Source organism: Ranitomeya variabilis, chromosome 3, assembly GCF_051348905.1.
Source record: "Ranitomeya variabilis isolate aRanVar5 chromosome 3, aRanVar5.hap1, whole genome shotgun sequence".
Lineage (NCBI taxonomy): Eukaryota > Metazoa > Chordata > Amphibia > Anura > Dendrobatidae > Ranitomeya > Ranitomeya variabilis.
Genome location: NC_135234.1, coordinates 532,919,972 through 533,064,150, shown reverse-complemented (window position 1 = coordinate 533,064,150; position 144,179 = coordinate 532,919,972). Strand labels below are relative to the sequence as shown.

Genomic DNA, 144,179 nt, shown 5'->3' with positions numbered 1-144,179 from the left:
TGGTATCAATATAATCACTGCACCCCTAGATGAATTAATTGAGATGATTAGTTTGTAAAATGGGGTCACTTATAAGGGTGTCTGCTGTGCTAGCACCTCAAGGGATCTGCCAATGTGACATGACACCCTCAAACAAGTACAGCAAAATCTGCACTATAATATGGCATTTTTTCCATTCCATTTTCTCCTGTTACCCATGAGAAAAAACAAAATTTAGAGCTAAGAAAGATTTATCTGTAAAAAATTTGATTTTTTAGGCCCTTGTGGGTTCAAGGTGCTCAATAGACATCTAGATAAGTTCCCAAATGGTGTCCCTTGTGAGGGATTTCACTGTTTAGGCACATCAGGGGCTCTCCAAATGCTACATGGCATCCGCTAATTATTCCAGCAAATTTTACGTTCAAAAAGTCAAATGGCGCTCCTTTCCTTCCAAGCCCTGCAGTGTGCCCAAACAGTAGATTCCCCCACATATGATGTATTGGCATGCTCAGGAGAAATTGCACAACAAATTGTATGGTCCATTTTCTCCTGTTACCCTTGCAAAAGTAATAAAGAAATTGGTCTAAAGGAATTTTTTTGTGAAAGAAAAGTAAATGTCTATTTTTCCTTTCCACATTGCAAAATAATCCTGTGAAGCACCTGAAAGGTTAATAAACTTCTTGAATGTCCATTTTGAGTACCTAGAGGGTTGTAGTTTTTAAAATGGTGTCACTTTTGGGTATTTACTTTCATATAGGCCCCTCAAAATCACTTCAAATGTGAGGTGGTCCCTAAAAAAAAAGTTTACCATTTTTGTTGTAAAAATTAGAAATCGCTGGTCAACTTTTAACCCTTATAACTTCCTAATTATTTTTTTATGTTTCAAAAATTGTGCTGATGTAAAGTAGACGTGGGAAATGTTATTTATTCATTTTTTTGTGCAATATGACTCTCCGATTTAAAAGAATAAAAATGAAAAATTGAAAATTACAAATTTTTTAAATTTTCACGATGTACAATAACAAATTGTATTGTGGTACCGTGTTAGCCAGAAAAATCGATGGTATTCACATTAAATTTTCACCAAATTTCAATTTTTTCACAAATAAATGTAAGTCATGTCACTTACGTACTATCATGAAGAACAATATGTCATGAGAAAACCATCAATGGGATCCATTGATGCGTTCTAGAGTTATGACTTCATAAAGTGACAGTGGACAGAATTATAAAAATTGGCCTGGTCAGGAAGGTGAAAACAAGCTTTGGGGCAAAGGGGTTAAAGTGGAGTAAAAGTGTCGCACCATTGTTCTCAGCAGCAATCTGGGAGTCTGAGATGCTTCCAGGGGCCCTCCCCATCCTGTTCTCCTTCCATTCAGCTCTTTTCCCATCCATTTCAACATTTTCACTTCCCACCAGACCTCAATGTAGGGTCTGCTGGAAAATTGCTTGGATTTCCCATTGACTCCCATTATACTCATTATTCAATAACAAGGCATTCAAGCATTAGGAATTGCTCAATTCGAGCAACGAACATCAGAGCATTTAGTGCTCACTCATCTCTAGTAATGACACATAAAATAAGTGAAAAGTAAATCTACCTCATTCATTAAGTTTACATCTTGCATCTAGTTTTTATTAACAGTAAAAAGGGGTAAGACTGCTTTTTAACCCCTCTGTGACCTTAGACGTACTATCCCGTCGAGGTGACCTGGGCCTATCTGACCCTCGACGGGATAGTACGTCATAGCCGATCGGCCGCGCTCACGGGGGGAGCGCGGCCGATCGCGGCCGGGTGTCAGCTGCATATCGCAGCTGACATCCGGCACTATGTGCCAGGAGCGGTCACGGACCGCCCCCGGCACATTAACCCCCGGCACACCGCGATCAAACATGATCGCGATGTGCCGGCGGTGCAGGGAAGCATCGCGCAGGGAGGGGGCTCCCTGCGGGCTTCCCTGAGCCCCCCGCAGCAACGCGATGTGATCGCGTTGCTGCGAGGGTCTTACCTCCCTCCCTGCCTGCTCCAGACCCGGATCCAAGATGGCCGCGGATCCGGGTCCTGCAGGGAGGGAGGTGGCTTCACAGAAGCCTGCTCAGAGCAGGCACTGTGAAGCAGCCTGCACTTCTCGCAGATCGGTGATCTGTCAGAGTGCTATGCAAACTGACAGATCACCGATCTGTATTGTCCCCCCCTGGGGCAAAGTAAAAAAGTAAAAAAAAAAATTTCCAAATGTGTAAAAAAAAAAAAAATATATTCCAAAATAATGAAAAAAAAAAAAATATTATTCCCATAAATACATTTCTTTATCTAAATAAAATAAAAAAAACAATAAAAGTACACATATTTAGTATCGCCGTGTCCGTAACGACCCGACCTATAAAACTGGCCCACTAGTTAACCCCTTCAGTAAACACCGTAAGAAAAAAAAAAAAAAAACGAGGCAAAAAACAACGCTTTATTATCATACCGCCGAACAAAAAGTGGAATAACACGCGATCAAAAAGACTGATATAAATAACCATGGTACCGCTGAAAACGTCATCTTGTCCCGCAAAAAACGAGCCGCCATACAGCATCATCAGCAAAAAAATAAAAAAGTTATAGTCCTGAGAATAAAGCAATACCAAAATAATTATTTTTTCTATAAAATAGTTTTTATCGTATAAAAGCGCCAAAACATAAAAAAAATGATATAAATGAGATATCGCTGTAATCGTACTGACCCGACGAATAAAACTGCTTTATCAATTTTACCAAACGCGGAACGGTATAAACGCCTCCCCAAAAAGAAATTCATGAATAGCTGGTTTTTGATCACTCTGCCTCACAAAAATCGGAATAAAAAGCGATCAAAAAATGTCACGTGTCCGAAAATGTTACCAATAAAAACGTCAACGCATCCCGCAAAAAACAAGATCTCACATGACTCTGTGGACTCAAATATGGAAAAATTACAGCTCTCAAAATGTGGTAACGCAAAAAATATTTTTTGCAATGAAAAGCGTCTTTCAGTGTGTGACGGCTGCCAATCATAAAAATCCGCTAAAAAACCCGCTATAAAAGTAAATCAAACCCCCCTTCATCACCCCCTTAGTTAGGGAAAAATAAAAAAATTAAAAAATGTATTTATTTCCATTTTCCCATTAGGGTTAGGGTTAGGGCTAGAGTTAGGAATAGAGTTAGGGCTAGGGTTATTGCTAGGGTTAGGGCTAGGGTTGGGGCTAGGGTTGGGGCTACAGTTAGGGTTGGGGCTAAAGATAGGGTTAGGGTTTGGATTACATTTACGGTTGGGAATAGGGTTGGGTGTGTCTGGGTTAGAGGAGTGGTTAGGGTTACTGTTGGGATTAGGGTAAGGGGTGTTTTTGGATTAGGGTTTCCGTTATAATTGGGGGGTTTCCACTGTTCGGGCACATCAGGGGCTTTCCAAACGGGATATGGCATCCGATCTGAATTCCAGCCAATTCTGCTTTGAAAAAGGAAAACAGTGCTCCTTCCCTTCCGAGCTCTCCCGTGTGCCCAAACAGGGGTTTACCCCAACATATGGGGTATCAGCGTACTCAGGACAAATTGGACATCATCTTTTGGGGTCCAATTTCTCCTGCTACCCTTGTGAAAATACAAAACTGGGGGCCAAAAAATAAGTTTTGTGGGAAAAAAAAGATTTTTTATTTTCACGGCCCTGCGTTGTAAACTGTAGTGAAACACTTGGGGGTTCAAAGTTCTCACAACACATCTAGATAAGTTCCTTGGGGGGTCTAGTTTCCGATATGGGGTCACTTGTGGGGGGTTTGTACTGTTTGCGTACATCAGGGGCTCTGCAAATGCAACGTGACGCCTGCAGACCAATCCATTTAAGTCTGCATTCCAAATGGCGCTCCTTCCCTTCCGAGCTCTGTCATGCGCCCAAACAGTGGTTCCCCCCCACATATGGGGTATCAGCATACTCAGGACAAATTGGACAACAACTTTTTGGGTCCAATTTATCCTGATACCCTTGTGAAAATACAAAACTGGGGGCTAAAAAAATCATTTTTGTGAAAAAAAAAAAGAATTTTTATTTTCACGGCTCTGCGTTATAAACTGTAGTGAAACACTTGGGGGTTCAAAGTTCTCACAACACATCTAGATAAGTTCCTTGGGGGGTCTAGTTTCCAATATGGGGTCACTTGTGGGGGGTTTGTACTGTTTGGGTACATCAGGGGCTCTGCAAATGCAACGTGACGCCTGCAGACCAATCCATTTAAGTCTGCATTCCAAATGGCGCTCCTTCCCTTCCGAGCTCTGTCATGCGCCCAAACAGTGGTTCCCCCCCACATATCGGGTATCAGCATACTCAGGACAAATTGGACAACAAATTTTGGGGTCCAATTTATCCTGTTACCCTTGTGAAAATACAAAACTGGGGGCTAAAAAATCATTTTTGTGAAAAAAAAAAAAGAATTTATTTTCACGGCTCTGCGTTATAAACTGTAGTGAAACACTTGGGGGTTCAAAGTTCTCACAACACATCTAGATAAGTTCCTTGGGGGGTCTAGTTTCCAATATGGGGTCACTTGTGGGGGGTTTGTACTGTTTGGGTACATCAGGGGCTCTGCAAATGCAACGTGACGCCTGCAGACCAATCCATTTAAGTCTGCATTCCAAATGGTGCTCCTTCCCTTCCGAGCTCTGTCATGCGCCCAAACAGTGGTTCCCCCCCCACATATGGGGTATCAGCATACTCAGGACAAATTGGACAACAACTTTTGAGGTCCAATTTATCCTGATACCCTTGTGAAAATACAAAACTGGGGGCTAAAAAATAATTTTTGTGAAAAAAAAAAGAATTTTTATTTTCACGGCTCTGCGTTATAAACTGTAGTGAAACACTTGGGGGTTCAAAGCTCTCAAAACACATCTAGATAAGTTCCTTAGGGGGTCTACTTTCCAAAATGGTGTCACTTGTGGGGGTTTTTAATGTTTAGGCACATCAGGGGCTCTGCAAACGCAACATGGCATCCCATCTTAATTCCAGTCAATTTTGTATTGAAAAGTAAAATAGCGCTCCTTCCCTTCCGAGCTCTGCTATGCGCCCAAACAGTGGTTTACCCCCACATATGGGGTATCGTCGTACTCAGGACAAATTGCACAACAACTTTTGTGCTCTAATTTCTTCTCTTACCCTTGGGGAAATAAAAAAATGGGGGTGAAAAGATCATTTTTGTGAAAAAATATGATTTTTTATTTTTACGGCTCTGCATTATAAACTTCTGTGAAGCACTTGTTGGGTCAAAGTGCTCACCACACATCTAGATAAGTTCCTTTGGGGGTCTACTTTCCAAAATGGTGTCACTTGTGGGGGGTTTCAATGTTTAGGCACATCAGGAGCTCTCCAAACGCAACATGACGTCCCATCTCAATTCCAGTCAATTTTGCATTGAAAAGTCAAATGGCGCTCCTTCCCTTCCGAGCTCTGCCCTGCGCCCAAACAATGGTTTACACCCACATATGGGGTATCAGCGTACTCAGGACAAATTGCACAACAATTTTTGGGGTCCAATTTCTTCTCTTACCCTTGGGAAAATAAAAAATTGGGGGCGAAAAGATCATTTTTGTGAAAAAATATGATTTTTTATTTTTACCGCTCTGCATTATAAACTTCTGTGAAGCACTTGTTGGGTCAAAGTGCTCACCACACATCTAGATAAGTTCCTTAGGGGGTCTACTTTCCAAAATGGTGTCACTTGTGGGGGGTTTCAATGTTTAGGCACATCAGGGGCTCTCCAAATGCAACATGGCGTCCCATCTCAATTCCAGTCAATTTTGCATTGAAAAGTCAAATGGCGCTCCTTCCCTTCCGAGCTCTGCCCTGCGCCCAAACAATGGTTTACACCCACATATGGGGTATCAGCGTACTCAGGACAAATTGCACAACAATTTTTGGGGTCCAATTTCTTCTCTTACCCTTGGGAAAATAAAAAATTGGGGGCGAAAATATCATTTTTGTGAAAAAATATGATTTTTTATTTTTACCGCTCTGCATTATAAACTTCTGTGAAGCACTTGTTGGGTCAAAGTGCTCACCACACATCTAGATAAGTTCCTTAGGGGGTCTACTTTCCAAAATGGTGTCACTTGTGGGGGGTTTCAATGTTTAGGCACATCAGGGGCTCTCCAAATGCAACATGGCGTCCCATCTCAATTCCAGTCAATTTTGCATTGAAAAGTCAAATGGCGCTCCTTTCCTTCCGAGCTCTGCCATGCGCCCAAACAGTGGATTACCCCCACATATGGGGTATCAGCGTACTCAGGACAAATTTTACAACAAATTTTGGGGTCTATTTTCTCCTGTTACCCTTGGTAAAATAAAACAAATTGGATCTGAAATAAATTTTGTGTGAAAAAAAGTTAAATGTTCATTTTTATTTAAACATTCCAAAAATTCCTGTGAAACACCTGAAGGGTTAATAAACTTCTTGAAAGTGGTTTTGAGTACCTTGAGGGGTGCAGTTTTTAGAATGGTGTCACACTTGGGTATTTTCTATCATATAGACCCCTCAAAATGACTTCAAATGAGATGTGGTCCCTAAAAAAAAATGGTGTTGTAAAAATGAGAAATTGCTGGTCAACTTTTAACCCTTATAACTCCGTCACAAAAAAAAATTTTGGTTCCAAAATTGTGCTGATGTAAAGTAGACATGTGGGAAATGTTACTTATTAAGTATTTTGCGTGACATATGTCTGTGATTTAAGGGCATAAAAATTAAATTTGGAAAATTGCGAAATTTTCAAAATTTTCGCCAAATATTCATTTTTTTCACAAATAAACGCAACTTATATCGAAGAAATTTTACCACTATCATGAAGTACAATATGTCACGAGAAAACAATGTCAGAATCGCCAAGATCCGTTGAAGCGTTCCAGAGTTATAACCTCATAAAGGGACAGTGGTCAGAATTGTAAAAATTGGCCCGGTCATTAACGTGCAAACCACCCTTGGGGGTGAAGGGGTTAAAGCATTTTCATCAAGGTCATGTTAATTTCTGGTTAGATAGCGCCTGCATTTAATACTACAAATATGGACAATCCTGTAAAAATTAGAACACCAAATGAATATGTTTATCAGAAAATATATTCAATAGAGAGATCATCCTCATCATCATTCTTAGCTCACTGTAAACTGTGGTTCATTGTCCTGACATTGATACAAAAAGCTTCCTCATCAAATATCCTTTGACAGAGACTATGATATAATCACAGACTCAAAAAGCTTTTAGCAATAATTTTACAGGGCTGCTTGATCTTCTTGATGCTGTTATTTCTAGACATCAGCAATTATCCTTGCTGACTTCAAGTGTAAAATATAGAAGATGTCTTTTAATATATTGATCGTATTTACAAAAATCTGAAGACATCTAGAGCGTACTGTAACATCATGTCAGAAAAGTGTAAGTTACTGTTCACATTCTTTTATGCTCAGTATATGATTTCCAATAAATGTTGTCCATTGCTAATATGTAGAGAAAGTCAATCAATTTGTTGCAAATTGAATTTAAGACAAATTGCATGAAATTCATAGATTCTAGTGAAATTGAAACAATTTTGAATTCCATTTGTGCGAATTGCCAAATAACTGCTTGACGGCATTTCAGACATTTCCCGGAGATTTAATTATACAGCAAGTGAATTCACAGGGCATCAAGCTTGGCTGCAGGGCCTTCGTCATAATTACCTATAGCTGCCACATCAAATGATCCAGCACAGCCAATCAGGTTGGACTATAACAGCTACTATGGAAAATGAGGCAGGGAAAGTAGTGGCCATTTTCAGTTTTACCAGCCTATGCAGAGAAAGTCAGAGCGTACAGCTCATTATTTGAGATGGGAATCAGTCAGACTGGTATATAGCCAGTGTATAACTCAGACGAGTGCTATCTGATGAGAACAGAAACCACTGATACATATCGATGATCAAATCAGGTCAAATACCTTTTCAAGGGACTAAATCTATATGCTAAAGGACACTCCTCAAATAGATAAATCCTACACAGACACACGGAGTAATTGTCCAAAATGGGTTAATTCCAAAACATGACAAATTTTATTAAAGAACAAACTATTACACAAATGAATAAAAACAGCTTATCAAGATAAGGTACATAGAGAGCTTCTGTGCAAAGGACACAAGATCTTTCCACTAAAATGTAACAAGCTGGGCAAACAGATGGAGGTCCAAAGCCTCTATCTCCGTAGGGTACAATGCAATAATGAAAAAGTTCATAGTCAATATAAAGTGCAAATTGCATATTAAGTGTCCAAAAGGAAGGAGGGGGCTTAAGGAAGCAGGGCGCGTCCGAGGGTGAGTATATACATAATAGGAATATACTCACCCTCGGACGTGCCCTGCTTCTTTCCGGCAGCCTTCCTTCCTAAGAATGAGCGCGTGAAGGGCCTTAGATGACGTCACGGCTTGTGATTGGCCGCGACCGCCCATGTGACCGCTCACGCGACCAATCACAAGCCGCGACGTCACCGCAGGTCATTCACGCACTCATTCTTAGGAAGGAAGGCTGCCAGTTAGTACCAGGGCATGTCCGAGGGTCACTATATCAATATTTTTTATTTTGATTCTTTATTTTACACATTAATATGGATCCCGGGGCCTGAAGGAGAGTTTCCTCTCCTTCAGACCCTGGGAACAATAGTATCCCATTGCACTGCATTGGGTTTCGTGTTCCGGCCGACCCCGACCCCAACTTTTTTATAGGATCGACCGATTTCACGCGACCCGACTTTTGAGAAAGTCGGGTTTCGTGAAACCCGACCCGATCCTATAAAAATAAAAGTCGCTCAACCCTACACTCCGCTAACGCTGCTATTAACCCTGTGTGACCAACTTTTTACTATTGATGCTACCTATGCAGCATCAATAGTAAAAAGATCTAATGTTAAAAAATAAAAATAATAAAAAAATCCTGCTATTCTTACCTTCCGTCGTCCGCCGATGCGCGCGCGGCTGCCGCCAGCTTCCGTTCCCAGAGATGCATTGCGAAATTACCCAGAAGACATAGCGTTCTCACATCTCTGGGAATGGAAGCTGGCGGCAGAAGCGCGCACTAGGGACAGCTTCGCTGGACAATGGCGGGTGAGTATATAACTATTTTTTATTTTAATTATTTTTTTAACAGGGATATGGTGCCCACACTGCTATATACTACGTGGGCTGTGTTATATACTGCGTGGCTGCTAAATACTACTTGGCCAGTGTTATATACTGTACTACATGCGCTGTGTTATATACTATGTGGCCTGTGTTATATACTGCGTGGGCTGTACTATAAATTATGTGGGCTGTGTTATGTACTGCGTGGGCTGTACTATAAATTAAGTGGCCTGTGCTATATACAATGTGGCTGCTATATACATACCTACTGTACATACGCTAGAATACCCGATGTGTTAGAATCGGGCCACCATCTAGTTAGATAAATAAAAGGCCACAAGCCATAATGCATAGACAATCAGACCAACAATTAAGTGCAAGTGCTCCAAATAAACAGTGCTCAAGATAAAAAACTGGTATGATCTCACTAAAATTATCCTTCCTTTATCCTGGTTAAATAACTTCCCATAGGGTTAAAGGATCCATTTCTCCCAGATAGTTAGTCAGTAGAAGGGAAATGAACAAAATTATGCAAGCAAGGGGGTAAATTCTATAACTGCCACTCATTGTCGTGCCCCTGCATGGCTGCCGCCTTAACAAGAGTGGTCCCCTAGTGTAGACCTAGGGTTATATTATCACCCCAACGCATTTCTCCCTCCATATGGTGGGTTCATCTGGGGGTATTTTTCAAAGCCAAGATGTCTCTAGAAGACCCTTACAGTGGCAAGTGTGTCCTCAGTAACCTGGCACGTCCTGCTGGCACCCTTGTTAGGCAAAGTATAAGGAGATCTTACCATTTCCCAGAACATGCAAACCATATATAGTTCCCTAATTGCCCCGGCGTCTGAAGTCATCTCCGCTGTTAATCAAAGATGCTCACCTTCACTTGACACTGCGTGGTGTACGACTGAAGAACATAGAAAATGGGAATCATAGTAGGTGGATAATAACACATACAAATGTTTAGGAGAGAAAGAGATAGGAGAGGTGCAGGAGCTACTGATTCTGTGTGATTATGAATAGATTGTTCTATTATATATTGCAGTAAAGCACATTTTACAGCTACCTGGGATTTTATTCACTCAATATTTTCAATTTTATAACATTCATGAAGTACTGCAAACCAGGATGGCAGTTTAAGTTTTCCCCTTACCCTCGGTTCCATTTTCATACTGAAAAAAGCATAAGCCATAAGCAACATTTTTGCACTTCGATTTGCATTCCCAATATTTTAGACATTCATCTAAATTCATCTGTCTACTTAGAAAAGTTTGTTGTTAACTTTTGGGAAGTGTACCTCCAAAACATTTCTTCTAATGTCCATTTTAGGAGAAAAGGAATGTACTTCTATGTAAGTGTTTGTATACAGTATACATATACAACTGACTGGTGCAGAATTTTACTTTAATGCCACGTTCAAACTTTGAGCATTTTGTGAGTTTTTTACCTTTGTAATCCAAAACTAGGAATGTGTGAATAATGCAGAAGTGGTGAGGTGTTTCTATTATACTTTTCCTCTGCTTGTTCCACTCTGGGTTTTGGCTTACAAATACTGATGTGAAATACTGACCAATTACTGATCGTGTGAACATTGCCTTAAAGGGAACCTATCACCTGAATTTGGCAGACCCTTTTTTCGGTCCGATGGGCGGTGTTTTCGGGTGTTTTATTCACCCCTTCCTTTCCCGCTAGTTGCACGCTGGCCGCAATATCGCATGCACACTAATGCTTTTCAGCTTTGCCCGCAGTTGGGCAAAGCATACTGCGCATGCGCAAGGCAAGATTGCCTTGTGCAGGCATGTTCTATGAAGGAAACCTAATCAACTTGAAGACGATATTGCGGCCAGTGTGCAGCCAGCGGGAAAGGATGGGGTATATAAAACACCCGAAAACACCGCCCATCAGACCAAAAAAGGGCCCGCCAAATTCAGGTGACAGGTTCCCTTTAAGGTGCATGCCTAACTACAAAAGCAGCATTCATGGTTTTGAGTTTTAGTGAGGTGGGGGCAGGTGGAAAAAATGGTATTTAAAATAAAAAACAAATAAACAATATTACACATTTTACTTAATCTCTTAATCTCCTAACCCACACTACTGCAGTGGCTAATTAAGATATTTCACAGAAAACAACTTAGTTATTTTTTTTTTTAAGTTGATGCATTGAATGAGATGAACAGTCAACCTTTGTACTCAAATTGCATAAGCTGAAAGAGATGGAGGATATGCCAGCCAGTGTTGTAGAGGGACTGGCAGTGGTAATAGCACTTTAAGGCCAGAATCACACCAGTGCATGGCATCCAATGCGAGAGCATCAGATGTGATATGCTAATGACCCTTAGCTCCAGCTCTGCTGTGAGCAGGAGCCAAGTTTCATGCTACTGTGCTGCAAATGTCTCGAATGAGAGGATCGCAGCACAGGTGCATAGAAGATTGAGATCCATCTCCTCCATGGGGCCACTGTGCAAAGATGGGAATAAGAGCAATAAAATATGTAGTGAATTCACTTCACCCTTATGGTCTATATATGGATCAGAGGATTCCGTCTCTGCCAGACGTGGAGATAATGTGCAGGAATAAAGGTAAAAAAATCAAGCTCAAACAAGATCCACTAAAAAGATTAATCTTTAATTGCATTGCAATAAAATAAAAGGAATTTTTGTGAAGAGCCAAAAAATTAGTGAGAGAAGTAAGTGTCAATCATGATAATAACCGGACGCGTTTCGAACACAACGGCTCTTCACAACAATACCTTTTATTTTGTTGTACTGCAATTAAAGATTTACCTTTTTATCGGATCTTGTTGGAGCTGGATTTTTCTACCTTTATTCCTGAACATGGGCATAAGGGCACAACATGTCATAAAACAATTGTTAGATTTCTAAGATTCCAAATGTTCTTTAGGTATCAGCTGATACCTCAATATTGCAAATATAAGTTTTTTAGAGGCATCTTCTGGGTGGTACTTCCACCTGTAGGACTGTCTGCAGGATTCAGTCCCTGCACAGAGATGGACACAAAGGACAAATATTGTTATAAAAAGTTGTAGGCATTCTATGAATACATTTCTATAATCATCAGCTCCTTCCTCAACATCCCCCAGTAGGAGTAGGCACACAATTGGGCCTTTGTACAGATCATGGCAAGAGGAGAAACCATTTTGTAGCTTAGCAAATAAAACTTTTTTCATATTTCATAAATACACATTTCTTTAACAATTCACATTTTTGGACTGATATTTCCACAGAATCCTACACAGAATTGGGTCCCTGCCAAGGACTGGGAATATAAAAGACTCTGCATTGTTTCTTCGGTACTTTCTTAATCAGGACATATCCAGAGGTTGGTACACGAAGCAGCAGTATACTTGGGAGGATGAGCAGGTATCGTAGTCGGGAAATAGCCAGAGCTTGGAACACAGAGCAGCAGTAGAATCTTGTAATGAAAGCCTTTTTTATATATAGCCTATTCTCCACTTCTCTGTACATAATTTGCCAACAAACTCAACTGTACCCAAAAGCCTCATGCAGCCTTTATCTACCCCCCATTTCCTCAAGATGGTGATACCATCTTTTCAAATAAGCACTAGTGATAAGATGAGTGAGTATACTCATTGCTCGAGATTTCCTAAGCATGCTCGAAGGGGTCTCCGAGTATTTATAAGTGCTCGAAGATTAAGCTTTTGCTGATGCAGCTGCATGATTTACAGTTGCTAGCGAGCATAAGTACATGTGGGAGTTGCCTGGTTGCTTGGAAATCCCCACATGTAATCAAGCTGGCTAACAGATGTAAATCAATCAGCTGTGGCAATGAAAACTAAATCTCTGAGCACTAAAAAATACTCGGAGGATACCTGAACGTGCTCGGGAAATCTCGAGTAATGAGTATACTCGCTCATCACAAATAAGCACCTATAATTTGTATCACCCCCACCTCGTTGTAGATTGTAAGCTCTGAAGAGCAGGGTCGTCATTATTTTTGATTTGTTTGATTATTGTTAATTTTGAAACTTGTGACTGTTTTATATGAACTGCTGACTTGTAAAGCTCTGCAGAATATGTTTGTGCTGCATAAATAAAGGTTATTATTATTAGTAGATTGAAGATGATGAAGTTCAAGCTCTTAGCTTTGCCATGTGTAGTTGGAAACAATCTTTTATGTGAACACAACTGCACAAATGAGGGCTAGCTGCTATGCTGACAGAGGATGGAGTAGGGTGAGCACAAAAAGCTGCTGGACTGGGAGAGGTGCAGGCGGAGATGTTACAGTGGACTGAGAAAGATGGGGTGTGCTTGGTATCTAAGATCAATCAAAAACAGCAGGCATGAACACTTACAGCTGACGGGATCTCACTCACCCTGACTGAAGTGGGTAAACAAGTGGAGGTTCTGCAGCCGGAGACCAGTGTGACAACACTTGTCACGGTAAGGGAGGAGGAAAAAACAGAAGATGCGGTTGATGGGGTGGAAAGTGGTTAGTGTGGCCCATTGTCTGTATTTTAGCACAGTGAGATTCCCAGATTGATGCATGTTGATCGCAGATATGCTAGTTATGCATGTATTAGTCAAGTTATTGCATTTTTTTTACTCTACTCTGTCATTTTTAACAACGTTTACGATCGCCGAATATGCAATATTCACCTAAAATTTGTCGAATATTCACTGAATATAGCTGAACGCCATTCATGTCAATGGGGAGCAAAAACGAATGCATGCACAACACCTTATAACGGCCCCAAATGCTGCCAAGACACAAAAACACATCAAAAGAGGGACAGACACCAGTATAGCGGCCTCAATTCACCCACAGTGCTGCAGTGCCATGCTACAATCAGCCAGGCATGAGGTATCAGGGTCTGGGACAGCATTTACAGCTTTCAATTGATGAGGAGGTAAGGGATCAGTGTAGGCCTACTTTGCTGGGAGCCTTGATACCACACGCAACACCTCTACCTGCTGTCATGCTGAGCCACACTCAGGTGGCACAAATATCAGTTATGTAGACCACCACTGTCAGAAAAATTTAAGGATAGTATCACAGGTAGTTGAGTCAAAGGAAGTGGAGGCCTGACGGTCTTGGAGGCCTACTGCTACAGGGAATACGCATGAAGGAGACCCAACCAAAAGTGCTCACATTTCCAAAAATTATTGGCAGACAATACCAAAGTGGCATCAATGTCACCACAGTATAGATAGTATAATAGGGACAGATAGGTCTTCCACTACAGTAAATCCAGCAGATGGACTGTAAAGTAGGAGTGTTCACATTTAAACAAATGAGAGCCTTACACCACAGAAGTGGCATCAATTTCACCACAGTAGAAATAGTATAATTGGGAAAGACAGGTCTTCCCCTATGCCCATTCCAGTAGATTGACACCCAACTAGGAGTGTTCACATTTCCAAAAATTACTGGCAGACACCACTAAAGTGGCATCAATTTCACCACAGTATAAATAGTATAATAGGGACTGACAGGTCTTCCACTGCACCCAATCCACCAGATGGACACCAAACCAGGAGTGTTCACATTTCCAAAAATTACTGGCAGACGCCACAAAAATGGCATCAATTTAATCATAGTACAGATAGTATAAAAGGGACCGACAGGTCTCCACTACACTCAATCCAGTAGATGGACACCCAACCAGGAGTGTTCACATTTCCAAAAATTACTGGCAGACACCACAAAAGTATCATCAATTTAACCACAGTATAGATAGTATAAAAGGGACCGACAGGCCTTCCACTACACCCAATCCAGCAGATGGACAACCAACCAGGAGCTTTCACATTTCTAAAAATTACTGGCAGACACCACAAAAGTGGCATCAATTTCACCACAGTAGAAATAGTATAATAGGGACCGACAGGTCTTCCACTACACCCAATTCAGCAGATGGACAACCCACCAGGAGTGTTCACATTAGAGATGAGCGGTGTTCGAGTCGAATTGTTCGCCAATTTCAAATTCGAGCTGTTTTGGGCGGTGTTCGAGTCGTTCGACGAACCCGAACAATTTGCTTAAAATTCGGCTGTTCGAGTTTCTGTTCGATAACTGTTCGTTCACCAAAAGCCTAGCTTGATTTGCACATTAAAACTGTTTATCATTGTTAATGGACTGTTTCAGTGTATAGTGGATGGGGTGGGGGTGGGGGATAGATCTGTGCTGAAATAATGCCGATCTCCATTTTTTTTTCTTTCCTGCATTTACAGAGGGGCGGTGCAATCTCTCAGCCTATCAGCAGTTCACACACACAGCAATGTGCATGTGATGCACACAAGCAAGGGCATGTGTCATTGGCTGTGTATGTCACATGTCCTTGCCCTATAAGAACCAGCCATTTGCCCCGTCGCCACCATTTCCTCACTGCTGCAGCTTAGTTTTAGACGGCACTGCTGCTGCTGTGGGTGCTAAACAGACTAAGAGTGTTTTTTGGAGTGAATTGTCAGAGAGATAGGTTTAGGGAGTCGGGAGGAGTTGGGACTAGTTGTAATATCAGCCCTTTTCAGGGTAGGTTACAGCAGTTGATAGCACTGTTTGCCAGGCTGGTCTGAGCTAGTGCTGTGCAAGTGTTAATCACAGCATTTGGTGTAATCTAGCTCAGCCAATCCTTTTGGGCTAGTAGCATTGTCTGATAGTCATTTGAGTAGCCCGCCTGTGAAGCTAGCTACACTGACTGTGTATCTCAATTTTTACTGCATCTAACCCAGTAAATCATTTTGGGGTTTTGGGCTTAGTAGCAGTGTCTGCACATCAGCAGAGTAGCCTGCCTGTGAAGCTAGCTACACTGTCTGTGTATCTCAATTTTTACTGCATCTAACCCAGTAAATCGTTTTGGAGTTTTGGGCTTAGTAGCAGTGTCTGCACGTCAGCAGAGTAGCACGCCTGTGAAACTAACTACACCGCCTGTGTATCTCAATTTTTACTGTGTCTAATACAGTTAATAGTTTTGGGCCTAGGAGCAGTGTCTGCACGTCAGCAGAGTAGCCCGCCTGTGAAATTAACTATACCGCCTGTGTATCTCTATTTTTACTGCATCTAATCCAGTTAATAGTTTTGGGCCTAGGAGCAGTGTCTGCACGTCAGCAGAGTAGCCCGCCTGTGAAACAAACTGTACCGCCTGTGTATCTCAATTTTTACTGCATCTAATCCAGTTAATAGTTTTGGGCCTAGGAGCAGTGTCTGCACGTCAGCAGAGTAGCCAGCCTGTGAAACAAACTATACCGCCTGTGTATCTCAATTTTCACTGCATCTAATCCAGTTAATAGTTTTGGGCCTAGGAGCAGTGTCTGCACTGTCCGACGAGCCCTGGTGCAATACGTTATGACGTATAGCCTGGTCCAACGAGCTCAAGAGGTGGGGCAAATCACGCTGCAGGAGTGGTCTCAGATCAGGGACCTATGCACACTTCTGCTCAGTTTTAAAAAGGAATGAAGAAGTTTAGTGCTGATGATGCCATTATCAGCATGACCATTCCGGTGATTTACAGGCTGGAGCACACCTTACACAGTGTTCGGAGTCAGGTGGTGGAACAAGAGGAGGAGGAGGAACAGGAGGAGTCGTATGCAGAAGGGATCATATCTCCAAGGTCAAGAAGGTTGGCAGCACCAAGGCGGCTGGCATTGGAGGCCGGGGGAGAGGGATTACCGAGGGCGCATGGTAGCAGCTAAACTGTTGAGGAAGGTGCAGGAGGCGAGGAAGAAGTGGAGGATGAACTGGTGCTGGACATGGAAGATTCATCAGATGAGGGAGACCTTGATCAAATTTCTGTTGTGCGAGGTTAGGGGAGAGGGCAGACAACAAGGACTTGGTCCTACTGGATGCGCAAGACACATGAGTACCTTCGTGCTGCACTACCTGCAACATGACCCTCGGATTGTCAGAATCCGAAGTAATGCCGACTACTGGGTTGCCACACTTTTAGATCCCCGGTACAAAAGCAAATTTGGTGAAATAATTCCTGCCATAGAAAGGGATTCACACATGCAGGAGTATCAGCAGAGACTGTTACAGAATCTAACATCTGCTTTTCCACAAAACACCAGTGGTGCACGTAGTCAATCTCTGAGTTCTAACTTGCCAACCATGGGATTATCGAGTCATCACTCTAACTGTAACAGTAACATCGTACCTGGTGGTAACAGCAATTTTTTCCAATCGTTTCAAGATTTTTTTAGACCATCCTTTGCAAGGCCACAGGAGACAAGAAGTCTGATGCACAGACAACGCCTACAGAGGATGGTACAAGAGTATCTCCAAGTTAACATCGATGCCATGCCTGTGGAACTGGACCCTTGCTCATTTAGGGCTCCCAATCTTGAAAAATGGCCTGAGCTCGCCACTCACGCCTTGGACATCTTGTCGTGCCCCGCAGCCAGCGTTCTCTCTGAACGTGTGTTCAGCGATGCTGGTGGTGTGCTGACAGATAAGCGCACGCAGCTGTCCAGTGACAATGTAGACAGACTAACGTTCATCAAGATGAACAAATCCTGGATCCGCAAGGACTTTTCTACCCCTATGTCATCTTGGGGAGACTAAAAGCTTGATGATTTTTGAAAATCACCTCACCAACCGTTTTAAAAAACTCTGGCGAAATTGATGCCAGTGGTGTCTGTGGCTGAATTTTTTGAAAAAATGGAGACTCTTATTTAGTCCCCTTGTTGAGTTTTACATGACGTTGCCATCGTCAATTCCAGGTGGGTGGGGTCGTCTGCAGAGTTGTTTACTCATACTATGGCCTGGGATTCAGAGGCCTGCTCCAAAGCTTCAGTGTCTGCTAGTCAGCAGAGCAGCCCAGCCACCCACCCACCGCCTGTTTACCTAACTACTATTTTGTAACAAATAGATCAATGGCTGCACTCAACTGTACTAAAGCAAGAAAATGTGCGATACATGAAATTTGAATAGCTTAATGGCTTGTGAAATCTATGAAAAAGCACATGAGATGCTTAGCACAAGATTTGGCCAAAAAATGTGAGCCCATCCACCAAACGTCAAGGTAATCTCAAATCGGATGGGTACCTGACCTGACTTTCCTGACGATTCTTTCAAGTATCGGAAGGTATCGCTCAACACTAATGATGACGTAAGGCAAAGCTTTTGACTAAAGTCCCCACAGCCACTCCTCATAAGTACTTAACTTTCCTTCTCTAAAACCAATTTCATCATTATGGAAAGTTAACTTTCCTCTTTACTCTCCAAATTACATATCACCACCTGTGAACTTGACCCAATACTGTCCCACCTCATTCCAAACCTTACCACAGTATTCATTCCAAGCCTAACCCATCTCTACAACCTGTCACTAACAACGGGAGTCTTCCCCTAATGATTCAAACATACCTCGATCACACCCATCCTAAAAAGCCTTCCTTTGATCCATCCTCTGCGTCTAGCTGTTGCCCTATCTCACTTCTACCTATGCCTCCAAACTACTGGAGAATCGCGTGCAATTTAAACTGGCTTTCGAACACACAATTCCACTGAAACTGCCCTAATTATGGTCACCAATGACCTACTAATCACAAAATCCAAACGACTCTAGTTTGTACCCCTCCTCCTGTACTTGGCACTTGCCTTTGACATAGTGGATCATTCCCTCTTACTACAGACTTTCTGATCTCTTGGCATTACAAACTCGTCCTTTTGTTGGATCTCTTCATACCTAATAGACATCCCTCCATTTTAAAAGGATCTCGGGCATTGCCCTAAGGTGTCCCAAGCTAATAGCTGGGTGACACCTTCCATTTAAGGCTCCTCATCCAATATGGAGGTGCCTGAAAAATGTTGTCAGTTTGCCTTGCATGCTTTTTAGTTGTCAGGTTACACAGGTTACACATCTGCTTGTCTACCCTGCACCCATCTGTTCGTACCTGTCTGTGCTCTTTTGTCCATCAGCTGGTCTAGCCTGCACCTGCACTGCTCCTCTGTCTAACACCTAGTCCAGCCCACACCTCCCAGTGCCCATCTGTTTAATATCTGGTCTAGTTGGCACATGCCAGGACTCCTCTGTCTAACATTCAATCCAGCCCGCACCTACTAGTGTCCATCTGTTCAACACCCGATCCAGTCTGCACCTGCCAGTGCACATCTGTTTTTCACTCGGTCCAGTCTGCACCTGCTAGTTCTCCTCTGTCTAAAACCCAGTCCAGCCTGCCCCTTTCTGTGTGCATCTGTTCAACACCCGGGCCAGCCCGCACCTGCCATGCCCATCTGTGTAACACCCAGTCCAGCCTGCACCTGCCAGTGCCCAACTGTCTAACAGCCAGTTTATCCTCTATCAGCTAGTGCTCATCTGTCTAACACCCAATCCAGCCAACATCTGCCAATGCTCATCTGTCTAACTGCCAGTCCAGTCTTAAACTGCCAGTGTTTTTCTGTTCCTTAGCCATTCCCATCTGCACCCATGGTTGCAGTGTCCCTATAGTACCTGCCTGCATTCTTCATCCCCCTTTGGGCCATAGCAGCCCCACTGTAGGGGATCAGCTGCTACCTTACTGTAGATCAGCTCTGGAGTAGCACCTGGGGCCACCTCCTTGACCCTCCCTGGGTCACGATGCTGCCTGCTTTTGCGTTTCTGAGGTCATATTTGGTAGGCCACCTGGTTATGCCCCTCCATGCTTTCCAAGGACTACGGAACAATGGTTTCACCACCTTGCCTGTTACAGTCTCCATCTGCTGGGTTTTCCAAAGTGGAAGAGGTGTCGTTCCTCACTATACTAGTTCTACTGTATTGGAATTGATGGCACTTTGATATTGTCTGCCACTAATTTTTGTAATTGTGTAGACTTCTGGCTGGCTCTTCTCTATATGTGTTGCCTGTAGCAGTAGGCCTCGGAGACCGGCAGGCCTCCAATTCCTTAGAGTCTACTACCCGTGCTACTATCATTACATTTTTCTGACAATAGTCATCTATGAAACTGATATTTGTGCCACCTGACTGTGGCTAAGCATAAAAGCAGGTTGTACTGTTGCTTGGGGTATCAGGGCTCCTAGCACAGCAGGCCTACACCGATGTCTCATTCACCTTGTCTTAATTTAAAATTCAATTCAGAGCCACAAGCCCAGACCCTGATACCTCAAGCATGGCTGAATGCTGCTGTGCCATTCTAAAATCTGTGCTGTATATGAGTTTGCTTTTGCCTCCCATTGTCTCTAATGACGTTTGGCTATGTTCAGCGAATATTCGACTAATAAATCAATGAAATTTGCAAAATCAGTGATTGTAATCCGAACTGAACATTGAAATATTCGCTCATCCCTAGAGAGGAAGACCCTAACAGTAGGAAGAGGGGGATGGGCCACCTCCTGACAACAACCTGTGCCTGTCCCTAAGCTTCCCTGAAGCCCTAAGCGGGTTCTTCCCCTAGCCGCCATCATGTGCCTAGTCACTGACTGTCACCTCAATGTACCCTGGCTAGTACACTAGCAAGCAAGGATGCTAGTCTCACTACTGCAGATGGTAATACACAGGGGAAGAGACAAACACCAAGAGACTCCACGCCAAGCTGGTCTGCTTAGAACAAAAACTTTACAACCGACGATCAGCTGATGGGTAATGTCACTATTTAAAGAGAGGTGGGAGTGGTTACAAATGCATGCGCCGCGTATGCCAGCAGCTGGGGGCTGTACTATTTAAACCCTGGGGACACAACATATGCTATTTCCCTTCATGAAGAAGCATCCACGCAAAACGTGCATCAAGGGGTCTCAGTGACTTATACTCTATACCAGTTACTATGGGTGAGTTTTAAACTAACCTCTGGGACACGTGGGGTTCTTGGGGGCTTGCTGTATTAGGCAGAGTCTATGGCATTTACTGACAGCTCCTCTACTTATACCTATTATGGTTTTAATGGCCCCATATGTACCCATCTGATTGGGGTTTGCTATTCTCACCTTTGGCTACTCTATCAGTGACACTTGTTGTTCCTCCTGCTGTGCCAGCAGGTTTCCTACACTTAAGGTACCTTCACACTAAGCGACGCTGCAGCGATATCGACAATGATGCCGATCGCTGCAGCGTCGCTGTGTGGTCGCTGGAGAGCTGTCACACAGACAGCTCTCCAGCGACCAACGATGTCGAAGTCCCCGGGTAACCAGGGTAAACATCAGGTTGCTAAGCGCAGGGCCGCGCTTAGTAACCCGATGTTTACCCTGGTTACCAATGTAAATGTAAAAAAACAAACAGTACATACTTACATTCGCGTCCCCCGGCGTCCGCTTCCCTGCACTGTGTAAGCGCCGGCAGTAGCAGGGCACAGCGGTGACGTCACTGCTGTGCTTTGCTTTCCGGCCGGCACTGACACATTCAGTGCAGGAAGCTCTGAGCAGCAGCGCGGACGTCGAGGGACGTGACAGACATCAGAGGGTGAGTATGTACTGGTTTTTTTTTTACTTTTACAATGGTAACCAGGGTAAATATCGGGTTACTAAGCGCGGCCCTGCGCTTAGTAACCCGATATTTACCCTGGTTACCATTGTAAAACATCGCTGGCATCGTTGCTTTTGCTGTCAAACACAACGATACACGCCGATCTGACGACCAAATAAAGTTCTGAACTTTCAGCAGCGACCAGCGATATCACAGCAGGATCCAGATCGCTGCTGCGTGTCAAACACAACGATATCGCTATCCAGGACGCTGCAACGTCACGGATCGCTGTCGTTATCGCGGCAAAGTCGTTTAGTGTGAAGGTACCTTTAGTCCCCTCTTTTGTTTGATGCCTTATCATTTGGCTAGCATTTTTTGTATGTGTATTTGGTTTAATAAACTATTTTGGTTTTTATTCTACCTCTTTGGTGTTTTCTGTACTCCATGGTGCTCTGTGTTGTCATATCGTAGGAGTATTACACTAGCTTATGTATCTTTCTGCATATATGCATATATTTAGGGAGCGAGGCTCTTGCCTTTCTCGGCCTTGGCATTTTCTTGTGCTTATTTTGATCTTAGTCTTAATTATCTGTACTATGTAGGGAGACTTGGCTTCAAATGGAACTTGAAAGGAAGAGTTAACCAATCTTGTTTAGTTTCCTCACCCACTAGCTATACATAGTTATCGTTCTTTCCATGTGTTAAACACAGGGTCCTATAATCAAAAGAGGTTCATAGATTGTAAGCTTTTTCTCCTACTGACATTCTGTGTGAGAGGATAGGAGGGGCGTGCATGCCCCCTCAGTGGAGTGGTCTTAGGGAACTTTAATTATTTCTGTGACATTATCTATATTGAAGCACTGCTGCTTCAAGAACACATGTTGAGTATTCGGTGCATTTTTTTTTACCTCAGTATTTGTAAGCCAGAAGTGGGTAAAAAAATTCAGAAGTGGTGCACGTGTTTGTAATATACTTCTCCACTGCTTGTTCCACTCCTAGTTTTGGCTTACAAATACTGATACACCCAACTAATTATCCTTTATATGTATGGCCATAAAGCAATCATAGCATAGAAACTCAAAAAGAAAAGCTATACACAAGGCCAAGGTAAATGTTGAAAAATATGTAAATTTTATTAAAGAGAGTATACAATCAAAGATAAAAAACAAACAAACTGAGAACACCACTGGTAGAGACGAAAGGTGGGTACACCAAGAAAAAGACTAAGCATTCATACGCACTCTTAATATCAAAAATTGATATAGCCCCCATTTATGTTGACGATTATATATATATATATATATATATATATATATATATATATATACACATACATATACAGGAAAGATATATATCTTGGTACACACATATACATATATACAATATATAGTCCCAAACAATTAGGGCACCCAAGAGCTATCTGTATATATGTCAATATATGTAATTATTCTTATGTTATCAATATAGATACAGCAATTAATTATCACTCAGATATTTAATTAACAGACGGTGCCATCAGAAAATTCTTAACAATTGAGGAATACTCCATCCATATTGAAAAAATGTGCACGTAGATAACTAACAGTACCGCAGTCAAACTCTGAGTAGCTTTAAAGGCATAGTTACAACAATAGTAATTAGTTTAAATATGTAATGATTTCAGTGTTACAAATGTGATTCAGCCATGCACATAACAAGCAAACTAGAAAGTGAGAGAGGGAATAGTAGTATGTAATTACCACAAGAGTTGAAGAGCTAGAAAAAAGATGCATGCTAGATCTTTTATTTGCAAAATATTCCAGAAATCAGGCATAAAAGAAAAGAAGACATGCTATGCAAAAAAAAAATCTTAAATACATAGTTGAAAGGGCACAAAAACAAAATAAAATAAATTGTGTCCCAAATTAAATTGTCTCCTTTTAACTATTTATGATTTTTTGTATAGGATGTCCTCTTTTCCTTTATGCCTGATTTCTGGAAAATCTTGTCAATATAGGTTCTGTCTACTTAAAAAAAACAAAACATTCCATATGACTATGAATAGGGAAATTCCCAGGGGTCCTTCTATCTGCTTGATTGATATGATCATATTACACTAAGGCACTTTATTTATTAATAACTTATTTGCTATACATATTATGACTGTCGCCCTGTAACCTAATCTGATGACCTAGCTCTGATGCAATTTATCAATAATTACTATTTATTTATGACAGATATCACCACTGTTTCAATTATTTCAATGAAACAGTTTCTGATCTTTATATAACTTGATTGCTATTCTATTTGCTGCTAAAAGTATCATATAGGACTTTAACCCTGTAATTAGAGTCTAATATTTTATAGCTGCCATCAGTTTATTGGTTGTTGTTTTTTGCACATTCACACTGATTCACTTTAATTTGCTTTATTTTTCCTTTTTTTCTATGTAACGATGTCACAGTCTGTAAACTTTATTTACTTTTTTTATTTATTTTTACAAATTACACGTTACTGATTCATTTAAATTATTTAAAAATAATATATTTTTTGCTTTGTGTCACAAATTCACTTTATTCTTTACAGATTTACGCTTATTAACTACACATATATTTCAACATATTAATTAATTACGTCTTCTACTATTCTGTAGGTGTCAAGTATAATATCATTTACTCATTATCTCTGTTGATTCAATGGCAAAATAATGTGGCTCCATATTAAATGTCACTTCAGGACTTAGAATTACAGAGGAACACAACCTTTTTACCATCTGATATGTTTACAGCAGTGAGATTAGTTCCTGGACGGTGAGCTGTTCCTTGGACAGGTTGAACAGCATTGCCTTGTAACCAGCAAGTGACATTACATGAACCCCGGCTACCCGATCACATGACGGTACATCATGACAACTGCGTCTCGTGACGCATGATGACGCATCGCAACAACAGCGTTGCCATGGCACCCGTAAGCACGGTACTTCTCCTCCGGTCACCTGATAATATATGTTGCATGAGGCAATAATATGCTAACCGGAAGTCATATCATTTTATATCCCTCATAGGTAATCATGTGAAAGATTACTATGACAACGGCATAATCATTTCTTGTGAATTAGCGGCCGCAGCAATATGCATTAATCAGGCACATATGGGACATTTTTTAATTTATGATGTGTTTGCTTGTCGACAATACCCTATCTGGCCAGTACAAAACCACCCCGGACAAAGAATTTCAGAGTGAAACGCACATCAGTGTTGATGGGTCCCCGGTAACAACTTTTGAGGTAATTACATACTACTTTTTCCATCTTTCACTTTATGGTTTACTTGTTATGTGCCTTGCTGAATCACATTCATAACACTGGAAGCATTACATATTTAGACACTTTACTATTGTGGCAACTATGCCTCTAAAGCTACTCAGGGATTGACTGCGATTCTGCCAGTTATCTAGTATCTGTGTATTTTTTCAATATAGGTGGAATATTTATCAATTGTTAAGAATTTTCTGATGACACTGTCTGTTAATTTAATATCTGAGGGATAATTAATTGCTGTATCTGTATTGTTAACATAAGAATAGTTATATATATATTACCCTATATACACTCACCGGCCACTTTATTAGGTACACCATGCTAGTAACGGGTTGGACCCCCTTTTGCCTTCAGAACTGCCTCAATTCTTCGTGGCATAAATTCAACAAGGTGCTGGAAGCATTCCTCAGAGATTTTGGTCCATATTGACATGATGGCATCACACAGTTGCCGCAGATTTGTCGGCTGCACATCCCAAAGATGCTCCATACAAGGCAGGATGGATCCATGCTTTCATGTTGTTTACGCCAAATTCTGACCCTACCATCCGAATGTCGCAGCAGAAATCGAGACTCATCAGACCAAGCAACGTTTTTCCAATCTTCTACTGTCCAATTTCGATGAGCTTGTACAAATTGTAGCCTCAGTTTCCTGTTCTTAGCTGAAAGGAGTGGTACCCGGTGTGGTCTTCTGCTGCTGTAGCCCATCTGCCTCAAAGTTCGACGCACTGTGCATTCAGAGATGCTCTTAGGCCTACCTTGGTTGTAACGGGTGGCGATTTGAGTCACTGTTGCCTTTCTATCAGCTCGAACCAGTCTGCCCATTCTCCTCTGACCTCTGGCATCAACAAGGCATTTCCGCCCACAGAACTGCCGCTCACTGGATTTTTTTTCTTTTTCGGACCATTCTCTGTAAACCCTAGAGATGGTTGTGCATGAAAATCCCAGTAGATCAGCAGTTTCTGAAATACTCAGACCAGCCCTTTTGGCACCAACAACCATGCCACGTTCAAAGGCACTCAAATCACCTTTCTTCCCCATACTGATGCTCGGTTTGAACTGCAGGAGATTGTCTTGACCATGTCTACATGCCTAAATGCACTGAGTTGCCGCCATGTGATTGGCTGATTAGAAATTAAGTGTTAACAAGAAGTTGGACAGGTGTACCTAATAAAGTGGCCAGTGAGTGTATTGCTCTTGGGTGCAAAAATTATTTATTATCATACATATACGGTAAATGGGGGCTATATTAATTTTTTATATTAAGAGTATGTTTTAATGTTTATACTTTATCCAGGCGTACTCAAATTTTGTCTGTATCAGCGGTGTTCTCTTTTTTTTATCTTGGATTTTATAATGTCTTTAATAAAATTTACTTATTTTTAAATGTTTACCTTGGCCTTGTTTACCTTGTAGTTTCTTGCAAATACTGACGTAAAAAAATTATCAAACGCTCATCGTGTGCACTTCTATGCATAACATAGATTCAATTGATAGGACTGAGTAATAAGAGGGATGCTAGTAACCGTGCCAGACTCATTACAATTGATCAGTGACATGGTGTAGATGGCATCTGTCTTCCTGTATTTGAACTACAATTACACATTTATTTCTTTATTTTTAAAGCATTAAAAAAACAGCATTAAAGATAAAGACAGTAAAACATAAAAAATACACATATGTGGTATTGCCACATACATAAAAGTCCAATGTTTTAAATAGAAAAGTAAAAAATGCAATTGGTAAACACTGTATAAAAGAAATAAAAAATGCCCAAATTGCTTTTTTTTGTCGCTGCAATTCTTCTAATAATGCTGTAAGAAGTGATAAAAATGTCATACAATATCTATTCCAAAATGGCATCAATAAAAGCTTTGTCTCACTCAAAAAGAAGCCATCATACAACCCTATCAACCAAAAAATGAAAAAGTTGTGGTTCTCGAAAAATAGCGAATTAATCAAATATATATATTGCAAATTTCAGATTTTTTTCATATTTTCATATTACTAAAATAATTTAAACTGGGCAAGTTTGGTATTCCTGTAATGATGCTGATTAGTAGAATCATATTACCAGGTAATTTTTAATGTACGCTGTAAAAACTGTTCCTAAAAGCAATGTCAGACTTGTGGGGATTTTTTTCGCATTTTCACTGCACTCTGCATTTTTTTTCTCATTTTCCATTTCACTATGTCTTAAAATGAATGATGTACCATATTTTTTGGACACTTTTTCCCCCTCATTTGGGCCTTATAATGCGGATATACTTTACTGGCCATGGTGGAGCAGGGTCCCAGGGTCGCTGCTAGAGGAGGCAAAAGTGGAGCTTTGCTGTAGGTCACAGGCTGGGATGAGGGAGTACTTGGATGTGCACTGCTGAAGGTGTTCAGTCATGCAGGGACTCTGACAACATTTTGTGAAAGCCCAGAGCCCCCGCACTTGCATAGATTACTGTGCGGTGGACTCCAGGATCTTGGTGCCGAAATCTCCATCTGCGCATGTGTGAGAGAGCCAGGGGAGCCAGGGCCGTAGTCGTGGCTGAGAGTATGTGCTTTAAAGCGCCATGGTCTCCTGTCACATGAATATAATGTCCCCTCTGCAGCATACCTAATGCTTCACCATCTGCACTGTCAGGGTCCCATTGGGCTAGCTGAAGTTCTGCTGCTGGCATGGTTGCATGTAAAGAGACAGAGTCCATTTCAAACTTATAAAGTAAAACTTTACTTTCCTTTGTTCGCAGCACATCCTATTCAGATACAACATCAGCATAGGATTTCATACAGTCCACATTTTCTACTTTCCCTGTACTTCTTTCTACGGTCCTCAGTACGTACCCAGGTCATACTGCCTTTTGCGGTAACACAGCATCCTCCCTGTCCAGACTCTCTGTACTTGGGAATTTTCTTGTCCGTTTCACACCGGATCTGAGGGCATCAGCCCATGCGATGATCTGCCACATGTTGAGCGACCTGCGTCCCCGTACTGTATAGGACCTCTGCTTTTGCTTCTGCTCCACACTGCTGTCACATGCTGTACTTCTTGCCTTCCTGGGCCTTGGATGGCTGGGCTACTCGCTTATAATGCTACAGAGCTACTGGGTAGCTCGGGCACTAAGGCCCACCCAAGCTGTTTGGGCTCCCCAGCCCCTCTGACTCTAACCAGGAATCTGTTCCTGCCTTATCCCAGTAAACTCCTCCTATAATCCACTATTTATTATGTACCATCTTGTGGCCCAACTAAGGTATTACACTGTCCCTATCTAATTATGGAAAAACATTTTACACAGTAGTATAACACATTCATATAACATAAAACATTTTGAAGACACCATATACATAACTAAACAAACTTATCCTTACACAGTGCATCAAAGGGGCATACTTAAAGGGGTAGGGGTGTATACCAGCCTTTGTGACCCCCTTACATTCCCTCTTCCTTTAATAATGGTCATCCCTGACCATTCATATATAAAACTTTATTATAAACAACGTATACACTGTCATGATTCTCAATGGCGAGAGAACATAGCCCAGCATATATGAGAACTAGCTCTTGGAAGATGGAAACTATACTGACCATGAACTAAACCTGCCGCACAACTAGAAGTGGCCGGGTAGCATGCCTACGTTTTTTATTCCTAGATGCCCAGCGCCAGCCGGAGGACTACCTAATCCTAGCAGAGGAAAATACAGTCCTGGCTCACCTCTAGAGAAATTTCCCCAAAAAGGCAGACAGAGGCCCCCACATATATTGGCGGTGATTTTAGATGAAATGACAAACGTAGCATGAAAATAGGTTTAGCAAAATCGAGGTCCGCTTACTAGATAGCAGGAAGACAGAAAGGGCACTTTCATGGTCAGCAGAAAACCCTATCAAAACACCATCCAGAAATTACTTTAAGACTCTAGCATTAACTCATAGCACCAGAGTGGCAATTTCCGATCACAAGAGCTTTCCAGACACAGTAACGAAACAGCAGCTGTGAACTGGAACAAAATGCAAAAACACACAAGGACAAAAGTCCAACTTAGCTGGGAGTTGTCTGGTAGCAGGAACATGCACAGAAAGGCTTCTGATTACATTGTTGACCGGCATGAAACTGACAGAGGAGCAAGGTTATATAGCGACTCCCACATCCTGATAGGAGCAGGTGAACAGAGGGGATGATGCACACAAGTTCAATTCCACAAGTGGCCACCGGGGGAGCCCAGAATCCAATTTCACAACAGTACCCCCCCCCTCAAGGAGGGGGCACCGAACCCTCACCAGAACCACCAGGGCGATCAGGATGAGCCCTATGAAAGGCACGGACAAGATCGGAGGCATGAACATCAGAGGCAGTGACCCAAGAATTATCCTCCTGACCGTATCCCTTCCATTTGACCAGATACTGGAGTTTCCGTCTGGAAACACGAGAGTCCAAGATCTTTTCCACAACGTACTCCAACTCACCCTCAACCAACACCGGAGCAGGAGGCTCAACGGAAGGCACAACCGGTACCTCATACCTGCGCAACAATGACCGATGAAAAACATTATGAATCGAAAAGGATGCAGGGAGGTCCAAACGGAAGGACACAGGGTTAAGAATCTCCAATATCTTGTACGGGCCGATGAACCGAGGCTTAAACTTAGGAGAAGAAACCCTCATAGGGACAAAACGAGAAGACAACCACACCAAGTCCCCAACACAAAGCCGAGGACCAACACGACGACGGCGGTTGGCAAAAAGCTGAGTCTTCTCCTGGGACAACTTCAAATTGTCCACCACCTGCCCCCAAATCTGATGCAACCTCTCCACCACAGCATCCACTCCAGGACAATCCGAAGATTCCACTTGACCGGAGGAAAATCGAGGATGAAACCCCGAATTACAGAAAAACGGGGACACCAAGGTGGCAGAGCTGGCCCGATTATTGAGGGCGAACTCCGCCAAAGGCAAAAAAGCAACCCAATCATCCTGATCCGCAGACACAAAACACCTCAAATATGTCTCCAAGGTCTGATTAGTCCGCTCGGTCTGGCCATTAGTCTGAGGATGGAAAGCAGACGAAAAAGACAAATCTATGCCCATCCTAGCACAGAATGCCCGCCAAAATCTAGACACGAATTGGGTCCCTCTGTCAGAAACGATATTCTCCGGAATACCATGCAAACAAACAACATTTTGAAAAAACAGAGGAACCAACTCGGAAGAAGAAGGCAACTTAGGCAAGGGAACCAGATGGACCATCTTAGAGAAACGGTCACACACCACCCAGATGACAGACATCTTCTGAGAAACAGGCAGATCCGAAATAAAATCCATCGAGATGTGCGTCCAAGGCCTCTTCGGGATAGGCAAGGGTAACAACAATCCACTAGCCCGAGAACAACAAGGCTTGGCCCGAGCACAAACGTCACAAGACTGCACAAAGCCTCGCACATCTCGTGACAGGGAAGGCCACCAGAAGGACCTTGCCACCAAATCCCTGGTACCAAAGATTCCAGGATGACCTGCCAACGCAGAAGAATGAACCTCAGAGATGACTCTACTGGTCCAATCATCAGGAACAAACAGTCTACCAGGTGGGCAACGATCAGGTCTATCCGCCTGAAACTCCTGCAAGGCCCGCCGCAGGTCTGGAGAAACGGCAGACAATATCACTCCATCTCTAAGGATACCTGTGGGCTCAGAATTACCAGGGGAGTCAGGCTCAAAACTCCTAGAAAGGGCATCCGCCTTAACATTCTTAGAACCCGGTAGGTACGACACCACAAAATTAAACCGAGAGAAAAACAACGACCAGCGCGCCTGTCTAGGATTCAGGCGCCTGGCAGACTCAAGGTAAATTAAATTTTTGTGGTCAGTCAATACCACCACCTGATGTCTGGCCCCCTCAAGCCAGTGACGCCACTCCTCAAAAGCCCACTTTATGGCCAAAAGCTCCCGATTCCCAATATCATAATTCCGCTCGGCGGGCGAAAATTTACGGGGAAAAAAAGCACAAGGTCTCATCACGGAGCAGTCGGAACTTCTCTGCGACAACACCGCCCCAGCTCCGATTTCAGAAGCGTCGACCTCAACCTGAAAAGGAAGAGCAACATCAGGCTGACGCAACACTGGGGCGGAAGAAAAGCGGCGCTTGAGCTCCCGAAAGGCCTCCACAGCATCAGGGGACCAATCAGCAACATCAGCACCCTTCTTAGTCAAATCAGTCAATGGTTTAACAACATCAGAGAAACCAGCAATAAATCGACGATAAAAGTTAGCAAAGCCCAAAAATTTCTGAAGACTCTTAAGAGAAGAGGGTTGCGTCCAATCACCAATAGCCTGAACCTTGACAGGATCCATCTCGATGGAAGAGGGGGAAAAAATGTATCCCAAGAAGGAAATCTTTTGAACCCCAAAAACACACTTAGAACCCTTCACACACAAGGAATTAGACCGCAAAACCTGAAAAACCCTCCTGACCTGCTGGACATGAGAGTCCCAGTCATCCGAAAAAATCAGAATATCATCCAGATACACAATCATAAATTTATCCAAATAATCGCGGAAAATGTCATGCATAAAGGACTGGAAGACTGAAGGGGCATTTGAAAGACCAAAAGGCATCACCAAATACTCAAAATGGCCCTCGGGCGTATTAAATGCGGTTTTCCACTCATCCCCCTGCTTGATTCGCACCAAATTATACGCCCCACGGAGATCAATCTTAGAGAACCACTTGGCCCCCTTTATACGAGCAAACAAATCAGTAAGCAGTGGTAACGGATATTGATATTTAACCGTGATTTTATTCAAAAGTCGATAATCAATACACGGCCTCAAAGAGCCATCTTTCTTAGACACAAAGAAAAAACCGGCTCCTAAGGGAGATGACGAAGGACGAATATGTCCCTTTTCCAAGGACTCCTTTATATATTCTCGCATAGCAGCGTGTTCAGGCACAGACAGATTAAATAAACGACCCTTAGGGTATTTACTACCCGGGATCAAGTCTATGGCACAATCGCACTCCCGGTGCGGAGGTAGTGAACCAAGCTTGGGTTCTTCAAAAACGTCACGAAAGTCAGACAAGAATTCAGGAATCTCAGAGGGAATAGATGATGAAATGGAAACCAAAGGTACGTCCCCATGAGTTCCTTTACATCCCCAGCTTAACACAGACATAGCTTTCCAGTCGAGGACTGGGTTATGAGATTGCAGCCATGGCAATCCCAGCACCAAAACATCATGTAGATTATACAGCACCAGAAAGCGAATAACCTCCTGGTGATCCGGATTAACACGCATAGTCACTTGTGTCCAGTATTGTGGTTTATTACTAGCCAATGGGGTGGAGTCAATCCCTTTCAGAGGTATCGGAGCCTCCAATGGCTCCAAATCATACCCACAGCGTTTGGCAAAGGACCAATCCATAAGACTCAAAGCAGCGCCAGAGTCGACATAGGCGTCCGCTGTAATAGATGACAAAGAACAAATCAGGGTCACAGATAGAATAAACTTAGACTGTAAAGTGCTAATTGAAACAGACTTGTCAGGCTTCTTAGTACGCTTAAAGCATGCTGATATAACATGAGTTGAATCACCACAATAGAAGCACAACCCATTTTTTCGTCTAAAATTCTGCCGCTCGCTTCTGGACAGAATTCTATCACATTGCATATTTTCTGGCGTTTTCTCAGTAGACACCGCCAAATGGTGCACAGGTTTGCGCTCCCGCAGACGCCTATCGATCTGAATAGCCATCGTCATGGACTCATTCAGACCCGCAGGCACAGGGAACCCCACCATAACATCCTTAATGGCATCAGAGAGACCTTCTCTGAAAATCGCCGCCAGGGCGCACTCATTCCACTGAGTAAGCACAGACCATTTGCGGAATTTTTGGCAGTATATTTCAGCTTCATCTTGCCCCTGAGACAAGGACATCAAGGCCTTTTCCGCCTGAAGCTCTAAATGAGGTTCCTCATAAAGCAACCCCAAGGCCAGAAAAAACGCATCCACATTGAGTAACGCAGGATCCCCTGGTGCCAATGCAAAAGCCCAGTCTTGAGGGTCGCCCCGGAGCAAGGAAATTACAATCCTGACCTGCTGTGCAGGGTCTCCGGCAGAGCGAGACTTCAGGGACAAAAACAATTTGCAATTATTTTTAAAATTTTGAAAGTGAGATCTATTCCCCGAGAAGAATTCAGGCAAAGGAATTCTAGGCTCAGACATAGGTGCATGAACAACAAAATCTTGCAAATTTTGTACCTTTGTGGCGAGATTATTCAAACCTGTAGCTACACTCTGAAGATCCATTTCAAACAGGTGAACACAGAGCCATTCAAGGATTAGAAGGAGAGAAAGAGAGGAAGGCTGCAGTATAGGCAGACTAGAAAGTGATTCAATTAAGAGCACACTCAGAACTAGAGGAAAAAAAAAAAAATTGTAGCAGACTTCTTTTTTCTCTCCTTTCTCAGCCAGTAATTTAACCCTTTTTTAGTCCGGTCAAACTGTCATGATTCTCAATGGCGAGAGAACATAGCCCAGCATATATGAGAACTAGCTCTTGGAAGATGGAAACTATACTGACCATGAACTAAACCTGCCGCACAACTAGAAGTGGCCGGGTAGCATGCCTACGTTTTTTATTCCTAGATGCCCAGCGCCAGCCGGAGGACTACCTAATCCTAGCAGAGGAAAATACAGTCCTGGCTCACCTCTAGATAAATTTCCCCAAAAAGGCAGACAGAGGCCCCCACATATATTGGCGGTGATTTTAGATGAAATGACAAACGTAGCATGAAAATAGGTTTAGCAAAATCGAGGTCCGCTTACTAGATAGCAGGAAGACAGAAAGGGCACTTTCATGGTCAGCAGAAAACCCTATCAAAACACCATCCAGAAATTACTTTAAGACTCTAGCATTAACTCATAGCACCAGAGTGGCAATTTCCGATCACAAGAGCTTTCCAGACACAGTAACGAAACAGCAGCTGTGAACTGGAACAAAATGCAAAAACACACAAGGACAAAAGTCCAACTTAGCTGGGAGTTGTCTGGTAGCAGGAACATGCACAGAAAGGCTTCTGATTACATTGTTGACCGGCATGAAACTGACAGAGGAGCAAGGTTATATAGCGACTCCCACATCCTGATAGGAGCAGGTGAACAGAGGGGATGATGCACACAAGTTCAATTCCACAAGTGGCCACCGGGGGAGCCCAGAATCCAATTTCACAACAATACTCCATGCAGGGAGACAATAGAGGAACATATATACTGCTCAAAGCAAGCAGTCTTTTAAGAGGTCCCCTTTTCTTTTTTAAAAGAGGCACCTGGCACACAGTCCTTCAGGTAGCACCTACTGTTTTTTTTTTCTACTCCAGTCTTGTCCACCGGACTCTACCTTATGTACAATAATGTGACCCATCCTTTGAGTCCACAGTCTTTTGGTGAGGCTTCTCCCTTCCTTTGAGCAGAGCACCTTTTCTGCCAGCATGTGCGTTGCCTGTACCATAAACAATCTGTTCCCACAGTCATACACTTAGTCCATGACATGGTTCAAGGGTTCATGCATCTGTAGGGGCACAGTCCTGCCATCCAGCAGGAAAGGTTCAACAGGCGCAACTAAGCAAAAACAACTCAACAGTCTCTTCTGGCCATATTGGCTACATTACTCCTGACTCTTGGAGTATTACATTACATACATTTATTTCACTCCAACACTATATGGTGCAACGAGCACTAACAATCTGTTTAACAAAGAAGTTCCCTATATTTCAATGGGACTCGTCCCTGTCGCTTTATCAGACTGGTTCCATGCCAGTATTCGGGCTGAAGAGGACTCTGCAGCTGCAGAGGCCATAGGCTGCCAGCATGCAGTAGAGGCATCACGGGACTGGGAGGTAGATAAAGCAGGGCACCGACCGAACTTGATCTGAGATCGTGTACAATTCCAGGTCCTCCTCTGAACACAAAGTCACTGCCACCACAAAGTAGCGCTTGGGACAGTCTTCTTTAGAGAAGGAGACCAAGTCCCCTTCATCTAGTGGTCTCCCAAACTTTATAGAGACGGCGTTGACATATATTTTGCCATTAGTGCCTGCCTCACATATGAAACCAAAACCTCATTCAACATTGACTTACACAAGCTGGCGTGGGTGCGACAACCGGCCATAGTGCCCCCACCTGGTTGGCGCAGCTCTGCCCAGATCTCCTTCTCCATCTTTTTTTTATCATGCCCGCAATCCAGGCAGGCTGTCCAGGGGAGGGAAATGGCCCCTCCACAGCTTGATGGAAACATGATGCGCCCTATGCTACACCGGCGCTTTTGATTGATCGGGCCCCCTGAGCACGGTGATTGTGTGACAAGTCAAGGAGTCCCAGGTCGCAATGCTGTAGCTCACTCCCCGGACTATGAGACTGGAGAACAGACTGGCCTTCGGTGGTGAGATGCCAAGACAAAGACCAACTCGCCGAGAACAAGGGTCGAGGCGTACTCACCACCTCTAGTCTCAGCAGCCCATGCATGCCCATCCCGTTCCCATTGGATTCCCCGCAGTTGCAGCTGTGCAGTCCATCTCCCAAGACTGAAGTCCCAGCTCAGCCTTTACTTCCGTTTAGGTTCCTCCAAGGCGGTCATTGTTTCTGGTCTGCCGGCCTCCAGCTCCCAATGACTCTGTACCGGTTTGCAGCAAAGAGGTTCCCGCTCTGCAAGGCGTCAAAGCTCTGGCACCACAAGAAGAGGCTCTGGTTCCCTCTGATGTTCCGGCTCTGGCAGCTGCCGGCTCTGCTCAGGTTGAAGCACTGGATACTGATGAGTCCAGGAATCATCCACATCTCCTCCTATCCATAAGGATTTGGTTCTTTCCTTTTCCTGCCACCACTTCCACTCCACGTGGCCTATGCCCCTGCAGTGGGGAGCGCAGGAGTGCTCCATCGTTGCTGGTACCATGTTTCATAATGGCACAACGCAGCTGCACCTAGGGTTTTCTTCTGGGCCCCACCTGTTCCAGGGTGGGGTTGATTTCGACCACTCCAACCATTTCCTATCATTCTGTGGCAGAGGGTGGGATATTGTTCTCCTGCACACCCTCCATGGGTAGGGCGAGAGGCATTGCTGGACAGATTTTCATGCCATCTCTGTATTATCACGCCCACAAAGGGGGTTATCGTAGTTGTCGTCCTCTTTTTTTGGCGCCATTGTCTGTCATCTGCAAGGCCTCCATTTTGGTCACCAAAGTGTCAGTCACATTCACATTTTCTTCATCCTTTCTTGTCACATCAACAATATCTTCCACTGCATTCCCACGTTTCATGGTTGCGGGATCCTGAAGATAATACCAAGTTTGAGAGAGAGCCAGGGCCATAGTTGTGGCTGAGAGTATGTGCCTTATCGCGCCTTGGTCTTCCGTCACATGAATATAATGTCCCCTCTGCGGCATACCTTCTGCTTCACCTTCTGCACCGTCAGGGTCCCATCGGGCTGGCTGAAGTTCTGCTGCTGGTGTGGTTGCATATAAGGAGACAGAGTCCATTTCAAACTTATAACGTAAAACTTTACTTTCCTTTGTTCGCAGCACATCCTTTTCAGATACAGCATCAGCATAGGGTTTCATACAGTCCACATTTTCTACTTTCCCTGTACTTCTTTCTATGGTCCTTAATACATGCCTGGGTGGTACCGCCTCTTGCGGTAACACAGTGCTCTCCCAGTCCAGACTTCCCTCATCTGTTTTGCACCAGATCTGAGGGCATCAGCTTATGCGATGATCTGCCACATGATGAGCGACCTGTGTCCCCGCACTGTAAAGGACCTCTACTCTTGCTTATTCTCCATGCTGCTGTCACATTCTGTACTTCACGCCTTCCTGGGCCCTGAATGGCTGGGCAACTCAGTTATAACATTATGGAGCTACTGGGTAGCTCGGGCACTAAGGCCCACCCAAGCTGTTCAGGCTCCCCAGCCCCTCTGACTCTAACCAAGAAACTGTTCCTGCCTTAAGCCAGTAAACTCCTCCTATAATCCACTATTTATTATGTACCATCTTGTGGCCCAACTAAGGTACTACACTGTCCCTATCTAATTATGGAAAAACACTATACAGAATAGTACAACACGTTAATATAACATCAAACATTTAGAAGACACCATATACATAACTAAATGAACTTATCCCTACACAGCGCAGCAACTGGGATGTACTTAAAGGGGTAGGGATGTATACCAGTCTTTGTGACCCCCTTACTCATGCGGCGTCCCCGGCAGCCATTTTCCCAGAGTCCACTGCTTAGTAAACTATGTAAGTGTAGGGGCTCTTGGCTTTCACAAAATGTCGGCAGAGCCCCCGCACCATCTAACACCAGCAGCAGCACACATCTGAACACCCCCTCATCCTAGCCTGCAGCCTGCAGCAACACTCCACTCCTGCCTCTACCAGCAGCCCCCACCCCCCGGTAAGCAAGAAGACACATAGATTATAAGAAGCACCAACATTTTATTAAAAAAAATATATATATTTTTCTCCTCAAAATTTAGGGTGTGTTTCTAAATTCTACTAGGCCCAAAAGGATTTCCTGGGCTAGATGCCGATAAAAAATAGTACTTAGGTAAACAGGCGGTGTAGCTTGCTTCATGGGTGGGGTACACTGCTGAGTAGCACCAAATTCTACTAGGCCCAAAAGGATTTCCTGGGCTAGATGCCATTAAAAATAGTACATAGGTAAACAGGTGGTGTAGCTTGCTTCATGGGTGGGGTACGCTGCTGAGTAGCACCAAATTCTACTAGCACAGCCTTGCCAGTAGTTTCATGCCCACTATGCTGAACAGGATGTGCCCACACTTGGAATCATTCCTCATTGGCTGAATTTGTGCAGTTTGAATCCTGGGAACTTCCGATTCCGGTATCCGATATGCGGCAAGTATCGGATCTCGGTATCGGAATTCCGATACCGCAAGTATCGTCCGATACCCGATACTTGCGATATCGGAATGCTCAACACTAATAATAAATAATTATTCTCTCTTTGATTACTTTATATATGTTTATTGCATATTTATGTATTGAAAAAGGAAATGGAAGGAGGCATTCTCCTATACATCTAGAGAGTTCAGTTAGCAAGATCCACCTCTTATTGAGGTTATTAGAATTATTATTTTTCTTATGAATTTTTAAGTGGTTTTAATGGAATGTCAAATTACTTTCTTATTTACATGTTAAATAAACTTGTCATAGTATTTGTGAGTACATGGTATTTTTTAATGTGCCCATTTTGTTGGGATATATTATTTGCCAGGTGGTACAAAGAAATTTGTTAGTGCTCATCCACCTAATTCAGTTATGGTTCAAATAATTCTGGTACAGAATTGGCCAAATTATCCACTTATCTTTTAATTCTGGTAAAAAAAGTTTTTAAAGACTTTGTAATTGCTAAAGTTGCACAAAATCCCATAAAACTAATATATGTTTGTAAAAGTTGCATGATGTCCTATCTGGGTTTAAATATATCTATGTCATCCGACTCAACAACTAATGCACCATACAGGTTGGAATAATACAATTTCAAACAATGGGATCAGTTTGGTCTTTTATTTGAATGCTAAATGGAAATGATGAATCAGGGCCACATATTTGTGCAGAAGGACGTACTCATACCGACCTTACATGATCAGTCATGATAAGTCTCTTGATTGGCTAATCACTCACTGCAATAGTGGCATGGCTCAGGTATTGATTGGTTGATGGGCTTCCCTTTATTTTGAAGATGAGACCAGGAAGCACCGACACTGAGATCATGTGAGCACTGAAACAAGATCCTTGAGTGATTGGTGAGGGTGCACATAATTTTTTAAATTACATTTAATTCATTGAAGCCATTTTGAGTTTTATTCTGGAAAACCTCCTAATACTTCATCATTATTAAACAGCAGCAAATTAACACTAGACATTTTTAGACAGAACATTTCTAATGGTCATCAATATTTATGTATTAGAAACTGGATAGCATTGAAAAATTTAAGATAAGGCAAATGAAATGATAAGGAATAGTATAGAAAGACAAATAGTCTACATTATTTAGGTTTTTAAAGATATAACATATGCCAAATCCTTTGTTAAGTTTGCATAACGTATTCCAAAGTGATAAAGTACAGCATCCAGTGTATCGTATAACAATAGTTAATTGTCTACTGTTGCATTCGAAGTGGCCAGGATAGACAAAAACATCTGTTCAACATCTGCTTGGTGTTTACATGTCACCAAGTCCTTTTGCCATGATTCAATTATTATACCTGACCGGCTTTATATGTCTTCTGCTTTTCAATGAAGCTTAATTTATCTAATGTACAATTTCAAACAAACTCTACTCTGAGGGAGATCAAATGGTTACAAAATGACCCCTTATTCCTTGAGGTATTTAGAGTTATAATTTACACAAAAGGTTGCTGTACTATGAGCACATTTTAACCCCCTCTTGTTTATTGCTTAACATATCATATGCCATATGTGCTTACCTTGTTGCTTCAAAAGAAAAGGCCCATTCTTAGGTTGTTAGTGGATTACTGGTAAATTGCATAAAATACATGGTATAAACATCAACATTTGTTTAAAATAAAGAGATCATTTTCAGTCTACCTGATTAATGTTTAATGTTGTTCTCTTATTTTTCTAATTTAAGGTTACGCTTTTGGAAGCCATCTAAGTGCTTACAATATACATTAAATTACTATAGGCCTGATTCATGATTTGCATGTTTTTAGTCACTTTTCTTTTTTTTTTGTCTTGTGGTTCTCATTAATGTTTTTTATTTCAAAGTCTTCAAAACAGCGCATAAGGCTCATGAATTTTGTGCAAAAACAAAAAATACTCTTTATTTTGTCTTTGATCTGTGTTGCAACATTTTTAATGCAATTTTTAAGGCTTGGCTGCATCCTGAAAAATAAGTTTAGTGTTAGGACTCACAAGCGTGAGGACCCGTGACGCGGGTTGCGAGCTTGCATATCTTGGCCAAAATATCGACCAATACCTCACATATTTATATGCATTATCTGCACTTTATTTTTCAGTGCGAATCCAAACCCAGCATTTTTGGCCTTGTAAACTGGGGTGTCTGGTCACATGGGATGCATTTAGATAGTGCTGGGCAGCCCACCTGATCCAATAGTATGGGCGTCACTAATAGGCTGTGGATCTGATACTGTGCATTACCTGTGTGTGAACAAGCCACTTTTGTGCAATCATATACTAAGCAATCACTTACTCCATGAATAGGTAGTCTGTGAGTGGTTGTCTCATCAGTATTTTGCCCCTGTTTTTCCCCCATCTTTACTACATGGGTTTGCTGCTTTCTGAGAGTGCATTCATTCAGAGACCTGGCCAGGTAAGCACAGCTGCCCCTTTTCTGCTGTATTAATGTGTAAATAAAGTCACTCTAAGGGAACTGAAGTACATTTGCATCAAAATTTTGCAACTTTCAGAATGTCGCAAATAGAATTGGGCAGCTTTTTTGAAATTCAAATTCAACAGCTTTGCAGAATCCCCCAAAATTTAATTACAATGCTGAAATGCCTGCAATTGACTGGAAAATACAACAATATTAATGTCCAATTAATCGCAACCTATCTGGCTAGGAATAGGCAGATTGTAATCAGTAGTAACCAATAGCGTTATTTTTGTGATGTGTGCAGGTTTAATATTGGATGACTATCATCAGGAAGTATGAAAAAAACTATTTTTTTTTAACAACAAGCAAATTTTGTAAGATAGACACTTGTGATTTTATTTCTGGATTATGTACATTTTTCTTTTGGCTTTAAAAAAATATATGGCTTGCCTATTTTACAATGCAAGTAGCCCACTTTCTGTGATTTATAAGCCTCGGCATCAGAATTTTGGTTTAGCAGCAAAATTAGCTCTGTGTGGTATACTACCTCACTCCTTGATTGCCGCATGTGAACAGTAAATAAAGGCTGTTATTAAGGGGATGCTTCTGCAGTATATCACAGATCAATCAATTCAAAGTCACACTGAGTGACTATGCAGGTACAGCACTGCCCTATATCACTTTAATCTTTTGATTATTGTTCAAATAAAAAGACTGCATACACATTTTTGTCTCATTATGCACTGAAGTAATACCCCACAATCAGATTAGCCTTTTCTCTGTCACTAGCTGGAATGAGCTGTATGCCTGACATATTATCCCTTCTCTGTAAAAGCCTAATATTGCATTGCTGAGCTCATCCCCATCTTTTATACTGACTACTATACAGTGGGGGAAATAAGTATTTGATCCCTTGCTGATTTTGTAAGTTTGCCCACTGACAAAGCCATGAACAGTCTATAATTTTAAGGGTAGGTTAATTTTAACATTGAGAGATAAAATATCAAAATAAAATCTAGAAAATCACTTTGTATAAATGATATAAATTTATTTGCATTTTGCAGTGAGAAACAAGTATTTGATCCCTTTGGCAAACAAGACTTAATACTTGGTGGCAAAACCCTGATGGCAAGCACAGCAGTCAGACGCTTTTTGCAGTTGATGATGAGTTTTGCGCACATGTTTGGAGGATGAGACATGCTGCTTATGATCCAAAGAACACCATCCCCACTGTCAAGCATGAAGGTGGAAACATTATGTTTTGGGGGTGTTTCTCTGCTGAGGGCACAGGGCTACTTTACCACATTAATGCAAGAAAGGATGGAGCCATGTACCGTAAAATCCTGATTGACAACTTCCTTCCCTCCACCAGGACATTAAAAATGGGTCGTGGCTGGGTCTTCCAGCAAGACAATGACCCAAAACATTCAGCCAAGGCAACAGTGGCTGAAAAGTAGCACATTAAGGTCATGGAGTGGCCTAGCTAGTCCCATAGAAAACTTAAAGAGGGAGTTGAAGCTCCAAGTTGCCAAGCAACAGCCTCAAAATTTTAATGATTTAGAGATGATCTGTAAAGCAGAGCAGACCAAAATTCCTCCTGACAAATGCGTAAACCTGATCAACTACAAAAAAGTCTGACTGCTGTGCTTGCCAACAAGGGTTTTACCACCAAGTATTAAGTCTTGTTTACCAGAGGGATCAAATAATTATTTCTCACTTAAAAATGCAAAAAAATGTATATGATTTTCTGGATTTTATTTTTGATATTATATCTCTCAATGTTAAAATTAGCCTACCCTTAAAAGCATAGACTGTTCATGTCTTTGTCAGTGAGCAAACTTACAAAATCAGCAAGGGATCAAATAATTATTTCCAACATTTTAATTCATTTTGATTTGTTGTCAGGTCACGTGATGAAATGTAATGCCCAAATAGAAAATGGAAGCATTATTATTATACATATTTATAGCGCCATTTATTCCATGGCGCTTTACATGTGAAAAGGGACAAATATAGACAAATACATTAAACATGAGAAAAACATGAGAAAAACAAGGCACTAACAGGTACAGAGGGAGGGAGCACCCTGCCCGCGAGGGCTCACAGTCTGTAGGGGATGGGTGAGGATACATTAGGAGAGGGTAGAGCTGGTTGTGCGGTGGTTCAGTAGGTTGAGGATCACTGCAGGATGTAGGCTTGTCGGAAGAGGTGAGTCTTCAGGTTCTTTTTAAAGGTTTCTATGGTAGGCGAGAGTCTGATGTGTTGGGTAGAGAGTTCCAGAGTATGGGGGAAGCACAGGAGAAGTCTTGGATGTGGTTGTGGGAAGAAGAGATGAGAGGGCAGTAGAGAAGGAAATTTTGATATGATCAGAGGTTGCGTGTAGGTAAGTACTGGGAGACCATGTCACAGATGTATGGAGGAGACAGGTTTTGTATGGCTTTGTATGTCATAGTCTCTGGATGATAGGAAGCCAGTGAAGGGCTTGGCAGAGGTGAGAGGCTGGGGAATAGCGGGGAGACAGGTAAATTAGTTGGGCAGCAAAGTGTAGGATGGATTGGAGAGGTGCCAGAGTGCTAAAGGGGAGACCAGACAGTAGGGTGTTGCAGTAGTCAAGGCGGGAGATGATAAGGGCATGCACTAGTGTTTTTGCGGTGTCGTGGTCAAGGAATGCATGGATCTGAGAAATATTTTTGAGTTTGAGATGGCAGGAGGAGGCAAGGACTTGGATATGTGGCGTGAAAGAGAGGGCAGAGTTCAGGATCACCCCGAGGCACCGGGCGTGTGGGACTAGGGAAAGTGTGCAGCCATTGACATTGATGGATAGGTCTGGTGGAGGGGTAAAGTGAGATGGGGAAAGATGATGAATTTATAAGGACTATGTCCTCCCCAGGATTGTATAAGTAATATGCAACTTCACTAAAATATAACAAATCTTAATCTCCTATTAAAATTAGTAATTTTTAAAATCAGTTAAAGTAATATTTATTCGGATTCCCATGACAGCACTACGAGAGAGGGGATCCGCCCTTCAGGAACAGGAAACCTACAGATACAAAAGGGCGGTACCTCTCCCTATGCATCAGTTGGTTTCCTGTTCCTGGAGGGACAGGATCCTACAGATGAAAATCCTCGTAATGGATCCCAGGCCGGCCGGCCAAATCTGGTAGCGGGGGGGTCTCCTACCTCGGCCGGTGCGGATCTCCCTGGAGACGCCACGGTGGTCCTGGCTGGACTGCACATCGGTGGCGTGTTGCAGCAGGGAGCAGGGTCCGGAGGATTCCTGATCTCCATTCTGTGCCGGCGTTGGTGAGTATAACCGTCCCCCTTGGTCCATGCAGCAGTGCGGCGGTGCAGTGGTGTGGTGGGGTAGCGGTGGCAGGAGAGGAACGCCGACCGGAGCGCTGTTGTACATCTCCGGCGTCCTGCACCGCTCTCAGGAGCGTTTCCGGAGTGCTGTGACGCCGGGGGCGGAGTCAGCAGGCGCTTCCGGGTTCTTGGATGGCTGCGCATGCGCAGTTTATCCAAGATGGCGGCGCCCATCGATCCTGGACACCGGTTTCCTCATTATCCACCGCTGACCTCCCAGCTGCGGTCTGGTCAGCAGAAACCAATGGGATGACGTCAGGCAGCCTGCTGACCGGAACTCAGGGGGATTTAAGCAGGTGTTGGATTTAGGTCCCTGCTTTTGGCCACATTTCCATCATGGAGAGTGATGGTGAGCAGCCTCAGCTACTGGATGTGCGACAGAAGCCCTTGGAGAAGGAGCACGTCAGGAGTGACCAGTCCAGCCGCAAAAGCTCGTCCAAGCAGGGATCGAGAGCTTCGACTGGGAAAGAACCCCCTCGTGTTCCGGTACCTTTGTTTGGCGTATGCTGGTAAGTGATCTACGTGAATGTTCACTCAGTGACGCGGGCCCCCCTTATACTTTGTCATTCTAGGGAAAGAAAAATGCAAAGACGAAACATAAGGAGTGCGCCCTATGTGGAATCCCTTTACCAGATTCTTGTACAACAAAAAAATGTGCCCCCTGTTTACAGCAGACGGTGAGGTCTACAAGTGTGGTAGGGGTTAAGGGACATCAGGTTGGATAGAAGGTATCACCTTATTGTCCTCCCCTAGGTAGCGGAAGAATCTGCAAGTATGGCTAACTTAAAAGAGATGATCCGTATGGAAGTAAGGGAATCCCTGCGGTCTCTATCCCAGACGGGAAGTTCGAAACATAAAACTCCCTTAATCTCTGAGTCTTCGGAGGAAGAAAGAGAGGAAGGTTCCTATGGCTCTATTCCCTCTTCCTCGTCATCGGAAGAGGACTCTGGCCGATTTTGTCTACCTCTGGACCGAGTTGATAAAGTAGTTAAATCAGTCAGAAGTACGATGGGCCTGGAAGAGCCTAAAATGCAACCTTCCAGACAGGAAATAATGTTCAGCGGATTAGACCATAAGAGACGTAGATCTTTTCCGGTGACTGATAAAGTTCAGGATTTAATTATCCGAGAGTGGAAGAAACCGGAGAAGAAAGGCTTGTTACCACCAGCATTAAAACGCAGGTATCCCTTTGAGGATGCAGCCGTTGATACCTGGGACAAGGCCCCTAAACTAGATGCTGCGGTGGCGAAGGCGTCCAAAAAAGCCTCATTACCCTTTGAGGATATGGGGACCCTTAAAGATCCACTTGATAGGAAGGCAGACACCTTCCTTAAAGGTACCTGGGAGATGGCGGCCGGATCTCTGAGACCAGCAGTGGCCGCAACATGTACAGGCAGATCTTTAATGGTCTGGCTGGATCAGTTGGAGTCACAACTTAAGGAAGGTGCATCCAGGAATACAATCCTGAATGCACTCCCAGTAATTCAAGATGCTGCGGCCTTCCTGTCGGACGCTTCATTGGATTCTGTCAGAATGGCGGCCAGAGCAGCAGGTCTTTCCAATGCGGCTTGTAGAGCCTTATGGTTAAAGTGTTGGTCTGGTGACATCCAGTCAAGATCCAAGCTCTGCGCCATCCCATGCAAGGGGGAATATCTCTTCGGACCAACTCTGGATGAGTTGCTTGAAAAAGCAGGAGATGATAAGAAGAAGTTCCCTAATCTGGCATCAGCATCTTACCGTCGCCCTTTCAACAGGAGAAGATTTGGTCGCGGAAGGAAACGCACGTCCTCACCCTCTAGAGATAATTTCAGATGGGAGGATAGACGCAGGAGAGGTACGGGCTACATGTTCCGCCGTTCCTCAAAAGAACGTAAAAAGTCAGACCAATGACTAGCAATCCCTGTGGGAGGGAGATTGGCAGCCTTCTCTTCCGCATGGTCTGACATCACTAATAGTGACTGGGTCCAAGGCATTATATCAGACGGTCTGAGACTGGAGTTTAACCATTGGCCTCGTGATAAATTTTAATTAACCCCCTTACGTTCCTCCACTGTGGAACAGACAGCTTTGGAAGCGGAAGTCGTGAATCTATGTCTTAAAAAAGTGCTGATTGAGATTCCAGATTCAGAAAAAGGAAGAGGGTTCTACTCTCCTTTATTTCTGATTCAAAAACCAGATAAGTCGTTTAGAACTATCATTAATCTTAAATCCTTTAATGAGTTTCTGGTTAATAAAACCTTCAAAATGGAGTCTATCAGTTCTACAATAAAGATGTTGTTCAAACACTGCTTTATGGTAGTTGTAGATCTTAAGGACGCATACTATCATATACCTATCCATGAGAACTTCCAGAGGTTCCTGAGGGTGGCGGTGTCTATAGAGGGAATTGTTCGTCATTTTCAATATAGAGCCTTTCCCTTCGGCATTTCAGCAGCACCTAGGGTATTTACTAAAGTAGTCGCTGAGGTTATGGCACATTTGCGGGAATTCAATATCCTCATAATGCCTTATCTGGATGATTTTCTTATTGTGGGGAATTCAGCAGATCATTGCCTTTCACAAGCAAAGACAGCCATAGCCAAACTAGAACGTCTGGGCTGGATCATAAATTATGACAAATCCCGTTTACAGCCCCTAAAAATTCAGAGATTCCTTGGACTGTTATTAAATTCAGAAACCCAACAATGCTGTCTGCCGCCTGATAAATTGCTCCACATTCAACAACAGGTGTTAAAGGCGATTAATAAACCATCCATGACCCTTAGACAGGCTATGTCACTGTTAGGATCCCTAACATCGTGCATTCCTGCCGTCCGTTGGGCCCAATTCCATACCAGACCTTTACAGTTTGAGGTTCTAGATAATGATAGAACCTTACAGGGGTCCTTGCAGGGTCAGGTAATGTTAAGTCCGGTAGTGCTTACATCTCTCAGATGGTGGCTAGTAGAAGACAATCTGTCGGCAGGAGTTCCCTGGGTGACGCATGTGACTCGTGTAATAACAACAGACGCCAGCCCTACGGGATGGGGGGCACACATGGGTGACATCGTAGTTCAAGGGCTATGGGACCCTCAAACATCAGCCTCTTCTAATCAGAGAGAGTTAATGGCTATTAATTTGGCAGTTAAGGAACTCCTCGTGTATCTACAGGGTCACCATGTCAAGATCCTCTCCGACAACCAGGTGGCAGTAGCCTACGTAAATCACCAGGGTGGAACACATTCCGAATCTCTGATGGAAGTAGCAGACCGCCTTCTCCAGACAGCAGAGACCCATTTACTATCTTTAACTGCACTGCATTTAAGGGGGAAAGAAAACATAAAAGCAGACTTTCTAAGCCGCAACACCCTGAAACAAGGGGAATGGTCCCTGAACAGAGACATCTTCAGTCAGATTGTCCACATGTTGGGTCATCCAGAGGTGGACCTGTTTGCCACCAGGGACAACAGAAAAACAAAAAAGTTATGTTCCCTGAATCCCAGGGAGATTCCGTTGGCAGTGGATGCCTTCTTGATCAAATGGGACTTCCATTTGGCTTATGCGTTCCCCCCGCTGGGCCTATTACCTCTGGTGGTCAGGAAGATAAGGGAGGACCGAGCAAGGGTCATACTGGTCGCCCCTTTCTGGCCCAAGAGGGCTTGGTTCGCTTGGCTCAGGACCATGTCGGTGGAAGACCCTTGGGTACTCCCGGACATTCCAAATTTACTCCATCAAGGTCCGATCATCCATCCGCAGGTGAAGGGGCTCCATTTGACGGCATGGAGTTTGAGAGGTCATTATTAAAGAACAGAGGTTTTTCCCCAAATTTAATTGATACCCTTATGAAGAGTAGAAGAAATATAACAACAAAAATCTACTCTAGAACTTGGAGGAAGTTCTTGGCCTCTTCAGATTTTAGAATCGAAGAAGGGTTACCAATTAACCAAATTTCAGAATTCCTGCAGAAAGGGTTAGAGCTAAACCTATCTACAAGTACGCTAAAAGTACAAGTCTCAGCCCTGGGGGCCCTGTTTTCTTGTAACATTGCTAATAATTATTGGGTATCAAGGTTTATAAAAGCTTCTAGTAGAGCTAGACCTATACACAAGAACAGGTCGGTACCTTGGGATCTCAACCTAGTCCTGTCAGCCTTGACTAGAGAACCGTTTGAGCCCTTACATTCGGCTTCAGTTAAATTATTGTCCCTCAAGACAGCATTTTTGGTAGCAATAACATCTGCTCGTAGGGTAGGGGACATACAAGCGCTCTCTAGACTCCCCCCGTATACAGAGTTTCTACAGGACAGAGTAGTCCTTAAACCGGACCCCGCCTATTTGCCAAAAGTCACCTCACATTTTCACAGATCACAGGAGGTAGTGTTACCATCATTCCTCCCTAACCCCTCTAATACTAAGGAAGAACTACTCCATACGTTAGATGTTAGGAGATGCCTGTTAGAATATATCACAGTCACTAACGCTTGGAAGAGAGAGGATGCATTATTTTTATCCTTCCAAGGTCCTAGGAAAGGGCTTAGAGTTTCGAAGTACACACTAGCGAAGTGGATTAGGGAGGCTATCTCTCTGGCTTATACTGCAGGTGGAGGTCCGGCTCCGCAGAATCTGAGGGCGCATTCCACCAGGGCCATGGCTACATCCTGGGCGGAAAGATCTGGAGTATCAATCGACCAGATATGTAAGGCAGCTACGTGGTCGTCCCCTTCCACCTTTTTCAAGCACTATCGGTTGGACTTGGGGTGCTCCTCTGATCTCACCTAAGGGTTAAGGGTGCTACAAGCTATAGTCCCTCCCTAAGGTAGTTTTACATCTCTGTAATTCTCTTGTAGTGCTGTCATGGGAGTCCGAATAAAGCATTAAGCTACTTACGGGTAGCGGCATTTTTCGGAGGTCCATGACAGCACCCTTATTTCCCTCCCTTTTTCACGTGGGGGTTGCACTTCCTATAATGTATATAATGAGATATATATAGATCTCACGTGTGGTATTTGCATTGGATTAGTTTTGTATATAAACTGTATATAATATTTGTGTGCTACTAACCGCGGTAGTCCTCTCAGGCTCTAATATACAACTGATGCATAGGGAGAGGTACCGCCCTTTTGTATCTGTAGGTTTCCTGTTCCTGAAGGGCGGATCCCCTCTCTCGTAGTGCTGTCATGGGCCTCCAAAAAATGCCGCTACCCGTAAGTAGCTTAATGCTTTTTTCTCTAAAATGGGAAGTAACTAAAAGTGACACACCACTCCAGAAAGCGTTAAAGGTACAAGAATAGGTTTGATAATCCAATGTGACAAACTACATTTAGGGTTGCACATTTAAAAGAAAATCCTTCAGTGGGTCTTAGGTGTCGAGTTCCCGCCACTGCACAGGGGGAATCTCAAACCATCTCCGCTGAGGTCTCCCATTCTCTTCCAAACACAGTGGAGCCTGCTCAGCAGAAACGTCAGTCCCAGCTTCTGGCTCAAACTGATACTGTGCGTCTGGTTACTGCTATCTGTTGAGGCTCAGCCATCGTAACCAGTACTGATCAGTGGCAAGTGGGCATCCCTGGGACTAAGTCCTGCTTTTCTTCTTCTGAGCATGCCCAAGGGACGACCTCTCATTGGAGGTCGGGGGTCACATGCTCATGTCCTGTAGCAGCTCCTATTTGACAACTAGGAAGGTCCTGGAGAGCTTCCAGTATAAAAGGTTTCCATGGCCGCACAGCCATGCACTAGTGTAAACTTATTATCTTGTGTGTGTGGATGTATGCCTGTCAATGGATGAAAGCTCTGAATCATTCCCATCCCTAGTGTTGTTGACTGCTGGCGAATGGTGTAAGTTACCTAGCACCTGACAGTGATATCCCGAACAGCAAGCACAAGATACAGCTTCTGAGAGCAGTGACTGCCAGTGCGGCACCATGCGATAATAGAGTGCTTTCCTGACCCAAGTCTGGGTGATTAGTGGCGTCTGCCAGAGCGGCACTGCACACACTCTTGTGCAGTAAATTATTAGTTCTATTAATCTCTAACACCCCAGTAGCAGTGTCGAGCGCAAGAGGTCAAGAGGAACTCTTTCCCTGAGTCTTGGGACAGAGTTCTGTGACTGCTTGTGCTCTTTGTGCGGTACCGCGGCCCTGTGACGCAACAGGATTTGCTTCCTTCATAGCAGATGAAGCTAACCTGTGTGTGTATCCAAATTATACAGTCATATAGTCCGTCATTACTCAGCAGCAGGTTCCATCTCTGCACGGTGGACGCCGGGCTGCTAGCCCTAACAGTGGGTATAATGTGTTATGTGCAAAGTAAACAAATACAGTATAGTACATACTTGATAAAGTTTAAAGTGCAGAAAAGATCAAATAAAAAGTCATATGGAGACAATTAAAGTAGTGGTCTAATAGGATGAAATGGTATTGGGACTGCATACCCTTGTGTGTAAAAAAAAGTAGTAGGTAAAAACCTTTGGAATAAAAATGAATGCAAGGCACAAATACACAGTCCAAATAAATCAAATAGAAAGGGTTGTCATCAATACTGACCAATGATCTTCTAAGTCCCCAGTGGACATAAAAGTAATAAAGGATTAATGGTTAAATACTCCTGAATACAACCAGGTGTTGGTGAGGTAGGTTTCATGCTAGCTTCTTCGGCAGACATATATGATGCAATAACTGCAGGGCATTAAAGGAAAGCCTGTGCGATCATGACTGATGTAATTAATCCACTCACTAGGCTTTTTAAAAAACATTTTTGGCTACCACATGAACTGAATCAGAGAGAGTTGAAATTCACAGGGATCTCCAAATTTCAGGAATTTTGACTGAAAGACAATCCCCCTTGATCTGATCTGCTCATATCTAGCTATAGTGTTGAGCATTCCGATACTGCAAGTATCGGGTATCGGCCGATATTTGCTGTATCGGAATTTCCGATACCGAGATCCGATACTTTTGTGGTATCGGGTATCGGGTATCGCAACAACATTAATGTAATAATGTGTAAAAGAGAGAATTAAAATAAAAAATATTGCTATACTCACCTGTCCGACGCAGCCTGGACCTCAGCGAGGGAACCGGCAGCGTTGTTTGTTTAAATTTCGCGCTTTTACTTGGTTACGTGAAGTCCCGGCTTGTGATTGGTCAGGGCGGCCATGTTGCCGGGACGCGGACCAATCACAGCAAGCCGTGACGAAATTACGTCACGGCTTGCTGTGATTGGTCCGCGTCCCGGCAACATGGCCGCCATTAACCAATCACAAGCCGTGACGTCACGGGAGGCTGGACATGCGCGTATTTTAAAAAGCGCAAATTTTAAACAAACAACGCTGCCGGTTCCCTCGCTGAGGTCCAGGCTGCGTCGGACAGGTGAGTATAGCAATATTTTTTATTTTAATTCTTTATTTTACACATTTATATGGATCCCAGGGTCTGAAGGAGAGTTTCCTCTCCTTCAGACCCTGGGAACCATCAGGAATACCGTCCGATACGTGAGTCCCATTGACTTGTATTGGTATCGGGTATCGGTATCGGATTGGATCCGATACTTTGCCGGTATCGGCCGATACTTTCCGATACCGATACTTTCAAGTATCGGACGGTATCGCTCAACACTAGCTATAAATGATTAAACAGGCAAAAACACATCTACAATGGCAAACATAAAAAATACATATACAGTTAGGTCCAAATATATTTGGAGAGAGACAACATTTTTCTAAGTTTGGTTACAGACATTACCACAATGAATTTTAAACAAAACAATTCAGATGCAGTTGAAGTTCAGACTTTCAGCTTTCATTTGAGGGTATCCACATTAAAATCGGATGAAGGGTTTAGGAGTTTCAACTCCTTAACATGTGCCACCCTGTTTTTAAAGGGACCAAAAGTAATTGGACAATTGACTCCAAGGCTATTTCATGGGCGGGTGTGGGCAATCCCTTCGTTATGTCATTCTCAATTAAGCAGATAAAGGGCCTGTAGTTGATTTGAGGTGTGGTGTTTGCATTTGGAAGGTTTTGCTGTGAAGTAAACATGCGGTCAAAGGAGCGCTCCATGCAGGTGAAACAAGCCATCCTTAAGCTGCGAAAACAGAAAAAAACCATCTGAGAAATTGCTACAATATTAGGAGTGGCAAAATCTACAGTTTGTTACATCCTGAGAAAGAAAGAAAGCACTGGTGAACTCATCAATGCAAAAAGACCTGGGCGCCCACGGAAGACAACAGTGGTGGATGATCGCAGAATAATCTCCATGGTGAGGAGAAATCCATTCACAACAGCCAACCAAGTGAACAACACCCTCCAGGAGGTAGGCGTATCAATATCCAAATCTACCATAAAGAGAAGACTGCATGAAAGTAAATACAGAGGGTTCACTGCACGGTGCAAGCCACTCATAAGCATCAAGAATAAAAAGGCTAGACTGAACTTTGCTAAAAAACATCTAAAAAAGCCAGCACAGTTCTGGAAGAACATTCTTTGGACAGATGAAACCAAGATCAACCTCTACCAGAATGATGGAAAGAGAAAAGCATGGCAAAGGTGTGGTACAGCTCATGACCCAAAGCATACCACATCATCTGTAAAACACGGCGGAGGAAGTGTGATGGCTTGGGCATGCATGGCTGCCAGTGGCACTGGGTCACTAGTGTTTATTGATGATGTGACACAGGACAGAAGCAGCCGAATGAATTCTGAGGTATTCCGAGACATACTGTGTGCTCAGATCCAGCCAAATGCAGCCAAACTGATTGGTCGTCGTTTCATACTACAGATGGACAATGACCCAAAACATAAAGCCAAAGCAACCCAGGAGTTTATTAAATCAAAGAAGTGGAATATTCTTGAATGGCCAAGTCAGTCACCTGATCTCAACCCAATTGAGCATGCATTTCACTTGTTAAAGAGTAAACTTCAGACAGAAAGGCCCACAAACAAACAGCAACTGAAAACCACCGCAGTGAAGGCCTGGCAGAGCATCAAAAAGGAGGAAACACAGCGTCTGGTGATGTCCATGAGTTCAAGACTTCAGGCAGTCATTGCCAACAGAGGGTTTTCAACCAAGTACTAGAAATGAACATTTTATTTAAAATTATTGAATCTGTCCAATTACTTTTGGTCCCTTTAAAAACAGGGTGGCACATATTAAGGAGTGTAAACTCCTAAACTCTTCATCCAATTTTAATGTGGATACCCTCAAATGAAAGCTGAAAGTCTGAACTTCAACTGCATCTGAATCGTTTTGTTTAAAATTCATTGTGGTAATGTTTATAACCAAAATTGGAAAAATGTTGTCTCTGTCCAAATATATATGGACCTAACTGTAACATACAATTAAAAAAACAGACAAATTATTTAAAAAATAAGGTGCAAATGAAAAGCAGATAATAAAAAACTAGACAAAAAAGGGCACAAATGTAATAATGAGTCAGGTATATTTTCTGTTGTTATACTAAGCTTAACCTATTTAATTGTCTAGGTCTTTTTTATGTTATGTCCTTTATTTGCTTATTAAACAAATATTTATACCCCAAATAATCCATCTGATTTTGTGTACAGTACATGTAGAAGAAACAAGTTGTATACTATTTAATATTATTATAATAAGAACAGAAATCTATTTTAGTTATTTAACTCTTATACACACGATTACATAATGGTTTTGATATTTACAGAACATGAAAAGGTCACCTATAGCAATATATGGGGTCGTTACTGTACCTTGGCAGGGGCATTGTTAGACTTTCCCACACCTGTGGCACATATTCAATTTGGCACTGTCATCTAAAATTCTAGGCTAAGGCCTGACCTAGAGGCTATGATGTGGTTCTAGTTGTGGCCACAATACTGCCAAATACCACAGTGATAAGCATGTGCTTTTTTATTTTGCAAGAAAACAGATATATTACTCACACAAAAGAGTGTGACAGCTACAGTTGGCTACATTGATTTGTAGGTAACACTTCTGTTCTACTAAACAAAGAGTTTGAGTTCTCAATTAAGTCTTCATCTGTGACACAGCTGGTATTGCCCTAATATTTTTCCTGTTGTCCTCCACCCAGGAAATGTAGAGTGGGAGCAGTAGCGTTACTCAGTTGTCCTCTAGAAGATGCTGGATTAAGCTGCTTCCATCATACACACAAAGGAGAGTTGTCCTATGTGCTGAGAGAGGGCCTCTGGTAATTATGAAGTACTCTGGCAGGTGAAGCAGCAGTCACCTGCTTTGGGTGGCTATGGCTTAGGTGAATTTAAAAAAATCTGATATCAGTGCACCACTGTAAATCTCATAATCAAAGTAATTGGATTAGCTAGGAGCGAAGGAATACCAAATATCTTTTTGGTATGCATCTACATTAGAGATGAGCGAGCACTAACATGCTCAGGTGCACGTTGCTCCACAGAGGTCTGGGGGCAGGGAAAATGTTCAAATGGATGGGAAAAGTGCTTAATGGAAGGAAAATAGGATTGGGAAGACCCCTGGATGGATCTCTGATTCCCGGATTGCTGCTGAGAACAACACTTTTATTCCACTTTAAGAGTTACAATAAAAAATTCCAAATGGATAAGACATTGCATTTTACAGGGAAAAAATGTTAAACATTTTTTCCTGTTTAGTGATTTATGAAATTTAAAAATGTTTTAAAATATATATTATTTAAGTAAACTAAAATAGTTTTTTTTAGTGATGAGCGAATATACTCATTACTCGAGTTTTCTCGAGCATGCTCGGGGATCCTCCGAGTATTTTTTAGTGCTCAGAGTTTTAGATTTTCTTGCCGCAGCTGAATGATTTACATCTGATAGCCAGCATAAGTACATATGGAGGTTGCATGGTTGCTTGAAAAACTAAAACTCCCAAGCACTAAAAAATACTCGGAGGACCCCAGAGCATGCTCAAGAAATCTCGAGTAATGAGTATATTCGCTCATCACTAGATTTTTTTTTTATTAAAAAATAGGAAATTTATGTTTATTTTATAAAAGAAGCAAGAACTGCCAAAAAGTAGGGACTCAGATACATCCTGTATTAGACATGAAGGAGGGCCTCATACACATTTTGCTCAAATTGTCATGTATTGGTACTATATAAAAAAGGTTGGAAAATTCAGCAACCCAAACTCAAAAGGTGATAGGTGGACAATTGAAAACACCTGTGTTAAGATAGACAGACTGCATCAAGAAAACAAAACCCAAACTCCCAGAGAAAAGGTGTGTCTCATGGGGCTTGACACGACTGGTCACGTGGTGTGCTGGCAATACTAGGCATGGCCGTGATGGCTCCAGAAGTTCCCACAGCCTTTCAACAAACTTTATTCGGAATCCAAACCCAAACTGTAGACAGGAGATCTGGTAAAAAGTCCATGTTCTGAGTTTTGGACACTAGGTATTGGGTATGAACCCCGAACATAGACTGGCCGTGTCCTACCCACACTAGGGACAGCAGAGTGGCCAAATAAAAAAAAACAATATTTTAATTCCATTTCTATATTAATCCGATTTTAAAATAATCCATTGATATACATGGTCTCTTTACCTCTGGTCTTAGTGTTTTGGCTGCAGCGGTTTCATCCTGTTGGAAGCTCAGATCACTGCTACAGCCAATCTCTGAGATCAGCAGCTAATACTGTTTATTTCTGCCTAACCACTAAGCCCATGTATTGGCTGCAGTGATGATGTGAGTTGTTGATGTGACATCAGCAATGCATTCAAAACTCTGCAACCACAATAGCAGCAGAAAGCCAGCACTAGACTTTGGGAGATTAAATACTACCTAATATTCTTATTATACATGTTAGGCAAGATTTGGGATCCATTTTTCTAAAAGTGGAAATCTTTTAATTATCTTTCCTCAATGTGAAATTTCTCTACATGTGTTCTAATCACCTACTTGTGCTTCAATGCATTGCACTTTTCTTCCAGATCATCATGTTTTTTATGAATTCTTACTAACCTGGTGCTGTATAATGTCTGTTTCTGAATGAATATACTGTATACTTACCTTCACTAGAATTGTAATGGTATAGCTTGCCTTTCTTCTGCCGTACAGCAATCAAGGTTGGTATAACCATTTACCATACATTTAAGCTAGTAAGTCTGATCAGAATTGTTACGCATCATAACACTATACAAGTAAAATAACTCATATTTAAGTTACCTGTGAAGCTGGCTTTCACATTTTCTTCTATAACAATTAACCACATTTTTCTTCAATATGAAGTTTCATATCTTTGAGTGCCGCAGCTTTTTAATGGAATTTCAGACTGAATCAGTGACTCTTGGGTCATGGAGCATGTCTGAATTAATTAGAATTTCATAACTACATTTGTGGCAGTGTTAAACTAATTTCAGTTCAACAAAAACTATGCTAGGCTTCAAATTGTAATTAGTAATGATAATATAGGATATATATATGCAAATAAAATGATAAAAAAACAGACAATGTGATTTTCTGGATTTTTTTTTCTCAGTTTGTCTCCCATAGTTGAGGTCTACCTATGATGTAAATTACAGACGCCTCTCATCTTTTTAAGTGGTGGAACTTGCACTATTGCTGACTGACTAAATACTTTTTTGCCCCACTGTATATATATATATATATATATATATATATATATATATATATATATATGGTTCAGACCAAAAGTTTGGACTCACCTTCTCAATTAAAGATTTTTCTGTATTTTCATGACTATAAAAATTGTACATTCACACTGAAGGCATCAAAACTATGAATTAACACATGTGGAATTATATACTTAACAAAAAAGTGTGAAACAACTGACATTAGGTCTTATATTCTAGGTTCTTCAAAGTAGCCACTTTTTGCTTTGATGACTGCTTTGCACACTCTTAGCATTCTCTTGATGAGCTTCAAGAGGTAGTCACTGGGAATGGTCTTCCAACAATCTTGAAGGAGTTCCCAGAGATGCTTAGCACTTGTTGGCCCTTTTGCCTTCACTCTGTGGTCCAGCTCACCCCAAATCATCTCGATTGGGTTCAGGTCTGGTGACTGTGGAGGCCAGGTCATCTGGCGTAGCACCCCATCACTCTCCTTCTTGGTCAAATAGCCCTTACACAGCCTGGAGGTGTGTTTGGGGTCATTGTCCTGTTGAAAAATAAATGATGGTCCAACTAAACACAAACGGGATGAAATAGCATGCTGCTGCAAAATGCTGTGGTAGCTATGCTGGTTCAGTATACCTTCAATTTTGAATAATTCCCCAACAGTGTCACCAGCAAAGCACCCGCACACCATCACACCTCTTCCATGCTTCACAGTGGGAACCAGGCATGTCGAGTTAATCCGTTCACCTTTTCTGCATCACACAAAGTGACGGTGGTTGGAACCAAAGATCTCAAAATTGGACTCATCAGACCAAATCACAAATTTCCACTGGTCTAATGTCCATTCCTTGTGTTCTTTAGCCCAAACATGTCTCTTCTGCTTGATGCCTGTCCTTAGCAGTGGTTTCCTAGCAGCTATTTTACCATGAAGGCCTGCTGCACAAAGTCTCCTCTTTACAGTTGTTGTAGAGATGTGTCTGCTGCTAGAACTCTGTGTGGCATTGACCTGGTCTCTAATCTGAGCTGCTGTTAACCTGCAATTTCTGAGGCTGGTGACTCGGATAAGCTTGCCCTCAGAAGCAGAGGTGACTCTTGGTCTTCCTTTCCTGGGGCGGTCCTCATGTGAGCCAGTTTCTTTGTAGTGCTTGATGGTTTTTGCCGCTGCACTTGGGGACACTTTCAAAGTTTTCCCAATTTTTCAGACTGACTGACCTTCATTTCTTAAAGTAATGATGGCCACTCGTTTTTCTTTACTTTTTTCTTGCCATAATACAAATTCTAACAGTCTATTCAGTAGGACTATCAGCTGTGTATCCACCAGACTTCTGCACAACACAACTGATGGCCCCAACCCCATTTATAAGGCAAGAAATACCACTTATTAAACCTGACAAGGCACACCTGTGAAGTGAAAACGATTCCCGGTGACTACCTCTTGAAGCTAATCAAGAGAATGCCAAGAGTGTGCAAAGCAGTCATCAAATTAAAAGGTGGCTATTTTGAAGAACCTAGAATATAAGACACTAGATTGTGGCCCAAATCTAACGCATCGGGTATTCTAGAATATGCATGTCCCCGTAGTATATGGACAATGATCATTCCAGAATTTGCGGCAGACTGTGCCCGTCGCTGATTGGTCGAGGCAACCTTTATGACATCATCGTCGCCATGGCAACCATTATGACATCTATGTCGATACTGTGCCCGTCGCTGATTGGTCGAGGCCCAGGCGGCCTCGACCAATCAGAGACGCGGGATTTCCAGGACAGACAGACAGAAAAACCCTTAGACAATTATATATAGATAATGTTAGTTGTTTCACACTTTTTTGTTAAGTATATAATTCCACATGTGCTACTTCATAGTTTTGATGCCTTCAGTGTGAATGTACAATTTTCATAGTCATGAAAATGCAGAAACATTTTAAAATGAGAAAGTGTGTCTAAACTTTTGGTCTATACTATATATATATATATATATATATATATATATATATATATATATATATATATATATATATATACATAGAGCGAGAGAGAGAAAGAGAGAGAGAGAGAATAAAAAAAGAAGGCAGCACTCCAAAATCCTTAAGGTGAAAGAAGGTAGAAGACTTTATTCAGACCCACATGTCTGGCAAGGTTTCGACTCCTGCTGAGCCTTTGTCAAGCCTCTATATGTTAGAACATGTTAGGTTAGGCTATGGGTTGAACTACATGGACTTAAAGTATTCCTTCAACCTTAATAACTATGTTACTATGTATTGGGCAGGTGATGAGCAGTGCCTGGTTTTCTCCACACATAACGCTTTGAATTATCACCAAAAAGTACTATCTTCATCTCATCAGACCAGAGAATGTTATATCTCATAGTCTGTAAGTCCTTCATGTGTTTTTTTTTTTTTAAACTCTATGTAGGCTTCCATATGTCTTGCACTGAGGAGAGGCTTCCATTGGGCCACTTTGCCATAAAGGCTCAACTGGTGGAGGGCTGCAGTGATAGTTGACTTTGTGGAACTTTCTCCCATCTCCCTACTGCATCTGTGGAGCTCAGCCACAGAGATCTTGGTGTTCTTCTTTACCTCTTTCACCAAAGCTCTTCTCCCACTATTGCTCAGTTTGGCTGGATGCCCAGGTCTAGGAAGACTTCTGGTCATCCCAAACTTCTTCCATTTAAGGATTATGGAGGCCAATGTGCTCTTATGAACCTTGAGTACTGCAGAAATTCTTTTGTAACCTTAGCCAAATGTGTACCTTGCCACAATTCTGTCTCTGAACTCCTTGGCCAGTTCCTTTGACTTCATGATTTTCCTTTGGTCTGACATGCACTGTGAGCTGTAAGATCTTATATAGACATGTGTGTGCCTTTACAAATCAAGTCCTATAAGATTAATTTAACACAGCTAGTCTCCAATAAAGGAGTATAACCATCTAAAGGAGGATCACAAGGAAATGGACAGCATGTGACTTAAATATGAGTGTCTGAGCAAAAGGTCTGAATACATATCTCAATGTGATATTTCAGTTTTTCTTTTTTAATAAATTTGCAAAAATGTCTGTTTTTTTCAGTCAAGATGGGGTGCAGAGTGTACATTAATGAGAAGAAAAGAACTTTTTTGAAATTGCCAAATGGCTACAATGAAACAAAAAGTGAAAATTTTAAAGGGGTCTGAATACTTTCCGTACCCACTGTATAATACAAGTAAATGAAAAATGCAGTTTTTTAAATTAAGATTTTTATTACTAAAGGAATAGGTAATCCAAATCTACAGGGCCCTGTGATAAAAGGTGATTGCCCCCTAAACCTAATAACTGGTTGCGCCACCCTTGGTAGCAACAACTACAATCAAGCATTTGCGATAACTGGCAAAGAGTCTTTTACGACACTCTGGAGAACTTTTAGCTCACTCATCTTTGCAGAATTGTTGTAATTCAGCCACATTGGAGGATTTCCAAGCATGATCCACCTTTTTAAGATCATATCACAGCATCTCAATTCAATTGATGTCAGGACTTTGACTAGGCCACTCCAAAGTCTTAATTTTGTTTTTCTTAAGCAATTCAGAAGTAGACATGCTGGTGTGTTTTGGATCATTAATCTGTTGCATTACCCAAGTGTGCTTCAGCTTGTGGTGATGAGTAGATGGTTGGACATTCTCCTTAAGAATTAAATGGTAGACAGCAGAATTCATGGTTCCCGTTACCACAGCAAGATTTCTAGGTCCTAAAGCAGGAAAACAGCCAAGACATCACACTACCACCACCACATTCTACTGTTGGCATGATGTTCCTTTTTTAAAATACTATGTCACTTCTATGCCAGCTGTAATGGGACATACAGCTTCCAAAAGGTTAAACTTTTGTCTCATCAGTCCACAGAGTATTCTACCAAAAGTCTTGGAAATCATAAAAATGTTTTCTGAAAAAACTGAAACAAGCATTTATGTTCTTATTGCTCAGCAGTGAATTTTGTCTTGGAATTCTGTCATGCAGGCCAATTTTGCCCAGTCTCTTTCTTATGATGGAGTAATGAACACTGACCTTAACTAAGGCAAGGCAAGTGAGGCCTGCAGTACTTTGGAAATTGTTGTGGGGTATTTTATGATCTCTTGGATGAGTTGTTGCTGCACTCTTAGCGTAATATTGATCAGCCAGCCACTGTTACATGTTTTCACCCTTTGGTTCTCGCTATGATTCACTGGTGTTCCAAAGCATTAGAAATGGCTTTGTAACCTTTTCCAGACTGATAGATCTCAATTACATTGTTTCTCATTTACTCCAGAATTTTTTTGGATAGCGACATGATTTCTAGCTTTTGAGGAACTTATGGTCTACTTCACTTTGTCAGGCAGGTCCTATTTAAGTGATTTCTTGATTCAAAACAGGTGTGGCAGCAATAAGGCCTGGGTGTGGCTAGATAATTTGAACTCAGCTTCCCAAAGATGTGACAAACCACTCTTAATCCCTTCCTAACATGCACCGTACCTATACTGCTCTGGGGGAAGTGTGTTCCGCAAAGAGAAGTATATGTACGGCACAGCGATTGCTCACAGTGAGGCCGCGGCGATCGCATTCGGGTGTTAGCTCTGTATGAAAGCTGACACCCCGCAGCAACACCCACGATCAGCGCTAGCACCAATTGCGGGAGATTAACCACTCTGATGCCTCTGTGAATAGTGACAGAAGCATAGCAGAGCATCACACAGGGGATCAGTTTCCTATGCGCTTCCATCAGGATAACACAATGCGATTGTGTTATCTTTGTGGTCTCAATGGAGACCCCTGCCACCAAGATGGCCTTCCAGGTCCTGCAAGGAAGGTGGCTTGTGAGGGCCTGCTAAGAGCAGGCACTGTCATGCCTCCTTCCCTGTCTGTCAGATCCTGATCTGATACTCTGCAGTGAATACTGGGACAATGTAAACAATGTAAAAAAAGTAAAAAATATACAGTATATTAAAATGTGTAAAAATATATATTTTTAAAATCCCTAAATAAAGAAAAAAAATATTTTAGAATGTAAATAAAAAAAACAATAACAGTAGACATATTTGGTGTCGATGTGTCCATAATTACCCTTTCTATAAAAATGATCTGGTTATCCCCTTCAGTGTACACCGTAAAAAAAGAGGCAAAAAACAATGATTTATTATCATACCGCCGAACAAAAAGTGCAATAAAATGCGATCATAAAGACAGATGTAAATAAAAATGGAACCACTGAGAACATCATCTTGTCCCACAAAAAGCAAGCCGACATAAAGCTCCATCAGCAGAGAAACATAAAAGGTAAAGCTCTCAGAATAAAGCGATGCAAAAATATTTTTTTCTAAAAAATAGTTTTTATTCCATAAAAGCTTCAAAACATAAAACACAATATAAATGAATTGTCGCTGTAATCGTACTGACCCGAAGAATAAAGCTGTCTTCCCAATTTTACCGCACGCAGAACAGTATATAAAAAAATTTCTGAATTGCTGTTTTGTTCATTCTGACCAAAAATCAGAATAGAAAGTGATCAAAAAATGTCATGTGCCCGAAAATAGTACCAATAAAAAATCAGCTTGGCCTGCAAAAAGCAAGCCCTCACATGACTCTGTCAGCCAAAATATAAAATATTACAGCTCTCAAAATATGGTGATGCAAAAACTAGTTTAAGAAATAAAAAGCGTCTTTTAGTGTGTGACACCAGTCAAATATTAAACCCAATATAAATCTGGTATCGCTTTAATTATTTCAACCTAAAGAATAAAGTCATCTAATCAGTTATAACGCACGACAAACGGCATAAAAAATAAATAAAACCAATTCTCCACATGCTGTTAATTTTTTCATTCTGCCTCCCAAAGATCGCAGTAAGGCTAGGCACACATTTATCCTGTGCTCTGCACTGAGCGCTTACACTGGGGTTTCCGAGTAAATCTCTGAAATATGTGATTCAGACAGAACCCCCAGCAGAATATTCCCTATAATGAGACAGATGGATTCAGTGTGGATGCCATGAGTCCTGTGATCCGGTGGTGCCCATCTTTTTAGGATAGCATAAAAGTGCCATTGACTACAGTTTTGTGTACTTCTAAAAAGAACACCACTGAATAGAGGCCAGACGGAGTCCAGAGTAAATCTGCTGCCTCATTATAGTGAACGGATCCATTGGTGGTTGTCACGCTCGTGCCCAGACTGGTTGGCTTGGGCATGCGGGGGTGTGGCCCCACTGGACCACAGACCAAACTTCCCTGGAAGGGGCGTAACTAAGTAGCTTCCTAGGTGTTCGCTGGAGCCTCTGATGGTGAGGTCAGACTTGTGCAATAGGAAGCTACCAGGTACCACTCCAGGGTGGTGTCTGGCTGTGGCTGCTGATCCCACCGGGGAACGGAACATAGGCAGGCAAACGGGCATGGCTGGCACTCTGGCAGACAGGCGGGCATGGCTGGGACACAGGCAGGCAGCGGGTACAACAGAGACACTGGCAAGCAGGCGGGCACAGCTGGCTCTCTGGCAGGACAGGCAGACAAGAATGCTACACTGGAAGAACTGGTAGAGACCTGTCTGCAGGCAGGTATGTAAAACAGGTAAGAACCTGTTCAGACAGGAGGACTTAAGAATAGGTAGAGAAAAACCGCAAGAGCAGATGCAGAGCGAAAGCACAGGAGCTAGAGCCAAGAACAGAGACACAGGAGGCGGAGTCAAGAGCAGGAGCCGGAGCCAAGTGTAGAAACGCAGGAGGCGGAGCCAAGAGCTGGAGCCGGAGCCAAGTGCAGAAACGCAGGAGGTGGAGCCAAAAAGCTGGAGGCGGAGCCAAGTGTAGAAACGCAGGAGGTGGAGCCAAGATCTGGAGGCGGAGCCAAGTGCAGAAACGCAGGAGGTGGAGCCAAGAGCGGGAGAAGTAGAACCGCAAGGAGCGGAGCCAGGTAGAACCGCAAGGAGCAGAGCAAAGTAGAACCATAAGAAGCGAAGCCGCAGCGTGAGAGCTGAGTGGAGCCACAGAGCAGGGCCACAGAGTGCAGAGCAAAGTCAGAGTACAGAGCAAAGTGCAGAGCAAAGCTGCAGAGAGCACAGCGGAGAGCAAAGCCACAGAGTGCAGAGCTAAGAACAGAGCAAAGTCAGAGTGCAGAGCAAAGCTACAGAGAGCAGAGCTGAGAGCAAAGCCACAGAGTGCAGGGCTAAGAACAGAGCAAAGTCAGAGTGCAGAGCAAGACACAGAGTGCAGAGCAAGGTCACAGAATGCAGAGCAAGGAGCAAAGCAAGATCACAGAGAGCGGAGCCAAAAGTAGAGCAAAGCAAGACACAGAGGGCAGAGCAGAGAAAAACAAGACACAGAGTATGCACAGCAGAAAAAGCAAACCAAGACAGGGATATAAACGGACACAGGAACGGGACTAGACTAAGACAGAGTCAGGAACAAGTCAAGGCACAGAGACATGGACACAAGCCAGGGTACGACACCCCTCTGGGTGGCGGACATAGGCCAGGGTACTAAGCCCCACTGGGTGGCTACACAGGACACAGACCAGGGTACAACACCCTCCTGGGTGGCAGACATGAGAGTAAGCGAGACAGGGCCTGGCACCTCAGCAGCTAATCACTGACTGAGGAAGTAAGTTGCACAAGCCTCCACCAATGGGTGGGGATGTCTTAAATACAGGAAGCCTCATGGCAATTGGCCAGGGACCCCTTAGCAAGGTGCACACAGTCTCTATAAGAAACAGGAGTTGCTGGCGCCGCCCCCTATGCACACAGACAGAGCATGCGCAGAGCAAACAGCAGACATGAGGCACACAGCATGGAGCTGGCAGCAGAAAGAAGTCACAACAAGGCCCAGAGAAGTAAGTGAGTTTGAGTGTAATGCAGGTGGGGGATGGGAGGCCATGCAGTGATGCCAGCAGAGTTGTTACAGCGGTTTCATCTGTCACGTCACTCAGAGATTTAGTAGGAAACCCTAAAGTAAAGGTCAGAGTAGAGTGACAGATAACTGTGACCCCAAATGTTATGTAACATGTTCCCAATAAAAGCTTCAACTCAATCCACAAAAAAAGCAAGTCCCCACTCAGATCTGTCATCTGTTAATGGACATATAGGAGGCTTCCACATTACTGGTAGCACAAAGACTCTGGAAAAGCTAAATGGCTCCTCGTTCCCCAAAAGAGATTCAGCAAATTCTCTGCTCCCAAATCCAAATGCCCCCCTTCCTTCTGAGCCACAGTGTGCCTAAAGAACATTTAGTGCCCGCCCACATGTTTGGCATTTCTGTAGTGATGAGAGTTGGCCTAATTTACAGGTGTATGTCTCCAGAAGCATGAGCTGGGCATAATGTACTGGTGACTGCAATGTACTGGTCACTACAGCATACTGATCACTACAATGGCAGTTTGCAATTTTCACTCAGCAACATCCATTATTGCTTATTTCTGGAAAACACCCATGGAGTCAAAATCGTCACTACATCTGTAGATAAATTGCCAAATGGTTATAATTTCCAAAATGCACACCAAGGCAAATAGCGCTCAGTCCCTCCCAAATCACTCCGTAGGGCAAAGTAGTACTGTACAGCCATATATGGGGTAATTCTACATTCAGCAGAAATTGTAGGACAAATTTTGCTGCCATTTTTACCCATTTCCCAGTGGAAAATGTAAAACTTTGGGCTAACACACAATCTTGGTGATAAAAATGAAAATTATTTTTTTCTTCATTGTTCCATGGTATAAAAGTCTGTGACACACCTGTGGTGTCAATATAATCACAGCACCCCTATATGAATTCATTGAGAGGTTTAATTGGTAAAATGGGGTAAATTATGGGGGGGTTGCTGTTATGGCACCTCAGGGGCGCTGCCGATGTTACAAGTGTAGCAAAATCTGCACTGTAGTATGGCACTACTTCCCTTCTGAGCTTATCACTGTGCCTCAAAATTATTAGTTTTGTGATATTGGTGAACTCAGGAGAAATTGAACAACAAACTTTGGTGTCCATTTTCTCCTTTTGACTTTGTGAAAATACAAAATTTGTAGGTGAAAAATTTCTGTGGGAAAAAAATTATTTTTTTAATTTTCATGGCTTAACCTTATAAACTTTTGTAAAGCACCTGGGAGTACAAGGTGCTCAATAAAAGTCTAGATAAGGTCCCAAAGGGGTCTAGTTTGCAAAATGGTGTCCTTTGAAGGGGGTTTCCACTGTTTAGGCACATGAGGGGCTTTCCAAACATGACATGGCAACTGCTAGTTATTCCAGCATATTTTACATTCAAAAAGTCAAATTTCACTCCATTCCTTCCAAGTCTTGCCGTGCACCCAAACAGTTGTTTTACTCCACATATTGGGAATTTATGCACTCATGAGAAGTTGCACAACAAATTGTATGGAGCAATTTCTCTTGTTACACTTACGAAAATGCAAAATTTAGAGCTAAAAAAGATTTACCTGGGGAAAAATATGATTTTTTTTTCATTTCACGGCTTAACATTATAAACTTCTGTGAAGCATCTGTGGGTTAAAGGTGCTCAATACACATCTAGATAGGTTTCCTAAAGAGTCTAGCTTCCAAAATGGTGTCACTTTTTGGGAGTATCCACTGTCTAGGCACATCAGGGGCTCTCCAAACATGCTAAATGTACCAGCAAATTTACATTCAAAAAGTGAAATTGCGCTCCTTCCCTTCCGAGCCCTGCCGTGTTCCCAAACAGTAGATCTCCCCCACATATGGGGTGTTATTATGCTCAGAAGAAATTGTACAACAAAATGTACTAACCATTTTTTCCTAAAACCCATGCAAAAGTTAAAAAAATTGGTCTAAAGGAAATTTTTTGTTAAAAAAAAGTAATTTTTTTTCCTTCCACATTCCAAAAATTCCTGTGGAGCACCTGAAGGGTTCATAAACTTTATGAATGTGGTTCTGAGTACCTTGAAGGGTGTAGTTTTTAGAATGATGTCATTTTGGGGTATTTTCTGTCATACAGGCACATCAGCGTCACTTCAAATGTGAGCTGGTCCCTAAAAAAATTGCTTGCAAATTTAGTTGTAAAAATTATAAATCGCTTTTCAAATTTTACCCTTATAACTTCCTAACACATTTTATTCCAAAATTGTGCTGATGTAAAGTAGACATGTGCAAAATGTTATTTATTAACTATTTTGAGTGATATGACTCTCTGATTTAAGGGCATTAAAATTAAAAGTTTAAAAATAGCAAAATTTTCTAAATTTTTGCCGAATTTTCATTGAACAAGGGATAGCTGAATCCTTGACTCTTACGTGTGCAAGCACTCAAGGCACAGTTCACACGATACAAATTTGGTGCAACTGGCCGCAACTGGTTTTACTGGTTCTACACATACATTAGCAAAAAACTCCACAAATGATACAAAACAATATTCTGCGCCAGCTGGATGCTAACTATACAGGAAAAACCTGACTCACAAGAGCTATCCCTAGTGCACAGCTCCCAAAAACTGCTTTACTCACAACAGTTTTGCAGGAGCACAGAGAGATTCATCAACTTATGGACTCTTCGTCCAATTAACCCCTTAGTGGTGGAGCCAAATTTTTGAAATCTGACCAGTGTCACTTTTTGTGGTAATAACTCTGAAACGCTTTAACAAATCCCAGTGAATTTGATATTCTTTTTTTCGTGACACATTATACTTTATGATAACGGTAAATTTAGGTCAATATGTTTTGTGATAATTTATAAAAAATATCAGAAATTTGAGAAAAGTGTTAAAAAATTAGCAATTTTCAAACTATGAATGATTATCCCTGTAATCCAGATAGTCATACCACAGCAAAACATTAATAAATAACATTTCCCTCACGTCTGTTTTATATCAGCACCATCTGTAAAATGTTATTTTATTTTGTTAGCATTTTAGGAGGTTTAAAAATGTAGCAGTAATTTTTCATTTTTTTAAGGAAATTTTCAAAATTTATTTTTTTAGCTACTTAGCCATGTTTAAAGTGCCTTTAGGAGTCCCATATATTTTGAAACCCTGAAAAGTGATACCATTTTAAAAACAGCACCCCCTGACATATTGAAAACGGCTGTCAGGTAGTTTATTAACCCTTCAGGTGCTTTTCAGGAATTAATGCAAAGTGACATGACAGAAATTAAAATGTGCCTTTTTACCACCAAAATATCTCTAACTTCTGAACAGGTTACAACAGCCGTCAGACTCTTAGGCCAGAATTTGGTCATGAATTGCCAATCGCAAACATCAGGACCACAAAATCATGATCTGAGGGCACCAATTGGGATTAGGAGGAAGCCCCCACAGTCTGTTAACCATTTTTAATGATGTAGTCACTATTTGCAGCAGCATCTAAGCGGTTAAACAGATTTGGATGGTGCAAACACTGATCATGGCTAATGCAGCAAGTAGTCAGCTATAGTATACAGCTGACAGCTGCTGGATTATCACCTGTATGGGGATGCTATTCTCTAATATCTCAGGTCAGTTAAAAGACATATTGGCTGTCATTAAGGGGTTAAATCATACAGTGGGTGAAATAATTATGTGATTCCTTGCTGATGTTGCAAGTTGTAAGTTTGCACACTGACAAAGACATGAACAGTCAGACGTTATTTGTAGCTGATGATGAGGCTTGCATACATGTCAGGAGGAATTTTGGTCCACTTTTTTTTGCAGATCATCTCTAAATCATTAAGATTTTGAGGCTGTTGCTTGGCAACTCAGAGCTTCAACTCCCTCCATAAGTTTTTTATGGGATTAAGGTCTGGAGACTGAATAGGCCACTCCATGACCTTAATGTGCTTCTTTTTCAGCCACTCCTTTGCTGCCTTGGCAGTATGTTTTGGGTTATTGTCTTGCTGGAAGACCAAGTCACTACCTATTTTTAATGTCCTGGTGGATTAGAGGAGGTTGTTACTCAGGATTTTATGGCACATGGCTCCATCCTTTCTACCATTGATGTGGTGAAGTATTCTTGTGCCCTTAGCAGAGAAACATCCACAAAAATAATGTTTCCACCTCCATGCTTGACAGTGGGGACGGTATTCTTTTTGTCATAAGCATTTCTCTTCCTCCAAATATGGCGAGTTGAGTTAATGCCAAAGACCTTAATTTTTGTCTCATCTGACCACAGCACGTTCTCCCAATGTCACATAATCATCCAGGTGTTCATTGGCAATTATCAGATGGGCCTGCACATGTGCCTTCTTGAGCAGGGGGACCTTACAGGCACTGCAGGATTTTAAACCTTCACGGCGTAGTGTGTTTCCAATGTTTTTCTTGGTGACTGTGGTCCCTGCTGCCTTGAGATCATTAATAGAGTTGAGCGAATTTGTTCGGATTTGGGTCCAAATATGACCGGAAGCTAATATTGTTTTTGCAATATTTGTTGAACACAGCCGAACGTCAATAGAGTCAATGGGAGTAGATATTACCGAATATGTTTGGAACCGATCATCAAACATAAATTTGATACGAATAGCGTACCAATATGACACAAATATGGCAAATTCAGATTAGGCGACCAAACAAATTTGCTCAACACTAATCAATAACAAGTTCCCCCTGTATAGTTTTAGGCTGATCTCTCACCATCCTCATGATTAAGCATACACCACAAGGTGAGATTTTGCATGTTGCCCCAGATCAATGTCAATTGACAGTCATTTTGTATTTCTTCATTTTCTTACTATTGCATCAACAGTTGTCTCCTTCTCACCCTGCTTCTTACTTATGGTTTTGTAGCCTTCTCCAGCTTTGTGCAGGTCTATGATCTTGTCCCTGACATCATTAGGAAGCTGTGCTGTCTTGCCCATGTTATAGAGGTTAGAGTCTGACTGATTTATTTAGTCTGTGAACAGGAGTCTTTTATAAAGGTGACTATGTAAGACAGCTGCTTTTAATGCAGGTAACGAGTTGATTAGGAGCGTCTATCTGGTCTGTAGGTGCCAGAACTCTTAATGGTTGGTAGGGAATCAAATACTTATTTCTCACTTCAAAATGCAAATACATTTATATAATTAATACAATGGGATTTTATGGATTTTATTTTTGATATTCTATCTCTCAATGTTAAAATTAACCTACCCCTTAAAATTATAGACTGTTCATGTCTTTGTCAGTGGCCAAAATTACAAAATCAGCAAGGGGTCAAATATGTATTTCCCCCACTATTCTAAAGATGAGTGAACATATCAGAATGGAATTGAAGTCTACTAGAAATTTTAAAATAACACACTTGCCAAAATGTAGAATTTCTGTAACTTGCTTCCAAACAGATTTGTCAAAATGGCTGCCAAGGCTGCAATTTTTCTCAGCCGCAAAAGACCATCAAAATGTTATATAATTGAAAAAAAAATGTATACTCACTTCTGCGGAACCTTTTCTACTTACTGCTATCTGTCTAGGCCTCATTTCCTCTGTCATGGAGCCTCAGCTCCCAAGTCTGCCAGGCCTGGAAGGCTTCTGTGTATGTGCCAAAAAGGTTGCAGCCAATTACATCAAGGTGCACACCATGACCTTTCTGGGTGCATACATAGAACCCTTAGGGGTCTAGAAAACGTGGAAGTCTCAACCTAGTGATCGAGGCTTCACGGATTGCAGCTCTGCCAATACTGATCCAAAGATGTGACAAGGACTCCACAGTAGGTGGTCAGGAATGAAGGAGCTGGCGAAGTGAGCTTTGAGGTGAATAAGTATTTTTTCATTTTTTTACATACTGTGGATATTATGCGGCGATTATGCTATGGGTCTGGACAATCTGATGAGAGATTAAAACCATGCAGGTCAAAGTTACAGGCACGTCTTGTTCAGGATACAAACACAAACAGGCTACATCACACAGGACTGTTTTTTAAATGCTTGAATTTTGAATTAGGGCACCAACCACCACATAACTGTCAGAGTTGTGTCAAAGTTCAATTAAATAGGGTACTATTTGGATAACTTTGTTCCCAACTGGAACCCGGTTACTAAGCAGGAGGTACCCGTGCCTGAAAGCACTACCAAGGACCACCTGACGTTGGTGGAACTCGGATACCCAGAGGGAGGCACCTAAGCCAAAGGCTCTGCCCGGAACCAGCTGACGGTACTGGAACCAGGATGGAGAGCAGAAGGTACAAGAGCAAAAGACACTGCCGAGAACCAGCTGACGGTGCTGGAACCCGGATGGGTAGCCGAAGGTCCAAGAGCCAATGGAACTACCGAAGACCAGCTGACGTTACTGGAACCCGGTTAATAAGCAGGAGGTACCCGTGCCTGAAAGCACTACCAAGGACCACCTGACGTTGGTGGAACTCGGATACCCAGAGGGAGGCACCTAAGCCAAAGGCTCTGCCCGGAACCAGCTGACGGTACTGGAACCAGGATGGGGAGCAGAAGGTACAAGAGCAAGTGTCTGCGTGGCTTTTGCAGGACACGATGCCGGCTGCACAGCAGGGGAACAGCTGGCGGTGCTGAACCCCACTGACACATTGGCTGGTGTTTTTCTCTGTGCAGCTAGCAGTACCGGGCCCCAACTGGCGGTGTTAGAGCCCGGGGTCAGCAGGAGGAGGAGATGGAGCAGAGTGTAGGCCGAAGCCTGCACTGGCGGCAGCTTTGGGTCTGTTGTGCCTGCGTGGCTGTTGCAGGACACGTTGCCGGCTGCACAGCAGGGGAACAGCTGGCGGTGCTGAACCCCACTGACACATTGGCTGGTGTTTTTCTCTGTGCAGCTAGCAGTACCGGGCCCCAACTGGCGGTGTTGGAGCCCGGGCTCTGCAGGGGGAGCAGAGTGTAGGCCGAAGCCTAATTGAACCAATTTCAAAGGTAACCTTTAACCCCCCCTCAGGGGTTACAAAGTAGAAGAGCCACAGCTTATGCAGCAGTAGTGCTGCACAAGTCAAAGGTTGCTCTTTTAATTTTGCTCCTTGCACACGCTGAATGAAACACGTATAACATTTAGCCCTTTATACAGTCAAACTGTGTTGGAGGCGCGAGTTCCCTTTGTAATGAGACGCAGCACAGATGTCAAGAATCCCACCTTGGTGCTGGGTGCAGCCTCCTGAGCGTTGTTATTTGCTGTACAGGAGTCTGCGCTGTCGTGTTATCCCCTGGCCTAGCGCTGTTAGCGCTGCCCATCTTCTGACCTCATTTAATGTCGGCCGCTGCGGTTCGCGATGACCATGAATCCCAGCCCCGCGGTGTCTTAACATTGTTAAAACACTGCGGGGCTGTGATTCATGGCCTGGCGCAGCACATATGTTCGCCTCTCGCACTCGGGTCCTTACACCCGCTGCAGACTGTGCGGCGTCAGCTGATCCCTTATCGCATGCCACGGCCATGAAGCCACACAGTCTGAAGAAGGTGGAAGGAGATGAGGGACAGGCGAACTGATGCACTGCTCATGCCCATCAATCACACCCTCGCAGTCCCAATAAATAAGACACCGAGGGGCGTTGTGTGGGTCAGGGCGGCCGCAGAGGCGCAGGCAGCCAAACAATGATGCCAGAAGACGGGCAGCACTACCAAGGGGGTTGCAGCGTGTCATTACAAAGGAAAGTCACACCACCGGGATGGTTAAATGGTCACACAGAGGACACATTTCAGACGTGTTTTCAGTTCCACATGTGCGAGGAGAATACGTTTATGAGCCACCTTGCACACATGCAGCATTACCGCTGTACAAGGTGGCTGTAAAACGTACAAACGCCTGGGGGAGGGGGGACAGGTTCCCTTCAATTTCAGTTCTTGTGTCTGCGTGGCTTTTGCAGGACACGATGCCGGCTGCACAGCAGGGGAACAGCTGGCGGTGCTGAACCCCACTGACACATTGGCTGGTGTTTTTCTCTGTGCAGCTAGCAGTACCGGGCCCCAACTGGCGGTGTTAGAGCCCGGGGTCAGCAGGAGGAGGAGATGGAGCAGAGTGTAGGCCGAAGCCTGCACTGGCGGCAGCTTTGGGTCTGTTGTGCCTGCGTGGCTGTTGCAGGACACGTTGCCGGCTGCACAGCAGGGGAACAGCTGGCGGTGCTGAACCCCACTGACACATTGGCTGGTGTTTTTCTCTGTGCAGCTAGCAGTACCGGGCCCCAACTGGCGGTGTTGGAGCCCGGGCTCTGCAGGGGGAGCAGAGTGTAGGCCGAAGCCTAATTGAACCAATTTCAAAGGTAACCTTTAACCCCCCCTCAGGGGTTACAAAGTAGAAGAGCCACAGCTTATGCAGCAGTAGTGCTGCACAAGTCAAAGGTTGCTCTTTTAACTTTGCTCCTTGCACACGCTGAATGAAACACGTATAACATTTAGCCCTTTATACAGTCAAACTGTGTTGGAGGCGCGAGTTCCCTTTGTAATGAGACGCAGCACAGATGTCAAGAATCCCACCTTGGTGCTGGGTGCAGCCTCCTGAGCGTTGTTATTTGCTGTACAGGAGTCTGCGCTGTCGTGTTATCCCCTGGCCTAGCGCTGTTAGCGCTGCCCATCTTCTGACCTCATTTAATGTCGGCCGCTGCGGTTCGCGATGACCATGAATCCCAGCCCCGCGGTGTCTTAACATTGTTAAAACACTGCGGGGCTGTGATTCATGGCCTGGCGCAGCACATATGTTCGCCTCTCGCACTCGGGTCCTTACACCCGCTGCAGACTGTGCGGCGTCAGCTGATCCCTTATCGCATGCCACGGCCATGAAGCCACACAGTCTGAAGAAGGTGGAAGGAGATGAGGGACAGGCGAACTGATGCACTGCTCATGCCCATCAATCACACCCTCGCAGTCCCAATAAATAAGACACCGAGGGGCGTTGTGTGGGTCAGGGCGGCCGCAGAGGCGCAGGCAGCCAAACAATGATGCCAGAAGACGGGCAGCGCTACCAAGGGGGTTGCAGCGTGTCATTACAAAGGAAAGTCACACCACCGGGACGGTTAAATGGTCACACAGAGGACACATTTCAGACGTGTTTTCAGTTCCACATGTGCGAGGAGAATACGTTTATGAGCCACCTTGCACACATGCAGCATTACCGCTGTACAAGGTGGCTGTAAAACGTACAAACGCCTGGGGGAGGGGGGACAGGTTCCCTTCAATTTCAGTTCTTGTGTCTGCGTGGCTTTTGCAGGACACGGTGCCGGCTGCACAGCAGGGGAACAGCTGGCGGTGCTGAACCCCACTGACACATTGGCTGGTGTTTTTCTCTGTGCAGCTAGCAGTACCGGGCCCCAACTGGCGGTGTTAGAGCCCGGGGTCAGCAGGAGGAGGAGATGGAGCAGAGTGTAGGCCGAAGCCTGCACTGGCGGCAGCTTTGGGTCTGTTGTGCCTGCGTGGCTGTTGCAGGACACGGTGCCGGCTGCACAGCAGGGGAACAGCTGGCGGTGCTGAACCCCACTGACACATTGGCTGGTGTTTTTCTCTGTGCAGCTAGCAGTACCAGGCCCCAACTGGCGGTGTTGGAGCCCGGGCTCTGCAGGGGGAGCAGAGTGTAGGCCGAAGCCTAATTGAACCAATTTCAAAGGTAACCTTTAACCCCCCCTCAGGGGTTACAAAGTAGAAGAGCCACAGCTTATGCAGCAGTAATGCTGCACAAGTCAAAGGTTGCTCTTTTAATTTTGCTCCTTGCACATGCTGAAAGGAACACGTATAACATTTAGGCCCTTACACAGTCAAACTGATTTTGAGGCGTGAGTTCCCTTCATAAAGAGACGCAGTACAGCTGGCAAAAATGCCACCTTGGTGCTTTGCACGGCCTCCTGAGCATCATTATTTGTTGCACAGGAGTCTGCGCTTTTGTGTTATCCCTTGGCCTTGGGCTGTTAGCGCTGACCATCCTCTGACATCATGTTATGTCGGCTGTTGCGGTTTGCGATGACCATGCATCCCAGCCCCCCAGTGTGTTAACATTGTTAAAACACTGCGGGGCTGGGAAACATGGCCTGGCGCAGTACATATGTTCGCCTCTCACACTCGGGTCCTTACACCCGCTTCAGACTGTGCGGCGTCAGCTGATCCCTTATCGCATGCCGCGGCCATGAAGCCGCACAGTCTGAGGAAGGCGGAAGGAGATGAGGTACAGGCGAAGAAATGCACCGTTCATGCCCATCAATCACACCCTCGCAGTCCAAATAAATAAGACACCGAGGGGCGTTGTGTGGGGCAAGGCGGCCGCAGAGGCGCAGGCAGCCAAACAATGATATCAGAAGACGGGCAGCGCTACCAAGGAGCTTGTTGCGTGTCAATACAAAGGAAAATCACACCTGAGGGACGTTTTAATGGTCGCAGAGGACTCATTTTTAGACGTGTTCACTGCAACATGGGCAAGGAGATTAAGTTTCTGAGCCACCTTGCACACATGCAGCATTACTGTCGTACAAGGTGGCTGTAAAACGTAAAAACGCCTGGGGGAGGGGGGACAGGTTTCCTTCAATTTCAGTTCTTGTGTCTGCGTGGCTGTTGCAGGACACGTTGCCGGCTACACAGCAGGGGAACAGCTGGCGGTGCTGAACCCCACTGACACATTGGCTGGTGTTTGGCTCTGTGCAGCTAGCACATCTGGGCCCCAACTGGCGGTGTTAGAGCCCAGGGTCAGCAGGAGGAGGAGAGGGAGCAGAGTGTAGGCCGAAGCCTGCACTGGAGCAAGTTGAAAGGGAAACTTTAACCCCCGCCCCCAGGCGTTTGTAGCTGAAAGAGCCATCGTGTACAGCACTAATGCTGGAAAAGGTAAACTTAGCTCTTTTAATTATGGTCCTTGCACATGCTGAACCTAACACTTATAAAAAGTGTCCCCTCCTACCGTGATACCGTCCGGTAGGTGGAACTTTCCTTTGTGATGTGACGCAGCACAGCCGTCATTCTTACCCCCTTGGCGCCGTGCGCCGCCTCCTCAGCGTTGTTTGAATCAGTCCCGGAGCCTGCGCTGTTAGGTTAGCCCTTGGCCATGCACACATTTTGCGCTGCCCGTCTTCTGACATCATTTGGTCGCAGTACACGTTGCCGGCTGCACAGCAGGGGAACAGCTGGCGGTGCTGAACCCCACTAACACATTGGCGAGGTGTTTGGCTCTGTGCGGACAGCACTTCTGGACGGCAACTAGCGGTGTTGGAGCCCAGGGACAGGTGGAGGAGGAGGAGGTAGGAGGAGGTAGGAGGGATTGCCACACACACAGCTGGGGAACAGCTGACGTTACTGAACCCCAATAACAGAGGAGGGACTGTTGACTGTGCGCACAGCACTACCAGGCAACAACTAGCGGTGTTGGAGCCCAGGGACAGGAGGGGGAGGTGGAGGTGGAGGAGATAGGAGGGATTGCCACACACACAGCTGGGGAACAGCTGACGTTACTGAACCCCAATAACAGAGGAGGGACTGTTGACTGTGCGCACAGCACTACCAGGCAACAACTAGCGGTGTTGGAGCCCAGGGACAGGTGGAGGAGGAGGAGGTAGGAGGAGGTAGGAGGGATTGCCACACACACAGCAGGGGAACAGCTGACGTTACTGAACCCCAATAACAGAGGAGGGACTGTTGGGACTGTGTGTACAGCACTAAAAGGCAACAACTAGCGGTGTTGGAGGCCAGGGACAGGTGGAGGAGGAGGAGGTAGGAGGAGGTAGGAGGGATTGCCACACACACAGCTGGGGAACAGCTGACGTTACTGAACCCCAATAACAGAGGAGGGACTGTTGACTGTGCGCACAGCACTACCAGGCAACAACTAGCGGTGTTGGAGCCCAGGGACAGGAGGGGGAGGTGGAGGTGGAGGAGATAGGAGGGATTGCCACACACACAGCAGGGGAACAGCTGACGTTACTGAACCCCAATAACAGAGGAGCGACTGTTGGGACTGTGCGGACAGCACTTCTGGACGGCAACTAGCGGTGTTGGAGCCCAGGGACAGGTGGAGGAGGAGGAGGTGGAGGAGGTAGGAGGGATTGCCACACACACAGCTGGGGAACAGCTGACATTACTGAACCCCAATAACAGAGGAGCGACTGTTGGGACTGTGCGGACAGCACTTCTGGACGGCAACTAGCGGTGTTGGAGCCCAGGGACAGGTGGAGGAGGAGGAGGTGGAGGAGGTAGGAGGGATTGCCACACACACAGCAGGGGAACAGCTGACGTTACTGAACCCCAATAACAGAGGAGGGACTGTTGACTGTGCGCACAGCACTACCAGGCAACAACTAGCGGTGTTGGAGCCCAGGGACAGGTGGAGGAGGAGGAGGTAGGAGGAGGTAGGAGGGATTGCCACACAGACAGCAGGGGAACAGCTGACGTTACTGAACCCCAATAACAGAGGAGGGACTGTTGGGACTGTGCGTACAGCACTACCAGGCAACAACTAGCGGTGTTGGAGCCCAGGGACAGGTGGAGGAGGAGGAGGTAGGAGGAGGTAGGAGGGATTGCCACACACACAGCTGGGGAACAGCTGACGTTACTGAACCCCAATAACAGAGGAGCGACTGTTGGGACTGTGCGGACAGCCCTTCTGGACGGCAACTAGCGGTGTTGGAGCCCAGGGACAGGTGGAGGAGGAGGAGGTGGAGGAGGTAGGAGGGATTGCCACACACACAGCAGGGGAACAGCTGACGTTACTGAACCCCAATAACAGAGGAGGGACTGTTGACTGTGCGCACAGCACTACCAGGCAACAACTAGCGGTGTTGGAGCCCAGGGACAGGAGGGGGAGGTGGAGGTGGAGGAGATAGGAGGGATTGCCACACACACAGCTGGGGAACAGCTGACGTTACTGAACCCCAATAACAGAGGAGGGACTGTTGACTGTGCGCACAGCACTACCAGGCAACAACTAGCGGTGTTGGAGCCCAGGGACAGGTGGAGGAGGAGGAGGTAGGAGGAGGTAGGAGGGATTGCCACACACACAGCAGGGGAACAGCTGACGTTACTGAACCCCAATAACAGAGGAGGGACTGTTGACTGTGCGCACAGCACTACCAGGCAACAACTAGCGGTGTTGGAGCCCAGGGACAGGTGGAGGAGGAGGAGGTAGGAGGAGGTAGGAGGGATTGCCACACACACAGCAGGGGAACAGCTGACGTTACTGAACCCCAATAACAGAGGAGCGACTGTTGGGACTGTGCGGACAGCACTTCTGGACGGCAACTAGCGGTGTTGGAGCCCAGGGACAGGTGGAAAAGCAGAGGAACACAATGTAGGCCGAAGCCTGAGAACGTCGAAAGGGAACCTTTAACCCCCCCCCAAGGCGTTTGTAGCTGAAAGAGCCAGCTTGTGCAGCACAAAAGATGCAAAAGGAAAAGGTGGCTCTTTTCATCATGCTCCTTGCAAACACAGAACTAAACACTTATAAAATGTGTCCCCTGAAACCGTGAAACCATCCCGGAGGTGGGACTTTCCTTCGTAATATGACGCAGCACAGCCGTCATTCCTACCCCCCCGGCGCCGCGCCCCGGCTCCTCAGCGTAGTTTGATTCCGTCCCGGAGCCTGCGCTGTTATGTTATCCCGTGGCCAGGCACACTTAGCGCTGCCCATCTTCTGACATCATTTGGTGTCAGGCTGGCTGCGCCTGTGCGGCCGCGCTGGCCGAGAGCCCGCCTCGCAGTGTCTTCTGATTTTATCCCACTGGGGGCCTGGGATCCATGGCCATGCGCAGTGCATATCCTCGCCTCTCACTCCCCTCCCTACGGCTTCTTAAGACTGTGCGGTGTCACGGCCGTGGCATGCTATTAGGGACCAGCTGACACCGAACAGTCTGAAGAAGCCATAGGGAGATGAGTGAGAGGTGGAGGTTCAGATATGCACTGCGCATGTCCATGGATCCCAGGCCCCCAGTGGGATTAAATCAGAAGACACTGCGAGGCGGGCTCTCGGCCAGCGCGGCCGCACAGGCGCAGCCATCCTGACACCAAATGATGCCAGAAGACGGGCAGCGCTAAGTGTGCCTGGCCACGGGATAACATAACAGCGCAGGCTCCGGGACGGAATCAAACAACGCTGAGGAGCCGGGGCGCGGCGCCGGGGGGGTAGGAATGACGGCTGTGCTGCGTCATATTACGAAGGAAAGTCCCACCTCCGGGACGGTTTTACGGTATCAGTGGACACATTTTATAAGTGTTAAGTTCTGCGTGTGCAAGGAGCTAAACCAAAATAGCTACCTTTTCCTTGTGCAGCATTACTGCTGCACAAGGTGGCTCTTTCAGTAACAAACGCCTTGGGGGGGGACATATTCCCTTACATTTCAGTTGTTGTGTCAGCGTGGCGGTCGCATGACACATTGCCGGCTACACAGCTGGGGATCAGGTGACGTTACTGAAACCCAATAACACTGGGTCGTATGTTTTGACTGTGCAGACGGCACTTCTGAGCCTCAACTGGCGGTGTTGGAGCCCAGGAATTTAAGTTCAGGTGGTAGAAAGATGAACACAACAGGAGACCTGGATAACGTATACAGTGACCTAATTATTTAATCAGGAGGAGGAGTGGCAAATTCCTGCGAGATCCAGGCCTTGTTCATTTTCAGGAAAGTAAGCCGGTCAACGTTATCGGAGGATAGTCGCATGCGACGGTCAGTTAGTACACCACCTGCAGCACTAAAGACACGTTCCGATAATACACTGGCCGCAGGGCAAGACAGCACCTCCAATGCATACTGGCTTAGCTCTGGCCATGTATCCAGCTTTGAGACCCAAAACTTGAAAGGGGAAGAGCCGTCTGGGAGTACAGCAAGAGGGCAAGACATGTAGTCTGTCACCATCTGACGGAACCGTTGCCTCCTGCTGACTGGAGCCGTCTGTGATGGTGTAGACTTTTGTGGGGGGCACAGAAAACTGTGCCACAGTTGGGCCATACTGGTCTTGCCTTGGGCAGAGGCACTGCTTCTGCTCCCTCTTTGTGCAGAGCCTCCACCACTGCCTGGACGCACTGAGCTGCTTTGGAATGCACTAGCAGCACTTCTCTCAGTTGGAATGGAGAAGATGATGGAATTGACCAGTGTGTCTTGGTACTCCCGCATTTTTCGCTCCCGGTTCAACGGTGTGATGAGGCTTTCTACGTTGTCCCGGTAGCGAGGATCGAGGAGGGTGAACACCCAATAATCAGACATGTTGAGAATGTGGGCGATTCGGCGGTCGTTTCTCAGGCACTGCAGCATGTAATCCACCATGTGCTGCAGACTGCCAACTGCCCAAGAAATGCTGTCCCCTGCTGGAGGCGTGATCTCTGCCCGCTTGTCATCACCCCACCCTCGCTGTACACACTGAGTACTGGACAATTCGGTAACTCCCTCCTCTGGACGGATGTCTTCCTCCTCCATTGACTCCTCCTCATCCTCCTCACAAACTGTCCCCTGCCTACGCGTTTGTGAGGAACCACGTGGCGCTGACTGTCCAGAAGATGATGGAAATGGTGAATCCTCATCCTCCACCTCTTCCACAACATCATCCCTTAGCGCTTGCAGTGATTTTTCAAGCAGGCAGATAAGGGGGACAGTCATGCTGACTAGTGCATCATCTGCACTCGCCATCCGCGTGGAATAATCAAAGGGACGCAAAACCTGGCAGACGTCATTCATAGTGGCCCACTCTGTGGTTGTGAAGTCTGTACGGCGCTGACTGCGACTTCTTTGCGCCTGAAGCAGCTGGTACTCCATTACAGCTTGCTGCTGCTCACACAACCGCTCCAACATATGTAACGTGGAATTCCACCTGGTAGGTAGGTCACATATGATGCGATGTTCCGGCAGGCGGTGTCGGCGCTGCAGAGCCGCAATGCGCGCTTTTGCCGTGCTGGAACGCCGCAAGTGAGCACACTCTAGGCGGACCTTGTGCAGCAGTGCATCAAGATCCGGATAGTCCCTCAAAAAGCTCTGCATGACCAAATTGAGCACATGTGCCAGACATGGGATGTGAGTGAGGTTGCCGAGGCCCAGAGCTGCCACCAGATTTCGGCCATTATCACACACTACCATGCCTGGCTGGAGATTCGCTGGCACAAACCACACATCGCTCTCCTGCTTGATGGCATTCCAGAGCTCCTGCGCTGTGTGGCTACGATTCCCCAAAAAAATTAATTTCAAGACGGCCTGTTGACGTTTGGCCACGGCTGTGCTCATGTCGGTCGTAACAGGTACACGTTCATCACGGGTCCATGTGGAGGTGGACTGTGACGGCTCCTGCAGCGATGATTCTGAGGAACTGGTGTAAGAGGAGGAGTCAATGCGTACAGAATGGATTCCTGCAATCCTTGGAGTGGGCAGGACACGTCCTGCGCCACTCGCACGGTCTGTACCCGGCTCAACGACATTAACCCAATGGGCAGTGAGGGAAAGGTATCGCCCCTGTCCATGTTGACTGGTCCACGCATCGGTGGTGAGGTGGACCTTGCTACTGACGGCGTTCAGTAGCGCGTGTTTTATGTGTCCCTCCACATGCTTGTGCAGGGCAGGGACGGCTTGCCTGCTGAAGTAAAAGCGGCTGGGCACATTGTACTGTGGGACTGCCAATGACATCAAGTCACGGAAGCTGTCAGTCTCCACCAGCCTGAATGACAGCATTTCCAGTGACAGAAGTTTGGCAATGCCTGCAGTCAGAGCCTGTGCTCGTGGGTGGTTTGACGAGAAAGGCCGCCTTTTCTCCCATGCCTGTACTACCGATGGCTGTAGACTGGGCTGGGAGTGTGTTGATGACTGGGAAAGTGGTGCTGCGGGTGGAATTACAGCGGGTCTCTGGACAACAGGGCCAGAGGTTCTTCCACGGCGATCCTGGGAGGAAGCCGAACCAGCTGCGTGTGAGCTAGAGGAAGAGGCAACACGAGCTGAAGAGGTGGTAGCTGCCGCTGTTGGTTGGCCTAGCTCTTCAGTGTGTTTTTCTAACTCTGCCGGGTGCCTGTTGCGCACATGTTTCCACATGTTGGAGGTATTGAGGTTGCTGACATTTCGACCTCTTTTGACTTTTTGATGACACACCTTGCATCTGACATAGCAAATGTGTCAAAAAAGGACCAGGCACTGCAAGTCTTGGGAGCGCCCTTTTTGGCTTTTGGAAGAGACATGCTCCTAACGGGTGCCAAAGCGGAGGCTGCAGGATCCGCAGTCTTCCCCCTCCCTCTCCCTCTTTGGGCCGTACGGGGAATCTCTTCCTCAGAGCTGCTCCCACCACCTTCCTGTCCCTCACGCCAAGATGGGTCAAGGACCTCATCATCTACACTACCCTCTGCCCCCAACTGCTCCTCCTGGGTAGTCTCAGCAGCAGAGCACGCACCAGTAAGTGGCACCTGAGTGTCATCATCAGCTGATGCGGCCTGCGATGTGGTGACCGGAGCCACTGGCCCACCCGCCTCTTCAGAGGAAGAGAGAAAAAGCTGTTGGGCATCACTGCACCCTGCCTCTTCTTCCATTTCTCCAATGCTGCTTGGCTGGCCCCCTGTTTCCAAGCCAAGAGATTCAGAGAACAGAAGTAGAGACGGCTCCTGTCCTGGGCTCTCTGTCTGCCTGGGCAATTTGGCAGGTGGTGAAGAGACAGATGGCTGCTCTCCAGTGCTCTGTGTCTGAGAGGATGTGGCACTAATTGAAGTTGATGCATTAGCTGCCATCCATCCGACAACGGCTTCAATTTGTTCTTCATGCAGCAGCGGTGTACGGCGCTCTGACACAAAGCTGCGCATGAATGACTGTTGCCTGGTGAAAGTGGGTGCTGATGAGTCACTGGTGCCCGCAGCAGGCACAGAATCCCCACGTCCCCTCCCTGCTCCGCGCCCACGCCCACGTGCCTTACTCACTGCCTTCTTCATCTTGGTTGACTGATAAAGATAAGCAGAAAAGTACTAACGGCTTTGTGTGCTTATTCCTGAACAACTCCTCCTAACAGGTATAAGAAACACTAATTTTCTAAAGTGTGGACTAGACTTTAATATGAGCTAATGTGGCCTACACAAATGTAAAGTGGTGTAACTGGTGTGTTTGGTGAATTTTATTATTTATTTATTTTTTGGGGGCTGAACTGACAACGGATAGAGCTGCAGTCACACGGAGACCGTGCAGACAGACGTAAACGGCGCTGCAAGGCCCAAAAACCCTCCTCTACGTTATCCTATGTAGTGTTTTTCCACAAGTTAGCTGGAGACGGGTGGAAAGACACTAATAGGATTTTTTTGAAAAAATGTGCAGCAGCCTGCACTACTTAAAACAAAATGAAAATTGATTTGGCGGTATGACGCAGTGAAGAACCCTGAGCTGGAGACAACCAGGCTATGGCTGCTCACAGACTACAGGGCGAGCTGCAGTCACACGGAGACCGTGCAGACAGCCGTAAACGGCGCTGCAAGGCCCAAAAACCCTCCTCTACGTTATCCTATGTAGTGTTTTTCCACAAATTAGCTGGAGACGGGTGGAAAGACACTAATAGGAATTTTTTGAAAAAATGTGCAGCAGCCTGCACTACTTAAAACAAAATGAAAATTGATTTGGTGATATGACGCAGTGAACAACCCTGAGCTGGAGACAACCAGGCTATGGCTGCTCACAGACTACAGGGCGAGCTGCAGTCACACGGAGACCGTGCAGACAGCCGTAAACGGCGCTGCAAGGCCCAAAAACCCTCCTCTACGTTATCCTATGTAGTGTTTTTCCACAAATTAGCTGGAGACGGGTGGAAAGACACTAATAGGAATTTTTTGAAAAAATGTGCAGCAGCCTGCACTACTTAAAACAAAATGAAAATTCATTTGGCGGTATGACGCAGTGAACAACCTTGAGCTGGAGACAACCAGGCTATGGCTGCTCACAGACTACAGGGCGAGCTGCAATCACACGGAGACCGTGCAGACAGCCGTAAACGGCGCTGCAAGGCCCAAAAACCCTCCTCTACGTTATCCTATGTAGTGTTTTTCCACAAAATTTTTAATAAATTAGCAGCAGACTACACTACTTGAAAAAAAAAAAAAAAAGAACAGTATGAGGCAATGAACCACCCTCCCTGAACTGAATACAACCAGCTATGGATGGCCTATGTGGCTGCACTCAGACTAGAGAGTGGGCTGCACTCACACACACACACACAGACCTTGCAGATCGCTGTGAAAACAGCGCTACAAGTAGTGTTGAGCGATACCGTCCGATACTTGAAAGTATCGGTATCGGAAAGTATCGGCCGATACCGGCAAAATATCGGATCCAATCCGATACCGATACCCGATACCAATACAAGTCAATGGGACTCAAGTATCGGACGGTATCCCTGATGGTTCCCAGGGTCTGAAGGAGAGGAAACTCTCCTTCAGGCCCTGGGAACCATATAAATGTGTAAAAGAAAGAATTAAAATAAAAAATATCGCTATACTCACCTGTCCGACGCAGCCGGGACTTCAGCGAGGGAACCGGCAGCGTTGTTTGTTTAAAAATCGCGCTATTACTTGGTTACGTGAATTCCCGGCTTGTGATTGGTCAGGTCGGCCATGTTGCCGGGACGCGGACCAATCACAGCAAGCCGTGACGAAATTACGTCACGGCTTGCTGTGATTGGTCCGCGTCCCGGCAATATGGCCGCCCTGACCAATCACAAGCCGGGACGTCACGGGAGGCTGGACACGCGCTCATTTTAAAATGGGCGCGTGTCCAGCCTCCCGTGACGTCACGGCTTGTGATTGGTTGCGCCGCGATCAACCAATCACAAGCCGGGAGGCTGGACGCGCTCATTTTGAAATGGGCGCGTGTCCAGCCTCCCGTGACGTCACGGCTTGTGATTGGTTGCGCCGCGATCAACCAATCACAAGCCGGGAGGCTGGACGCGCTCATTTTGAAATGGGCGCGTGTCCAGCCTCCCGGCTTGTGATTGGTTGACCGCGACGCAACCAATCACAAGCCGTGACGTCACGGGAGGCTGGACACGCGCCCTTTTTAAAATGAGCGCGTTTCCAGCCTCCCGTGACGTCACGGCTTGTGATTGGTTAATGGCGGCCATGTTGCCGGGACGCGGACCAATCACAGCAAGCCGTGACGTATTTTCGTCACGGCTTGCTGTGATTGGTCCGCGGCCCGGCAACATGGCCGCCCTGACCAATCACAAGCCGGGACTTCGCGTAACCATGTAAAAGCGGGAATTTTAAACAAACAACGCTGCCGGTTCCTGCGCTGAGGTCCCGGCTGCGTCGGACAGGTGAGTATAGCGATATTTTTTATTTTAATTCTCTATTTTACACATTTTAACATTAATGTTGTTCCGATACCCGATACCCGATACCACAAGAGTATCGGAATCCCGGTATCGGAATTCCGATACAGCAAGTATCGGCCGATACCCGATACTTGCAGCATCGGAATGCTCAACACTAGCTACAAGGCAAAAGGAAGGTGAATAGTAGGTGAACACAGCGGTTGCTAAATTAGCCTTTGGAAAGCACAAAGAAGCAAATCGCTATCTCTAAACTGTCCCTCAGTCAGCAAACAGCGTCCTGTCACTAACTGAATTCACAGCAGAGTGATCGCAAAATGGCGCCAGCGACTTTTAAACTGCATCATGACATCATTTCAGCAGCCAATCACAGCCTTGCCAGTAGTTTCATGCCCTCCATGCTAAACAGGATGTGCCCACACTTGGAATCATTCTCATTGGCTGAATTTCTGCATTTGGAATCTTGGAACTTCCGATTCCGGTATCCGATACGCGGCAAGTATCGGAATCCCGGTATCGGAATTCCGATACCGCAAGTATCGGCCGATACCCGATACTTGCGGTATCGGAATGCTCAACACTAGTGTTCAGTTGTCCCTTATCAGCAAATATGTCTTCTCACAAACTGCTCGTTATATAGGGCATACATATTCCTTACCACTTTACATTGTCAAATGCTGGACAAAGACCAATGCTGGCTTTTAGAGGCTCCTAAATGAAACTTGTGTCTCTTTATTAAAGTGTCAATTCACAGAGCTCTGATCACAATTTTATTGAAAGTTTATGGACAAAGTTGAAAAGGCAGGTGCTAGCAAGGCAACCTACAAACCGTGGTCAGGTACACCAGTTTTGTCTGGAGGAATAGGCCCAAATTCCGATCAACTATTGTGAGAAGCTTGTGGAAGGATAGCCTAAACGTTTGAAACAAGTGATTCAGTTTAAGGGCAATGGTACCAAACACTAATGAAATACTGTATATGTAAACTTTTGACTTTGCAGTAAGTAATAACAATGCCTTAAAATATTAATTATTCTGGCACTTGGAAAATATTAACAACTATCTGTACTACCCGGCTTCGCCCGGGGTAATAACTGCTGTTAGCAAAATAGAATGTGTTAACAAAAATTTATTCTGCACAAAAAACCCACAAAACAAATAGATAGAAATGTAATTATTAAAAGGCAAAAACTAAGCTAATAGAAGCATTTTACAACATATATTTCAACACCAGAGATATTCCACACAGATTTAACTAAATTGGCCAAGTAATGTGAAGTAATCTTCTACTACTTATTCGAGAGCCTTTTGATAAACGACATTCTTAGTTTTTCCTTCAGGTGCAAAGACAAACAGATTTTTGGCTGTTCCAACTCTTGAACAGGCCACATAAAGTTGACCATGAGAAGAGAATGGAGATTGTAAATCTAAGCTAGCTGAAGAGCCCGGCGTTGCCTGGGCATAGTAAATATCTGTGGTTAGTTATAGCACCTCACTTCTCTTATTTTTCCATCACGCCTCTCATTTTCCCCATCACATCTTTCATTTTCCCCCTCACATCTCTCATTTTCTCCCTCACACCTCTCATTTTCCCCCTCACTCCTCTTAATTTCCCCCTCACTCCTCTCATTCCCCCCTAACACTTGTCATTTCAACCTCACATCTGTCATTTTCTGATCACTCCACTATTTTCCCTCACTCCTCTCATTTTGCACTCACACCTTTTCATTTTCACCTCACACCTCTCATTTTCACCTCAGTATATACATGTTTGTCATCTCCCTTATATATAGTATACACCTGTATGTCATCTCCTGTATATAGTATATACCTGTATGTCATCTCCCCTGTATATAGTATATACCTGCTGTGTGTCATCTCCCCTGTATATAGTATATACCTGTATGTCATCTCCTCCTATATATAGTATATACCTGTATGTAATCTCCTCCTGTATATAGTATATACCTGTGTGTCATCTCACCTATATATAGTATATATCTGTGTGTCATCTCCTCCTGTATATAGTATATACCTGTATGTCATCTCCTCCTATACATAGCATATACCTGTATGTCATCTCCTCCTGTATATACTATATACCTGTAGGTAATCTGCTCCTGTATATAGTATATACCTGTGTGTCATCTCCTTCTGTATATAGTATATACCTGTATGTCATCTCCTGCTGTATGTAGTATGTACCTGTATGTCATCTCCTCCTCTATATAGTATATACTTGTGTGTCATCTCTCCTGTATATAGTATATATCTGTGTGTCATCTCCTCCTGCATATAGTATATACCTGTGTGTCATCTCCCCTGTAAATAGTATATACCTGTGTGTCATCTCCTCCTGTATATAGTATATATCTGTATGTCATCTCCTCCTGTATTAGACCTCGTTCACACGTTATTTGGTCAGTATTTTTACCTCAGTATTTGTAAGCTAAATTGGCAGCCTGATTAATCTCCAGCCAACAGTAAGCCCACCCCCTGGCAGTATATATTAGCTCACTCATACACATTAGACTGGTCATGTGACTGACAGCTGCCGGATTCCTATATGGTACATTTGTTGCTCTTGTAGTTTTTCAGCTTATTAATCAGATTTTTATTTTTGAAGGATAATACCAGACTTGTGTGTGTTTTAGGGCGAGTTTCGTGTGTCAAGTTGTGTGTGTTGAGTTGCGTGTGGCGACATGCATGTAGCGACTTTTGTGAGATGAGTTTTGTGTGGCAACATGCGTGTAGCAACTTTTTGTGTGTCGAGTTGCATGTGACAGGTTAGTGTAGCAAGTTGTGTGCAGCAAGTTTTGCGCATGGCGAGTTTTGCGCATGGCGAGTTTTATGTGTGGTGCCTTTTCAGTATGTGCAAGTTTTGTGTGAGGCAACTTTTGCATGTGTTGCAACTTTTGTGCATGTGGCAATTTTTCCGCGTGTGCAAGTTTTGCGTGTGGCGAGTTTTCTATGAGGTGAGTTTTGCACGTGTGGCGAGTTTTGCATGTGGAGAGTTTTGCATGTGGCGAGTTTTGAGCTGCGACTTTTGTGTTTCAACTTTTATGTGGCGAGGTTGGTGTATGTGTGGTGAAATGTGCGCTGAGGGTGGTATATGTGTTTGAGCACGTGGTAGTGTGTGGCGCATTTTGTGTGTGTGTTCATATCCCCGTGGTGGTGTGGTGATTATCCCATGTCGGGGCCCCACATTAGCAACTGTACAGTATATACTCTTTGGCGCCATCGCTCTCATTCTTTAAGTCCCCCTTGTTCACATCTGGCAGCTGTTAATTTGCCTCCAACACTTTTCCTTTCATTTTTTCCCCATTATGTAGATAGGGGCAAAATTGTTTGGTGAATTGGAAAGCGCGGGGTTAAAATTTCACCTCACAACATAGCTTTGACGCTCTCAGGGTCCAGACGTGTGACTGTGCAAAATTTTGTGCCTGTAGCTGCGACGCCTCCAACATTTTTCCTTTCACTTTTTCCCCATTATGTAGATAGGGGCAAAATTGTTTGGTGAATTGAAAAGCGCGGGGTTAAAATTTCACCTCACAACATAGCCTATGACGCTCTCGGGGTCCAGACGTGTGACTGTGCAAAATTTTGTGCCTGTAGCTGCGACGCCTCCAACACTTTTCCTTTCACTTTTTCCCCATTATGTAGATAGGGGCAAAATTGTTTGGTGAATTGGAAAGCGCAGGGTTAAAATTTCACCTCACAACATAGCCTATGACGCTCTCGGGGTCCAGACGTGTGACTGTGCAAAATTTTGTGGCTGTAGCTGCGACGGTTCAGATGCCTATCCCGGACATACATACACACATACATACACACATTCAGCTTTATATATTAGACTAGCTGTACTACCCGGCTTCGCCCGGGGTAATAACTGCTGTTAGCAAAATAGAATGTGTTAACAAAAATTTATTCTGCACAAAAAAACCACAAAACAAATAGATAGAAATGTAATTATTAAAAGGCAAAAACTAAGCTAATAGAAGCATTTTACAACATATATTTCAACACCAGAGATATTCCACACAGATTTAACTAAATTGGCCAAGTAATGTGAAGTAATCTTCTACTACTTATTCGAGAGCCTTTTGATAAACGACATTCTTAGTTTTTCCTTCAGGTGCAAAGACAAACAGATTTTTGGCTGTTCCAACTCTTGAACAGGCCACATAAAGTTGACCATGAGAAAAGCATGGAGATTGTAAATCTAAGCTAGCTGAAGAGCCCGGCGTTGCCTGGGCATAGTAAATATCTGTGGTTAGTTATAGCACCTCACTTCTCTTATTTTCCCATCACGCCTCTCATTTTCCCCATCACATCTTTCATTTTCCCCCTCACATCTCTCATTTTCTCCCTCACATCTCTCATTTTCCCCCTCACTCCTCTTATTTTCCCCCTCACTCCTCCCATTCCCCCCTAACACTTGTCATTTCGACCTCACATCTGTCATTTTCCGATCACTCCACTATTTTCCCTCACTCCTCTCATTTTGCACTCACACCTTTTCATTTTCACCTCACACCTCTCATTTTCACTTCAGTATATACATGTTTGTCATCTCCCTTATATATAGAATACACCTGTATGTCATCTCCTGTATATAGTATATACCAGTATGTCATCTCCCCTGTATATAGTATATACCTGCTGTGTGTCATCTCCCCTGTATATAGTATATACCTGTATGTCATCTCCTCCTATATATAGTATATACCTGTATGTAATCTCCTCCAGTATATAGTATATACCTGTGTGTCATCTCACCTATATATAGTATATATCTGTGTGTCATCTCCTCCTTTATATAGTATATACCTGTATGTCATCTCCTCCTATACATAGCATATACCTGTATGTCATCTCCTCCTGTATATACTATATACCTGTAGGTAATCTGCTCCTGTATATAGTATATACCTGTGTGTCATCTCCTTCTGTATATAGTATATACCTGTATGTCATCTCCTGCTGTATGTAGTATGTACCTGTATGTCATCTCCTCCTCTATATAGTATATACCTGTGTGTCATCTCTCCTGTATATAGTATATATCTGTGTGTCATCTCCTCCTGCATATAGTATATACCTGTGTGTCATCTCCTCCTGTATCTAATATATAATTGCCTAGAATACTACTTCCTGCAATTTGTGCCAACTTCCGTGGCTTTGTCCGGAGCTAATGTCCGGAGCTAATGTCCGGAGCTAATGTCCGGAGATAAGTGACGTCACCAGTGTCCTACACCCAGGCAGAGCACAGGGGTCCCAGGCAGCATATGGGGCCCCAGGCAGAGCACAGTGGCCCTAGGCAGAGCACAGGGGCCCCAGGCAGCATATGGGGCCCCAGGCAGAGCACAGTGGTCCCAGGCAGAGCACAGGGGCCCCAGGCAGCCTATGGGGCCCCAGGCAGAGCACAGTGGCCCCAGGCAGAACATGGGGCCCCAGGCAGAGCACAGGGGCCCCAGGCAGCATATGGGGCCCCAGGCAGAGCACAGGGGCCCCAGGCAGCATATGGGGCCCCAGGCAGAGCACAGTGGCCCCAGGCAGAGCACAGGGGCCCCAGGCAGAACATGGGGCCCCAGGCAGAGCACAGGGGCCCCAGGCAGCATATGGGGCCCCAGGCAGAGCACAGGGGCCCCAGGCAGCATATGGGGCCCCAGGTAGAGCACAGTGGCCCCAGGCAGAGCACAGGGGCCCCAGGCAGCTTATGGGGCCCCAGGCAGAGCACTGTGGCCCCAGGCAGAGCACAGGGGCCCCAGGCAGAGCACAGGGGCCCCAGGCAGCATATGGGGCCCCAGGCAGAGCACAGGGGCCCCAGGCAGCATATGGGGCCCCAGGCAGAGCACAGTGGCCCCAGGCAGAGCACAGGGGCACCAGGCAGAACATGGGGCCCCAGGCAGAGCACAGGGGCCCCAGGCAGAGCACAGGGGCCCCAGGCAGCATATGGGGCCCCAGGCAGAGCACAGGGGCCCCAGGCAGCATATGGGGCCCCAGGCAGAGCACAGTGGCCCCAGGCAGAGCACAGGGGCCCCAGGAAGCATATGGGGTCCCAGGCAGAGCGCAGGGGCCCCAGGCAGCCTATGGGGCCCCAGGCAGAGCACAGTGGCCCCAGGCAGAACATGGGGCCCCAGGCAGAGCACAGGGGCCCCAGGCAGAGCACAGGGGCCCCAGGCAGCATATGGGGCCCCAGGCAGAGCACAGTGGTCCCAGGTAGAGCACAGGGGCCCCAGGCAGCCTATGGGGCCCCAGGCAGAGCACAGGGGCCCCAGGCAGCATATGGGGCCCCAGGCAGAGCACAGGGGCCCCAGGCAGCATATGGGGCCACAGGCAGAGCACAGTGGCCCCAGGCAGAGCACAGGGGCCCCAGGCAGCATATGGGGCCCCAGGCAGAGCACAGTGGTCCCAGGCAGAGCACAGGGGCCCCAGGCAGCCTATGGGGCCCCAGGCAGAGCACAGGGCAGCATATGGGGCCCCAGGCAGAGCACAGTGGCCCCAGGCAGAGCACAGGGGCCCCAGGCAGCATATGGGGCCCCAGGCAGAGCACAGGGGCCCCAGGCAGCATATGGGGCCCCAGGCAGAGCACAGTGGCCACAGGCAGAGCACAGGGGCCCCAGGCAGCATATGGGGCCCCAGGCAGAGCACAGTGGTCCCAGGCAGAGCACAGGGGCCCCAGGCAGCCTATGGGGCCCCAGGCAGAGCACAGTGGCCCCAGGCAGAACATGGGGCCCCAGGCAGAGCACAGGGGCCCCAGGCAGAGCACAGGGGCCCCACGCAGCATATGGGGCACCAGGCAGAGCACAGGGGCCCCAGGCAGCATATGGGGCCCCAGGCAGAGCACAGTGGCCCCAGGCAGAGCACAGGGGCCCCAGGCAGAGCACAGGGGCCCCAGGCAGAGCACAGGGGCCCCAGGCAGCATTTGGGGCCCCAGGCAGAGCACAGGGGCCCCAGGCAGCATATGGGGCCCCAGGCAGAGCACAGTGGCCCCAGGCAGAGCACAGGGGCCCCAGGCAGCATATGGGGCCCCAGGCAGAGCACAGTGGTCCCAGGCAGAGCACGGGGCCCCAGGCAGCATATGGGGCCCCAGGCAGAGCACAGGGGCCCCAGGCAGCATATGGGGCCCCAGGCAGAGCACAGGGGCCCCAGGCAGCATATGGGGCCACAGGCAGAGCACAGCTGTCCCAGGCAGAGCACAGGGGCCCCAGGCAGCCTATGGGGCCCCAGGCAGAGCACAGTGGCCCCAGGCAGAACATGGGGCCCCAGGCAGAGCACAGGGGCCCCAGGCAGAGCACAGGGGCCCCAGGCAGCATATGGGGCCCCAGGCAGAGCACAGTGGCCCCAGGCAGAGCACAGGGGCCCCAGGCAGCATATGGGGCCCCAGGCAGAGCACAGGGGCCCCAGGCAGCATATGGGGCCCCAGGCAGAGCACAGCGATATTTTGGACCACTGTGCGGTGTTTCAGACCCCCTGTGTGATGTCTGGGGCCCTGTTCTTAAGTATATTAAAGATTAAAGTAACGTATATTAAAGTATATTATAGATCAAATTTGACACGTTTATGAGCACCATTGAGTGATATACTCAAGAATGACATAATTTTTCAACATTTTATGGTTTCAAACTGTAAACACTCAGAGTTTTTTTTACTTCAACCAGAAAACCTTAACAGTTCATAAAAAACTTGACAGTTCAGGATATGATAAAAGTCATAGTATTCTGAATCTTTAACTTATAAAGATACCTTTACATGGGGTGATTATTGGTTCCAGAGAGGCTTTTGGCCGATAATCGTACACATGGCTGGTGACAGGACAATCTAATATAATTGCCTAGAATACTACTTCCGGCAATTTGTGCCAACTTCCGTGGCTTTGTCCGGAGATAATGTCCGGAGATAAGTGACGTCACCAGCGTCCTACACCCGCTCAGGGTGGACAAAGATATATGCCTTCGTGGTGCGCGGCACTTTTCTGATTGGTTGCCGCCTGCAGCGAGCGACCAATCAGAAATGTGCCGTACTGTGACACACTCCGCCCGCCATTTCGGTGTGATTTTTTTATTTTTACCTCACAGCAAGTTTCTACTGCGTGGAGGCGGTCCCAGTGACGTCGCTCTTCAAGCTCCTGCTGAATTTCGTCAAAAAAATGATAATACCATTTACCAAAACTATATATATTTAGTTGTGAAGTGGTTCAGTGACATTTTCACACCAATTTTGAACTTTTGTTTGGTGTTTTCTCCATATACTGCCTATTATTCACTGACTGTTATACTGAGAGACTGCCGTTTATTAACCTCTTCTTTGCCACACTGGGTATATTGCTCTATTATTTGCCACATAAGGACATTGTCCATTATTGCCCAGCAATTTATCTGCAATATAAACTGCCTATTTATTAATATCTGTATTCCTGCAAAGAACTATTGCCTATTATTAACTGGCTATTTTCCTACTACCTGACACTGCCTCTTATTAACCTGTTGTTTGCCACCACCATGCTTAAAGCTGTTTAGCTTAGCCAACATGAGCTCTAATAGTAAGGATACTAATGACACAGAGCCCAAAGCTGCTGATGGCGCACGTAAGATTAGGTCTGATATAAAGTATACTAATAATGCAGAGCAAAAAGACGCCGATGCCGCACGTAAGCGTAAACAGCGTGCTAACAAGAGTACAGAGGATAGATGCAAGCGCCTGGACACTGTTAAGTATAGTAATGACACAGAGTCCAAAGCTGCTGATGGCGCACGTAAGATCAGGTCTGATATAAAGTATGGTAATGATGCAGAGCGAAAAGCCGCCGATGCGCACGTAAGCGTAAACAGCGTGTTAACAAGAGTACAGAGGATAGATGCAAGTGCCTGGATACTGTTAAGTATACTAATGACACAGAGTCCAAAGCTGCTGATGGCGCACGTAAGATCAGGTCTGATATAAAGTATGGTAATGATGCAGAGCGAAAAGCCGCCGATGCTGCACTTAAGCGCAAACAGCGTGCTAACAAGAGTACAGAGGAGAGATGCAAGCGCCTGGACACTGTTAAGTATACTAATGACACAGAGCCCAAAGCTGCTGATGGCGCACGTAACATCAGGTCTGATAATAAGTATACCAATGACGCAGAGCGAAAAGCCGCCGATGCCGCACGTAAGCGCAAACAGCGTGCTAACGAGACTACAGAGGACAGACAGAAGCACCTGGACACTGTTAATGCTGCTTGCAATAAACGCATTACTAATGAGTCTTTTGAGGACAAAACTAATTGATTAAGTAATAAAGCTGCTGCTGCACACTCTCAACGTTGCAAACATAATATTTCCACGTCCTCAGTCATAGATTCTGCCCACAATACAGATTCTTTGTCTCCATTCATAGAATGTGTGCAGCCTCAAGCTCCTTTAACCGTTGGTAAATCTGCACGTAAGCGCAAACACTGTCCTACTTACACTCCAAATGATAAACAACGTCGCCTGTACACCGTTAAGTCTGCTTATAAGACATGCTTCACACCTGACTCTTCTAAGGCAACAAACAAACCATTACCAAATGCAGCTGGTGCACGCCGTGAACGGCGCAAAAAAACCGCTTGCACCTCCATATTAATAAACCCTGACCACGATACACCTTCCAACTCCTCAGTGATTGAATCTGTGGACAGTGAAGATCCTCTACCAGGTCCACGCTTTATATATGTTGGCTTAAAGAAACATTCCAATGCTCCGTTACCACAACCTGTACCTCAACATCCTACAGGTTTTACTAATGATGACAGTACCATAGTAGAACACTCCTGTGGTCCTATGAACTATTTATGTGAACATTGTCAAGCATTACATTTTAATGCTGAGATACCAGCAGATAAAAATTTTACTCTGTGTTGTCACAAGAGTAAAGTGCATATACCTATACCCCAATATCCCGAGGTCTTTAAACGATTGCTGACAGGGGAGAGTGAGTTCAGTAAGAATCTCATGGAAAATATTCGTAGTATTAACAGCTCATTTGCTTTCGCCTCCATGGGTGCCAATATATCCCCTCCACCTGGACATGGCCCTTACTGTTTCCGTATACATGGACAAATATATCATCGTACTGGAACCCTACATCCCAGTGATGATCAAGTTCCAGCTTATGCCCAACTGTATATTTTGGATACCGCTACCGCGAATGAACAACGTTTAAACTGTGAACAAAATCAAAAATGTCATCCCACTTTGATGAGTATAATTGCTCTTCAGTTAGACAATGTGAATCCCTTTGTTGCTGCCTACAAAATGTTACGAGATGTGGAACATGAAGAACATCTTAAAGCTGAAGCTAATGGCACTCTCATGCCAAATATCATCATGGCCCTTAAACAAGATCGGAATCAAGACCCTCGCCGATATAATAATCCAACTGTCAATGAAGTTGCTGTCGTATTTGAAAATGACAATGGAGAGCCACCATTTAATCGTGATATTTTAATACATTTACAACCGGACCCCAAAAATCCTTTGGCGCCAAGAACACAACAGGTCAGCATTCTACACAGTAATTTAGATGCTTTACTCTATCCTTTATTTTTCCCTTACGGAGACCAGGGCTGGCATGATGGCCTCAAGCAACAAGGGCAAAGTCCACGCAGAGTTACACAACTGCAATATTACTGCTATGTGCTGTCTGTCCGTAATCAGTTTAATCCACTCCTGAATGGTGGCAAACTCACTCAGCAGTACTTAGTGGATGCTTATGTGAAAATCGAGGCAAATCGCCTAAATTATATCCGTCAACACCAAAAGGATTTGAAAGTAGAGGATTATTGTGTACTCCAGGAACATCTCCAGAAAAAATCCATTGAGAAGGGCATCCCCATTGGAAAAATGGTCATTTTACCATCTTCGTTTGAAGGCAGTCCCAGGAATATGCAGCAGCGGTACCAGGATGCCATGGCTATTGTGACTAAATATGGTCGTCCTGATCTATTCATCACCATGACCTGTAATCCGAAATGGAATGAGATTACTGAGAATTTGGAACCTTGACAGCGTGTGGAACATAGACCTGATTTGGTGGCACGTGTTTTCAAAATAAAACTGGAAGCACTCTTAAAAGACATTAACAACGGATTATTTGGGAAAGTTTGCGCTATGGTTCATGTAATTGAATTTCAAAAATGTGGCCTTCCACATGCTCACATTTTGATTATTCTGGACAGCAACTCCAAATTAAGGACTGAGGAGGACATAGACAATACAGTGTGGGCTGAAATTCCCAATCCTACCCACTACCCTCAGCTCCATAAAATTGTTCTCCAACATATGATTCATGGTCCGTGTGGAGAACACAACCCAAATTCTCCCTGTATGGATCTGGGGAAGTGTACAAAAGGTTTCCCTAAAGATTTGCAACCAAGAACCATCATAGCTAAGGACGCCTATCCTACTTATCGCAGACACTTTGGCCCATCTTTTCAACACCATTCTAACATGATTGACAATTTGTGGGTGGTTCCATATAATCCGTTCCTGCTATTAAAATACAAGTGCCATATAAATGTCGAAGTTTGTGGTTCCATTCAGGCTGTGAAATATTTATTTAAATACGTCTACAAAGGACATGATAAAGCCAATCTTGAAATCTGCCAGACTAACATCCAACATGATGAAACACACCAATTCATGGATTCAAGATATGTCAGTGCACCAGAGGCAGCTTGGCGAATATTCTCATATCCAATGCATAAACAATCTCATAGCATCATTCGCCTTGCTGTACATCTACCGCATTCTCAGCCACTCTATTTTCATGAGGATGACTCTATTGGAAACATCAAACAAAAGCTCCATCAAAATTCTACACTTATGGCCTACGTCAAGCTTAATCAGAACGACCATCATGCTCATATTTATTTATACCGTGAAATTCCTGAAAACTATTTTTGGAAAGAAGGTTCTTGGGAAGTTAGAAAGCGAGCAGGTGGTTCTGTGATTGGACGAATGTATACTGTCAGTGTGAAAGACCAAGAACGCTACTATTTAAGATTGTTATTGTTACATGTCAAAGGTGCAACCAGTTTTGACAGCATAAAAACTGTACACGGAGTCACACATGAAACCTTCAAAGATGCGGCATTAGCTCTTGGCTTACTATTTGATGATAGTCTGTGGAGAAATACATTACTTGATGCCAGTATTCTCAACATGCCAGCACAGCTACGTGACATGTTTGCCTACATTTGTATTTTTGGTCCTCCAACTAAACCTCGGGACTTATGGGATGAATTTAAGGAACACTTTGTAGAAGACTACTGCTATGCATACCACTCTGACACTCTGGAGTGTGTCAATTGTGAAGGCTATGCTATGACAGATGTCCAACATGTTCTTAAAGCTCATGGCAAAACTTATACTGATTTTAATTTGCCACGTCCAGTCAAGAAACAACACCTCCTCCCACAGTATGATAAAGATTATGAGTTATCAGCAGCTGCTGAAATGAAAGCTACTCTAAATGAGAACCAACTTTTTGCTTTTGATGCTATCACTCAAGCTTTAGAAGACACTAATTCTACAGCAAAGTGTTTTTTCCTTGATGGTCCTGGTGGCAGCGGAAAAACGTACCTATATCATCTACTCCTACATCAGCTAAGAGGACAAGGAGACATTGTGTCACCTGCTGCCACTACTGGAATTTCCGCCAACTTGCTACAAGGTGGACGAACCATTCATTCTCTTTATGGGATTCCAATTCCTGTGAATGAAACATCTGTTTCCAGGATTAAGAATGATACCGATGCAGCAAAAGATTTGCACAGCACTAAACTTTTTATTATTGATGAGTGCACAATGCTATCCAAATATGCATTGCATGTCATTGATAGAGTTTTACGTGATGTCATGACAACAAATGTAGCTCACAAAGAAAAAACACCGTTTGGAGGTAAAGTGATTGTTTTTGGAGGCGACTTTAGACAATGTCTTCCTGTCATCCCTCATGGGACAAGAACTGATGTTGTAGAGAGCTGTATAAAATATTCACAACACTGGCAACATTTTACTCGCCTGCCACTTATTAACAACATGCGCTCCATTGATCCTCACTACAGCAGTTGGTTGCTTCAACTGGGAAATGGTGAACTATCTAATGAACATAACCTTGGAGATGATGTAATTGAAATTCCTCCAGACATGGTATGCACTGGCTCTTTAATAATTGAAATTTTTGGAGATAATCTTTGTATTGATGTGAATGACACCGAAAGCATAAATACAGCTGCATCTCATGCAATTTTATGTCCAAAAAATGAGGACGTTGAGAAAGTCAATTCCCAAGTCATGGATTTATTGATAGGTGACTATACTGAATATATCAGTGATGATTCCATCGATCCTGATGAAGCTGATGACCTCGATCAATACCCACTTGAGTTTTTGAATTCACTAACACCAACTGGAATGCCTTCACATCGGCTGAAACTTAAAATTGGCACCATTGTCATGTTATTACGTAATCTGAACACGAACAAAGGTCTCTGCAATGGTACGCGGCTCATTGTCACTGCCTTACATGCCAATATCATACTGGCTAAAGTAATTAGTGGGTCAGCAGCAGGAAATGTGGTTTTCATTCCACGAATTGATTTGTGTCCATCAGAGACTGGATTACCTTTTAAATTAAGACAGAGACAATTTCCCATCAAGCCCGCATTTGCAATGACCATAAATAAATCTCAAGGCCAGACCCTCCATCGAGTTGGCATTTATCTACCAGAACCTGCTTTTGCCCATGGTCAATTGTATGTTGCTTTTTCCAGGGTGAAGCAATGTTGCAATGTGAGGGTTAAAGTGGTTAATACACCACTTCAAGGACAATTATTGGCTGATAGTACTAAAGTCTTCACACGTAATATTATCTGCAAAAATATTTTAGTTTAAAGTTACTTTTCTTTTTTTTCATTATTCAGTTTTTCTAATAACATAGACAGCAATAGGCAAATTCTATGTATAGAGATAAGGAAAAAAAACAAAAACAAAAAAAAATTAGTGTAGCCATAGACATATAGATTTTAAGTACTTATGTAGGAAATACGTATATAACATACGTACTCATTAGCATATAGGGTTAATAACTCTATATCATATCTACATAAATTTAGAAATATGATATATCAATACATATTTTTATAGGTAAGTAGAACACACATTAAGTACAAGATGTAAGATGTGTATCATCCAAATGCCTGTATTTGGTGTTAGGAACCTGTATTTGAAGCTCCAGCAGTATAGCTGCTGAGAGATTTCATTTTGTTTTTAAAAAGGGTGAGGTTTTTGTGAACAGGTAAGAGACGGGTGGGATGGCTGTTCACACACATCTCTATCTCCAGGTGTGTTCTGTACATAGAAATAGATATATAGATAGGTACATATTTAGATAGATAGGGAAAGAATAGAGATTTTGCTTTCACATCAACATTTTTCTGCTATTTGGAGAATTTATGGTGGAAAAAAGGCTATTTCTGCACTTCCTGCCTAAGGGCTGACCCACGCCACTCTTGCTGTAAGTTGCATGCAATGTATACGGAATTTGTACTTCACTTGCGGCAGGTGCGGCACATGTGGTTTCTGCAGTTTTCGCCACAAAATCTCCACTTACCAGTGTTTTTGTTGTGGCTGCATTTAATGCAATTGTCGAAGCCGCGTTTGCCGCATTTACTGCAAGTTAACTCCAAGCTTCATCTACATTGCATGGCACTTGCTGAAAGTGTGTTGTAGGTCAGTTCTTTGGTGCCAAGTGTGGAAGTTGTATTGTTTTTAACATTACTTCTGCAAATATCAGAAACATGCAGATGTGAAAGAGGTTTGAGTATTAAGAAATAGGAATCAGTTAGTTAGGACCCATCAGTTCAAAGGCTACCGTGACGTGGTTGATAGGCATGCTTATATTAGCCCATCGGTGTACTATGAACGTTGATTTCTTAAATTTTACACTTCTGTAAAAATAAACACAAAAAATTTGGATACACAAAAAGGCTTTTATTTCTGTTGTACTTATTAGAATTATTTAAAATGAAGGCTTAGCTAAGCCCAAGAGATGATTAAAAACGTTTCATACCAACCCATCAGATGTAAAATTACTGTGAAAATACCTGATGGGCACACAAGTATGCGCCAGTATGGGTACTAAGAGCTTTTCCACATAATAATGAAATATTTTAAAATGTCATAGAACATACCAATATACATAGTTATTGATACATATTATTTATTATTTACATTATTGTTCTTAAGCAAAGAACCGTTGTTGTGGCATTTGCCACAACACGCAAAGTTGTTGTCTGATGTCTTTCATTCCTCCCCTCATAAGCATGTTCATGGATCCTGTGTAACTGTACCTTAAATAACAAGAATTGTCAAGAGCTGGTGAGTGCAGCCATTTTTTGTTCTTTCTTACTATTATTTATTAATTGTATTATTCTTACATTTGAATAAATAAAGTATATATGGATTCTAGACTCCCGATTCTTTAGAATCGGGCTGCCATCTAGTATAGTATATATCTGTATGTCATCTCCTCCTGTATTAGACCTCATTCACTCGTTATTTGGTCAGTATTTCTACCTCAGTATTTGTAAGCTAAATTGGCAGCCTGACAAATCTCCAGCCAACAGTAAGCCCACCCCCTGGCAGTATATATTAGCTCACACATACACATTAGACTGGTCATGTGACTGACAGCTGCCGGATTCCTATATGGTACATTTGTTGCTCTTGTAGTTTGTCAGCTTATTAATCAGATTTTTATTTTTGAAGGATAATACCAGACTTGTGTGTGTTTTAGGGCGAGTTTCGTGTGTCAAGTTGTGTGTGTTGAGTTGCGTGTGGCCACATGCATGTAGTGACTTTTGTGAGATGAGTTTTGTGTGGCGACGTGTGTAGCAACTTTTTGTGTGTCGAGTTGCATGTGACAGGTTAGTGTAGCAAGTTGTGTGCAGCAAGATTTGTGCATGGCGAGTTTTGCGCGTGGCGAGTTTTATGTGTGGTGCCTTTTGAGTATGTGCAAGTTTTGTGTGAGGCAACTTTTGCATGTGTTGCAACTTTTGTGCATGTGGCAATTTTTCCGCGTGTGCAAGTTTTGCGTGTGGCGAGTTTTCCATGAGGTGAGTTTTGCACGTGCGGCGAGTTTTGCATGTGGAGAGTTTTGCGCGTGGCGAGTTTTGAGCGGTGACTTTTGTGTTTCAACTTTTATGTGGCGAGGTTGGTGTATGTGTGGTGAAATGTGCGCTGAGGGTGGTATATGTGTTCGAGCACATGGTAGTGTGTGGCGCATTTTGTGTGTGTGTTCATATCCCCGTGGTGGTGTGGTGATTATCCCATGTCGGGGGCCCCACCTTAGCAACTGTACAGTATATACTCTTTGGCGCCATCGCTCTCATTCATTAAGTCCCCCTTGTTCACATCTGGCAGCTGTTAATTTGCCTCCAACACTTTTCCTTTCATTTTTTTCCCCATTATGTAGATAGGGGCAAAATTGTTTGGTGAATTGGAAAGCGCGGGGTTAAAATTTCACCTCACAACATAGCCTATGATGCTCTCGGGGTCCAGACGTGTGACTGCAAAATTTTGTGGCTGTAGCTGCCATGGTTCAGATGCCAATCCCGGACATACATACACACATACATACATACATACATACACACATTCAGCTTTATATATTAGATTATGGTAATCCTAATTGACTTAAAACAGGATAAATTTATTCTCATTTCATGTCAGATATTGTGAAAAACATCATACATGTGTGTCTTTTTATATAGGTTATGTAAACCTCTAGTTTCAATGGTATGTATATACTGCGTATATATATATATATATATATATATATATATATATACATATATATATATATATATATATATATATATACAGTACAGAGCAAAAGTTTGGACACACCTCATTTAAAGATTTTTCTGTATTTTTGCGACTATGAAAATTGCAAATTCACACTGAAGGCATCAAAACTATGAATTAAGTGTGAAACAACTGAAAAAAATGTCTTATATCCTAGGTTCTCCAAAGTAGCCACCTTTTGCATATATAAGTATATATATATATATATATATATATATATATATATATATATATATATATTTATATAGTAATATTATATTAGAAGTTTTTTTAAACTCAAGGAATTAGCATGAGTCGATGGCATTGTTGTTTATCGTTCCCATGGAACATATGTTCTAACATTCCTGAAAATCAGATTAAAAGTGGTATTTGCCCTTCACATTAAGAGCCTTCAGTAAATCAGGAAGTTGAGCACTTATCAGTCTACTGATCACTTTAAAATACAATTCAAAAAGCATGAGGTAGTTACATGGAGAGAACACTGACATTTAGCACCTTCTGGGAATAGGTCAGACTAATGAAACAAACAATAGGATTTGCTTTGACAATTCATGATTAATGTTATTTAGCACACATTTAGTTTTGTAAGTTTTCACATTTTCTACTGTCAAACCAAATTTGGAGTTTTTTGCCTGTGTCCTATCTTTGGTAATTGTCAGATTTGTATATCCTTACTCCGAAATTTTACAAACCAGATTAGGTGGTAGGATAAATTGAAGCTTTATTTTATGATATATACAATGTAATCATTTGGATAAAATTACTAAACAGACATATTAAAGAATTTGTCAACAAATAATCTGTTGCTAAATGTAATGTGGTAAACTTCCTTTCTGCTAATATTGACTACTAGTTTCAGCATGCTCTGCATTATTCAGTGATCAAGAAAGTGATTAAGCAATCATCTGCCTCTCTGGCAATAGTAATGTTGTTAAATACTTCATATAGATTATGTAAAAGTATTAATGTACCGTATTATTTGAATTATAAGGCTCACTTTTTTCAGAATTTTTTGGGGGATAATGGGGGAGCTTCTTATAATCTGAATGTAGTTTACCAGCTGTGGTGAAGTGGAGTACCAAGGTTGCTGCTGCAGGAAGCTTCTAGTGGTGTCAGCAGGAATGGAACGATGCTGCAGGTCCCAAGCTGGTAGGAGGGAGCGTTTGGCGGGGCTGGGACTCCACTAATATTTTGTGAAAGCCTGGAGTCCTAGCACTTTTCATGCTTTTCAATGTGGTCGACTCTGGGAAAAATGGCTACTGGAGGCAGTTTATGCGCACAATGAGATCTCAGCTCCCAAGATCTTGGCTCTCGAGATCCAAATTGCGTCTTATAATCCGGCGCGTCTCACAATCTGCAAAATAGGGTATACCGTATTTACAAATGTCAATCTATTTAAAATGCACTCTTGTAGTTAAAATTCTGATAAACCCATGCATACAAATCAGGAGATGAATAATACATAAACATAAAACACTTAAAAAAGTACCCCTTGTCTCTCTAGATTGGGTAGACATAATCTTGTGTTTCATATCCAGTAAAGTGAGACAGTTAATTCCAACATTTTTTTTTAAGCTACTATCTAGAAAACTCTCATAAAATACCCAGAAAAAAAAAATCATTCTGCCTGTCTTTATCTTGCAATAGTTGAGTAACAAAAACCTTATAAAATCGCATTCACTTGCTTATAGAGACCTGATATATGCTTCCCATTTCACAGGCAGCATGTATCAGACTCTGGCTGTATGATCTCTGAAATGCTGCACAGAAAAACATAATTTAAAAGCCACATGGGACAAAGCCATAGAGGAGGCTAGACTGGCAGGTTCCCAATGGCTTTCTGCCCCTCAATCCCCTAGAGTGCCAAGTATCCCCTTGTCAATCCAGGGCAGTGAGTGGGGACTCATCTATCTGACTAGTCTTTGATGCTACTTGGTTGTTGCAGCATTTCAGAGTAAAAAATGACAGCATAGTAGCATTTATAGGTAAGGTGCAATCAACTCATTGATGCTTAATTGATCCACTAAGATAAAATATTACAACATTCTTTTTCCCTTTAGTACAAGTACAGCATCCAAATCGCCTTTGTATTGAGTACTAACCTTTAATATTTATAATCACAGCTTCACATCTAGATTTGTCCTCAACTAAAATAACTCTGCAGTACTGTTCAGGTTCAGCCACCCTAACACTGGGTGTTTGTCGTGCTGTCCTGTGCATGACAGCGCAGAAAACACCACTTCTGATCGGTGGTAAAATCATTACCACCGGTCAGACAGCCGCGGTTCCCACACTGTCAAATGACAGTGTGAGCGTGCAGCTGTGATAGGAGGTATAAAGTTTACTTCCGGTCATTGGTGTTGGCTGATGGGACTACTGCTCCTATTAGCCGATGCCTTCTCCCTATAATAACAGTGACAACAGGAGCGGCTGAATGTAGTATTCATGAGCTGGCGCTTGTGCTATGAATAAATGAAAAAAAAGTGTGCATTCCCCTGTATTTTCTATAACCAGTATGCAAAACTGACAGCTGAAAGCTGCAACCCTCAGCTGTCAGCTTTAGCAAGACTGGTTATCAAGAGTAGAGAGGTCCCCTCGCAATGTTTTTAAATTATTTAAATAAATAATTTTAACAAATGGTGTGGGGTTCCCCCCTTTTTGACAATTAGCCTTGCTAAAGCAGACAACTGGGGACTGGTATTCTCAGGCTGGTATGGGATCATGGATATTGCCCCCCCCCAGCCAAAACATAGCAACCCATAGCTGCCCGGAAAAGGCACATCAACTAAATGTGTCAATTCTTATGCTTTGCCAGGTTCTTCCCACTTGCCCTGTAGTGGTGACAAGTGGGGTTCATATTTGTGGGGTTGATGTCACCTTTGTATTGCCCACAAAATAAATAAGAGAAAAAAATGCTCCTTTACACCTTGAGCTATGTTCACACACAGTGTATTTTCTGCATTTTTTTGCTTTCAATGGTAAAAAAGAATCATTCACCAGTAAATGTAATAATAACATTTTACTTTTTTTATCTGGCCATGTGGTATGTGAGACAAGATAAGACACATCATGTTTAATTTATGAAGGTAAAACTCTGAAAGTCATAAAGTTTTTTTTCATGGCCATCAGGAGGCCCTTACTATTTGTAGAAGGCCATCAGGTGACCCTTACTATTGTTAGAGGGCCAGCAGTTGGCCAACACTATTGTTAGAAGGCAATCAGGCAAACCTCACTCTAATTTTAGAAGGCCAGCAGCCAGCCCTCAATAAGCATTTTTAGAGGACCAGCAGCCTGCTTTACTTTGCATTGCCTTATATTGCTACTGCATATAATTTATCCATCTGAGGAAGGCAAATTTCATTTTTTGCATTAATACTGTAAAGATTGAAACTTTTAGGGCCAGCAGGTGGCCTTCACAATTTACAGAGGGTCAGCAGGCAGAACCACTATTTTTAGGGGGCCAGCAGACGTCTTGTGGATAGATGAAACAAACATAGAGCTATTTAGTAAAGCACATCATTCTATTGTTTTACTGTAAATGAAATGAGGCCTGCAAATAAAATAACACAGTAGTTACAGTCAAATATGGTGGAGGATCAAATATATTTTGGGTTTGTTTTGCTGCCTCTGGCACTGGGTGCCCTGACTGTGTGCTAGGCATCATGAAATGTGAACATTTTCAAAGGATTTTGGGTTGCAATTTTGTGCCCAGTATCAGAAAGCTGGGATTGCATCTTGGGTCTTCCAGCAGGACAATGACCAAAAACATACTTCAGGAAACACCCAGAAATGGACAGAAAAACAATCAATGGTAAATTTAGAAGTGATAGTTCCTGCTACAGTTGCGTAAAGTTTCCCATCACTACTTATTACATACCAATGATACAGAGAAACTACACAAACTGCAGATAAGAGTGGTATTATTAGAGAATGGAGTCTATTTGAATTAGTCCAGAAAAAAGCTATTAGTTTAATGAAGCAGCATCAAGGACTGTTATTTCATTAAACCTGTTGGGGAATGTAGTGGGATTTATTCAGCCTGATATGGAGGAGATCAGGATCTTCTGTACTTACTGTAAAAAGTCTCCTGTTCCGGCTGTGAAATTCTGTATGCAGTGTGAGAACTCCCTATGTCCCGACAACCTGACATCCGACAACTAGGCACTGGATCATATACTAATAGAACCCACTGGCTGTTTTGGTTTAAAAAAAATGTTCCCTCATCTAAAAATCATTTTTTCCCATTACTGAGGAGTGGGTCTCCTAAACTGGTAAAGTGTATGCAATGAGTGCAAGTGATGCCAAAAATTAGAAGGAGGCACTCAAATACCCCTTTGAAGAGATGTAGTGTAGGGCCTCAGAAAACATTTATCTTTCCCATTATTAAGGAGTGGGTATCCTGGACTGGTAATGCACATGCACTAAGTGCATGGGCTGAAAAACATTTACCCCTTGAGGTTTACATATGTATCAAAGACTGTTAGAGGTTAATGCGGGCATCATAAATACCCTAAAAAAATATAGCAAGGGTAGCATGATCACCCGGGCCAGTGTCAGCACCCGGCAAACTCAGGCAAGTGCGAGAGCCCTGCGCAGGCAGGTGGGCCCACTCCCCATCGGGTACAGCAGTCGCTATGGCACTTGTGATCTACCCGCTCCACCGCTGATGCATCTTCCATGTGTTCTGACTGTGATGCTCAGGTCAGAGGTCATGGCGACATCATATCTGTGCGCCCTCTGCAATCACAGTGCAGAGAGCCGGGAGACAGCGACGCTGAGGAGTCCGGAGCAGAGCAGCAGCCAGCAACGAGAGGTGAGAATTTCAATTTTTTTATGTTTGGATCATTATAATTAGGGACCATCATACACTGCAGCATTATATATGTGGCCAATTATACACTGGAGCTTCATATATGGGACAGATTATACACTGGAGCATCATATATGGGCCCTTTATATACTAGAGCATAATATATGGGCCAATTATACACTGTAGCATCACATATGAGGCCATTATACACTGGAACATCATTTATGGGCCCATCATACACTTGAGCATAATATATGGACTAATTATACACTGGAGCTTCATATATGGAGCCATTATACACTGGAGCATCATATATGGGGCACATTATACACTGGAGCATAATATATGGGCCCATCCTGGAGCATCATATATGGGGCCCATTATAAATGGAGCATTACATGGGCCCAACATACATTGGAGCATCATATATGGGGCCCATTACATAAGGATCATTATATGAGGCGCATCATGTGGGACCGATTATATATGGAGCCCATTATATTTGGAGCATTATATGGGGACCATTGTGGATAAAGCAATATATGGGTCTCATCATATACTGTATGGTGCATTATATATGACTCATTATACTGTATGGAGCAATATGGGTGCTCATTATACTCTATGGAGCTCATCCTGTACTCTAAGGAGCATTATATTCGGCCCATTATACATGGAGCAATATATGGGGCCCATCATATACTGGAGCATTATATGAAGCCCATCTACTGTATGGAACATTATATGGGAATAATTTTCTATTGAGCAATATATAGGGCTCATTATTTTTTATAGAGCATTATATGGGGCCCAATATACAGTATGAAGCAAGATATGTGACTCATTATACTGTATGGAGCGATATATGGTGCCTATTATATACTGTATGGAGTATTATATGTGGCTTGTTATACTGTATGGAACAATATATGGAGCTCATTAATCTGTATGGAGCAATATATGTGGCTCACTATACTGTATGGAGCATTATATGAGGCCCATTTTTCTGTATGGAGCAATATATGATGCCCATAATACTGTTTGGAGCAATATACATAGCTCATTATACTGTATGGAACATTATATGGGCTCATTATACGGAACATTATATGGGCTCATTATACTGTATGGAGCATTTTAAGTGGCTCATTATACTGTATGGAGCATTATATAGCGTCCATTATTTTGTATGTAGCAATATACGGGGCTCATTATTCTGTATGGAGCACTATGTGGTGCTTATAACACTGTATGGAGCACTGTACAGTCCGGTTTCTGACCTATTGTAGAATTTACAATAGATATCACTCATGTAATGAAATAAGTGAAATCTTTGGCATTGTACTATACCTAAATTTCTCTGCTGTATCTGTACATCATGAAATGTGGTAAGTGTTACAGGGGCCCACTGAGACTCTTTCACCCGGGCCCATGAAAACCTGGAGCTGGTCCTGATAATCACCCCACTGATGTGGTGGACGAGGACGACACAAAAAAGATGAAATCCTGAGGCGTATATCCATGTTTGGGAGGGAAGGGGTGAAACAGACCAGAAAAGAAACCATTGGATTTGAGTTTATGTTCCACTGGTGTTATCCGGTGGTGTTGAGATGCCTGGGGCCGTCAAAGCCTTCTTTATTTTGATAAAGTAAGCCTGTCAGCATTTTCAGTTGACAAGTGGATATGCCTATTGTTATAATACCCCCAGTGGTACTAAAAAATCCACTCTGACAAAACTCTAGTGACAAGGTAGGCCAGGGCCTCCAAGGTGTAGAGAGACAGTTCATGCCACAATTCTAGCTTGGATATCCAATGGTTGTAAGGCACAGAGGAACGACAGAGGATGCTGGTATGATAGGCAACATATTCCTTTTGCATCTTCAAAAACTTTTCCCTCCTTGTCAAAGTATCCCACGCATCAGGGCCTGGGTGATAAGAGGGTGTGAAAATGCTGTGTCAGACCTTTGATATAGTTCCTCTCCCTCTGCTGCATCTGTGTGTCTCCCTCATCTCTACTCTTTGGTTTTTCAAGGAACTGTGATCACTGCTGCCAGTGTTGTCACATGGGAATTTTTCTACTAATTCCTCAACTAGGGCCTTCTGGAACTGCAACATTTTATTAGACCTTTCCACCATGGGAAGGAGAGATGGTAAGTTCTCCTTGTTGCCTGGGTCTAAAAAGGTGACCAACCAGTAATTAGTGTTGAACAAAATGTGTACAATGCGATGGTCACAGGAAAGGTGGCGGAACATAAACTCAGCTGGGGTATTCTTAGGCTGGTAAGGGGTCATGGATATTGGCACCCTCCAGCCTAAAAATAGCAGCTCACAGCGGCCCCAAAAAGGTGCATCTATTCTTCACAAGTGAGGCTAATATTTGTGGGGTTGATGTCTCCTTTGTATTGTTAGGTGACATCAAGTCCACGGATTAGTAATGGAGAGGTGTGTATAAGACACCTCTCCATTACTAATCCTATAGTTATATAGTAAATAAATACGCAGCCAGAATAAAATCTTTTATTATAAATAGAACAAAACACTTTTACTTTTTATTTAAAAATAGCAAACACAGTTATACTCACTTAACTCCTAATGCCACAGAATCCCGCATCTCCTGCAATAAAACAAAAGTAAAAAATAACAATATCCCTTACCAATCCGACATTCTGTCCCACCCCATAATCCATGTCTGGAGGATAAACAGATTTCAATCACGGTGCCAAGATGCGACCATCCAGGTTGAGAACCACTGGTGAATGAACAGCTGCAAGCGTAGCATTAGTGAGTGGAGGTGATGTCATTGAGGTTACCACTACAGAAAGCACAAAGGGGCTGACAGCACTCACTTCTCTAGGGCGCCCGTTCCTCATCCAGGGAACCTTCCTGGATATTCCAAGACCATCCAATATACAAATGAACAGCGCTCCATCCAGGTGTAGAAATCTTCAAAAAACGCTTTATTAAGCCATATATACACAGCGACGTTTTGACCACAAGCTGGTCTTTATCAAGCATACATTACAGCAAGAAGGGCTGTCTTAAGTAGTGTGAATGCCAGACAGTGCACCAATCACCACCAAGTACAGCCCACACCACATAAATAACATCTATTACATCAAAAAATAGACATCAGACCTAAATATATACATACATAACTCATTGTATACACATAACTATCCATTATAAAACCAACAATATTCGCAATAGATCAAAAGATCTTCTCATATTCTGTTTGTAGCCGGTGTATCCACTTCCTGTATCTTAATCTCCATGGGGACCATCAGCCAACCGGCTGGAATTGTATATGTTTTGTTAATGTTGTTTTATTATTTCTTTGTAGGACACTCTGGGACAGTCGTTGGCTGGATGGATTAAGTTGATGGTGGACATGTAGCTTATGCTATATACATTGACAATAAATGGATTTTTATCTTTTTTTCCTCCTTGCCTTCTGACTGTCTCAGTGTGTCGTTATATATTTTGTGTGTTTTTAATTTTCCTTTTTTCTTCCCCTTTGTTTCTGTGTGCTAGGGTGGTTTCCCTGTCCTGATTAATATACACACCCTTTTTCCTCGTAATATAGGTCATGTGTTATGCCTGGACACATTTTGCTCATAGGTTCTGTTGATATGGATGTATTAATATGAGCTACTTGCTGTGTGCGCAGGGTAGGATTGAGCCCCATGTGGGCTGCGCGTGCGCGTGGTTTCCTCTGTGGTGAAGCCCTGCTTGGTTGGGGTTTTCCCGTTGAGGTGCGGGGCGCGTGCGCGGCTTGATGATGGCTCCCCCTGCGTTTATGATATGAGCTGTGTTAGGTGTCTTGCAGCGGCTAAGTGGTGGCACGTGCGCAATGTGGAATGGGGGCGGGCCCTTGCTACGGTCATGCGGTGGGGGCGTTCCCTGTGTCTCGTACGCTTGCGCCCCCCTGGGTGCCTGTTTTGGGTGGCCGGGTGTTGGCGCGTGCGCGCGATGCGATGGGGGCTACAAACAGAATATGAGAATATCTTTTGATCTATTGCGAATATTGTTGGTTTTATAATGGATAGTTATGTGTATACAATGAGTTATGTACAGTGCCTACAAGTAGTATTCAACCCCCTGCAGATTTAGCAGGTTTACACATTTGGAATTAACTTGGCATTGTGACATTTGGACTGTAGATCAGCCTGGAAGTGTGAAATGCACTGCAGCAAAAAAGAATGTTATTTCTTTGTTTATTTTTTTTTTAAATTGGGAAAAGTTTTTTCAGAGGGTCATTTATTATTCAACCCCTCAACCCACCAGAATTCTGTTTGGTTCCCCTAAAGTATTAAGAAGTAGTTCAGGCACAAAGAACAATGAGCTTCACATGTTTGGATTACTTATCTCTTTTTCCAGCCTTTTCTGACTATTTAAGACCCTCCCCAAACTTGTGAACAGCACTCAAACATGGTCAACATGGGAAAGACAAAGGAGCATTCCAAGGCCATCAGAGACAAGATCGTGGAGGGTCACAAGGCTGGCAAGGGGTACAAAACCCTTTCCAAGGAGTTGGGCCTACCTGTCTCCACTGTTGGGAGCATCATCCGGAAGTGGAAGGCTTATGGAACTACTGTTAGCCTTCCACGGCCTGGACAGCCTTTGAAAGTTTCCTCCCGTGCCGAGGCCAGGCTTGTCCGAAGAGTCAAGGCTAACCCAAGGACAACAAGGAAGGAGCTCCGGGAAGATCTCATGGCAGTGGGGACATTGGTTTCAGTCAATACCATAAGTAACGTACTCCACCGCAATGGTCTCCGTTCCAGACGAGCCCGTAAGGTACCTTTACTTTCAAAGCGTCATGTCAAGGCTCGTCTACAGTTTGCTCATGATCACTTGGAGGAATCTGAGACTGACTGGTTCAAGGTTCTCTGGTCTGATGAGACCATGATCGAGATCTTTGGTGCCAACCACACACGTGACGTTTGGAGACTGGATGGCACTGCATACGACCCCAAGAATACCATCCCTACAGTCAAGCATGGTGGTGGCAGCATCATGCTGTGGGGCTGTTTCTCAGCCAAGGGGCCTGCCATCTGGTCCGCATCCATGGGAAGATGGATAGCACGGCCTACCTGGAGATTTTGGCCAAGAACCTCCACTCCTCCATCAAGGATCTTAAGATGGGTCGTCATTTCATCTTCCAACAAGACAACGACCCAAAGCACACAGCCAAGAAAACCAAGGCCTGGTTCAAGAGGCAAAAAATCAAGGTGTTGCAGTGGCCTAGTCAGTCTCCTGACCTTAACCCAATTGAAAACTTGTGGAAGGAGCTCAAGATTAAAGTCCACATGAGACACCCAAAGAACCTAGATAACTTGGAGAAGATCTGCATGGAGGAGTGGGCCAAGATAACTCCAGAGACCTGTGCCGGCCTGATCAGGTCTTATAAAAGACGATTATTAGCTGTAATTGCAAACAAAGGTTATTCCACAAAATATTAAACCTAGGGGTTGAATAATAATTGACCCACACTTTTATGTTTAAAATTTATATAAATTTAACTGAGCAACAAAACTTTTTGGTTTGTAAGATTTATGCATCTGTTAATAAATCCTGCTCTTGTTTGAAGTTTGAAGGCTCTAACTTATTTGCATCTTATTAAACCTGCTAAATCTGCAGGGGGTTGAATACTACTTGTAGGCACTGTATATATTTAGGTCTGATGTCTATTTTTTGATGTAATAGATGTTATTTATGTGGTGTGGGCTGTACTTGGTGGTGATTGGTGCACTGTCTGGCATTCACACTACTTAAGACTGCCCTTCTTGCTGTAATGTATGCTTGATAAAGACCAGCTTGTGGTCGAACCGTCGCTGTGTATTTATGGCTTAATAAAGTGTTTTTTGAAGATTTCTATACCTGGATGGAGCGCTGTTCATTTGTATATTGGATGAGGTTACCGCTAGTCACTGAGGCTGCGTTTCCAGCCGGGCGGAAATGCGGTGACCTTGGCACCATGAGCAATGTGAGTTAATTGCAGCTCACTGGGAGAATTTCACTGCAATGAATTTGAACTATTTATTTAAATGATCATAATATATGGTGTGGGGACCCCACTATTCTTGATAACCAAGCTTGCTGAAGCTGACAACTGAGGATTGCAGCCCTCGGCTGTGAGCTTTGCCTGGCGGGTTATTAACCCCTTCATGACCCAGCCTATTTTGGCCTTAATGACCTTGCCATTTTTTGCAATTCTGACCAGTGTCCCTTTATGAGGTAATAACTCAGGAACGCTTCAACGGATCCTTGCAGTTCTGAGACTGTTTTTTCGTGACATATTGGGCTTCATGTTAGTGGTAAATTTAGGTCGATAATTTCTGAGTTTATTTGTAAAAAAAAAACGGAAATTTGGCGAAAAATTTGAAAATTTTGCAATTTTCACATTTTGAATTTTTATTCTGTTAAACCAGAGAGTTATGTGACACAAAATAGTTAATAAATAACATTTCCCACATGTCTACTTTACATCAGCACAATTTTGGAAACAAATTTTTTTTTTGCTAGGAAGTTATAAGGGTTAAAATTTGACCAGTGATTTCTCATTTTTACAACAAAATTTACAAAACCATTTTTTTTAGGGACCACCTCACATTTGAAGACAGTTTGAGGGTTCTATATGGCTGAAAATGCCCAAAAGTGACACCATTCTAAAAACTGCACCCCTCAAGGTGCTCAAAACCACATTCAAGAAGTTTATTAACCCTTCAGGTGTTTCACAGCAGCAGAAGCAACATGGAGGGGAAAAATTAACATTTAACTTTTTAGTCACAAAAATGATTTTTCGCAACAATTTTTTTATTTTCCCAAGGGTAAAAGGAAAAACTGGACCACGAATGTTGTTGTCAATTTGTCCTGAGTACGCTGATACCTCATATGTGGGGGTAAACCACTGTTTGGGCGCACGGCAGGGCTCGGAAGGGAAGGAGCGCCATTTGACTTTTTGAATGAAAAATTGGCTCCAATCTTTAGCGGACACCATGTCGCGTTTGGAGAGCCCCCGTGTGCCTAAACATTGGAGCTCCCCCACAAGTGACCCTATTTTGGAAACTAGACCCCCCAAGGAACTTATCTAGAAGCATAGTGAGCACTTTAAACCCCCAGGTGCTTCACAAATTAATCCGTAAAAATGAAAAAGTACTTTTTTTTCACACAAAATTTCTTTTAGCCTCAATTTTTTCATTTTCAAATGGGAAACAGGATAAAATGGATCCTAAAATTTGTTGGGCAATTTCTCCTGAGTACGCCAATACCTCATATGTGGGGGTAAACTACTGTTTGGGCACATGGTAAGGCTCGGAAGGGAAGGAGCGCCATTTGACTTTTTGAATGAAAAATTATCTCCATCGTTAGCGGACACCATGTCAGGTTTGGAGAGCCCCTGTGTGCCTAAACATTGGAGCTCCTCCACAAGTAACCCCATTTTGGAAACTAGACCCCCCAAGGAACTTATCCAGATGCATAGTGAGCACTTTAAACCCTCAGGTGCTTCACAAATTGATCTGTAAAAATGAAAAAGTACTTTTTTTTCACACAAAATTTCTTTTAGCCTCAATTTTTTCATTTTCACATGGGCAACAGGATAAAATGGATCCTAAAATTTGTTGGGCAATTTCTTCTGAGTACGCCGATACCTCATATGTGGGGGTAAACCACTGTTTGGGTGCACGGCAAGGCTTGGAAGGGAAGGCGCGCCATTTGACTTTTTGAATGGAAAATTAGCTCCAATCGTTAGTGGACACCATGTCGCGTTTGGAGAGTCCCTGTGTGCCTAAATATTGGAGCTCCCCCACAAGTGACCCCATTTTGGAAACTAGACCCTCCAAGAAACTAATCTAGATGCATAGTGAGCACTTAAAACCCCCAGGTGCTTCACAGAAGTTTATAACGCAGAGCCATGAAAATAAAAAATTATTTTTCTTTCCTCAAAAATGATTTTTAGCCCGGAGTTTTTTATTTTCCCAAGGATAATAGGAGAAATTGGACCCCAAATGTTGTTGTCCAGTTTGTCCTGAGTACGATGATACCCCATATGTGGGGGTAAACCACTGTTTGGGCGCACGGCAGGGCTCGGAAGGGAAGGCACGCCATTTGGCTTTTTGAATAGAAAATTAGCTTCAATCATTAGCGGACACCATGTTGCGTTTGGAGAGCCCTTGTGTGCCTAAACATTGGAGCTCCCGCACAAGTGACCCCATTTTGGAAACTAGACCTCCCAAGGGAACTTATCTAGATGTGTGGTGAGCACTTTGAACCCCCAAGTGCTTCACAGAAGTTTATAACGCAGAGCCATGAAAATAAAAAATTATTTTTCTTTCCTCAAAAATGATTTTTTAACCCACAATTTTTTATTTTCCCAAGGGTAACAGGAGAAATTGGACCGCAAAATGTGTTGTGCAGTTTCTCCTGAGTACGCTGATACCCCATATGTGGGGGTAAACCACTGTTTTGGCACACGTTGGGGATCAGAAGGGAAGTAGTGACGTTTTGAAATGCAGACTTTAATGGAATGCTCTGCGGGCGTCACGTTGCGTTTGCAGAGCCCCTGATGTGCCTAAACAGTAGGAACTCCCCACAAGTCACCCCACTTTGGAAACTAGACCCCCAAGGGAACTTATCTAGATGTGTGGTGAGCACTTTGAACCCCCAAGTGCTTCACAGAAGTTTATAACGCAGAGCCGTGAAAATAATAAATGTGTTTTCTTTCCTCAAAAATATTTTTTTAGCCCAGAATTTTTTAATTTTCCCAAGGGTAACAGGAAAAATTTGACCCCAATATTTGTTGCCCAGTTTGTTGTGAGTACGCTGGTACCCCATATGTGGGGGTAAACCACTGTTTGGGCGCACGTCAGGGCTCGGAAGGGAAGTAGTGGCATTTGAAATGCAGACTTTGATGGAATGGTCTTCGGGCGTCACATTGCATTTGCAGAGCCCCTGATGTGCCTAAACAGTAGAAACACCCCATAAGTGACCCCATTTTGGAAACTAGACCCCCCAAAGAACTTATCTAGATGTGTGGTGAGCACGTTCAACCCCCAAGTGCTTCACAGAAGTTTACAACGCAGAGCCGTGAAAATTAAAAATCATTTTTCTGTCCTCAAAAAAGATGTTTTAGCAAGCAATTTTTTTTTCACAAGGGTAGCAGGAGAAATTGGACCCCAATATTGGTTGCCCAGTTTGTTGTGAGTATGCTGGTACCCCATATGTGGGGGTAAACTACTGTTTGGGCGCACGTCAGGGCTTGGAAGGGAAGTAGTGACATTTGAAATGCAGACTTTGATGGAATGGTCTGCGGGCGTCACGTTGCATTTGCAGAGCCCCTGATGTGCCTAAACAGTAGAAACACCCCACAAGTGACCCCATTTTGGAAACTAGACGCCAAAAGCATCTTATCTAGATGTGTGGTGAGCACGTTCAACCCCCAAGTGCTTCACAGAAGTTTACAACGCAGAGCCGTGAAAATAAAAAATCATTTTTCTTTCCTCAAAAAAGATGTTTTAGCAAGCAATTGTTTATTTTCACAAGGGTAACCAGAGAAATTGGACCCCAATATTTGTTCCCCAGTTTGTTGTGAGTACGCTGGTACCCCATATGTGGGGGTAAACCACTGTTTGGGCGCACGTCAGGGCTCGGAAGGGAAGTAGTGACATTTGAAATGCAGACTTTGATGGAATGGTCTTCGGGCGTCACATTGCATTTGCAGAGCCCCTGATGTGCCTAAACAGTAGAAACACCCCATAAGTGACCCCATTTTGGAAACTAGACCCCCCAAAGAACTTATCTAGATGTGTGGTGAGCACGTTCAACCCCCAAGTGCTTCACAGAAGTTTACAACGCAGAGCCGTGAAAATTAAAAATCATTTTTCTGTCCTCAAAAAAGATGTTTTAGCAAGCAATTTTTTTTTCACAAGGGTAGCAGGAGAAATTGGACCCCAATATTTGTTGCCCAGTTTGTTGTGAGTATGCTGGTACCCCATATGTGGGGGTAAACCACTGTTTGGGCGCACGTCAGGGCTTGGAAGGGAAGTAGTGACATTTGAAATGCAGACTTTGATGGAATGGTCTGCGGGCGTCACGTTGCATTTGCAGAGCCCCTGATGTGCCTAAACAGTAGAAACACCCCACAAGTGACCCCATTTTGGAAACTAGACCCCAAAAGCATCTTATCTAGATGTGTGGTGAGCACTTTCAACCCCCAAGTGCTTCACATAAGTTTATAACGTAGAGTCGTGAAAATAAAAAATAATTGTTCTTTCCTAAAAAATTATGTTTTAGCAAGTAATTTTTTATTTTTGCAAGGGTAACAGGAGAAATTGGACCCCGATAGTTGTTGCCCAGTTTGTCCTGAGTACGCTGGTATCCCATATGTGGGGGTAAACCACTGTTTGGGCGCACGTCGGGGCTTGGAAGGGAGGGCGCACCATTTGACTTTTTGAACGCAAGATTGGCTGGAATCAATGGTGGCGCCATGTTGCGTTTGGAGACCCCTGATGTGCCTAAACAGTGGAAACCCCTCAATTCTAACTTCAACACTAACCCCAACACACCCCTAACCCTAATCCCAACTGTAGCCATAACCCTAATCACAACCCTAACCCCAACACACCCCTAACCACAACCCTAACCCCAACACACCCATAACCCTAAATCCAACCCTAACCCTAATCCTAACCCTAATCCCAACCCTACCCACAACTGTAACCCCAACACAACCCTAACCCTATCCTTAACCCTAACCACAAGCCTAATCTTAACCCTATTTCCAACCCTAGCCCTAATTCCAACCCTAAGGGTACCGTCTCACATAACGATATACCAACGATCACGACCAGCGATACGACCTGGCCGTGATCGTTGGAAAGTCGTTGTGTGGTCACTGGGGAGCTGTCACACAGACCGCTCTCCAGCGACCAACGATGCCAAGGTCCCGGGTAACCAGGGTAAACATCGGGTTACTAAGCGCAGGGCCGCGCTTAGTAACCCGATGTTTACCGTGGTTACCAGCGTAAAAGTAAAAAAAAACAAACCGTACATACTCACATTTCGGTGTCAGTCAGGTCCCTTGCCGTCTGCTTCCCGCTCTGACTGAGTGCCGCCGTACAGTGAGAGCAGAGCGCAGCGGTGACGTCACTGCTGTGCTGTGCTCTCACTTTCCGGCCGGCAGACAGTCAGAGCGGGAAGCAGACGGCAAGCGACCTGAAGGACACCGAAATGTGAGTATGTACGTTTTTTTTTTTTTACTTTTACGCTGGTAACCACGGTAAACATCGGGTTACTAAGCGCGGCCCTGCGCTTAGTAACCCGATGTTTACCCTGGTTACAAGCGATCCAGCAATGTCACAACGATCCAGCGATGACAGTGGGAGATCCAGCGACGAAAGAAAGTTCCAAACGATCTGCTACGACATACGATTCTCAGCAGGGTCCCTGATCGCTGCTGCGTGTCAGACACAGCGATATCGTATGGATATCGCTGGAACGTCACGGATCGTACCATCGTAGTGATCAAAGTGCCACTGTGAGATGGTACCCTAACTCTAATTCCAACCCTAACCCTAAGGCTATGTGCCCACTTTGCGGATTCGTGTGAGATTTTTCCGCACCATTTTTGAAAAATCCGCAGGTAAAAGGCACTGTGCTTTACCTACGGTGTCATGGTTCCCAATGGCAAGGGAACGTAAAAAACACATAAGTAACGAACGAGCTCTCGGGTGATGGAAACTCGAGTTGACCGTAAGCTAAATCTACCACACAACTAACAGTAGCCAGGGAGCATACCTACGGCTTCCTATATGCCACGCGCCAGCCGGAGGACTAACTACGCCTGGTAGAGGAAGAAACAGACCTGGCTTACCTCTAGGGAAATACCCCAAAAGATGATAGCAGCCCCCCACATGTAATAACGGTGAATTAAGAGGAAAAGACATACACAGTATGAAAGTAGATTTAGCAAAGAGAGGTCCACTTACTAGATAGCAGAAGGATACAAAAGAGGACTTCACGGTCAACTGAAAACCCTTTCAAAAACCATCCTGAAATTACTTTAAGACTCCTGTGTCAACTCATGACACAGGAGTGGCAATTTCAGCCCGCAAGAGCTTCCAGCTACAGAGAATTACAAAAACTGCAAACTGGACAAAAGGTACAAAACAAAAGGACAAAGTCCACTTAGCTGATCAGCAGACTAGTAGCAGGAACATGCAACCGAAGGCTCTGGTTACAATGATGACCGGCAAGGAAATGACTGGAGAGCAAGGCTAAATAGGAAACTCCCAAACACTGATGGAAGCAGGTGAACAGAAGAAGCAAAGTGCAAACAAGTCACCAGTACCACCAGCAACCACCAGGGGAGCCTAAAAAGCGGATACACAACAGTACCCTCCCCTTAAGGAGGGGGCACCGAACCCTCACAAGAACCGCCAGGGTGATCTGGATGAGCCCTATGAAAGGCACAAACCAAATCCGAGGCATGAACATCAGAGGCAGTTACCCAAGAATTATCTTCCTGACCATAGCCTTTCCATTTAACCAGATATTGAAGTCTCCGTCTGGAAATACGGGAGTCCAAGATCTTCTCCACGACGTACTCCAATTCACCCTCCACCAGCACAGGAGCAGGAGGTTCAGTAGAAGGAACCACCGGTACCTCATATCTCTGCAACAACGACCGATGGAACACATTATGGATAGCGAAAGATGCCGGGAGGTCCAAACGAAAGGAAACAGGGTTAAGAATCTCCAAAATCCTATAAGGACCGATGAACCGAGGCTTAAATTTGGGAGAAGAAACCCTCATGGGGACAAAACGGGAAGACAACCACACCAAGTCCCCAACGCGAAGGTGGGGACCAACACGACGACGACGGTTAGCAAACTGCTGAGTCCTCTCCTGGGACAATTCCAAATTATCCACCACTTGTCCCCAAATCCGATGCAACCGATCCACCACCACATCCACTCCAGGACAATCCGAAGATTCAACCTGACCAGATGAAAAACGCGGATGAAACCCTGAATTGCAAAAGAAAGGAGAAACCAAAGTGGCAGAACTAGCCCGATTATTAAGAGCAAACTCCGCCAACGGCAGAAAGGCAACCCAATCATCCTGATCCGCAGACACAAAACACCTCAAATAAGTCTCCAAAGTTTGATTAGTTCGCTCCGTCTGGCCATTGGTCTGAGGATGGAATGCAGACGAAAAGGACAAATCAATGCCCAACCTGGCACAGACTGCCCGCCAAAATCTAGACACGAACTGGGTACCCCTGTCAGAAATGATGTTTTCCGGAATACCATGCAAGCGAACCACATTTTGAAAAAACAGAGGGACCAACTCAGATGAGGAAGGCAACTTAGGCAATGGCACCAAATGAACCATTTTAGAAAAACGGTCACACACCACCCAGATGACAGACATCTTCTGAGAAACAGGGAGATCCGGGGTAAAGTCCATAGAGATGTGCGTCCAAGGCCTCTTCGGAATAGGCAAGGGCAACAACAACCCACTAGCCCTAGAACAACAAGGCTTGGCCCGAGCACACACATCGCAAGACTGCACAAAAACACGCACATCTCGAGACAGGGAAGGCCACCAGAAGGATCTAGCCACCAAATCTCTGGTGCCAAAAATTCCCGGATGACCTGCCAGAGTAGAAGAATGAACTTCCGAGATGACTCTAGTGGTCCACTCGTCAGGAACAAACAGTCTACCAGACGGACAACGATCAGGTCTATCCGCCTGAAATTCTTGCAAAGCACGTCGCAAATCTGGAGAGACAGCAGACAAAACCACTCCATCCTTAAGGACACCAGCAGGTTCAGAATTCCCAGGAGAGTCAGGCTCAAAACTCCTAGAAAGAGCATCTGCTTTCACATTCCTAGAACCCGGTAAGTACGAGACCACAAAATTAAACCGGAAAAAAAGAACAACGAACAACGTGCCTGTCTAGGATTCAGGCGCCTGGCAGACTCCAAATAAATTAAATTCTTGTGATCAGTCAAAACTACCACCTGATGTCTGGCACCCTCAAGCCAATCACGCCACTCCTCAAATGCCCACTTCATGGCCAAAAGCTCCCGATTACCAACATCATAGTTTCACTCGGCGGCCGAAAATTTTCGCGAAAAGAACGCACAAGGTCTCATCACTGAGCAGTCGGAACTTTTCTGCGACAAAACCGCCCCCGCTCCGATCTCGGAAGCATCGACCTCAACCTGAAAGGGAAGAGAAACATCAGGCTGGCGCAACACAGGGGCAGACAAAAAGTGTCGCTTAAGCTCCCGAAAGGCCTCCACGGCAGCAGGGGACCAATTGGCAACATCAGCACCCTTTTTAGTCAAATCCGTCAGAGGTTTAGCAACGCCAGAAAAACCAGCTATAAATCGACGATAAAAATTAGCAAAGCCCAAGAATTTCTGGAGACTCTTCAGAGAAGTAGGCTGCGTCCAGTCGTAAATAGCCCAAACCTTGACAGGGTCCATCTCAATAGAAGAAGGGGAAAAAATATACCCCAAAAATGAAATTTTTTGAACCCCAAAAACACACTTTGAACCCTTTACACACAAAGAATTCTCCCGCAAAACCTGAAAAACCTTCCTGACCTGCTGAACATGAGACTCCCAGTCATCAGAAAAAATCAAAATATCATCCAAGTACACAATCATAAATTTATCCAAATATTCCCGGAAAATATCATGCATTAAGGACTGAAAGACAGAAGGTGCATTAGAAAGGCCGAAAGGCATCACCAAATACTCAAAATGGCCCTCAGGCATATTAAATGCGGTCTTCCACTCATCCCCCTGCTTAATTCGCACCAAATTATACGCCCCACGAAGATCAATCTTAGAGAACCACTTAGCCCCCTTTATGCGAGCAAACAAATCAGTCAGCAAAGGCAACGGATACTGATATTTGACTGTAATTTTATTCAGGAGACGATAATCAATACAAGGCCTCAGAGAGCCATCCTTTTTAGAGACAAAGAAAAAACCGGCTCCTAAAGGTGATGAAGAAGGACGAATATGTCCCTTTTCCAGGGACTCCTTAATATACTCGCGCATAGCAGCATGTTCAGGTACAGATAGGTTAAACAAACGACCCTTTGGAAATTTACTGCCAGGAATCAGATCTATGGCGCAATCACAATCCCTGTGAGGAGGGAGTGAACCAATCTTAGGCTCTTCAAAAATATCACGATAATCAGACAAAAATGCCGGAATCTCAAATGGAATAGATGACGAAATGGACACCATAGGAGTGTCCCCATGAGCCCCCCGACATCCCCAGCTTAACACAGACATAGCCTTCCAGTCAAGGACTGGGTTATGAGACTGTAACCATGGTAATCCAAGCACCAAAACATCATGTAAATTGTACAACACAAGGAAGCGAATCACCTCCTGATGGTCTGGAGTCATACGCATAGTCACTTGCGTCCAGAACTGTGGTTTATTACAAGCCAAAGGCATAGAATCAATACCCTTCAGAGGTATAGGGACTTCCAGAGGCTCTAAATCAAACCCACAGCGCCTGGCAAAGGACCAGTCCATAAGACTCAGAGCGGCGCCCGAGTCCACATAGGCATCCACGGTAATAACTGATAATGAACAAATCAAGGTTACAGACAAAATAAATTTGGACTGTAAAGTGCCAATTGAAATGGACTTGTCAACCTTCCTAGTACGCTTAGAGCATGCCGATATAACATGAGCAGAATCACCACAATAGAAGCATAACCCATTTTTACGTCTATAATTCTGCCGCTCGCTTCTGGACATAACTCTGTCACATTGCATTTTCTCTGGCGTCTCTTCAGAAGATACCGCCAAATGGTGCACGGATTTGCGCTCCCGCAAACGCCGATCAATCTGAATTGCCATTGTCATGGACTCATTCAGACCTGTAGGCGCAGGGAACCCAACCATAACATCTTTAACGGCATCAGAAAGGCCCTCTCTGAAATTTGCCGCTAAGGCGCACTCATTCCACTGAGTAAGCACAGACCACCTACGAAATTTTTGGCAGTATATCTCCGCTTCATCTTGCCCTTGAGATAGGGCTATCAAAGCTTTTTCAGCTTGAATCTCCAAATTAGGTTCCTCATAAAGCAACCCTAAAGCCAGGAAAAACGCATCCACATTGAGCAACGCAGGATCCCCTGGTGCCAATGAAAATGCCCAATTTTGAGGGTCACCTCGCAGCAAAGAGATTACAATCTTAACCTGCTGGACAGGATCTCCTGAGGAGTGAGGTCTGAGAGAAAGGAATAATTTACCATTATATTTGAAATTCAAAAACCGAGATCTATCTCCGGAAAACACCTCTGGTGTAGGGATTTTAGGTTCAGAAATAGGAGCATGTATAACAAAATCTTGTAAATTTTGAACCTTCGTAGCAAGATTATTTAAACCTGCAGCCAAACTCTGGACATCCATGTTAAACAGCTAAGGTCAGAGCCATTCAAGGGTTAAGAGGAGGTAAGAAGCAGTTAGCCAGCAATTAAGGGCTAGGCAGCAAAACTCTGAGGGAAAGAAAAAAAAAAAATTCCCTTCAACACTTCTTTTTCTCCTGCTTCAGCCCAAACAATTAACACTTTGTAGGCCGGTCATACTGTCAAGGTTCCCAATGGCAAGGGAACGTAAAAAACACATAAGTAACGAACGAGCTCTCGGGTGATGGAAACTCGAGTTGACCGTGAGCTAAATCTACCACACAACTAACAGTAGCCAGGGAGCATACCTACGGCTTCCTATATGCCACGCGCCAGCCGGAGGACTAACTACGCCTGGTAGAGGAAGAAACAGACCTGGCTTACCTCTAGGGAAATACCACAAAAGATGATAGCAGCCCCCCACATGTAATAACGGTGAATTAAGAGGAAAAGACATACACAGTATGAAAGTAGATTTAGCAAAGAGAGGTCCACTTACTAGATAGCAGAAGGATACAAAAGAGGACTTCATGGTCAACTGAAAACCCTTTCAAAAACCATCCTGAAATTACTTTAAGACTCCTGTGTCAACTCATGACACAGGAGTGGCAATTTCAGCCCGCAAGAGCTTCCAGCTACAGAGAATTACAAAAACTGCAAACTGGACAAAAGGTACAAAACAAAAGGACAAAGTCCACTTAGCTGATCAGCAGACTAGTAGCAGGAACATGCAACCGAAGGCTCTGGTTACAATGATGACCGGCAAGGAAATGACTGGAGAGCAAGGCTAAATAGGAAACTCCCAAACACTGATGGAAGCAGGTGAACAGAAGAAGCAAAGTGCAAACAAGTCACCAGTACCACCAGCAACCACCAGGGGAGCCCAAAAAGCGGATACACAACACTACGGATTTACAGCGGATTTCCAGTGTTTTTTTGTGCGGATTTCACCTGCGGATTCCTACTGAGGAACAGGTGTAAAACGCTGCGGAATCCGCACAAAATTGACATGCTGCGGAAAATACAACACAGCGTTTCCGCACGGTATTTTCCGCACCATGGGCACAGCAGATTTGGTTTTCCATAGGTGTACATGGTACTGTAAACCTGATGGAAAACTGCTACGAATTCGCAGCGGCCAATCCGCTGCGGATCCGCGGCCAATCCGCTGCGGATCCGCGGCCAATCCGCTGCGGATCCGCGGCAATCAGCTGCGGATTCGCAGCCAAATCCGCACTGTGTGCACATGCCCTAACCCTACCCCTAACCCTAACCCTACCCCTAATTCTAACCCTAATTCTAACCCTAGTTCTAACCCTAACCCTAGTAGAAAAAATATATATATATATTTTATTTATTTTTATTATTGTCCCTATGGGGGTGATAAAGGGGGGTCATTTACTATTTTTTTTATTTTGATCACTGTGATAGGCTATATTGCAGTGATCAAAATACATCTGAAACGAATCTGCCAGCCGGCAGATTCGGCGGGCGCAGTGCGCATGCGCCCGCCATTTTGGAAGATGGCGGCGCCCATGGAGAAGCCGGACAGACACTGGGAGGCCCGGTAAGTATGAAAGGGGGGTGATCGGATCACGGGGGGGACCGGAGCACAGGGAGGGGGGACCGGAGCACGGGGGGAGCGGACAGGAGGATGGAGGAGCGGACAGGACGACTTAGGGGGGTGGACCACATAACGGAGGACGGGGGAGGAGATCGGTGGGTGTGGGGGGGGACAGATTAGGTTTTCCAGCCATGGCCGATGATATTGCAGCATCGGCCATGGCTGGATTGTAATATTTCACCGTTTTATTGGGTGAAATATTACAAATCGCTCTGATTGGCAGTTTCACTTTCAACAGCCAATCAGAGCGATCGTAGCCACGAGGGGGTGAAGCCACCCCCCTGGGCTGAAGCACCACTCCCCCTAAACCTGGAGATTGGGTGAAATTGGAGTTAACCCTTTCACCCGATCTGCAGGAGCGCGATCCCTCCATGACGCATACGCTGCGTCACAGGTCGGATTGGAACCGACTTTCATGACGCAGCGTATGCGTCAAAGGTCGGGAAGGGGTTAAAAATATGGGAGAACCCACCCCACTTTTTTATTTTTAATATTTATTTACAGTGCTGCAGATGGCTGATGAATACTCCCATCAGCCACTCCTCTTCTCATTGTTATTAGAGACAGCAGGCATCGGCTGATGGGAGCAGTAGTCCCATCAGCTGACATCAGTGACCAGAGGTAAACTTTACACCTCCAATCACAGAAGCGCACTCACACTGTCTGCTTACAGCATGGGAACCTCAGCTGTCTGACCGGCGGTGATGATTTTACCGCTGGTCAGAAGCAATTTCTGTCGTGCTGTCATGCACATGATAGCATGGCAAACCCTGGATGTTCGGGACCACCATTCAAGTGAATGGGGTCCGGAATCAGGTTTGGGTCCGGGAACTCTTCTTATACCTGAACACAAACTTTTTTTGTAACTGTCCGGCCGAATCCGCCAGGCCTGAACATCCAGGTGTCCGTTCATCTCTACTTATGACACACAACTGGTGCAGTAAAGTGGTGTGTAGTATTTCACTGCTGAAAAAGCTTTGCAGGATTAGTATTGCAGGAAAATTTGACCACCTTACATGGACTTTTTACACTGCAATAGCAATATAGCAATGCTATTGTTAACCAGCCAAGTTTGGCAATATGCGTTTAATGCACAACTGGTGTAGTATAAATGGCGTATAATATTTCTATGGTGAAAAAATGTTGCAGGGTTGGTAGTGCAGGAAATTGTGCTCACCTCAGATGGACTTGTTACACTGCAGTAGCAATATAGTGATGCTATTGCAACCAACCAAGTCTGGCTGTATGATTATGATGCACAACTGGCGCAGTATAAATGGTGTATAATATTTCCCTGCTCAGAACAATTTGCAGGACTAAGAGCAAAAAGAATATTATTAGCTCTGAGAATAGCTTTTGGTATGAGTTGCAGCAGAAAGAATGTGCAATCTCTTCCCAAGTGCTGCTAACAGCAGCATTAATATTGATTACAATTAGCCCTAATAAGGGCTGTTGCTGTATTTGAAAGAATTATTAATGGTATCTAATCCCTGCCTATACGCAGCTAAAACTCTGTTCCTAGTTCAGCAGCACCTCTCCCTGCTCTGCTCTTTTCTGTTGGTACACTGTGCCGAGCATGGAGTCTCGGATCTTACATAGACCATTTGACACTATGCAGCCAGCCAATCATAGTAATGCAGCTACCAACATGGCTACAGCATTACAGTGATGTCAGGCAATCCTCACATGTTTATTGCCTGTTAAAGTAATGCAGGGAGGGGACTTGAGCTTGCATGCAAGCATTCAAAAATACTCGCTGAGTAACGAGTATCTCATGCACCCTGATGTTCGAGTAAGTAACGAGCAGCGAAGAGCATGCTCTCTCATCACTACTTGTTTTGTGTGGGACGACTTGTACATTTGAACATCACCATTGATTTTACCAAATACTGTACTGGAAAATGATGAAAATTTGAGTAAATGATAAAAAAAAGTGGAATTCCATTTTTGCCTTGTTCACTTACTGCTAAAACTGACCTGTAATTATGTTTCTCCAGATCATTGCAAGTTTACAGATACCAGATATGTATAGGTTTTTTATTATTAAGAAAAAAGTGGTGCCATTTTGAGAGACCCATAGAATATCCATTTTTCGGGTTCTGGGGCAGGGCGAGGGTATATTTTTTGTGCGCTGAGCTGATATTTTTATTGATACCATTTTGGGTTAGATATTATGTTTTATTGCCTGTTATTACATTTTATAGCAATATTGCCAAGACCAAAAAATGTAATTCTGGCATTTTGATTTATTTTCTTGTCATGCTGTTTACTGATTGGATTCTTTGTTTTTATATTTTGATAGATTGGCCATTTTTACTTTTTACTTGCTTCAATAGTCCTTTTGAGAGACTTTTAGCCCTGCTATGTGTAGCAAAAATCATCATCTATTAACGACAGACACAGGTCGGTGTTCATAGGAGATCTGCAATGACAAACAAGGGGTTTTCTGCAGACCCCCAGTTGTCATGCCAACCCATTGACCATTTTTCTGTCATGTGCCAGAAAAGATGCGGGCTCAGCGACGGAGCCTGCATAAAATGCCGGGACATGACCTTTGACATACCTATACGTCATGGGTCATGAAGGGGTTAGAAACACTCACCTCACTTCTCATCTCTGTAAACCCTCACTACTCCCTATCACTGTGTGTTCCTCTGTTGCACCACACTTCTGGCCTGATGAATACTTTAGGCTCTGGCTTTCCATCAAGAGGAAAGCCTGGGGTTCATTACAATCCCTGCCCAGAGTAAATTTTGGTCCATGATTTCTGGACGTATTCCCTGGAGGTCACTGTTTATGTGCAGTTAACTCCAGGGCCCATTCGCTGCCAGAAGCCTCTGCCTACAGTGCACACTGGGCAGGACTTACAATTAGATAGATATGCAGATTACCAGATGATGGGCAGGGAGTACTGGGAGTGACTAGAGGTGAGAAGTGAGGTGAGAACAAGTATTTTTTTACATCTTACTTTTGTTTTCCTCTAGTGTCTGGATGTCTTTTCTCCATATCAAATTTCTCAGTAAAACCACATGAACAGGTAAAGATGAATTTTGGCAGATCCATATCTAGTCATGAGACAGTACTATCTTACATGCCGCTCTCATGCATAGCAGAGTGTGACGAATCAATAGCCAAACCTGGCACAATACTATCACTAAAAGGCTTCGGCAAATATCCAGGGTTACAGAGTGGCATTGGAAGAAAACACATTCACAAGATGACTTCGCCACATTCAAACAAGCAACACTCACATTCAAAACAGCCCTTATCTCTGTTAAACAGGCCTACTTTACATCCCTCGTATCTTCCTTATCCTTCAACCCCAAACAGTTATTTAACGCTTTTAACTCCTTCCTCTTCCCAGCACTGCCCCCTCCGGCTTACCTAATCTCTACTTAGGACTATACCAGGCACTTAAAAAATAAGATAGACCAAACAAGGCAATTCTTTATTGTTCGACCACCACAACTTAGTTGTATTCTAGACCAATGCCTATACCCCATAACCTCCCTCTCCAACATCACTGAAGGTGAGCTTAATCATCTCCTCTCCAAATCCCACCTCACCACTTGTGCATTTGACCCAATCTCATCACATATCCTCCCCAATCTCGCCCTCACACTTACTTCATTCCTAACCCATCTCTTCAACCTATCACTACCTCCTGGTACCTTCCCCTCTGCTTTCAAGCATGCCACAATCACATCTATCCTCAAAAAGCCATCCCTCGATTCAACAATTATGTCCTGCTATTAGCCCATATTGCTACTCCCATTCACTTCCAAACTCCTTGAGCAACATATCCTCTCACTTTTCAACTAACTCACTCTTTGACAACCTACAATCTGGCTTCATCTCCACCATTCCATTGAAACTGTCCTGACCAAAATTGCTAATGACTTACAACCAAAGCTAACAGACAGTTTTCCATATTCCTCATTCTAGACTTGTCTTCTACTTTCGACACAGTGGACCACTGCCTCCTACTATAGATCCTCTCTTCCTTTGGAGTTAAAGAACTTGCCTTATCCTGGATCTCCTCATACCTTACCTACATTTAGCTTCTCTTACTCCCACACTATCTCCTCATCTCGCCCTCTCTCTGTTAGGCCATGTGCACACGTTCAGTATTTTTCGCGTTTTTTTCACTATAAAAACGTGATAAAAACGTGAAAAAAACGCTTATATATGCCTCCTATTATTTACAGTGTATTCCGCATTTCTTGTGCAAATGTTGCATTTTTTTTCCGCGAAAAAATCGCATTGCGGAAAAAAAAGCAACAAGTTCATTAAATTTGTGGAATTATGGGGATTCCGCACACCTAGGAATGCATTGATCTGCTTACTTTCCGCATGTGGCTATGTCCACCATGCGGGAAGTAAGCAGATTATGTGCGGTTGGTACCCAGGGTGGAGGAGAGGAGACTCTCCTCCACGGACTGGGCACCATATAATTTGTAAAAAAAAAAGAATTAAAATAAAAAATACTCACCTTCGATGGCCCCCGGAGTCTTCCCGCCTCAGCAGTGCATGCTGCCTCTTCTGTTCCTATAGATGGTGTGTGTGAAGGACCTGCGATGACGTCGCGGTCTTGTAATTGGTTGCGTGACCGCTCATGTGACCGCTCACATGACCGCGACGTCATCGAAGGTCCTGCACACACACATCATCTATAGGAACGGACGCCGCTGAGGAGATCGGCTGTCTGCAGGTGAGTATAACCATTTTTTTTAATTTTATTATTTTTAAACATTCTGCATAGGCAGCATCTATAGTAAAAAGTTGGTCACACTTGTCAAACACTATGTTTGACAAGTGTGACCAACCTGTCAGTCAGTTTTCCAAGTGATGCTGCAGATCGCTTGGAAAACTTTAGCATTCTGCAAGCTAATTTCGCTTGCAAAATGCCAAAAAAAACGCGAAAAAAACGGAAAAAAATGCAAAAAAAAAATGCGGATTTCTTGCAGAAAATTTCCGGTTTTCTTCAGGAAATTTCTGCAAGAAATCCTGACGTGTGCACATACCCTTAGTGTTCCTCAAGGCTCTGTCTTAGGACTCTTACTCTTTTTCCATATATACCCGTGGCCTTAGACAACTCATAAAGTCCTATGGCTTTCAGTGCCATCTATACTCTGATGACACTCAGATCTACCTTTCTGGCACAGATGTCACCTTTCTGCTGTCCAGAATCCCAGAGTGTCTATCAGCCATATCCTCTTTCTTCTCCTCTCACTTCCTCAAGCTCAATGTGGACAAATCTAAACTAATCAGCTTTCCTTCATCTTGCATATCTTCCCGACCTGATCTATCTATCAACACAAATTACATCACACTTCCCTCTGTAAGGGTACTGTCACACAGTGGCACTTTGATCGCTCCGACGGCACGATCCGTGACGTTGCAGCGTCGCTTGATTATCGCTCCAGCGTCGTAGACTGCGGTCACACTTGGCAATGCACGGCGCTGGAGTGACAATTTCATGACGTAGTTGCGATGTAGAAGTCATACGGGACTTTGGGAATATCGTGCACACCTTTGTTACACGCTGCGATCATGCCGCCACAGCGGGACACTTGACGACGAAATAAAGTTTCAAACGATCTGCTACGACGTACGATTCTCAGCGGGGTCCCTGATCGCAGTAGCGTGTCAGACACAGCGATATCATAACTATATTGCTGGAACGTCACGGATCATGCCATTGTAGCGACCAAAGTGCCACTGTGTGACAGTACCCTAACACAAATCCACTGTTAGGGCTGGCGGAAGACACCAAATTATAAGAGAAATGGTATAGGTGCATTTGCAGCCCGGGGTCCACCGTGCAGAAATGGAACCTGCTGCTGAGTAATGACGGACTATATGGCGGTACAATGTGGATACCCACACGGGTTAACTTCACCCAGTGTGAAGGAAGCAAACCCTGTTGCGTCACAGGGCCGCGGTACCGCACCAAGAGCGCAAGCAAGGAGTCTCAGGACTATATCCCAAGACACAGGATTAGAGTACGTTCAGACCACTTGCGCTCTACACCACAACTGGGGTGTCAGAGAAACTGAAAATATAACGTAAATGCACAAGAGTGCGTGCTGTGCCGCTCTGGTGGACACCACTAACCACCCAGACTTGGGATAGGAAAGCGCTCTAATAGCGCACGGCACCGCACTGGTGGTCACAGCAATTAGACGCTGTTTTGTGTGTTTAATGCTGATAGCTCAGCCCGTCGCTAGATAGCAGTCATACACAAGAGAGGGGATTTTTAAAGAACAACTTGCACTCATCAACACACACGTTTTCAAATGTACACTAGCGCATGGTCGAGCGGCCATGAGAACTTTTTATAGCAGAAGTGGTACAAGACCTTCCAGATGGACCAATAGGAGCCGCAACAGGACCTAAGCATGTGACTCCCGATCTCCAATGGGAGGTCATCCCGTGGGCATGCTCAGTATGGGAAAAGCAGGACTTAGTCCCAGAAAAACCTGCTCGCTGCTGAACTTTGCTGGCTACAAGGACAGAGCCTGGAAGGACAGTAGTAACCAGTTGTCCAGTATCAGCCTGAGCTAGATGCTGGGACCGACATCTCTGCTGAGCAGACTCCACTGTGGCTGGAGAAGAATGGGAGACCACAGCAGAAATGGCCTGAGATTCTCCCTGTGCTGAGGTAGGAACTCGACACTTAACATCTGCTGCCTCGGAATAAACCTTAACTTTGCCCTCTCCTTCTAACCGCACATCCAAGCTCGCACCACCTCCTGTTGCCTCCAGCTCAAGAATCCTTCCTTTCCTCAATCTACTAAAATGCTTGTACATGCCCTAATCATCTCCCGCCTCGATTACTGCAACATACTCCTCTGTGGCATACCTTTTAACACTCTGCCACCTCTCCAGTCCATCCTTAACTCTGCTGCCCAACTAATTAATCTCTCTATTCATTACTCTCCTGCTTCCCCCCTTTGCAAATCCTTTCACTGACTCCAAATTTCCCAGGGTATCTAGGTAAAACTACTAATACTGACCTAAAAAGCCATACATAACCTTTCTCCTCTGTATATCTCTGAATTACCTTCCCTATATCTTTCCTTGCATAATATCCTCCCAAGACCTACTTCTTTCCTTCATACTTATTCGTTCCTCACTCAATTGCCTCCAAGACTTCTTGGAATTCTGGGCGGCAACCCATCTGACTATCCACACATTTGGATCCTTCAGATGGAACCTGAAAACCCATCTCATCAAGAAAGCTTACAACCTGCAATGACCATGCTGCCACCTCAACACCATTGGAGCTACTGCAACTCCCAGCCTACTGTCCCCTTCCCCATCATCCTGTAGAATGTAAGTCTATAAGGGCAGGGTCCTCTTTGATCTGTAACAGTCTACAATTGTTAGTCTTTCTACTGTAAGAGATATTTGTATTTTGGATGTACCGTATATACTCGAGTATAAGCCGACCCGAGTATAAGCCGACCCCCCTAATTTTGCCACAAAAAACTGGGAAAACTTATTGACTCGAGTATAAGCCTAGGGGGAAAAATGCAGCAGGTACCGGTGAATTTCAAAATTAAAAATAGATACTCCATACCGTTCATTATGGCCCCATAGATGCTCCACATAAAGCTGTGCCACATATAATGCTCTGCACCGTTCATTATGGCCCCATAGATGCTCCACATAAAGCTGTGCCATATATACAATGCTCTGCACCGTTGCCCCATAGCTGTGCCATATAGTGCTCTGCACCGTTGCCCCATAGCTGTGCCATATATATAATGCTCTGCACCATTGCCCCATAGCTGTGCCATATAGTGCTCTGCCCCATAGCTGTGCCATATAGTGCTCTGCCCCATAGCTGTGCCATATAGTGCTCTGCCCCATAGCTGTGCCATATAGTGCTCTGCCCCATAGCTGTGCCATATAGTGCTCTGCCCCATAGCTGTGCCATATAGTGCTCTGCCCCATAGCTGTGCCATATAGTGCTCTGCCCCATAGCTGTGCCATATAGTGCTCTGCCCCATAGCTGTGCCATATAGTGCTCTGCCCCATAGCTGTGCCATATAGTGCTCTGCCCCATAGCTGTGCCATATAGTGCTCTGCCCCATAGCTGTGCCATATAGTGCTCTGCCCCATAGCTGTGCCATATAGTGCTCTGCCCCATAGCTGTGCCATATAGTGCTCTGCCCCATAGCTGTGCCATATAGTGCTCTGCCCCATAGCTGTGCCATATAGTGCTCTGCCCCATAGCTGTGCCATATAGTGCTCTGCCCCATAGCTGTGCCATATAGTGCTCTGCACCGTCCATTATTGCCCCATAGCTGCTGCTGCAATAAAAAAAAATAAAACACATACTCACCTGTCTTGCAGCTCCTCGGCGCCATCTTCCCGGCGTCTCCCTGCACTGACTGATCAGGCAGAGGGCGGCGCGCACACTATATGCGTCATCGCGCCCTCTGCCTGAACAGTCAGTCAGAGCGGAGAGAGAGACGCCGGGAAGATGGCGCGACGCCCGGCGTGTGGAACCAGGATAGGTGAATATGCGATACTTACCTGCTCCCGGCGTCCCGCTCCTTCCCCCGGACAGCTGGTCTTCGGTGCCGCAGCCTCTTCCTCTGTCAGCGGTCACCGGCACCGCTGATTAGAGAAATGAATTATGCGGCTCCGCCCCTATGGGAGGTGGAGCAGCCTATTCATTTCTCTAATGAGCGGTCCCACGTGACCGCTCAGGGGAAGAGGCTGCAGCACCCGGAGACCGTGTAACAGGCAGGGGGAGCGCCAGGATCGCCGGGACTAGGTAAGTATATGACAGTGCTCACCCGCCGACCCCACCACCGATCATGACTCGAGTATAAGCCGAGGGGGCACTTTCAGCCCAAAAATTTGGGCTGAAAATCTCGGCTTATACTCGAGTATATACGGTAATCCTTTCTTATGTATATCACTATGGAATCAATGGTGCTACATAAATAATAAATAAAGGTTGTAAAGCATTTCAAATGTTTCACCTTACTAAGCTAGCAGACAAAAAAGAGCAGAAAAGCACAAAGAGTAAACAATGCCCAATAAAAATATTTTGTATTTTAACATAGATAAAATTATTATGTGATACAACAGGAATTAACAAGGAGGCTGCAAAACAAGAACAGGGACTGCAAAAACTATTTACAAAATGGTATCATTTCACATTACAGGAAATAAGGACAAAGCCTAATACTCTTTTCACTTTAAATAGAATATAATTTTCCCCTTCTCTGGCAATTAGGCAATGCTAAATACTTACATGAAAAGATCACCTGTAAGCATGAAGTCCGGCCACCCCAACGCACAGTTTGCTTCTTCTTTGTCAGGAGTGTGGGTTATTTCCTGGGAAATTTGATCTGCAGAAATCAATTTATTGTTCCTAATTATGCCCTGGGTTCTTTTCAATAAGCATAAAATATAAAAAAAATAAAGAAAAATTGTTAAACTCACCCTCAGCTCACCTTTCTGGCCCTTCCGTCTACTCACTGCTACCTCTCTTGTCCTAGCTGCATCTTCTGATCAAATTGGAATCTTTGGTCCTCTTGCGATGCACCAGATATTTGGGTGATATGTCACCCTGGGAGGGCTGTGCACAGGTGTATGGGAGGTCAACAGCACACAGCGTGATGTCTATATGCTAGTGATCTCCTGCGCGCCTGCTCAGAATCTTCTTGGGTTCTATGTCACCCAGACGTTTGGCACAGAATTAGAAGATGCAGTGAGGTCTGGATAGCTGGCAGTGAGTAATGGAGGAGCAACAGAGGTGAGTGTTGAGATACCGTTAGTATTATATGTTTTTTAACCATTTCATGGAGCATTATGGTTCAGATAAATGACAGCTTGTGGCCACCATTTTGCTGAATCTGCACAGAGACATTACAAAATATATCACTTTGGCGAATGTGGATTCTTGAAAAGTTCAAGTGGAATTAAATATCCTTTTTTGAGGGTGTGCAGTGAACTGTCTGATGCCGTATGTTGAGAGGGGCAATCTCAGGGGAATGTGTGTGGGTTCAACTAAGGTAGAAAAACAAAGTATTTAGTATACACGCTTAATTGGCAGAAGTTGCGGCAATTAGGGGTACTAGAGTGAGTATATCTTAATAAAAATATTGATGTTACTGCAACTTGCAGATACACAGTAGAGTGAAGTCTTAGTGGAGGGTTTAACTCCTAGATTGGTACTAAAAAAGCGGCAGGACTTATTATAATCAATAAAAGAAAAGGTACCTCTGGATTACGGTACTCGTTGTTCCGAGAGAGAGTGTCCTTTTACTATAAAGTAATAGAGTGGTACTTATCTCCTTAGTCCTGGGTGATCGATTTGTAGGAGCGTTTCTGAGCGCGCTGCCCCGGCCGGTGACAGGCGCTCGTGGTGCTTTGCTGTACTAAGCAGCAGCTTGCAGGACCTGCGAGACGTTCGGGTCACGTGACTTCCCTGGTCACGTGATACCCCTGTATACAGTACGGAGTGCGAGAGGAGCCAATAACCAACGCGTTTCGGAATTGCAACGGATTCCTTCATCAGGGTTCATCATTGCCGCAACTTCTGCCAATTAAGCGTGTATACTAAATACTTTGTTTTTCTACCTTAGTTGAACCCACACACATTCCCCTGAGATTGCCCCTCTCAACATACGGCATCAGACAGTTCACTGCACACCCTCAAAAAAGGTAATTTTTTGGAATAAGTGTTGCATGTATTGGTATCTTACAAGTGCATATATTTAAGCGCGGGTATTATATTACTTATTTTCTTGTAGCCTCACTCTCCCGATGTGGTTTGGGATCATACTTGCAGCTGACTTTATGCACATGCATTAGCGCCGCTACAACACATATAATTTCTTCTGGAATTAAATATCACTAAAATTTATTCACTTATTTGTAGTTCAACCACATATTTACTTACTGAATTGAGTTACAATATGTCACCATCATGTTCATCTTTTGAGCAAATGATGATTTTTGTTATGTACATATTTGAAGTATTAGTTTCCAGTCTGTCAAGCCTACATACACAAACAAAACCTTTCCTGTTTCAGCAATGGAAAATGAAAATGTCTTTAAGCTATGAAATCCAGAACTCCAGACACCTCATTAGTCTCTTTCATTAACAAAAAACTCATGAAAACTGATCTACCTAATGAAGTCAAATAAATACTGTTCACCTAGAACTGTTCAAGATTGCACATGCTGCTGGAGCTGACATTTTTATCGACATCAACAAATAGATGCATTGTATTCATGCAACTGACTTAAGCCTTAGTGCATGATTCACCATATTTACTTTTTTGTCACTCCATTCCTTCATTCTTATCTTATGATGATGTAAATGATCATATTACTATAACAAAAGATACATTTCCATAGCTCTGTATAAATAAAAAAAATCTTCATTTTTAAATACTACAATTTACTGCAGGAGTGTCAAAAGATAAATCTGAATATCTTTATATGAAATGGCAACTTTCCATACCATTAAATTATCATTTTGAAACTGGTGAAAAATATTGAAATACAAATGAAACATTCAGATGAATTTGCCTTAGGCGGTGTGATTTAAGCACTGATTTAACAAGTATGATTTAGTTTCATCTACTGAAAGTTTCCACCCTAGCCCAAAGGCAGAGCTGTCAAATTTAAACATTTGTCATTACATAAACTATACAGTTAGAGTCACAACTTGTTGTCGTTCACATGATTAATCTTCAATCTTTCCCCATTCTGAAAGGCTCTTTGTTAAAATTCTGAATGTGAATAAATACCCCAAAATTAGTGAAATAAAACAATCATGCTAATCATGTCATTAATGCAAATATTTTTTCTTAGTTTGTTCTATAAGATTAGGAAACTGTTATTAGATGAACCAGGACAAATTGTACAATTGTTACATACTGTAACAAGTTTCAAGTGAACATTTGCGGATGTTTTCTCCGTTTTATAAATATTCATTTGAACAGGTAGATATATAGCACCACTGGCTTGTATCACTCTGCTTCTGGGTTCAAATCAGATGGCATCAAAATCGCGTTTATATGTTCTGTGCATAGTTGTATGGGTTTTTCCTTGGTACTCTGATGTCCCACTACTTTCCAAAGACATACTGATAAGGAATTTTGATTTTGAGCCTTATTGATGACAATAAGTGATGAAAATATCTATAAAGTCCTCTGGAATAACTTGGTGCTGTATAAGCATACTCAAAATATATATACATTAATATGTAAACGTTTTAGGCAGGTTTGAAAAAAATTGTTGCAGCCCAGAATTCTTTCAAAAATAGAAGTGTTAATAGTTTATTTTTCTCAATTAATAAAATGCAAGAGAAATCTAAATCAAATAAATATTTGATCTGAGAAGGACTTTGACACAGAGAACACAAATGGTGTTTTAACCATTAAAAAGAATGCACGCTCACTTGGTGCTGTTGCAATTGAAACAAACATTACGCATGTACCAGCTGCTGCAGGCCACTGCTCATACGACCAGAGAAATGCTGTATGGATTTGGAATGGTTTTCCTTGCGCTGCTTGTGGATACACGCGGACAAAATTAAGAGATGAAGGATCATCCTGAGGATGATTTTTCAGTATGGCTATGTCCTGAGGAAGAAGTTGGATAACTTTGAATTGTGTTGACCTTGTAGACATTTAATAAACATTGCATCTTGAACTAATTCATCTCTTGAGTTCATCCGCATGTGTCCACCAGCAGATATAAGCAGTTACATGATCTGACAACCATTTGCTTTCAAAATAGCTTTAAAGGGGTTATTGGGGACTTTAACATTGATTGCCTCTTGGCACCCCTGCCTATCTGCTGTTCCATTTTTTGGTAAAGGCAAGAACTGCTCAGTTGCAGAGCTGCACAGCTCTGTCAACTAATTAGTGGCAGCGGCTGGGTACTGCATATCTGCACCCTATTCAAATCAATAGGGGTGGATGTTCAGAACCCTGCCACGACCACTATTCCATCAACAGAGCCATGCTATGCAGCTCCGGAACGGAGCAGATTCAGCCACACCAACACAGAAAACAGATCATAAATGAAGTTGCTGGGTGTTGTACCCCACCTATCAGATATTAGTGACCTATCCCAAGGAAATATACTGAAACACTGAAACCAAGGCTAGCCTATCTGAGACAGTGTGATTCCAGGCTTATGAAACTGAAGAGTCGTAAGCAAAATCTTTCTGCAGTCCTTTTTATAAAGGTTTGTTCTTTTATGTTTTTTTTTTTCAAGAGACGGGAGAAAACCTAAAAATTTTAACATTTAAATCCAAATATCCACTTCAAAAAGTGTACGTGTTACAAAAATTCTAAGTTTGTAAACTTGTTTTAATAGTCCAATTTTATATTCTTGCACACCTCATAAATACAATGCCCTTTCACAGGTGTGTTTTGTGTTTAGTCCCCTACTTTCGCTGCTATAACTTTTTATGTTTTATATTTTAAAGGGAAACTCAACATCCCTTAAAAGCTATGAATATGGTGGTTGCTAGCATGTGTGGGCATGTCAGATTTAGTATTCACTTGCGTGTTGTAGACAGACAAATGTTTCTCAATCTGCAGGCTCTGCAAGAAGAAAATGAGATGTGAATGTCCAAGCTTGAGCAGTCTAGGAACTATGGCTGTTGATCAGCACATAAAGCAGTATAACAGGCTCATTTTGGAAAGCAACCATACCACCATAAGAGCAAGCTCCAAATTGTACTCCTACCAATTCTTCTCAAGTTCATCTTTTTGTCAGCCCGGCCACAAATAGTGCCTAGTCAGGGTCATCATCATCCTCACCATCATCCAACACTAATACTAGTCTTACCATGAGTATCTTTCCTTCTACTTATCCATATCACTTCTAGATATTCATCCCTGATTATGTATTGAGAAACTGTCAAACTGCTTGCCAGTGCCTTTTCTTGCATGAATGAAAATAATGAAGGCAGTGTATGGATTCAAGGCTCTGTCCTGTTGTTGTTGAGAATGTAGTCATGTCTATTAAGGAAGAAGTGGAGAAGACAGGTGGTGAAAAGACTTGTAACTTCCATTCCTAGAGGCTTCATCACCTGTCCTTGTTATGGTGGTGCATCAAAACATACATACATTTGGCCTGTGAAACTCATTTATTGCCCCTTCTCATAGTTGCTGCTTCAGGTGTCTATGGTACAGTGCACTTTGGTGCTCAAAGATAAGTCAAGAGAGCATCCCACATTCTCCTGCACATAAGTGTAGACAGAGAGAACCTCTTTCTGTGAGAAATAACAGCTGGGAACCTTCTAACAAGGCTGAAACCACGCCACTTTTTTTGAAAGGCAGCTGACTCTAATAGGTGGTATGGAAGCAAATGCACCACAAGCAACTTGGCCAGATAAAACATTATTTGGCACACAAGCTAGGTAACAGAGAACCAGTTCACTCTATGGATGTGCCAGTCAGTCTTTTGTTATTTCTATGTTAGCTTACTGACCGAGCACACTTCACAATGTGGTGATTTTAATTACAGCAGGTTCCTACCTACCCATAAAGGCAAGCTTCACTGAGAGAGTTGTCCACATTCACCCAGCAATTCAGCCATCAGCCTAGGAGAGGTGTTCACATTCATAAGGACCCATCAGTTACTTGAGACGATGATGATTGTTGATGGGCAGGCATGATTTGGCCAAATTGTGTGCAAAGCATCTAATTTTTTCCTAATATTCAAAAGGCATATTGTTATTCATAATTCATATATTTCTCATTGACATGCTTTAGCAAGATAGAGTGCAACCTTTTTTTGTATACACTGAGTCAAATTTGTCACTACACTTGTGGATAAATATCCAAAGGGGCATAATTTCCAAAATAGTGTCTCTTTAAGGGGAATTCTGCTATTCTAGCAATTACGGGCTCTGTATATGGAGTCAACAAACTATTCTAGGAAAATCTGCACTCCTGGATGCAGTTAGTGCTCCATTCCTACAGTGTCTCGCAGAGTGGCTAAGCATTACTGTATTTCCATATGCATGTGTACCCACTTGCCAGTGTAAAATTGTACAATCGGGGCTAAAATAACATTTTGGTGGTAAAAATGTAATTATTTTTTTATTCACAGCCCAATGGTATAAAATTCTGTGACACACTGTTAGAGGTTGAGTTCCCGCCTCTGCACAGGGGAAATCTCGAGCCATCTCTGCTGCAGTCTCCCATTCTTCTCCTGCCACAGTGGAGTCTGCTCAGCGGACACATCGGTCCCAGCGTCTCGCTCAGTCTGACTCTGTGCAAAGGGTTACTGCTGCCTTTCCAGCTTCTGCCATTGTAGCCAGTGCTGGGCAGCGGCGAGCAGATGTTTTTGGGACTAAGTCCTGCTTTTCCCCTTTTGAACATGCCCAGGGTAAGATCTCTCATTGGAGATCAAGGGTCACATGCTTAGATACTGCAGCTAATCACATTGGTCCTCTAGGAAGGTCCTGAAGGTGCTCAACTTCTGTGGCAGCCTTCTGGGAAGGTCCAGTACTTGCTGCAGCTATAAAAGGTTTGCATGACCGCACGGCCATGCGCTAGTATCAATCCAAGTATGTGCTTTGCGCCAGTGTGGTTATGAGTGAATGTATTCAGGGACCCGGCTGAAATAAGCCCCTAGAATACCGGCACCTCCGGTGAGGAGATTGCGTGTTTGCATGACCACTGACTGCTATCAGTTCGGCAGTAAGCTTGTGCTCCTGTGAGGCTAACAGGGTGCAGTGCTTTCCTTTCACGGCTACTCTGTGAAGTAACTGAGCTAGTCTATACCGCCAAATAGTGCCACCATTCACTAGCAGCAGGTTCCTCCTGCACGGTGGACCCCGGGCTGCGAACACACCAATTCTAATAAACATCTATATTTTCTCGGTGCGTTCCGCTAGCCCTAACACACACCTGTGTTGTTAATATAATCACTGAACTCCTAGATGAATTCATTGATAGGGTTAGCTTCCAAAATGGTGTCACTTTTGGGGGGTTTGCACTGTTTAGGCACATCAGGGGCTCTTCAAAGGCGACATGGTGTCCGCTAATTATTCCAGCAAATTTTGCTTTCAAAATGTCAAATGGCACTCCTTCACTTTCAAGCCCTGCTGTACACCCAAACATTACTTTTCTTCCACAAAAAGATATTGGAATACACAGGAGAAATTGCACCACAAATGGTATGGTGAAATTCCTGTTACCTTTATTAAAGATGCAAAATTGGATTCTAAAACATTTCTGTGGGAAAAATTTGATTTTTTTATTTTCATGGCTCAATGTTATAAACTTCTTTGAATCACCTGAGGATTCAGGGTGCTCACTACACATCTAAAAAGTCCCCTGAGGGGTCTAGTTTCAAAAATGGTTTCACTTTTGGGGTGTTTAGGCACATCAGGAGCACTTCAAAAGTAACATGTTGCGTGCTAATTATTCCAGCTAATTTTTAAATTTAAAAAGTCAAATGGCACTTTTTCACTTCCAAGAACTAGTGTGCGCCATAATAAAAGTTTTCCTGTACATATTTTGTATCAGCGTACTAAGGAGAAAATGAGCAACAAACAATTTATCCTATTACCCTTTAAAAAATGCAAAGTTTTGGCTAAAAAACATTTTTGTGTGAAAATGTGATTTTTTTATTTTCACGGCTTAACGTTATAAACTTCTGTAAAGCACCTGTGGGTTCAAGGTGCTCACCACACATCTAGATAAGTTACCTGAAGGGTCTAGTTTCCAAAATGGTGTCACTTGTAGGGGTTTTCCACAGTTAAGGCACAACACAGGCTCTCCAAACATGATATGTCGTCTGCTAGTTTTTCCAGCAATTTTTGCATTCAAAAAGTCAAATGGCACTCCTTCCATTTTGAGCCCTGACATTCACGCAAGCAGTAATTTCCCCCTACATATGGGGTATCACATACTCAAAAGAAATTGCACAATAAATTGGGTGATGCAATTTCTCCTGTTACTTTTATTAAAAATGCAAAATTGGGGGCCAAAAAACATTTTTGTGGAACGGATTTGATTTTTTTATTTTCATGGCTCAATTTTATCAGCTCCTGAGAAGCACCTGGGGGTTCAAGGTGCTCACCACACATCTAGATAAGTTCCCTCAGAGTCTAGTTTTCAAAATTATGTCACCTGTGGGTTGTTTCCACTTTGTAGGCACATCAGGGGCACAGTAAAAGCTTCATGGTGTCCGCTAATTATTCCAGCAAATTTTGCATTCAAAAAGTCAAATGGCATTCCTTCCCTTCCAAGCCCTGCTATGCGTCCAAACAGCTGTTTTCCCCAACATATGGGGTATCAGCATGTTCAGGAGGAATTGCACAACAGATTACCCTTGTAAAAATAAAAAAAGTGTCTTAAGTAAAATGTTTGTGAAAAAATGCTAAATGTTCATTTTTTCATTCCGCATTCCAAAATTTAATGTGAAGCACATCTAGGGTTAATGAACTTCTTGAATGTGGTTTTCAGCACATTGAGGGGTGCAGTTTTAGAATGGTGTCACTTTTGGGTATTTTCTGCCATATAAACCCCCTCATAATCACTTCAAATGTAATGTGGGCCCTGAAAAAAATTAAAATTTTGTTGGTCAACTTTTAACCCTTATAAATTCCTAACAATTAAAAAAAATATGATTCAACAATTGTGCTGATGTAAACTGTAATGCTGTGAAAATTATTTGGGACAACGCCAAAAAATAAAATGTTATATTGCACTGTCACATACCAATTCTGAAAATTACCTTTTTCCACTGGCTAGTTGACCAAAATGTATTTATTATATATTAAAACTGGTTTGAATCACTGACTGGTAACCAACTTACAATTTAACTTAAAAAAAGCTTTGTCCTAATTAATTTGCACAGCACTGTAGACATTTAGGAGTTATTATTTATGAACTATTTTGTGCGACATAATTCTCTGATTTAAGGGCATACAAATTAAAAGTTTGAAAATTGAAACATTTGCGCCAAATTTTCATTAAAAAAAATAAGAGTCATATTGAAGAAATTTTACCACTATCATGAAGTATGATATCTCTTGAAAAAATAATCTCAGAAATCAATGGGATCCATTGAAGCATTGCAGAGTTTTTACCTCATAAAATGACAGTGGAAAAAATTACAACATTTTTATGTGTTCATGAAGATGCAAACAGCCTTGAGGGGTGAAGGGGATAAAGAGCTAGGAAGAATTTATTATAGTCCAATGAAACTTCAGAGTGTTACACTTGTCTTTTCAAGCAATTCGAAGCTTTTAAATAATATGATTTGCATTCAATCTATTCACTGTAAATTAATGTTTTGGAAAAAATATTTGAAACCTGCAAATATTGATTTTTAAAAAACTAGATGATCTCTAATTCAGATGGGTTGTCCTGGTGGGTTAGACTCCATCACTGCCATATTGTTAAACCTGTGAAGCTCAGCATTAAATGTTAGAATATTTGTACTTCATATTGCAATGCAGTATACAGTGCAAGCTATTAAATGATTACAGGGTCTAGTTCCCTATGAGATAAAAAAATTAAGTGGAATTTTAATAAAAGGCTTTCAAAATTTTGCCAAAAAGGAAATATTGATATATGAAGTACATTTATGTCATACATCGTGTCCCTAGCATCTAATTGATGTGCCTTTTCTGGGGTGTATATTTTAGGCTGGCAGGGCCAATATCCATGGCCCCTCACCAGCCTGAGAGTACCAGCCCCCTGATGTCTGCTTTGGTTGTCAAAAACTGGGAGGGGGTAATTCCACTCTTTTTTAAATTATTCTTTTTTCTTTTTTTTTTCTTTTGCTAGGTGAAGAGAATGGGGCATCAGACTGCGCTGCTCGCCTGTCAGGATAATGTACCAGAGAAGTCCAAGTAGATGTAATAGAAAATAGACTTTATTTCTACGCGTTTCGTGGTGATCACACCACTTCCTCAGGACAGTCCTAGACACCCCCAGGAAGAAGCAACAGCGAAACGTGCGTAGGGGTCCGGAGGTTTGGCTAAACACGTGGCAGTGGATTCAAGTGTGGGACTACAGTCCAGGTAATATGAAGATGGTCTGACTGTGTGTTATTACTTTTGCTGTTCAGAGGGAATAAGGGTGTCTGCTTGATGCGAGATAATTTCAATCTCAGCATCTACTGCAAAGTGGCGGCCGAATTTTTGGTTTGTTTGCTTCCTTTCCCTGCATACAATATTGTGATTGACCAACAGTCTGACTCTCAATTCCAATGTCCCCGCAATTTCAATGATTGTTTAAGGAATTAAAAAATATACTCCACTCTGCCCACCAACCTCCTGGAGTTTTGGTTTGAGGCACCAATTTTATTACATGTTTGTTATGTTAACTTGTTGTATACTTAAATAAAGAAATTGTTTTATTGTATTCAAATTGTTTCTATGGCACTTCTTGATCCTGTAGAAGGATTGGTATGTTATACTAAATTAATGGAGTGCGACCCATTCCCCTTTGGGGTCTAGGGTCAAGGGTATTATGATTAGTATATATGTATATATATATATATATATATATATATATATATATATATATATATATATATATATATATATATATATATACAAATTAGTTAAAGCATAGATTATTTTTTTAAGTGCTATTCTATTTTCTATTAACACATCAAGTGATATCATAATTTGGACATAGTTATACAAAATGGTTTTTGTTTTTCATTATTGTATTAAAAAGTTAAACAATCCATTCTTTATTATACAATATTTCATGTAATGTCATGCAATCGTCTCACATCTACCCACCTGACATTGATTACAAGTTATGCGACTATTGTGTATATAAGATGTACTGTATGTTGTAATTCCAAGAAAAATACCAATATAAAAATGAAGTGTTAATATTAATATTTGCATAAAGTAAGAGTGATATGATGTCTGTATATATTATCTCAGCAATATCTAATACTTAATGAAATAAAAATCAACTAATCCCAATTTAAACTTTAGTTTCCCACATAGTGAATGCAATAAAATAAAAAGATTTTAACAGTTGCAAAGGTTTTAACTTAGAGGGGTGAAGGGCTCTTTAAAATGTCCTGATTTTCAACCAATAATATATTGCTGCTTTTAAAGAGAATTCTCTGGTGTTTTAATACAGTAGGTAAATTATATTGGCACAAATCACCATTGAACACAAGTCCACTGTTAAAATTTAATTTCCTAATATTGATAACTACATCTACCAAAAAAAGGCATATTGTGCTACATAGCCTCAGTTTGACACTGTGCAACACATTATTAATAGTACT

General features: G+C 43.8%; 1 long non-coding RNA gene across 1 annotated transcript; it reads left to right on the top strand.

The window, feature by feature from the left end:
• Positions 1 to 24,654: 24,654 nt before the first annotated feature.
• LOC143818365 (uncharacterized) lies at positions 24,655 to 142,838 on the top strand. The gene is made up of 2 exons (XR_013224488.1): positions 24,655 to 24,763; positions 142,706 to 142,838. It is a non-coding gene; the product is annotated as an uncharacterized LOC143818365 (long non-coding RNA).
• Positions 142,839 to 144,179: the final 1,341 nt, after the last annotated feature.